Raw genomic sequence first — 144179 nt, forward strand, 5'->3', positions numbered from 1 at the left:
GCACCGAGAGGTATACTTTGGAAGGGTCAACATAATAACTTTTTCCTAGAACAAAGGCCTACATAAAAGAAACTTATTTTGTGACAATATTGACAATACAGTTCAATTGCTGCCCTTTGTGCCCTAAGTATGAGCAAATGAAAATGTCAAAGGAAAAATCCCGACAGTGTTGTTCTGGAAGCAGTGAGATGGTATTTAAGTATTAATTTCACTTTAGAAAAAAGTATATGAAAATCCGCAAATACGATAAATGTACATACACATTCTTTTTGATCAATTATCAATCTATAAGCTGTTTTATTAATAAGATCAGGCCTTTGACACTATAATGATTAAAAAAAATGCAAAATATTTCACGAGTAATAATTAACAACTTACATTAAATTACTATATTATGTTAATAATCTAACAATTACCTTCTAAACCTTTCTAAACGCAATGTTTAACTTCCTAACACTAAAATGACGTTAAACTTGTGAAGTTATTCTACATGCTAACTTACAGCTTAGCTATTGTACGAAGTCACCAAGTAGGTTAGTCTGAGCTTACTGACAAAGACGTTTACTGCCATTTCGAAGGCTCTGATGCAAATTCTATGCAAATACACCAATTTTATATGAATATTCATTGAAATACATTGGGTACGGGCAAACTACATAGTGTTACATTGTTTTCTATAGCGAAAATCTATCAGAATCAGAAATAGAAGCTTAATGTATCACGCATTTTGTGTTAAACGTATCTGAACCATAAAAACTAAATGAAAATCGGAAATGTTTGAGGGAAGATCGTTGCCACTTGCATGATAACGGCGTTTTAAAGTGGTACTGCTTTAGGGCCAACCCATACGTACCACAATCACACCACGTCGCAACGACAAATGTCGTCAAGCAGTGGTTACGTGTGAATGGTGTCGCTGCAGCTTTTTGTAGTTGCGTTGTGGTACCGACAAAACGTCGACGTGGTTGCGTTGTCGCCAGTAGTTGCGATGTGGTTACGTACGAAAGTCAATAAAACGGAGGGGAGGAATAGCTCGAGCGGTGTGCGCGCACTGTCATTGCACAAATGGTCGACAACGACTGCAAAATGTGGTACGTGTGAATAATCCAGTTCATTTACAATACGAAATGTACGCCCGACCACGTGGTGTGGTTGTCGTGTGGTTGTGGTTGTCGTGTTATTGTGGTGCGTGTGGGTTGGCCCTTAGAGTAAAATTTAAGGCCGCGTCATGAAAAAGAGAGTCAAAATAATCGAAATATTTCGTCATGACGCGTTCAAAATTATCCAAGTCGAGCAAAAAATCGGCACGGCTGTACCATATAATTTTTTTATACACTTTACACGCACATCGACGGGTGCAAAGTAAAAAAAGTCATCTGCAATTTTGAGTTTTTCGTTTTTTTGTAGAAACTAGCTTAAAATATCATGTTCTACAACATACCAAAAACAAAAATTCAAATATCACCTTATTTTTGGTACTTTTGTCACGTAAAAGAAGACATCTACTCTTGTTTTGTGAAATTGCACGATGTAGATGCGGATAACTACCGCTGGTCGTCTATACGCGGGACGCGCGGGGGTCATGTTATGCGGCATAAGCGGCTATCTGCCATATAGCTTTTTCTACGTTGCGATTGTGATTTAGATGTCTCAATTTACTTTTGCAAATTAGTATTGTTTATTATGTTTATGAGTACCTATTTATGTTAATTCTTATTGTTAGCTATATTAATTGACTTCTAATTTGTTACTGTTATTTTTTACTGTTTTTTCATGTTCAGAAAGTCCAAAACGACTTTTTAAAGAAGTTGAAAGTTTCCAGAACATAAGTGATAGATTTATCGAGCAAAATACTGTGTTGCCCGATGAAATTATTGAACATCTTATAGAAAACCTTGATGTGTCACCGATGAAGACAAATGAATATAAGTTAACTTTGTAAGATAAGTCCCCATGATCTGAATACTCTAGGCCAGTCACACCAGTTCACTCTCAGTCTGAAATATAAAATGATTTTGAAAATTTGTCGATCTCAGCAAATTAACAAATACGCCAACACCCTCAGAATACAGTTCATCACTTCAAGTCCGCCGCGTCCATTATCAGTATTAGATCAAAATATTATATATTCTTTTTTATTAAACAGATACTTTGATCTCATATAATCTATGACCTGCTTGAGTTTATTAACTCAAGCAGGCCATCGAGTATATTGTCCCTCTCAAACTTTAAATCTTCTATAGACAACACCATTGATGCTTCTTCGGCAGTGGAGGCATCAAGTGAATGTTCTACGCCTTCCTCGTTAAACGGTAGAAAAAGACGTCAGTTAAATATTGATCTAAAGAAAAGGCGATTGAGAAATAAAGACACGTGTATTGATACGAGACGTAAATTACGACAAAATTTAGGTAAACAATTACATCAGTCCAGAAATGGTAAATTGCAACCTGCGTAACATCATATCCCGGCATTTGCAAGTTCTCGCGAAGTTTTTCTATTAACTTATCTTTGACCGGTTTTGGGATCTCTGTGATCACGAGAAGCAATTGAGAAATCGTTGAAATAAAATTTCATTTTGTGTTCTGAAAAATCGTATGCACCCCTCCGATGGTGTAAAACGTCCGGCGATGCTTATGATGTTATAATGAACCCATCATGCTTACAAGTGCCAAGTACAAAGACTTAATAAGCCTCTGCCTAAATTATAATAATTTACAACATAGTTCCTGTACTGATAATGATACTGAATAATTTTTAAATTAGTTTAAAATAATTAAAGTATTGACACAGAATTTCATTTTTGTTGTGAGAAAATACGATTTTTACGAAAGTAAATGAATGATTCCTAAGTATATCCATACTAATATTATAAATGGGAAAATATGTTTATTTATTTATTTGTTTGTTTGTCCTTCCTTCACGCTCTAACGAAGAAACAAATCGTATTGTTTTTTGGCATAAACTTAATTGAAAGGATGAAAAGTAACATAGGCTACTTTTGGTCTTGGAAAAACATCATGTTTCTAAGGGAGCTTACGGGAATATTTGCAATTTACGCGATTTTCAAATTTCACGCGAGCGAAGCCGCGAGCAAAAGCTAGTATTTCATATTTTAACTTCCTTCTAAATCGTGTACCTTGCACCGAATCGACAACGTAGAAAAAGATATCTACGCAATTATGTTCTGAACTTGGTGTGTTTAAGATGTAAAACGTTTAACTACATATTTTAATAATATAACTTACTTTTAATAATAATTTTAATAATATAAAGTGTTACACTTTACGTAGTTACTGATAATCGTACTAGTAGTCGGTAAAAATACTTTAATAAATATAATTTTTGATTCCCACGTAGAAACGACCAAGTGGTAGTTAACTCAGTTGTCATATTTTCAAGCGCAATGTAGATGCAGACAACTACAATATCTCGTAAATTAAACATAATTAGAAGAAATTAAATATACATGTGGATTCATTAATAAATAATGAAACAATGATGAAAATTTCAATAAATTTGATCGGAAATTGACAAAATGGGAGCATTTTTTCCTATTATGCGCTCTCCTGAAAAGTTGCTGTTTTGTAGATGACTCTTTTTACTTTGCACCCGTCGACATGCTTTTAAAACTTTAGTGATATCATGAATGATATCACGAAATGGTTCTTCTCGGCGGGGTAGTTCCCGAACCGGTGGTAGGCAACATAGTTTCTTCGTTCGACTTTCAAAAAGTGTATCATGATACCCATTTTGAATAAAATGATATTTTATTTATTTATAATATAATTTTCCTCTTTAGGTATTAAGCAGTGTGTTGGGTTTTATAAAAAGATTGTCATTTGTGTTTGTGTTAGAGCCTTAGTGGAGCACCCCGTGGAGTCAATCGGCCCCCGCGGTGTGTCTTTTTGTTATTTTATTACAGTGGGTTTCTATCACTGTGTACGATGTATATTGGAGGTAAAATGTGCATGAAGCATATAATAATAATATAATATCTATGGACGCTTCACACCACGTCAGTCTGGCCCCGTGCTACTCGTAAGTACCTGAAGGACTTACTACTACTTATAGACTAGCTGTCTTATAAATAAGTAGTGTGTTCTATAAGTTTGAGGTGTTTGTCTGTCTGTTTTTGTTTTTTTTTTTATAAAATAAGGGGGCAAACGAGCAAACGGGTCACCTGATGGAAAGCAACTTCCGTCGCCCATGGACACTCACAGCATCAGAAGAGCTGCAAGTGCGTTGCCGGCCTTTTAAGAGGGAATAGGGTAATAGGGGAGGGTAGGGAAGGGAAGGGAAGGGAATAGGGGAGGGGAGGGAAGGGAACAGGGTAGGGGATTGGGCCTCCGGTAAACTCACTCACTCGGCGAAACACAGCGCAAGCGCTGTTTCACGCCAGTTTTCTGTGAGAACGTGGTATTTCTCCGGTCGAGCCGGCCCATTCGTGCCGAAGCATGGCTCTCCCACGTATAAAACCCCTCCCACGTGTCTGTGTCCGTGACATCGTAGCGTTCAAGCGAGTGGACCGATTTTGATCTATTTTTTTTTCGATATTATCGAGATTATTGTTAGACATAATTCATTATTAGTAGCTCGCTCACTCAGCAGTGAGCCATATCCAGCATATTTTCGACCCTTTTGTAATTTTTCAACTTTCATTAATCATCTGTTTTATTCCAACTCAAGCTGCACTGTGTTGTAATTTGTCTCCATGCGCCAGAGGTTGCTTGGAAGAAATCTCTTCACAGCGATAAAGCCGCCTTTGTGCTCACGCCGTGTTTTTGTGAATTCCCTTTATTTCATATTTTGTATAATATTTTGAGCACAATAAAGCATATTCATTCATTCATTCATCTAAAATTGCATAGTGAATAAGTAAAAAGTGCAATTTTTTAATTGTAACATTGCCCACAAAACAATCGATGAGGCTAATTTAAATAAAGTCATTAGTCATTCCTCATTCCCCTGTAACTTTCAGAGATTGTTCGTAACAATTACAATTATTTCAGGAATTCGGTTCCGGAAGCACCTCGGGTTTGTGTTTATTGTTAGTTAAGTTTAAGTTCGATCGTAAATAACAGCATGTTTACTTAATAGGCCATTTAGTTCCATAAATAATTAAAGGATTAGATAGTTTATAATAATATTTCGGAGCATTAACCTCCGACTACCGCGGCTAAAGTACACTATACAAGATGGTAGTTGGTATTAATAGAAAATAAAGTTCAAACAAAAACTGCAGCTGACGAAGACTGGCTGGCCATATTATAGGTGATCGCACATTTGTAGGCACCGCTCGCGCTGTACGCACCGCATTAGAATTTGTTGTATGAAATGACGTCACGAAATGCGGCGCGTACGGTGCGGATGAATGTGTCCACAGTGCGGACCCATTCATCAAAATAAACCGTAATATAGGCTTATTAAATACCATAAAATAATTCAAGTCTTAGTATTCGTACACACTGGCTTTTATTTTTGTAAGGTAAAAAAAATTGGGCTAAATTTGCCGCCTCTCTAAATCTGCCGCCTTAGGCTCCAGCCTACTTAGCCTATTGGTAAATCCGCCACTGGCCCGCACCGTTATACGCGCCGCATTTCGTGTAGTTCCCACTTCCCGCATGATAAAGTAATTTAACGCAAGTTACCATTATAGTATTGGATCCGACCGTAAAATCCTGCAGGAATCGTTTTTTTCGATCAAATATATTTTAAAATAATCTTTAGAACGTATGGATTAATGTTGGGTTGCCTTGTCAAAAGTAGCCGCAAGTACCTTTAATTAAGTTTAATGTTCATGAGATAAATGCATAAATTTGCATGTACCTTTTTTTAGTAAATTTTACATCACTTGAAAGAAAATGACGTGACAAAATAAGGTATAAATGGTTGCCAGCTCTAAGTCGGCGGCAACCTAGGGTTGCCAGCCCGTAAACAGACATAGTTCTTCATCAAAATTGAAGCATCGATTTTTTAAATAATTTTGGTACAAAATTAAAGTTTTACGCATTTTGTACATGAATATCCATGGTTGCCAGTTGCACGATAGCCGCAAACTGGGGTTGCCATCACTTTTGTATATGACAAATGTTCAGGCCTACAATTATTATGCCTAGCTGGATTTGAGGACGTCGAGAACCCGCAGGATTGCTATTTTTATTTAACAGGCGTTTTTATTTTTATGCGTAGTGTCCTGTCATTCCTCAATGTCATTCCTTCTTAGTTCTTACTTTTCTATTGAATTTCATTTTGCTCAATTAGAGGTACTTGCGGCTACTTTTAACAAGGCAACCCAACATTGATCCATTCTATGCGTTCTAAAGATTATTTTAAAATATATTTGATCGAAAAAAACGATTCATGCAGGATTTTACGGTCGGATCTTTGGATATTATGTATTTTACAATTTTTTTCTTAGTATGCGATTTAGTTTGCAAATATATCATTTATGATAAACTAAATGAGTCCCCAAAATGAATGCGATTCGTATGTCTTTTGACTGCTGAGTATATTAAAATTCTCTCAAACAATTTGAGTCTATACCGGAACTCATCAGCGCTGATTAAAATTTACAGCGCAATTAAAATCTCTCTCCGTTTAATACGAAAATCCAGCGAATAATTATCCGGCTAGGCAATCAATAAAATGACATGTTCATTGCTAACGCCATCTTTGCTATGGAAAATTAAATAAAAAACAGCGTCAACAAAATAGTTCTTTTTTCAAAGGTTTTTTATAATGTACGTAGATGGTTAACGGCCGTTCCCAATATTTGATCTATCTCTGGTTTTGCCCTACTAGAGATAGGAATAGCTCACATTAGACATTAGAGACATATATTTTATGTCAATTGTGAGCTATTTCTATCTCTAGTAGGGCAAAACCAGAGATAGATCAAATATTGGGAACGGCCGTTAGTTGGGTCTTTCGCTGGTTCACACCAGAGATTTTCGAACCGCGGTTCGAAACAGCGAAGAACAGTTTTTGGAATATTTTGAATTCCCGATTCATACCGCGGTGATTGGAGTGGTGTGAAACCGCTAATTAATTATGTTTTGGTATGGGTGGATTCGGACCACGAATTTAAGCCAATAATTATTGTAACAAACATTTTTAGTCGCATTTATATTTTATTTGTAAAGACGTATAGAAAAGTGATTTCAAGAAGAAATAAAAACACATTTCTTAATAAAGAAATGACATTTATTTCAAAATCATAAAAAAATGGGAAACTTTACTTTATCTCAGTTTGATGTACACGTTCAACTTTTAACTAATCGTAAATCACAACCCACGCACAGGTAAAATCGCTAACTTTAAAATTAACATAACACTATAATAATAATAATATCTATGGACTCTTCACACCACGTCAGTCTGGCCCCGTGGTAAGTACCTGAAAGTATTTTTTTAATGAGCCATTCAAATCTGCTGACCATCAGTCACTAAGGGCACATATTACTAAATAGTTTTAAGGGTCACTTCGTGTTGCTCACTAAGGCAGTGTATTGTATCATTTACAGTACCTATATGTGGGCAAAAAAATTCTTGAGAGATTAAATTTAAAATCAGAAATCAGTGTTGTTGCCACATGTCTAGTTTAGTTAAAGTTAAAAAGATTCTAAGTAATAAAATTAACTGCAACTTAACTCGGTCAAGATCTTAAGTAAAACTATTATAAAGATCTTAAGTAAGCTAAACTGTTGTTTCAGTAAATCCTGTTTGGAATCATGGACGTAAGGATATCGTCACCCTTGACAACTTCTCGTTTCAGAAGATATTCCTACAACCTGCATAGCAAATTAACGTTTTAGTTGGGGAGGGGAAGAGGGGATTTCGGGACTAGCTCGAGCGTGTCAGATTAAGCTTGTATAGGCTTCCGAGTCATCATGGTATAGAAATCAGATTTCTCACGTGGTGGGTTAATTTTTTTTTTAATATTGAAATGTCATCGGATTTGTCAGATTAAGATAGAGGATGTTAGGTATACCCCGAAGAAGCTTCCATATAAAGCACTGACGATTCAAAGGTTAGGTAAGCCTACAGGGATATTTTAAAATATAAAAATAATATAAAGCTTCATATTATTTTCCTAACTAAGCTTCGCAGATATTTTATTTTGAACTAAACTAAATGATTTAGTCCTTGTTGTCTAAAATATAATAAAAATTAATCAAAATAAGCAATTTTCTGAATATATTTTCTTTTTCAAAACTTTAAAATGGCCGCAGTTTCTGAACCCACCGCTAAAATAAAAAACGCTCTTATTTTTTTTATCAGTTTACCTAATGTACAAAACCTACTAGGTCTCCATAACGCTCGAGTGACTACAAAATTAACACCTTCCGCTCCCCTATTATTTGGCGGATCAGATAGTAATAGTATAAACCATACATACGACCAATATGATTATAGGTTGATCATCATCTCACTGTTATTTTTACCTGAAGCCAAAACATGGAAAAAAACGGTAATATATAATCCAAAGAAAAACTTCGAGAGTGAGCAAAAATCCAATATATTAAGAAACCGTTGAAATATTAAGAAATTAAAAGAAAACAGGAAGATATCAGGTTATACCGGATTCAATATCTTAAGCATATTACGGAGAGGAAAATATTTTAAAGTAGATTTTCTTATCTTCAAGCGAAGACTACAAATATTTTGATTCTTGATTATTCTTGTTATTCTATGAAAATTACAGACCCGGGCAAAGACAATCAGCTTTGAAATTTAAGAGATATTGGCCGTATTGGCCGTATATGCTATTGCCTCATAATGCACAAAAGCATTAAAAGACGTGAGTGGAGGAACCCGATAACTAACATTTTTTATATAAAGACAATTACTCATTTTTCCCTTTATTATTTAAACAAACCTTGTAACTTACCTAATTCATTATCTGGATAACATATCTGGCTATACATAAAAACCATATTTTTTCGATTTCGAATTATTTTCCCGGTCCTAAAGCCTTCATTCTTGCAAAAAAACGGTAATTATTTAACTGTTGCTTACCTGTTTCTTCCACTCATATGGCCTTTGATATATTTATTAGGCCAAAGCTCAAGCTAAGCAATTGGTCAGTGGCATAGAATACATATGAGTACAAGAAGACGTGGTAAATATAAACCATAATCTGCCAGTGACAGAATGTACCATCAGAGAAATTAATTCATAGACCGACCTTTGTAATTTAATCGAGTTATGTCAAGTCAATTTTAGTCTTGATGTGTCGACTAGGCTCATTGTCCCAACTCCCAACCAAATGACTTCACGTCATGTACTATCAGAGATGTTCATAGGCAGATGGCGGACGTACTACGGGTCAAATTCAGCTGACATAATATTATTGTGACTAATATTGAATTGGCATAATCCGACCAAATGACGCAGGTTCGTAATCTGGCTATGAATCAATTTCCCCGATATTACATAAAATCCAATATACCATGTTGTGTTTTTGCCAGGTGACCTCCGTCAAATCGACCCTTATGCTAATTATCTTTGCGTACACGTGTAACAATCCATGTTTTTGGATATTTTAAGGCTAAGATTGACGTATGATTGTAATATCAATACTATATAATATTACAATTAATGTGAAAGTGTGTCTATCTGTCTGTGACCTCACGCCCAAACCGCTCAACCGATTTTGTTAAAATTTTGTATGGAGATACTCCGAGTCCCGGAAAAGGACTTAGGATACTTTTTGTCCCGGAAAATGTGCAGCTTCCGCGCATTTCGACGCAACGGAGATGCGAGCGTCTTCTAGTTATAAATATTACTGTTGTGAATTATTATTATAAGACGTTGTCGTTTCAGTTTTCATCTACTTCACACCTAGGTCCCCCATCTGCCTATCAAACATTTTTTCTCATAGTAAGTACTATCAGAAAAGTTGATTCCTAGACAGATGCGGACCTACGTAAATTGGTCGCGTTTTGTCAAACCCAGTTCACGAATAAGGGTTGATTCAGACCGCAACGCGACGCGTAGACGCATTACTAAATTGATAGATTTATATGAATCTGACAGATTCGCAAGACGTCTCACGCAACAGAAATCTGTCAAATCCACACAAATTGATGCCGCGCCGCGCCTCACCTCGCCGCGTTGCGGTCTAAATTGACCTTATTGTGGAATTGACCCTTCCATTGAATGGACATAATTCGACCAAATTATGGTCTGTCAACTGCCTATGAATGCCTACTGAACTGCCTATGAATGAAATTCTTCGATGGTACAATGTAATCCTGAATAGACCTGCGTCAGAATATATTTTCTACTGTCAATCATTGCCTTAACTCGGGGCTATTTCTATCGATGCTATTTAACTTTACTTGTGATCTTGAAATCCGATTGGCACCCGATTAAAGTTTTAATCGAATATAATCATTGGTCCCTTAACCTCAGGGTGAGATCAAATAATATTTACCTAAAATCACTGAGCATAACAGGGAACAATTCGCAAAGGTTAAAGCAGAGGGTGCTACGGCTGCTACCAAAATCCGACATGTTTTACACGTCATATCAGAATACTGACAGAAACGTTAATGTTAAAGTACGTCGAACAAAACTTTTTGTTAACTGTCTATGCTGGTGTTGCCTCTAACCGCTAGAGTGAAACATTGCAGTAATATAGGTATTATTCTCAGATACTTTTGTTAACACTAAGGTTGAGTTGCTCCAGAGGCGTGGTTAAAGTTAAAGTTTAAGTTATGGTTATAGTTAAGGCTAAATTTAACTTTAACTTTAACCTTAACTTTGAGGTTATATATGAACGTGGGCGCTGCTGGTAAAGGAGAACTGTCAAAAATGGCGTTTTTGTATGATGACAGCGTTAGTTTCTTTTTTCGCTACGTGCATTTAAAACCTTGTCGAGCTCTATGGCTATGGTTAAAATGGCGTCTTGATGACGTCCATTTTTAACTTTAACCAAAGATTTGACATTTTACATTGTAGTTAAAGTTAAAGTTATAGTTAAAGTTAGTGCAACCCAACCTTAATCACTAATCAGTTATTTTTGTTAACATCGAAGAAGGGTTTTCAAATACTTCCTAAACGATAGTTCGATTGAATAACACTGGGACTATTTCACCACTTGCTTATAAGTGCTGGATGGGCTATCCGTAACTTATTTGACTGAGAGTTTATCTGTCAGATAAGTTGTGAATAGCCTATCCGGCACTTATCAGTAAGTGGTGAAATAGTCCCAGTATTATTCAATCGAACTATCGTTTTGGAAGTATTTGAGCCTTTAGGCTATTGTCGCGGAAATGTTTCAACGGCATGGTTTGTGGCAAAAAAATGAAAAAAAATCAAATAACGTTAACGCCTTGCGCTTACATCGAAGAAATAATAATAAAAGGAAATGTAAAAAACCCATTTATTCTTCAATTTGAATAGTTACAAAGGCCGTGAGTTTATTATAATGTGGAAATAGACGTTTCCAGTCCTATTTTCCGTTATTTTTATTCATGAGTGGCAAAGCGGGAAAAACATTTCCTAAGATCAAGGAACAACAACATCGTCTGTGGGAGGTACTCAGTATGCGCTGTTTTCATATACTGTTATGATTTTTTTATTTCAAGACAAGACAATCCCGGGATGTATGATTGACATAATGCGCGCGGCGCTCACTCGATTTGGTTGTGTAGACATGCGACGCCCCTGGGACAGTGTCGCGACGCCTCGGGGCGTCGCGGCGCACAGTTTGGGAAGCCCTGTTATAGCCTATAGCCTTGCTCGATAAATGACATATCTAACACTGAAATAATTTTTCAAATCGGACCAGTAGTTCCTGAGATTAGCGCGTTCAAACAAACAAACTCTTCCGCTTTATAATATTATATAGTATAAATATAATATATATAATATAGTATAGATGCGAAAGTGGATCTGTCTGTATTTCTTGTAACCTCTTCTCGCTCAAACAGCTGAACCTAATTTGCTGAAATTTGGAATTTCAGCAAAATAGGTTTTCTGGTGTTCATGTTTATTTTTCCGGAATAAAAAAGACACTATACCCTTTCCTGGGATTCAAAGTATCTTACTTTGAGTCCCGGGAAAGGACATAAGATACTTTTTATTAAAAAAAATGTATGGTCCCGATAAACCATTTATGCGCAACGGAGTTTAGGGCATCTTCCTTTTCTTCTTGCTGGTATCGACTAGTAGGAAAAATAAATAAGTACTATAGTAATTGCACCGTTTTGTCGAGGTACAAAATCCTTTTAAGCAGTAAAAGCGTTTGACCCCTGTTTTGACCCTAAATTGAGTTTGTGGATTTAATTCAACGGCGTAGGAGGCTGGGTGTCCCAGTTTTCAGTTAGATTGATTACCATCATCAACATTTACATTTCATCCCTATTATTCACACCCTAATATGATAATATAATGTTTGTGACTTTGTTTGTTGAAAAACTGAACTACATACTTTCAAACAAACCAACCAAAAGACATTTCGCATTCTATGATTTGGACAGCGAAGTTATAAATCAATTAAATATTTTAGTAAAATGTTTACTTTTTGTAACTCTTAAATAGATGTTTTAATTATAAAAATATGTACTATTGTTCGTAAACAAAGAAGGATTTTTTTAAAATATTCTACGAGTTCAATTGAGAAAAATTATAAGCTTAATCTTAACAAAAGTGACTTGTTTGGGGGTAGGTATTCTAAAACAAAAGAAAAATTCAAATTCACTTTTTACAATCCCGTCTAAATGAAATACAAATAGACGGACGAAAACATAAAAATAGCATTTGGGCGATAAACGATGATGATGTTCTTTAGCAGATTTGCCCCGACAATAACCTACTTATATGCTAATCAAATCTGAAAGTCTAGAAAAGCAATTAACAATTTCCACTCAGTGCTCTTAATACGATTATTATTTGATGAACAATTTGCATAATTCCTTCAAACTTAGAAAGTAACTCAAAACTTAGCTCACGACAATATTTACTTTGTACCATCGAGGAAATTGATTCTTAGGCAGTTGACGGACCTACAAACTTTGGCCGTCTTATGTCAATTCAATGTTCGCTGTGATCGGTCGGCTGGGTTTGACGTAACGCGACCAAATTACTTAGGTCCTCCATCTGTCTAGGAATCAACTTTTCTGATAGTACATATTTCATAAGTTTATCGAATTTTACACTTACCGCCGTACCTACTCAGATACATTTAATTATGATTAAAGTTCAATTTAATGAAGAGTTTGACAGATAATGTATGGGGCTTATGACAAAATTTTGAATTAATTACAATTAGGTAATTAATTTTCCACTCTGAGTGCAGTAGTTGCCATTTAATCTTTAAACTATTTGACTACTAGAATAGTAGACTATAAAACCTTGAAAAGTCTCGCTTTTATCATAATGTGCTATAAGAATTAGATTTTTAATTGTCAAGCTACTTTTATAACTTACTAAACAATGAAAATATTGTATTTCCAATTTATTAAACAATATACTATCTCATGTGTTGTGTTGTACTTACTTAATAATTGTGTTTAATAATCTTACTCCTGATATAATAAAATAGCAAACGCTGGTACAGTTGATATTTCACCTTATGAATTCTAGGACATAATATATGTATGTCATTTTTTTTTATTTATCAATTAAAGTTACAAAAACAATGTAGTATAACTACTTGCGTCAAATATCCTATTTTAAGATATTTTAAGTCATGCAGTAGACACCAATATAAAATTGAATGATCTATTCTGCTGAGACACGATAATAATTTATCTTTTCCATAAAAAAATATATTTTCGAGGAACCAGCGGGCCTAATATGGTCACATTTAGCAATTCCTCTCAATCAATTCAGCAAATGAATTGTCAAAACTGTCAAACTGACAAAGGTTAAATCAGTACAAAAATACAGAAATGAATTGCAAGCAGAGTTGCATTTTGCGATTTTAGAAAAATGAATCATATTATAATTCATATCATGATTGTTCAAAGCGACCATTTTAGCCCCGCTGTGGTTACTTACAGAAAAATATTTTACCAATAAAAAAATAAAATTAACATCTGAAAAAGCTGACTTAAAGACAAACTGCCCCTAAACGAAATCACGTCATTAAAATATGGGATTTATTTGCCACAAATTGAAGATCCAAGAATATTTTTTCAATAATTTCCTAATGAATAATTCAGCTGCCTAAGTTAAATACAAAAATGTTTCAATTAAATTAAATTTTCTTTGAAATAACAAGAAAGTTAAAGGTTAAATAAAACGGGCCAATTTCCTTAATCAGATCTCAGGTAAAAGTACTTTAAATTGCGTAGTCAAAGATTTTAAATGAAGGGCTCATCATATTGTTTTATACCTCCTCCATTTTAATAAAATTTTATATAAATAAATCTAATAACGTAATCAAGGACGTAGGAGTCAAGGCGGCTAAGGGCCTGTTTCACCACTTCCTGATAAGGCTATCCACCAATTAACTTGACAGATCAAGTATGGAGAATCTGTCAAAAAAGTTGTGAATAGCCTAATAGGCACTTTATCAGAAAGTGGTGAAACAGGCCCTAAGGGTCAATTTATACTAGCGCAGAGTCGAAGCGCATCGAAGCGAATTATTAAAACTGAACATAACAAATTCAACCTTAACTCCAAAGCGTTAACACTTTATTACTTCTGAGAATTAATTAAAAAGGCGCGCGCATCCGCGCGAATTAGAGTGAATGTGCCCGAACAACGCTGATTGGCCTCACAGAAGTAATGTATGCGTTACGCTCTAGAGTTAAGGTTAAATTTTCTGTGTTCAATTTTTGGGAATTCGCTTCGCTTCGCTTCGACTCTGCGCTATTATAAATTGACCCTAAGCTAAAGTGGGATTGTGCTGGTCACGTTAGCCGCATCACGCATGCACAACGCAACAAAAGGCACTCCAACAATGCACGACGCGGGGCTGGACACTGGATAGTGCCGGATTTATATATTTTTTATGAGTATAGTTTCCGCCGCGCCATGTATAAAATCCGCCGCCCTCCTAGGCCCCTAGGCTACGGCCTATGCGGTCTACTTATAAATCCTGGGCTGGTGTTGGGCTGTCAATTCATATTTTAAAAATTTTACTTCAACGTGCATCTCATCAAGTTATGTTTATTGTCAGACAAACAGAGTCTATGTCCCGGAAAAGGCCCCCCTTTGATATAAAGTCATTTTCTTGCCATTGATGTACAAAAACTAGCCATCAATATACGACATGAACATTATAAGATTAAAATATTTCATTTCGTGACGGAGTTCATTACAGTTCTTCCATTGAACCGTTTTATTCTGTATCACAATGGAGCTGGCGGCCCATTGAGTGGCTGAGTTATATCGAGACAATCTCGCCTCACAGAATCACTTCTTTGTGGAAATTCATGGGCACCACAAAGGACGATTTATTCTTGAAATATTTGTAAGCTTTGAGCTCAAATGCACGGGTCAGCTGTAGCCTGTATATTTTTAAATATCGTCTTACCACATTAGAGAACGGATTTTGATAGAACTAAAAACCCGTCAGAATTGCAACAATATATTTTTAGAGTAAGCTCCTGCAATCTGCACCATTTAATTATAAAATCATAATCTTGTTGACTGAACTATGAATCCTAACCATTCCTAAATTGTGGTCTTACCACGGAACCTTTCGAAGAATTCTGATTAGTACTCAGATTTCTTCAAATAGGAAAGAGCTACGCTGGCGTAGCCATGCTACAGAGCGCTACACGGTCTCGTAGCACCTCTACGGTCGCTACGAAACGAAAGTTTTTTCCAAAAATATTACCAACTTTCATTAAAGTGACATAATTATAGTACCTAACAGTAGTGCCTAAAGAGTTTTACAAGCTTTGTTTTTGTCTGATACCTGAAGATTTGGCAGACAACGCTTAACATGTAGACAAAACCAATGTTAAAGTCGTAACACAGTTGATGTTTTTATTATTATAGTAATTATTTAACAAGTTTATCTAGTATAATCACAGACATAGATCAAGAAAAATACAGCATGTCCATTTGTATGAAAACGAGCGTGCGAAAAAAGTTTCCTACGAAATATAATATATAGATGATAAGAAACTAGGTCATAAGTCCGTTATCTAGGTCAAGGGCCTCTTTCTATTCGAATTTCAACAGCTCTATACGGCACAATTAGGCATTTTTTCAATCCGATTGACGTCCGATTCTGATAACGGTGGAGCGCAGACTAAAGAACAAGCATTCGGAAGACGAGCATTGCTCGTCATTTGGGAACGCGATATGGCATGCGAAGTATATACACATGCGCTATCTATCTTGATCTATGTCTGTATAATTAATTAATACTTTATTATTTTGCTACCTTTATTATTATCTGCCTTTGACGCGTTAGTTACCTCCAATAGCTTTAATTTCATTTCAGTTGCCCTATAAAACAGTTAACGATGGATCAAGAGGGGTCCATGCGAGGGAGTCGTGTCATAAAACGTTTATTTATTCGTAGGATCACTTCGCTATAAATCAGGCTCGTGCAGACAGACAAACATATTGTTTGCGCCTACTTGTGCATTGATTTATACCCTCAAAGCTCAAAGGTACTATCAGAGAAGTTAATTCCTAGGCAGATGGGGGACCTACGTAATTTAGTCGCGATACGTCAAACCCAGCCGAATTGAATTGTCATGATCCGACCAAATGACGTTGACCTAGGAATCAATTTCCTCGATGGTACAAGTTGGAACCGAGCGACACGCGACAACTGCAGACTTCGCGACCTGTCGCCGCGACACTACTGGTTATAGAAATACAAACAGGTGACCGAATCAAGAATTCCCGTAACAAAAAAACCTTACGCGTTGCCGTGCATCGTCTATTACTTAGACTAGATGTATGCAAAATATAATTGCATATTATGTTGAAAAATAAAGCCATGCAATAGTTTTATCCAAAATATAATTGCATGAGTTGAAAAATAATGCCATGCAATATAGTTGTATCGCTGCAGTCCCCGAGAGCCACACGTATTTTTTTATCTTAATGGAACCTCATTATGTGGCTATAAGTAATGCTACCAATATTTTCAATGTACGTTAGTCTGGTCAAGTTTGTTGTTTTTAAGTTTTGTATTCGTTGTGTGCAACTGTTGTTATTAATATTATTTTGATTAAAAATAATGTCGAATTATATAAATAAGCTACAGAAGTCATACACGTTACATACGTTAGTTTGTAAACACGTTAGTTTAATAAATTTTGATTAATTTAATTAAATAACTTAGCACTGTAAGGTCATAAAAGTTATATGGCGACTCCTAATTTACTTAAGGTAGGATCAAGCTAGGTAAACTCTAGTATTATACGTCCAAATGTAATTAACTTTGAGAAAATCCCTTAAAAAGCTTCTCTTAACGACTCGTGATCAAAGAAGTAAAACATTTTATGACAGCTCATTTAAGTTAGAATTACGAAAATGGCAATGTTTAAGTAGCTGCCAATAACTATTGAAAGTGAGTGTTAAGGCCGTGACATACGGCGACTTTTTGTACCTACGCAATCGCTATACTATCGCGCGTTTGCATCGATACAATCGCTGAGGCGGTCACTAGCTGTGTGCCCTTGTACACGGGGCGCTTTTTTTTTTAAATGAAATAAGGGGGCAAACGAGCAAACGGGTCACCTGATGGAAAGCAACTTCCGTCGCCCATGGACACTCGCAGCATCAGAAGAGCTGCAGGTGCGTTGCCGGCCTTCTAAGGGGTAATAGGGGAGGGTAGGGAAGGGAATAGGGGAGGGTACTAAAGGAAATAGGGGAGGGTAGGGAAAGGAAAAGGGTAGGGGATTGGGCCTCCGGCGCTCATTCACTCGCGATACAATCGCGATTCAGAAACAGCAATCGACACAACCTAACCATTTCTCATTTTCTTCTAGTGTCGCGCGACCCGGTCGCGCGTTTATATCACTACAGACGCGCGTTTGAAATGCGACAACTAGCTTTAGAGGCGATGCAATCGCCCGTTCGCTACAAAAATGGTGCTAGGGGCCTTGGGTGCCAATGAGACATTTTCAGATCTCAAGTACAATTTTTTTTTATTTACAGAATCTCAGTTTTATGTAACTGAATATTTGAGTGTTTTCTCAACCTCTAATTCCCAAACATAATAATATTATGCTGGGAATACAGAAATAGAGCCTCCGTCAATGTAATAAAGCAAACCCAATTCTTGGAATTCGATAAATCAAGTGGTAAATTCGATAGTTTGAGCCGAAAATAGTTTGATTGATTCGAAATACAAATCTAGTTTGTAGTTTTAATCCCTGTTCGAAAACTTGGAAGTGCTATAAATCATTATACTCGCGGTTTATTTCCTAACTCTGGTTTTAAGTTTACTCAATTTTCACAGCCAATATAGTAAGCAATGTAGTAAGGTACAGTCGCCAAATATCGTCCCCTTTTTTAAAAACGTTCTAAAAAAATAAAATACTACAGTTATAAATCAAACATCAAACTTTAGCTTCACTATTCCTTTATTCTTAAAAATAATCAAAAATGCGTTAACGTTTTCAGGAAAAGTTTAAAAGTAAAAACAAAAACACTCATATTTTCAACATTTATTTTTGGGCTCCTAATTCCGTCCCTTTAATATAAATATATTAAAGGGATAAATATAATATATTTATTTTTAGTATTTGTTGTTGTAGCGGCAACAGAATATATATAACACAATTCCTGAAAATTTCAGAAGTCTAGCTATAGGGGTTCTCGATATAGAGCCTGGAGACAGTCAGACAGACGGACAGACAACGAAGTTTCAGTAACAGGGTCCCATTTATTTTTTACCCTTTGGGTACGGAACCCTAAAAAAACATATTTTTCTACAGTTTCAAGCAAAAAGAAGTGATATGAACGTTCGAGATCAATTCACTGTTTGAGATCGTAATACCGTCTTGGGGGACAATATTAGGTTCATGTAAGGGTATTAGGAAATTTTAATTTTTTTTTGGTTCATCTACTTAAACAAAAAACGTATTATAATCTCAAAAGGTTACTTAATCGATTAACATCTGAGGTAATAATAATTAGTTTTACAAACAAATTGTATCAATCTCAATATTTTATGGTATCCAAGAATATTTCAATGAAAAACTGACTTTGAAAACTTTTTTTGATTTTCCAATTCCTGCCATGCCGGTACAAAAGGCGTGATGCCCTCACTTCTTCACAATGACCGACTGATGCAACTAGCTCGTGCCACTAATGATAGATGGCAGTTTTTAAATAAGTAGATATCGAAGGGGACGGAATTAGGTTCGGGGACGAAATTTGGCGACTATATACCCCTAACAAAATTATTAATATAAAAAAATCGTTTATTTAACCCCGGGAACCGATTTAATTTAATTTTATGTTTAAGAAGTTGAAAAAAATCGTACATTATTCCAAGGTAAAAACTAGGTCCTTCTCCGGGACTCAAAGAGTCTGCATACTAAATTTCATCAAAATCGGTTCAGCAGCAGTAAGAGTCAGTCAGACACACTTTCGTGTTTTTATAATGGTATGGATTATTATGGGTGCATGATTGAGATCAAAGCGACATTCTTTCGAGTTCGAGTTATGAAAATCGAGCCCCGGCGGATCGTGTTCAGTCCCATTACCTTGGAGCGAAGTGTTACCCGCAATTTGTTTATCAGTCCCCCACGAGTCCCCTCGTCGGTAATGAGGATGTGCCCGTTACCGACGGGGGACAGAACTCATGAACTATCATAATCATAAAGAAATATTATGGATAAATTGAGAACGCTTTCGGATTGTAATGTATACATATACAAAACTAGACGACGCCCGCAACCCCGTTGCGCCAAATTTCGTTTATCGTGCGGGAACAACACAGCCAAATCGGTTCATCAGTTTGAGCATCAAGAACAGACAGACGAACACACTTTCGCATTTATAACATTACGAGCTATTGCCCGCGGCTTCGCTCGCGTTAAGAAGTATTATTATATACAAACTTTCATCCCCTATTTTAACCCCTTGGAGGTGGAATTGATCAAAATCCTTTCTTAGCGGATGCCTTCGTCATATCATCTACCTGCATGCCAAATTTCAGCCCGATCGGTCCAGTGGTTTGGGCTGTGCGTTGATAGATCATAATGTCAGTCAGTCACCTTTGAGTTTTATTTAAATAGATATACAGACGAACATATAACCTCCTCCTTTTTGGAAGTCGGTTAAACCTAAATGACGCCCACAAGTCCGTTGCGCCAAAATTCGTTTATCGTGCGGGAACTACCAAACAGATAAATCGGTTCAGCAGTTTGGGCATGAAGAACAGACAGACAAACACACTTTTATTTATTTATTTAATCATTTATTGTGCACAAGAAATATTCACAAAATAACAATTTACACACAGTAAGACGACAATAGGATCTGCTTATTTCTAATAGAAATCTCTTCCAGCAGCCCTACAGCGAGAGATTGGATTAGGATAGCAGATAGGACGTGCACAAACATGAATTTAATATTGCATCAAAATAAAACTTGATTATCACTTTGTTTTGTAACATCCTGTTATATATTTATGAAAATATTAGTGTCTAAACCATAAAGTTAATATACCTAGCGGAATAGAGCGACAATCTCGAGCTGTCAAACGAAACCAAAATTGGTTTTCATCTGTGTGAAAAATATGTGTACGTATACACTTACACAAGCATGATTGAACATGATTTCTATGAGATTAAATTGTCAACGTGCGGCACGTGCCGACTGGACGTCAAAAAAAGAGTGCTGCTGTCATGTATCACACGTCTCTTTTTACCAGGCAGTTTTACTGATTGTGACATATCTCTTGCTCAGGCCTTTGTTTCTCTATTCCGCTAGGTATATTAACTTTATGGTCTAAACACACCATGCCGAAGTTCCGCGGCTGAAGTTCGGCATGATTACGTCAGCAATGTCAAACGCATACAATATAATGCGACGTAGGTAATTTCGGCATGGTGTGTTTAGACACTAAATCGGTAAGCTCGAAACTTCTGTCAATCGAATATCTACACAAACTACACACATTGATTAAAAATAAAAAAGATAAAAACATTTTTACGATTTCTCAAAAACATGCGGTGTTTGAAATGCGACATATATATTTATTTCCATTTGCCCCAATATATTTTTATTTTCCTTAAAGACAAAATATGTCTTTCCAACGACAAAAAAATTTTTGTAGTAAACGCTTAACTTTATTAACAAGACGTAGATATTTCGTTTGTTTGAATTGGTTAATTATAGCGCCGAAACTATATTTTTAACAACATAAAGACTACTGTGTCCTTTCAGAACAGTTTACAGTTGACTACTCCTCCTCCAATATCAAGGTGCATCTAGTGTATCTTGTATTACCTGAAAGTCTAAAACAATGTTTTCACAGTAAGGAGCGGCCCCTCATGTTGTATAAAGTCTAGTTTTTTGGTAGTGGAAATTAAGGTTTATTATATTTTTTAAACATCAGCTTAGCTGTATACGTTTATACGTCATTTATATTTTACAATTATTTATAATAACCTATAATCTGGTTTAATTGACGATAAGTTGAACAAAAAATGATACTTCGTATACTCAAATAATATAAGATCTTTTAAAAATTACCTAAGTATAATAAAATATTGTTACGAAATACGGATGTTCAAGAGACGATATTTTTGGTTCAATGACGCATTTTTTATGTAATATATTTTTTAAACTAAATGGCAAAAAATAATAAATAAGCGATAATAAGAACAGTAGGTCAATGATAAGACTCTAACTTATGTAATACTTTAGTTTAATAATACATTAGCGATAATAGTGTTTCCAATTATCATCTTCCGTATGGATAACTCGTCTCAATACGGAAATTGATTCACATTTTTATAGAAGAGGCAAAAAAGGTTTTGTACAGAATAGACTGTGGATAAAAACCAACGATATTTTTTTATCATTAAGTGGTACACTTTACGAAAAAAATATCACGGAACTCTCACAAAGCTCGGCTTTATTATAATATCTCAATAGTTTTCTACTTCATTAGTACCTAGTAATACAAATACAAACAATAACCGCGAAATTCTTATCGTTGCGAGACATTCATCTTAAGTCGAACAAAATTTGAATAGATTAAACCGTGTATCGCATTTGATACCTTGACTCAACCATAGAAGTTACAAAATTGAGATTCGCCAACCATGAATGACGCAGCCGGCTTTGAATGAGTCAGTACCTATCGGTTGACAATGCGCACACGCATGCGCATTGCGCCGTGCGCCGCTGGCTGTGTCAGTTTTGTGGTGACGTTCGTTGCGTACGGACGTGTTGCGCGGGGAACGTATTGGCGGGAATTCGCGTATAATCATATTTTAATCATTAAAACTTGTTCTTTTTTCAAATTGTGATGACAGGCACATTGTCATACGTACTCCGTGCGATTGTTATGACCACCCTGTATTATGTATTGATCAGTGTTTTCAAGGGATTCAAACAATACCTTGTGGGTGACAGTGTACAATAACATTGGATTTGTTTGAGGTAAGCGGTAATTTAATATGACACATCTACCTGTTCTTACAATGCAAAATTATTGAGGCTTTAGTCATCAATAGAAAAAAATATATTGTAATGCGCTTGATAATGAGCGATGTAAATTAAAAATGTGGTTAACAGCGGCCTATATTATTGCCCTATTAGTTAATACTACTGTCAAAATATCTAGCTTTTATTTTGTAAATGGCTTGCAAATAATATAATTTTAACATTATTGTGATTTGTGAATCAAAATAATTATTATAGGTATATACGTAATTTGGAAGTTTCTATAGGCCTACTATAGATACAATAATATAAATTAAAAAACATAACAAATATTACTATTATCAATGTTTAATTTATTCTATGCATAACAAAAAGGCACAGCAATTTAGATCGTTTTTTATCAAAGCTGTTTTTAAATGCATAAATTGAAACGATAAATGTTTTAAAAAATAATACAATGAATTATTCTCTTATATTCCGCTAAAACTGACAAAAAGCATATTTATATTTTATTTTGAGTATTAACTCAGGCTAGTTTAAAAATCTTTCTGAATCATAATATACTTTCGAATTCAATTTTCAAACGTGCGCAAATTTTGCTATTGCCAAAAATATAAAAGTCCTCCCTATGTCAAAGTATCAATAAAATTAAACATTAATTTGTCATTTCACTAATTTATGTCCTGTCCGTGTAAATTTCCATCATGATATAAAATCTGGCAGAACTTCAAATACTGTAACATGTCTCTCGAAATATCACAAATAAAATCGTACACCGCTCGAAAGTTTTAAAGAAAGTGTTTACATACTATGAACATTTAAATAACAGTCAAAGTATAAAAAACTGCCCAATTTTATGTTACTATTGTGGCTAAACTTTTTCTTGTACGAAAGTGCACGTTATAGCTTATCATTACTTTTGAAATCACGCCTATTGATTTTTGCTTTAACTATTGAGTTGAGTCTATCCCTGGAACTGGACATTAGGGCTAAGGCATCATTAGTTAAGCAATCATTAACGATTCACTCACATATTAAATTAAGACAAGCACGTATACGGTTTCTAATACGTGTTTTATTAATATTTTCTTTCAAATTTTCTTTGAATCATTATACGATTCAAGGTTTCGTTATCTCTTTATAATATACTGGTACAGTCAAATTTGATTTAATATTAATATGTAATATGATGTACTGCATTTTTCATACGCTATAGAAAAAAAAGTCCATACTAATAGGATAAATGCGAAAGTATGTCTGTCTGTTACCTCTTCACACCCAAACCACTGAACCTATTTTGCTGGAATTTGGTATGTTGATACATTGAGTCCCGGGAAAATGGTTCCAACGCGAAAATAAAGTTGCTGGCTTCGGGCGGAGAATCAGCCATACAATAATATAAGATGCTTTTAAATCAACTGCGCCAAAATATGAAAATTATTATTTTCATTATCACTAACCTTAAATATATTTTTTAAAGTTTAAAGCAAACCTTAGCATCTAATACAAAAACTTCTTTCAAGGAACAAGCAACATTGCATTTTAATACGAAGATGCATTTTTGTCTAAAATTTATGCAATGCAAGCCTTCCCAACGTCCTTGGAAGGAGTAAGGACCTAGTGATCCTACGTGACGCAGGCTGACCTAGTTCTAGTTTATTGATCTAGACTTTGGCGCCATAAAGTTCTGGATACGAGGGATGCACAGTTTTATGCCAGATGCAATAACCATAAGAGCCAATTTCTGGTCTCTTAAAGTTAAAGTATAAAATTATTACTTTTCGACGTTACCTCGAAAAACTTGTTTGGCTACAAAGTACTTAGTTTTGAAGCGTGAAATTCCTAAAATTTTCCTTGATATATTCTTGTTCCCACGACCTTTGGAAATAAATATTTACGAAGAGGGATTCACAATAGTAGTTAGTCTTATGTTGATACCACTCCCGCACGAGTAGGCCCAACTTCTGTAGCCTAACAAACTTTCATTATTTGATAACTTTGCTTAGTAGGTACATCTTGAAAGTATTTTCTCCATAGTAATTCAGCGATTAAAATGGCTACATTTTGATAAATAACGTATCTTTTTCTTTACCTAATGTTTTGCACTTTAAACAAAAAGTGATCGCCTGTACCATAATATTATTAAAAGAGTATTATTCTTAACATTAATTATTATAAATTATTATGAATGACGAAATATGTAACCTGCAATTAACTTAAAACCCCAGATCTATGCCAATGGACCTTAAATGTAGTCATTAGTCATTCTAGTCTACCTATGTAATATCTATATCTGCATAATATGTAAATGCGCAATGTTGTCTTCTGCATTAGGCAACGTTTACATAGTACTATGTTTTTCTCTGAAGCCAAACCATTAGCAAATTATTATTATTTGTAACAATACATGACATAAGTCATAACTAATATGACACTGCAGATACTAAGAAAATTGTCGTATGGTTGCTGACGTGTCTACCATCAATTACAGTTAATTGTGGGGGTTAAAAGTTAAGTACTTAAACTGCACAATGAACTTAGGTCCACTTGCACAGATGCCGTTTAAGTGAAACCTGGATTAATATATATCTTTTTTTAAACGAGAGAGATAAACAAGCTTACATGGTAAATTTTAATTAAGACCTGCACAAGTGGATCTAGTATAATATGTTTGAAATGTCAAATAATCATTAAAAAAGAAGTATATTCATATAATAAGTCATAATATACCCTGTTTCGAGGTTTTTTACTTGACTAACGCTTTGACCGGTTTACTTAAATTTCAAGTAATAAACGTTGTTGGTTGTTTAATGTATTAGAGTTTATAACATAAACTAACGAACAACTTAGTCAAAAACCTTGAAACCGGCTATAAGATAGCTAGTTTGGATATTTGGCAACCCTGCTTAAACTAAGCAGGGTTGCCAAATCGCCAAACTTCATAAGATACAATAAAATGTAAGTGGAATATTGTTTTCAATAGCGAGAAAAACAATTGTAAAGACTGCTAGGTCCTTAGCCTCACCTTTTGTCATGGACACGGAAGTAAAGCTCTTAAATATAAGTAGAGTTGTCCCATTCAGACATTTGGTTGGTGACAAACGACCGTTGGCCTATTTCATATTGTATTCGAGCCGGTTCCACTGTTGGTAGGGACTGGACCGTGTCGAAAGGAATATACTAATATAAATGCGCCTGTCTCTCATTTCGCGTTCAAAGCGTGGATCGTGATATAGTTAATTTGGAATGAATAAGATAATAATTAGGTATTTTAAAAAGTTAAAACCGACTACAAAGTTGTACGTAATTGAGAATTAAAATTCCCTATCTCGAAAACTACTGAACCGATTTTGATGAAACTTGCAATATTCCCTAAGTTTATCTATACTATAACATAGAATTACTCAAATCGGACTTGTAGTTCTGGAGATATGCGTACACAAACATAAAAACATACGTACATATGCGTATGATAGCGGCTTTACTGAGGGCGACTAACCCCAAAAATCAAACATCATCCTTCTCTCTTCACACTTACGCCCGTCTTTCATATGCCAGGTGAAAAAAAACGACGCGGATTCATCGCCAAATTAGTTTTTTCTCAATAACTCGATAAATATACAACATTTTAAAAATCCGCTAGGTCGATCTCTCAATGATAGAATTTTATACAATGTGTTAAAATATTAACTTAGTTCAATGCACGGTTATGGCAATAAATGAAAAATTCGTGAAAATTAGATGCATCTTTGTGATTTTTTTCTATCGAGAAAATTTTAAGATATCGTGTTTTTGCTCAGATCGAATTCTCGGAAATATAATGTAGTATCTAATTTTAGAAAATGAAACAATTCGGGGCTTATTTTCAAGTATAAAAATGAATTATAAAATTGACATTTTAGGGTTAGTCGTCCCCTTAAATGAAATTTGATACAAGAGACAGGAAAGGGCATAGGATAGCTTGAAAATAAAGGATAGTTTAGGATAGCAAAATATAGCAAAGAAAATCTCCGTTCTATAAATCCGAAGATCATCGAGAACCATTAGGCAAAGTTGAACCACGTCACCATTACAATACGGAATTGAATGAAACAGCATACCTTCTGTTATTAATTACACTACAGCGCCACGAACAGCGGAAACCGCAGTGACGATTAATTTTAGACTTCTCCGTAAATAGACTGAGTCTTCTACGTCCCTTACACTTCTAATAGCACCCTTAAGCCGACTAAATAAAGGTTAGGTATAGAAGCTCCGAGGTAAAATGGGACGGACGGACGGCGGCAAGAATTCCCTGTTTAATGTTCAAAGGTGTTGACTGTTAACACCTCCTGGATGTCGTATTTTAAAACGATAGTTAGATATGATTTACATTCTTACAAAAGACACATTGAGTCCGAGTTTTCTTTTTAATTTCGAAATGCAGAAAAATAGCTAAAAGTTTTATCAGATATTTTCTATCAAGTTTCTAAGACGACAATATTTATTAGCAAATTCGTGTATCAGATGAGAACCGTACATTTTTCGCGATTCCAGCTTTTTTTACCGGGACTCAAATTATCTCCATATCAAATTACAGCCAAATTGGTTGACAAGCTTAAGCGGAAAGAGGTGATATACAGACAACGGGTAAAAAGGCAACAGAAAATATGCAACGTAGTCCGTAACTCCGTATATCTGTTGCCTTTTAATAAGAAAGTGTGTCTGTCCGTATTACCAGAGACCAGGTATTACGGACAGACATACTTTTTAGGGTTCCGTACCCAAAGGGTGAAAACGGGACCCTATTCATGAGACTCGATGTCTGTTTGTCCGTCTGTCTGTCTCCAGGCTGTATCTCAAGAACCGCTATAGCTATAGTTCTGAAATTTTCACAGATTGTGTATATCTGTTGCCGCTATAACAACAAATACTAGAAACAAAATAAAATTAATATTTAAAGGAGGCTCCCATAAAACAAAAGTGATTTTTTTGGCCTTTTTTGCTCGATATCAATAATAGCAACAGGTAGGCACTTGATATTTTCACAAAAGCCTTAAGTATATGACTACTTCAATATTTAAGAATAATATTAAAATAAAATAAAAAATTAAGGGGGGCTCCCATACAAAAACCCAAATTTTCGCCTATTTTTCCTCTATAACGGTACGGTACCCTTCGGGCGCGAGTCCGACTCGCACTTAGCCGATTATTTATTTATAAAATTGATGTTACTATACTTATACAAAGTATCAAAACTAAGTGATAATACTTTAGGGTTTGCAGGTATGTGTACCTACTCCCTTATATTGTAGAGTTCGCTGTGAACTATTTCGGCGCTGCTATTTTTACAGTGAACTCTATACAAGGCTGCAAGGGACTCAAATGAACCCTAGAGTATTATAATATTGTTGGTTACACCAACTATTATCTATTCTTTTTTTTTTATGACATATAATATTGTTGGTTACACCAACTATTATCTATTCTTTTTTTTTATGACATAAGGGGGCAAACGAGCAAACGGGTCACCTGATGGAAAGCAACTTCCGTCGCCCATGGACACTCGCAGCATCAGAAGAGCTGCAGGTGCGTTGCCGGCCTTTTAAGGGGTAACAGGGGAGGGTAGGGAAGGGAATTACAGGGGAGGGTGAGGAAGGAAATAGGGGAGGGTAGGGAAGGGAATAGGGTAGGAGATGGGCCTCCGGTAAACTCACTCACTCGGCGAAACACAGCCCAAGCGCTGTTTCACGCCGGTTTTCTGTGAGGACGTGGTATTTCTCCGGTCGAGCCGGCCCATTCGTGTCGAAGCATGGCTCTCCCACGTCCACGTCACTTTGGTTACACTCTGTATAAAGTAGGTACCTATATTGATTTTTAACATTCGAAATTAGAACAAAAACAAAACAATTAACAGTTGTTTATAATAACAAGTCGACATGTTTGTCGCGTAACTTCCAAAGTCTTTCCTTCATTTTTCCTCACCTTAAACCACTTAACCTAAATACTGGAGACAATTCGCCAACAGAATCACATTTTATAACACAATTTATTTCGTACGTCACAGTTACAAGGACTTTATGAATTTTAACTCTGTTTTGTATTCTTATGTAATTTTTGTTATGGTGGATTTTTTTTTCCCGAAGGTATTTTGATGGAATTTTCATTTAACTTGTGATTTATACATTATTTTAATGGGTTGTTAAAATAATATTTAATGTTTTTTTTTTCTTTAATATCTAATGATTATTTAATAAACATGTTGTCCACGTAAAACGCAAAAAAACGCACTAAAACCGCGCCTAAAATCTAAACGAATTTCTGCACCTAGTTGTAGCCTAGAGTCATCCAACCTTTTTTATGATGCGACCCGCGATGGTATTAATAAATATTTCGCAACCCGCTATTTTGCATCTCTATCTACATTTTTGGTTAAATTATTAATGTATTTTGAATCTTTATCGCCTTTTTTTATTCAAACAGTTCTCCCAACCTCTGGCGACCTGGGTGAATACAGACGCTTCGCGAGTCGCGACCCACAGCCCACAGGTTGCATAACACTGTTGTAGGCAACTCGTAAGGCATAACTTCGGTTTCTATTACATTTAACACAGTCAGAAGTTTACACTTTGAACACAACTTGTACATAAGTTGACAAACTGAGATACCATGTCCAACTTCGGAGTGTTTATCATAGCTAAACTATTGCAGTAACTGCAGTTATGTCATGCACAATCTAGGCAATGGAATTTGGAATGTGATCGGCAGTGTTTTGTCTAGCTATGACTGTTGCACTTTCAAACAATAATCATAAAATAATATGCTGTAATTTGATAGTTTCTCTTTAAGAGAATGAGCTAATCAAGCTGGTTTCAGACTATGCTATTTAATATACATTGCGTATAGCAAGCCAATAATATATACTTAGTACAGTACAGTAGGAACGTGTCCATAACAATGTATGGTGCACGAATCGCGATATTATTGTGCTATGAGCGATACTATATGCTATTATATTATAGCGTAGTCTGGAACCAGCTTTAGGCACATATCTTGGCTCGATTTATATGCGTCCGCGCGAACGAGCGGTTTGGCCGCTACACCGCGAAATCACAACCAATTGTATGTAAAAAGCGACGTGGTCGTGCTATTCACGTTAATGAAATAAATCGTCACATACAGTTGAGAAATTACATAGCAAACCCACATGTAAAATTACTATTTATAGTAGTTTAACTTTAGAGAGCAAAACAAAGCGCAAAAAATACGTTGATTTGACCCTACTTGCATAATAATTTTGGTGCGTAACACCTATGTTGAATTTGATATAATTTTCACTTAATCGTGGGTTGCACGTAACAATTTTAGTTTCAGCAAGTCAATATTAAGCTTAGGATTTTCTCGGACTGAATAACAATTTTTTAATATGTTGTAACCACGTACTGTATTAAGTAAATATTGTGCACGTGTGTAAAAGTTACAATGTAGACGTTTTAGTACCTAACACAAGTCAGCCCGAGCTTTGGAAAAAATCTGTATGGAAATTTTTACTTTGGTATAGAACTCTGTCGTTTAACTTTTACGTCGATTTCGGTGGCGGTGGCTAGTTCTCTTAAGGTGTGTTACACCAACTTACTTTAACTATAACCATAACAAAATTTAATGTCAAATGAACTGTCAATTAATATCTAGTAAAAGCCAATAGCTTTGTCCACACTGTGCCTTTTTTTGTTCATCAAGGGCATGCGTTATAGCGCAGTCAACATCGTACGTGAGGCATGCCCGCGACGCTATGACACTTTTCTTTCCAACGCAGGTGGATTTTGACGCATTCAATCATTGAATATGCCAAACGAAAGTTGAATAAAAAGATGATGACGAAAATTGAAGATGAAATTGCAGTGTGGACATAGCTAATAATGGACGCCATATATTTTGACGACAACCTATAAACTTAACTATAACAACGCCTCTGGTGCAACCCACCCTATAGACGCTAAGGACGCAGCAGTCATTTTATAGTGCTAAGGTATGTGTACACTGTCTACCTGTTTCTTTAGGCTTTAAGTTTAATTCCAGGAGGACGGATTAAAAACTGGCAAGAAACCAGGCTTAGGACTGCCTTTTACATCCTATAACGCACGGGTCATCCTAATCTATAGAATTACTACATTTTATTATTATACGAGCTTTTGACCGCGGCTTCGCTCGCGTTAATAACTATTATTATATACAAACTTTCATCCCCTATTTTAACCCCTTGGAGGTGGAATTGATCAAAATCCTTTCTTAGCGGATGCCTACGTCATAATATCTACCTGCATGCAAAATTTCAGCCCGATCGGTCCAGTGATTTGGGCTGTGCGTTGATAGATCACCATGTCAGTCAGTCACCTTTCAGTTTTATATATACGAGTATATATATAGACTAGACTAGATGACGCTCAAAGTATCTCCATACAAAATTTGAGAAAATAGGTTCAGCGGTTTGGATGTGAAGAGGTAACAGACAGGGTACTGACACACTTTCGCATTTATTTAGTATAGATAGTAGATATCGGTAATTCGTGCCTTGTATTTGAAGGTTTAGAGTACTTGTTGACCTCAAAACCCAACTCCAAGTGTTCCCCAGCTGAATATACTTGATTTACGCTGAAGTACGGTCCTCTCAGGACCTTTCCTGTTTACTAAATGTGTTTTTATTCATGCCTATACATTTAATATCTTGTACACTAAAAAAAGTTAAACATAGGTTAAACATTTGAAATAACTGTCCTTTGCACTACTAAATCCACAACCTTTTACACCGCCGCGGAATGGAATGAAATAGAAGCCTCTAATTCGCCTCATGCGAGGAAGTTGACACCGGAGAATTCTAGAGAAATCCGCGGAAAACGCGCGTCCAATTGTTTGACTCGAGATATTAAGTTTATTGTACTATGTTTTTTTTTTTTAAATGAAATAGGGTCACCTGATGGAAAGCAACTTCCGTCGCCCATGGACACTCGCAGCATCAGAAGAGCTGCAAGTGCGTTGCCGGCCTTTTAAGAGGGAATAGGGTAATAGGGGAGGGCAGGGAAGGGAATAGGGTAGGGGATTGGGCCTCCGGTAAACTCACTCACTCGGCGAAACAGAGCGCAAGCGCTGTTTCACGCCGGTTTTCTGTGAGAACGTGGTATTTCTCCGGTCGAGCCGGCCCATTCGTGCCGAAGCATGGCTCTCCCACTTTTAAACCACGTGTACAATTTCTACTAATAACCTATGGTTTCATCCATCAGAGAGTAAGTTATGTCTTATCCTTCTGGGATCCAGGTCTATAACCTTCACTGCGTCCGACCTTAGACAGCTGTCAACCCAGAACCGTCCGAGGGCGCAGATAAAAAAAAATTGTGTAGTGACTATAGTAAGTGCCCCCCCCCCCCCCCCCAAACGAATTAGAGGGCATAAACTTGTTACTCTAAATCAATTTTTTTTTTATTTCATTAAATAAAGGCTATTGAATCTTATTTTAACCACCTTTTTAGGGCGGGACCAATTTACCTAATTTTTCTAAAAGTCCTTACTTATAAGTGTAATTTAATATTAAATAATAATATTAAAATAAAATTAAAAATTATGGGGGCTCCCATACAAAAAACACAATTTTTGGTCTAATTTTACCGTATAATGGTCACTAGACAACGCCTCCGTGGTCTAGTGGTATAGAGCGCGGCTCTTGACTCGGAGGTCGTGGGTTCGAATTTCTATTCCCGCGTTGGAAACATGTTATTTCCAAGTTTGGTTAGGACGATGCAGGCTGATCACCTGATTGTCTGACAAGTAAGATGATCCATGCGTCGGATGGGCATGTAAAAAGTCGGTCCTGCGCCTGATCTCTCGCCGGTCGTGTCGGTCTTCCGTCCCACTGGGTTATGAGAGTAAAGGAATAGAGAGTGCTCTTGTGTACTGCGCACACACTTGGGCACTATAAAATTACTCCTGCGTAGCTGGCCTGATTTCAATGAAACCGGCCACCGTTACCGAAACCGGTGTGGGAGCTATTATTATTATAAAGCCGAAGAATTTATTTTTTGAGCGCGGAAATCGCAGGAACAATAACTACGAGCTCGCATTAAAAATATTGTTGTGTTAGAATAATGGACGCCGTTAAGCATTCGTGTACTAACCCACATAAAAATTACGTATTGAGTTATGAATGCAGTTATGTTCTTTAGATGATTTAGAACAACCCTGCATTCAAAATTTATCAACAAAAAATTTTGTGGGTTAGGACACTAATGCTTAACAGCGACCAGATATAAGTCCAGTTATCGAGGAAGGCTATATTATAACATCACGCTGCGATCAATAATGACAAGGACATACGCGGGAGAGCCATGCTTCGGCACGAATGGGCCGGCTCGACCGGAGAAATCATCTTACTTGTCAGACAATCAGGTGATCAGCCTGCATTGTCCTAACCAAACTTGGAATTAACATGTTTCCAACGCGGGAATCGAACTCACGACCTCCGAGTCAAGAGTCGGCTTTCTGCTTTATAACATAAGTATTAAGTATAGATCGCATCGAAAAAGTCGCATGTCTGTAGAGTCTTGAATGTAGAGACTAGACTCTATAGATACTTTACGCAATTAGTCATCTATTATCTTATTTATTCGTAATTCTTGTCTCCACATATAACTGTTTGTTATTGCTTATAAATAATATATTAGTATTCAGGTAAACATTTAGCATTAATTGCCGCCCTCAGAGACGAATATTCTGTGAAATAAATGAAACAAAATGGCGAATGTTTGACAGATGATGTTCGGGGTTTTTGTCAAAATCTTCATTTATTTACATTTGAGTAAAATACAATTAATATTAGTTTCCGAGTGCGGCAGTAAGAATTTTGTGAATCGTGACGTCATAATAATTTAAAATTTTAATTGCCTATAATAATTAATGTTTATCTACTACAAAATTACTACTTTATTGCTTCCAATGAATTATGACTAACCGAGAGGTGATCTTATTCGTGTTCAAAAAATGATTTCCGCTTAGTCCTCTTATTTTATTATTGATTTTAAAGTGTTTCCAAATCACTTATTTGCATCTATGATTAATCTTCATACGAGGAAAAGACATTATGTAAATATATTATATGACTGTAGAATTTGAACTTTATTATACACATAACACAATATAATATATTATAATTATCTTTTATCTTTGGCCTTTTTGGGTAGCTTTTTGGCGTGTTTTCAAAATAAGAAGTATTTTGACAAATAATAATTATTGTAAATCACTTTTGTAACAGCGACTTAACGTTAAAAGGTTTCCATAAATAATATTACCTAAGTATTATAAAAATGGCAAGTATGTGTAATTTTGCACTTTTGGACAAGAATCAGAATGCCAAATTGTCCTTATTTGAAATAAATAAATAAAAATTTTAGATTTTGTTAGTCTCACTAAAACTCGAGAACGGCTGAACTGGTCTGGCTTTATTTGATCTTGAAATATTCATGGAAGTCCAAGGAAGGTATAGGCAAAAAAAAAATATCCACAGCCGAATATATAACCTCCTCGTTTTTTGGAAGTCGGTTAATAATATTAGAAGGAAGGTATTGCAAAGTTCAGCGGGTCATCAAGCTGAAACTATTTAAACTCGTCATCACATTTAATTACTCTCAAAATATGCATACGAAAATGTAAACAAACAGTTAATTAATGCGTCATGAATCATGATAAATAACAAGAATAATTATTAATTACAAATAATGTGCGTTCATCAGTGGTTAATTAAATAATTAACTTATTGGTTTTCCTTTGCTACTTTTTACGAATAATAAAAGTTTGAATTTCGATTTCTTACATAAATATTTAAAAGGATTGACAATGGTACGCTATACTAACTTTACGCTTAGACTCGTGTCTAATAACACGATTCTAAGCGTAAAGTTGCCTAGACATGAGTCTATACGGAAGACATCAAGTTTTGTGGTCCATGAGGTCTTTAGAATACAAATATCTTGTATGCAATTTTAATAAGTAGGTAGTTCCCATATTATGACCAACGTTGCTTCATCCTGACTAGTGTGACAAAAATTCCTTATTAAAATAATTAAAAAAAAAAAAAAGTTTTTTTTTTAATAAGGGGGCAGCGTTCAGACGGGTCACCTGATGGAAAGCAACTACCGTCCATGGACCTTGGACACTCGTTACATTACTCTTATTGGAATTTTTCTTGTTTAACGCCATCGTTTAAAAATACAATTTCAATGTGAACTGACCCTACGCGGTACCACAGCTCGTAACAAGCTCCACCAGCTGAATATCTCTTTTAGTTTAATAATCACTTGACCCGTATCGCGTCCAGTTCGTCACAATTATCTCTAATTGTTCGTCACGAGCGGTGGTGGACACGCGGTTACTACATTTTGTACTCGTCATACTTGAGTGACGAGTGTAATGTTGGCTTCTCACGGCGCGTAATATCTCGAGCCACGCCGCGCCGAGCCGATTTGCACTTGCAAGCGAGCACGAGCCAACAGGCGAGTCCGCGCTACCCGTTCTCACGGCGCGTAATATCTCGAGCCGCGCCGCGCCGAGCCGATTTGCACTTGCAAGCGAGCACGAGCCAACAGGCGAGTCCGCGCTACCCGTTCTCACGGCGCGTAATATCACGAGCCGCTCGAGCCGCGCCGAGCCACGCCTTTTAAGTTACCGACTTTAATCAAATCGGACGCGCCTGCTCGAGCCAACCCGCGCCACTTAGGACCACTACCTTCACACGGCGCGTGTCTAGCTGGCGCGGCGCGGCTAGAGATATTACGCGCCGTGAGTAGCCAGCATAAGCATTATTATGCAAGTAACTACCCGGAAATTTGCACCAAAATTCGATTATTTCGAACGGGTTGTCAGGAGTAATGTAGTGGACACCACATTTTGTACTCATCATACGTTAGCCGAAACGGTTTGAGTGTAATTTCGAAAATTATGCAAGTAGATACCCGGAACTACATACCGAAATTAATATGTGGAAATTATAGTGCGATTTAAAATATCTAAGTTCATAGTAAATTGACTAAAATCGTTTGAGCGGCTTAAGGGGAAGAGGTAGCAAACAGACAGACAGAAAGTCAGACAGACAGGCACTTAAATGTTTTAAAAAATATAAGGTTAATAAGAGCTTGTATTGATTAAAATTTATAATAGCAACGGGTTGTCAGGACTCACTAAATTACATAAATTACTTATATTATTATTTATTACTTATAATATATACTAGGAGCGATTTCATTGGTTTGCGAGTTACTCTCAACGAGTCCTTTCATTTGATACCCATATTGCAGAAGCGCATTAACAATAACTATTTCCGTGTCTTGGATGAGCCGCCATATTGGATGTAGAGTGACATTACATTCGCTTTCATGTTACTCTCAATAAGCCCTTTCATTTGATAACCATATTGCAGTAGTGCATTAAAAATAACTATTCCCCTATCTTGGATGAGCCGCCGCCATATTGGATGTAGAATGACATTACATTAGATTTCGAGTTGCTCTCAAAAAGCCCTTTCATTTAATATCCATATTGTAGGACTGCATAGAAAATAACTATTTCGCCATCTTAGATGGTCGGCCATATTGGATTTAGAGTGATGTCACATACCATATCGTGCATTGTCATCCAAACTAAACGTGCATGCAAAATTTCAGCTCAATCGGTTAAATAAATCTACTTCAAAATTGAGTTGCAAAATTTCACCCGAACATACATACAGAGCAAGTTAAATAAAAGCTTTTAAAAAGTCGATAAGAATATTAAGGGCACATAATATTATTGGAAAAATGAAGACACAAGCCTGGTCACCCTACAAAAGATCTTGCGTGCTAAGTGTTACATAGTATTACTGATATTACGTATTATCTAGCGTTATGGCTCGTAATATACGATTATTTATCAAACGATATAGGAGATCTCTCTGTCATAAAGATGTACCATTATGTAGTAGTTAGTACACGCACTACATTATTTTCATTACTATCTACTACGACTATAATATATAATATATAATATACTACCAGAGTAGACAGAATTATATGTCTATTGTGATACTACTAATATCGTTATAGTTATTAATTGACAGACCTCTGTGACTCAGTTGGTGGGCTGTTGGTAGATCAAGCCGGGGGTCGCGGGCTAGAATCCCGCCGACGGAACAAAAAGTTTTCATAGTTCCTGGGACATGGATGTGTATTAAATATGTGTATCATATTATAAAAATCTTATATGTATAGTATAAAATTTTTAAATATATTTCCGTTGTCTGGTACCCGTAACACAAGTCCTTCCGGTACTTACCACGGGGCCAGACTGACGTGCATACGTGGTGTGAAGCGTCCATAGATATTAAAAATATAATTATTATTGAAAATTTAATTTTTCCACGCTAGCCAGCACAGACTGTAAACAATTTTTTTTAATATTTTTTTTTATTATGAATATACTTCCATCATACAAGTATTATAAATAATGCGAAAGTGTTTCTGTCTGTCTGTCTCTCTGATACTTCTTCACGCAAAACCAATTTTGATAATATTTGGTACGGAGATACTTTGAGTGATGAGTCTCGACTCCCGAGGAAGGACATAAGCTTTGTCCACACTGCGCCTGTTTCTGTTCGTCAAGGGCATGCGTTATAGCGCAGTCAAAAGCGAACGTGACGCATGCCCGCGACGCATGCCCTCTTGACCGTATCCAAAACTGATAATATAGGCGTTGCGTTCCTTGACGCATTCAATTATTGAATGCGCCAATATGAAAGTTGGTGACGAAAATTGAATTTGAAAGTGCACAGTGTGGACATAGCTAATGGATACTTTTTATCCTGGAAAAATGTACGGTGTTCGCGCGATAAACGTATTTCAGCACAACGGAATTGCGGGCATCAACTTCATTATAATTTGTACAGACGTAGATAAAACTTGGGTAAATGAATAAGACTACTTTTACCGCTAAAAATGTACGGTTCCTATAGTTTGTACATTGTAGAGATGACAAAGTCTAGTCTCTTTAAACCCCACCTGTCGCAGTTAGCCGTTTTGAAAACGTAATGTCCTGGATAACAACCGTTACTTTTATTTGTACAAAAAATGGCACTTCCAAAGAAATATTAACATTTATCAGCGTAATATTAAAAGAAAATATTTAGTGTTTGTTCAATTTAGGAATCCAGGTAATATCAACACGACCTAAATCGAAATGTAACGCCAATATTACAGAATTATAGATATTAGATAACGCTGACGATAATGTGGTTATGGTGTTAATGATAATATTATGTTATCGGAATATTATATGTTAACGGAATATGAGGATGATCCTCATCATCATATCAGCCTATAGTCGTCCACTGCTGGACATAGGCCTCTCGGCCATTATATTATAGAGTAATATAATATCTTAATATACATAATATCTGGCTGTCGATTTACGCTACTTCGACAAACGTCATGTTCAGTATCTTTGGGTCAATTTATATTAGCGCAGAGTCGACGCGCATCGAAGCGAATTACGAGTATTAAAACTTAACATAACAAATTCAACCTTAACTCCAAAGCGTTAACGCACTTTATTATTTCTGAGAATTTAAAAAAGCACGCGCATCCGCGCGGATTCGCGTCGATGCGCCCGACCAAGGCTGATTGGCCTCGCAGAAGTAATTGTGTCGTTTTTCTGTGTCAATTTCTATGTAAATACTGTCTTGTGTGCAATAAATGTTTAAATAAATAAATAATGTATGCGTTACGCTCTGGAGTTATTGTTGAATTTTCTGTGTTCAGTTTTTGGGAATTCGCTTCGACTCTGCGCTAGTATAAATTGACCCTTAGGCTGGATATATATGCATCCGCGCAAACGCGCATTTAGGCTGTTGCACCGCGAGATCACAATTTACAAGCAACGCGGGTACAGTAGAATTTAAACGAAGAAACTATTGCCATCACGCTTCACCCTGCCCCATCACGTGTATTGTGATAGAGACAGATACAGTAAATCGAAGTAAAGTAGTCTTCTGATTCCTCCTTCAAAATAGAGCCTATCTAATTTTTTTTTTTTTTAATTTTAGGAATTTCATTAAGAGTCTGCCTCTACATTTTTATTTTATCTTAAAGATCTTCGGTGGATTGGCGGGGTACGGGGCAGTAATTTTTTGCGGTTTTTGAAGAGTCGTATTTTTATTTATTTATTAGTAAATTTAGAAAAATAGCATAGCTTTAACAGATCCCAATATTGTATAAAAAAAATAATTTGTCTAGACGCATAATTGTCCAGGAAGTAAATTGGGGAATACGTTTGTATGGAAAAACAGTGTTAGCGTTCCCTCTTATACAGTGTGTAACAAAAATAAGTGATAATACTTTAGGGTGTGTACGTGTTACTTGTAGAGAGTTCACTGTGAAAGTAGCAGCGCTAAAAGACAAAAAAATTTTTTCACTTTTGTATGTGCAAGGGCCCGAGCGTCACGAGTTTCCCCATACAAAAGTGAAAAAAATTTTTGGTCTTTCAGCGCTGCTACTTTCACAGTGAACGCTCTACAAGGAACACATACACACCCTAAAGTATTATCACTTATTTTTGTTACACCCTGTATACAATTGCTAGTGATCTCACGGTATAGCCGCCAAACCGCGCGTTTGGGCGGACGCATATAAATCGAGCCTCACTGCGGCGCAGCGGCCCAAATTGAGTCTTGGCCTCTGACACAAGCACACGCCATTTCTCCCGATTCCGAAAAAGCCACAAATACGTCATAATATTATGAGAGACTTTTTCCACATAATATTATGCACCATTATTATTACTTTCTGCTTATTTTCTAATTTTAACAATATTTTCTAATCCTAAAGTCCTAAAGTCTAAACTAATAGTAAATAAGGTTATTTTTACGCCAGCGATAAATATCATTGTTAAATGACGCGTGGAAATCAGACGCACGCGAAAAGCGCTGCGCGAGAGTCGTGTTGGGAGAAGCACTCACACAAACGAATTAAACGCGCGCGTGTGGTTACTTAATGTCTTAATTGTATTTAATATTGAGTATTATTTAAATTTACTAAATAGAAAATATTGTATTAATGCCCTTATTTAAAAGTTTTTTGTGTGTAATAATGGAATTATTGATGTTTAAGTAGTGAAAAGTACAGTTTCAATGATTTGTTTAGTTTTTGGATAACACTAGACCAGGTATGAAAATATAACATTTCATTATTAGGAAAAATGGTTACAAAAAAACATATAAAATTTAAGTTTATCTTAGTAATTTTTTAAACAATTATATAAGTACACATCGTTTTATACAATATGATAAGTCAATTTTGTCGACTGTTAACTTTTTGTGTACGCTAAAATATAAACGAAAAATTGTAACTCAACCTTATTAATGTGGCATTTGTGCACCTACTATTTCTTAATTATTGTTCAGCAGTTGAAATTTTAAATGATAGCATTATATTATTATAGCCTTTGTTGACATACAAAATAATATTTATATATATGAAACAAGTTAGTGGTCTATTGGTTTCTTATTTACAAAAGGGTCTGTTTAACTTTAACTTTACCTCTGTTATTTCCGGTTTCTGAGGTTTAACCCATAAATCCCCAAGCGGCACCCGGCTGTCTCATAACAATTGAAAATCTATTGTGTCTGCGTTTCCCACGATCGAGGTACAGGAGTATTCTATTCTATTTTTGATTGGTCAATGTTTTCAACCCCATTAAATAGATTTTCTGCCAATAAACCTCCGAATCCGGGCACGAGAAAAAACAAAAAGCATTTTCATACTAAATAGTCTAATTTTAAAGCACCTTGTCAGGTATCCATTACTTTCAATGCTCAATCAGCAGTAATACATTTTATTTGTGAAAAGATTTTTGCCATTAAAATTGAACTTATAAAACGTACGGTTATCTACCTCAGTTTTACGAGTTTTTCTTAAAAAATCTCTTATGAATTCAAAAAGATAAAATTTTACGTCCAAAGTTTAGGACATTAAGAAGACTGTTTTCGTAAAAATGTTCTTTAGAAATTGCTTGTAAGTAAAACTCATCTATGGTGCTTAATTTTTGTAATTTTAAAAGCTTTTATTTAACTTGCTCTGTATGTATGTAAGTATGTATGTTACGGTGGAATTTTGGAACTAAATTTTGAAGTAGATATATTTAACCGATGGAGCTGAATTTTTTTTCTATAATTACTTTATTAAAAAAACTCTAAAATATAAACATCTCACAAGTTGCAACTCACAATCTACAGGAGCCATACATTTTGCAGATCCGTGAAACTGATACAATATACGATTTATTCTCTGAAGTCAAATTGTCGCCTAGTTTCCAATTTTCCATTTGACCTTTCTTTACTCTGCAAGACAAAAAGTAAGAAGTATCCATTCATTCTCACAACATAATTATTTTATTCTAAGTGAAACCCTAACTGCAAACAAATAATTCACTAAGTGTTGTATTAGTATGTTATTACTTATTACTTATTAGTTATTATTGAAGAAAACCTAAGTTTAATACAATTTTTTTTCGCAGATACGATTTATTCTCTGAAGTCAAATTGTCGCCTAGTTTCCAATTTTCCATTTGACCTTTCTTTACTCTGCAAGACAAAAAGTAAGAAGTATCCAGTCATTCTCACAACATAATTATTTTATTCTAAGTGAAACCCTAACTGCAAACAAATAATTCACTAAGTGTTGTATTAGTATGTTATTACTTATTAGTTATTATTGAAGAAAACCTAAGTTTAATACAAATTTTTTTGCAGATACCGCGAAGAACCGAAGTCACTGATGTAAGTACACTGACAATGATTTGAGTCATCCGGCATCCCTGACTCAACACTCTCAATGACTCACCGCAACAGCCTTCAAAGTAAACACGAAATCACCAAACTACTGTTACTCCGTTCATTGAGGTGTTCGCCATACGTTGACTGCTACGCGCCATATTCGGTAAACTTTGTTTTTCCATAAACAACGTAAAAATCCATACTAATGATATTATTATTAGGGCCTGTTTCACCACTTCCTGATAAGACTATCCACCAATTAACTTGACAGATCAAGTATGGAGAATCTGTCAAAAAAGTTGTGAATAGCTTATAGCTAATAGGTATGTTTGCCTCTGCGCGTACCGACGGTTTTAAAGCGGTAATACGCAAAAAAACAGCCTCACTTTTCCAGCGTCTACGAAAATTCAACAACAGCATTCTGAGAGTCATTGCGGATAGATTTGACTGCCCTATCCAAGAACATTGGATAAGGATAGTCAAAGGAGTAATTTAAGTTTTATGGGATTTTTTTTACTAACATCACTAACATATTTATTATAATTTATTATTGTCATTATTATTTTGTAACTAACACACTAACAAAACTATGGGCATATTGTCTGAAATAAATGTTTTCATTCATTCATTCATTCATAGCCTATTTGGCACTTTATCAGAAAGTGGTGAATCAATCCCTTATACTTGCGAAAGTGTGTCTTTCTATCTGCCTTTCGGTCTGTCCATCTATCTGCCTGTCTGTTTCCTCTTCACGCCCAAATCGCTAAAAATATTTGGATTAGTATGAAAAAGGACATAATATTTGGATGTACGGTTCCCGCGCGATAAACGAATTTTGACGTAACGGAGACGGAGTTGTGGGCGTCAACTAACTAGAATCACTAGAGATCGCCCAATGGTCGAAATTCGACCTTACTTCAAAAACTTTAGGACTTTATCATATAAATATTTTTCAACTCTTGTCTCTGGGACTCAGCTGATCCCAGACTGGTAGTTATGTCTATTGTGGACTGGCCGTGTAAGCATTGTCTAATAGTATCTAATATTCAATAAAAAAAACTATAATCTATTTTCAATTTGTCACCTTGTTGTCAACAGACTTCAACCATAAATAAAAGAGTATAATTTGTATGTATACTGTATAGGCTTGTCACTCAAAAATCTGTCATTTTCCTAGTGTGTGTGTTGTAGTGTGTGTAATGTTTTATTTGTTAAAAAAATGTATATTAAAAGCATAATTTCAAAATAATATTAGCTCGATGCACTCCTTCACCATATAAACTTTAACTGTGCAAAATTTCATTCACCTACGTTTCCCCATTTTTCGTCAAAAGGGATACAAAGTTTTTGGCTCACGTATTAATATATAGATGTTGCTGAATTTTGTCAATTGTGACATTTTACTTTTCGCTAACGAATGGACGTCATAGTGAGCAACATTTTTTGTTGATTGGTCATGGTCCGAATGTCCTTTTCTAGAAAAATACATTTCGTCATCATCTCGGAAAACTACCTGTTACTAGTTACTACAGAGTGTTCCAATGTATAGCTGGTATAAAAACTTTACTAAAAGATAACAATATGACGTATATTTTCTGTCTATCTGTGACCCTGTACAATAGATAGAATTAACCAGCCCAGTATCGATGATTCCAACAAATGCAAGGAATTATAGAAGAACAAAACAACAGAAACTTGTATCGTGCAGAAATTCATTAATGGTGGGTTGCACCAACTTACTTTAACTATAACTTTAACCCTAACCATAACAAAATGTCAAATGAACTATCAAATCCCTAGTAAAAGTACATTACGGACGCCATATTTGACGATAACCTTAACTTTAACTATAACTACGCCTCTGGTGCAACCCACCCTCAGCGTACGAATCCTTCTCGTGATAAGCTATCTTATTTTTTTATTAGATATAGTGACCTTTTCCTGGGCTCAAATAATCTTTATGCCTATTAGTGTCTAAACACACTAGGCCGAAGTTACGCGGCGTAATTTCCGCATGATTACGTCCGCAATGTCAAACGCATACAATATACGGACGGAACGCGACGAAATAGTGTGTCATCGGTAATTTAAAATACCTACATTGCAGGCGGAATCATGCGGAAATTACGCCGCGTAACTTCGGCATAGCGTGTCTAGACACTTACATTAAAATCACTTAACTTGTTTATGTTTAAAAGTTTCACAAATAGACTTACATTTGCATATTTTATAAATAAGGATATAATAACGATACCTATAATGATAGTGAAGTATAATGCACTCAATTATGAGTTTAGTGGTTCTGGGTAGTAAGCTGACCCGGGCCGAAACAATGACGAGTTAACGAGTTTAATTGGTTGATTCACTGAAATGCACTGACAATTACAAACGTCTTAAATAGGAAACACCCACTGTGCTTCCCGACTCTTTGTTCAGACACAATTATTTGTCATAATTTCTTCTATTGGATTATACGTAACGTAGGATCTATCAGGAGACTGTAGAACAAAAAAATGAATATCCTCTAACATTCAAAATGTTAGAGGTATAGCAGTAATATTTTGACTTATCGGCTTTAAAAAAAAACACATGCTGTATATGGAATTTTAGTCACAGAAAAAGGTTTAGGCACAATAGACATAACGACCAGTAGTTCGACTGCAAAGAGACGGACAGGTTTCAATATCTGTCAAATTCGTCGGGTTTCACTAGGATTATGAACGGAATGTGCCTCGCGCTGGCTGATATAATAAATTTTTAAGTATTAAAAATAAAGTTTTCAAAATTGGATTCTGACAATTTTAATCGCATGTGCCAAAACACAAACAACAATACGACCAAAGAGGAACACGTCCACACGAGTCACACGAATATGTCATTGTTTTAAATTCGTAGGTAACAAGTTAACAACCCTAGCGACGATTTTCGTCATAATACGTCAAATTTAAAAATTTCAACATCAGTTCTAAGTCGGCATACTCTATCATTCTGTCTACTCTGGTTTAGGTCTTAAAAATAATACTAACTGTCACTCAGAGACGAATATTAAATTTACAAGTAATAAAATGAAGATTTCACACAAGTCTGCCAAACTCTTGATTTTATTGAAGTTTAATCATCATTCATCATTAAAATATTATGTCTCTGACTGCCGCACTCAGAGTGGAACATTATTTACTTAATTGTAATTAATTCAAAATGTTGACATAAGCCCCATACATTATCTGTCAAACTCTTCATTAAATTGAAGGTTAATCGTAATTAAATGTCTCTGAGTACGGCGGTGAGTGCGGCAGTAAAGACTAATCGTGAGCAGCCACAAAATATTTAGGCAAAATAATTAAGCCCGTAAAAATCAGGTCTATTGCAATTTACAATGGCTACTGCCTGCTGAGCCTTTGTGGACTCGTTTTGCACTGCTAGCGAACCGACAAAAAACGTCATAAGAATTAAAGAGATGGATTGTTATAGTCTAGATATCAGGTTATATTATAGCGTTTAAGTTTTAACCATAAAGTTAATATACCTAGCGGAATAGAGAAACAAAGGCCTGAGCAAGAGAGATGTCACTATCGGTAACACTGCGTGGTAAAAAGAGACGTGTGATACGTGACAGCAGCACTCTTTTTTTGACGTCCAGTTGGCACGTGCCGCACGTTGACAATTTAATCTCATAGAATTCATGTTCAATCATGCTTGTGTAAGTGTATAATTACACATATTTTTCACACAGATGAAAACCAATTTTGGTTTCGTTTGACAGCTTGAGATTGTTGCTCTATTCCGCTAGGTATATTAACTTTATGGTTTTAACAAAACAACTTGATAATACTTAGGGTGTGTGTGAAATAAAAAGTGTGTGGTATAGTTTAAACAGTGGAAGTAACAGCTTTGAAAAAGTAACTTTAAACTTTTGTATGAGGAAATTCATGACGCTGGGACGCTTACCCATAGAAATCACAAAAAAATACTCTATCAGCGCTCCGACTTTTAAAGTGAACTCATTATAGGGGACACATAATAATAATAATAAAGCCTTTTATTCCGAACTTCAAAGTTTTTCTTAATGGGTTCACAATAGTTTAAACACAGATTATAAAATGTCTCTACGTTCGGTGTGCCTTACGGCATAGGCCTCCGCCAGCCCTTTCCACTGTTTTCTATCAATTGTTCTTGGCCACAGGGGGCCCAGAGTCCATTTCAATTCGTCCTCCCATCTTCTCACTTTGCGACTACGGCTCCTTGATCCATCTCTTGGATACCAGACTGTTGCTTGCTTACTCCATTTATCGTGTTTGCAACGGAGCTTACAACCCGTGTGTCCAACTCCATTTTAGTCTGTCGATATGTAGTAGTGCAAGTATGTCTGTTCGTTTAGTTTTCTGTCTGATATTTCTGACTTTATCATTCAATTTTAATCCGAGCATGCTCCTTTCTATGGCTCGCTGACATTTTGCAAGTTTTTCCCTTTGGTTTTTTGTCAATAGCCGCGTACTGACCAAGCGAGCAGCCTCGCGCGGCAGCCTTACGAGGCAGTTGCTCGGTCGGTCAGGACGTGCCTCGCCCGAGGGAAACGCATGCGTTGTCTCGCCCGAGCGTGCCGCGGCCCGAGCCGAGCTTTGTCGACTTTTGCCTCGCGAGGCAGCCTCGCGAGGCAGTTGCTCGGTCGGTCAGTACGCGGCTAATGCCCAGGTTTCGCAGCCATATTATGTGGTGCAAGGAAGAATGCATGTATCAAAAGTGAGGGTAAGGGACACATACACATTACACACCTTAAAGTATTATCTTGTTTTGTTACAGGGTATAAAGTAAAACATTATTTTCCCTTGCATATACCGTACGTTACACAATGAATCAGCCTGTCTCATGAACCTCAAGATAAGCTGTAAACTTGTAACGGGGCTTAGGGCGGGTGCGAGGGTAATTATTGCGAACAAAAGGAACAAAATTAATACGCCTATTGTCCGCGAGACCGTGATGAGCTCGTGTAATACTACATACTCTCCAATGGTGGAGTATAACAGCTCGAGTTCTGACGTTTATTGTAGAGAATAATCATTGTCATTAATGTGAAAGAACACAAATAAGTGAAATATTTTTTTTGGTAAAACCTAAAAAGTGTCCCCGTGCGAGTTTCCCGCCGGGTTAGTTCCCGAACCGGTGGTAGGCAACACATAGGAGTTTCTGAAAAGATTTGATTCACTCAGAAATAAAACTTTTTTTTATTATAAATGCGCGGTTTCTTCAGGCCCAACTAGTTACCAACTAACCCAACATTACCCAAAACCAGGAATATGACCTAATGAATTGAAATTTCCAATAATGTGCATGAAAGACGTTATTAATAATTATTGACAAGATTCGTTACAGTATCATCAGTGTTTTTTACTTTTTCATCAATTTAATTCGAAACCGATCGTGTAATTTGTTAAAATTTATAATAATTTCTTAATATTTATAGTGGAAAAAGTGCACGAAAAATTGAGTTTTATTAGTGTTCAACATGAATTTCCACCAAGAACCAACAGTACAATCAATTATACATTCACCCCCCAAAACCTAGAACATCACAAGTAGAGCTAGCTTCTTGTTCTGCAGCCTACGCATCCGCTATACAAGATCCAACATCTCTCTTCTTTAATCTTACCTAAACGCCAATGTTTATAAGCAAAATTAATTATTTACAATTTATTAATTTAGGGAATAGTAATTGTGACAAGCCGGCGCGGCGCCAAGTGGTGGGTATTACGTCATCTAAACTGTCATTTAAATTCAGTTGCGGCGACCAATATACAAAATATTACGATACAAAACAAGGTATTGTCGCCAGACTGCACTAGGGGTGGTCAAAAACGATTAATTTTGTCGATAGTTTCAATCGTTTCATCGACTTTATTTTTGCACTTACTAGATGTTGCCCGCGTTGTTTATCGAAATGTAACCATGTTCACCAGGATAAAAACGACTAAATGTATAGCACCATTCTCCATATTAAAATTCATAAAAATCAGTTATGTGGCTTAAATCGTTAAGAGGAAACTAATAGACACAGCACAGTCTAGACCGGTTCAAAAAAATCGACTATTTTTTTTTTTCAAAACCCGCAGTGAAATATCTTCCTAGTAATGAAAAAACAAGCCTGTGAAAACGGGAGCTCTTAATATCAATTTTGAAAGGTCGCTCATCGTGAATTTCTATTTTACGTTTAAATAACATGGGATTTTTTTTTTTTAAATTTGGAATTTTACAACTCATTTTTGAATTAACATGTCGGGATGAGCGATACATATTTTTGAAGGAAATTGAACGCTCTAAATAAATTGTCTCTTATGTTTTTTCTGTAAGTTCACTCCTTCAAAAGTTATTCGAGTTTAAAATCCAACATGTAATCAATTCAACGTTTTTTTCCTTAATTGTGATATAATAATAATACTTATCTTCAAAAAAAATTATTGTACACTTATTAATTGTATAGTTGATAGCTTTACGTTTAACACGATTATTTTCAGTTGATAAAATTTACGATTTTGATTCTAACTATCAGAACTATGAACAATGAAATGCTACTAACAACAATTGAATACCAATAATTCAACAATGACATTTTAATAAAAAGACGACACTTTAGGAATAATCTTTTTTTATTTATTGAAATGAAAGCATCAAATTTTAGAGTATCATGTTCTAAATACCTACATACATACCACATAACCTCTCCATTTGTGGGCAGTTTACGTCCAATAAAATTTTCATTCATTTCACCAATCAAGTATACATTTTGTTCCATTATTTATAATAAAATGATACAATTATTAAAAAGTAAAATATTTTTAAATTATTATACATCAAAATCGTAATTATAACAAACAGCTAGGAACCAGAACAACAATTGAGCAACAGTACCGAAAAAGTAAGTTGATATTACAGCACATCTCTATTTCACCGGTAAAGAAGAAGTACATTTCCTATAAACCACAGTTGGTCATTATTCTAAAATTTATGTACATACAATCCAAATTTTTTGTAAACTTTAAATAAAGAATTAATTTCGGATTTTTTAAATTAAAAAGTCAACTATTTTTAATAGCAGAATCATAAAGATCTACTTTATCAACGACGTTAAACTTGATGATTCAATATTTTAAGCCAAATTTTTTTTTTCAATAATAATTATGAAATATTTAAGAAAAATTAAAAAAAAAACGTTGAATTGATTACATGTTGGATTTTAAACTCGAATAACTTTTGAAGGAGTGAACTTACAGAAAAAACATAAGAGACAATATATTTAGAGCGTTCAATTTCCTTCAAAAAAATTTATCGCTCATCCCGACATGTTAATTCAAAAATGAGTTGTAAAATTCCAAATAAAAAAAAAAAAATTCCCATGTTATTTAAACGTAAAATAGAAATTCATGATGAGCGACCTTTCAAAATTGATATTAAGAGCTCCCGTTTTCACAGGCTTGTTTTTTCATTACTAGGTAGATATTTCACTGCGGGTTTTGAAAAAAAAAAATAGTCGATTTTTTTGAACCGGTCTAAGACACACATTTATAATATTATTACATATTTTATTTATTAGTATGTGAAATAACATTATTATTGTCTAAGCAGAGTTTTTCGTAATTAATTGTTTTTTTTTTTACAATGGCATTGTATAATAAATAAATATTAATGAAGTTAATAATATTAAAGGTAAAAAGAAACTAAACCAAATCATTACGTTTCACTCAATTTGCTATTTCCGAATATTTCATAAACTAGGCACTTTTATTACAAAAGGCTATCTGTTTATCAATATAAGAACCCTATTTGTCCGGTACCTAAGCGCTCATCAGATCGTTTACAGTTAATAATATCGATAAAAATCTCATAAAATTTTACAACACTATTCCGATAAAAATATAGGAGAAAAATTCATGAATTTACGTTACACAAAGTTTTAACATAAAGTATCTAAATTATCATAACAATATCTTCGTTTAAAATGAAATTTGAGCTAACCCAAAAGTTTAGGTAGCAGATAATTATTGTAAATTAGGATGGGATGTCTAAATATGTGGTGCTTTATTGTGAGAAAAGGATATTAACCAGGCGTGGTTGAAATTATTGTATAAATACAATATTACACATTTTCAGAATCCTACCTAGTTGACGTAATTTTGCTTTTTGAAAGAGATGGTAATTAATCCATACGTTAATATTTTTAATCACCTATACTATAATAATCTAAAAGCAAAGTGTGATTATTTGTTATCCAGTCCGCATGAAAATTTCCCGCATCCTATCATTTCACAGATGTTTTTTCCTGTCAGGCGGGCGACACGCGCCCGGCCACGACATGATGCTTCACCAGCATGCGGACCAGATCCGCACGCATGACAGGTAAAGCTGTCATACACGCTACGGTCTATCGAAGCGGTCCACATGTGCATTGTGCAGGTATGCCTGCGCAGGTAGACCGGAATGTGTGATGGATTAGACATGGGCAGTTTTTTGGACCTGCGTAGGCGATTGGCGCAAAATCGAAAATCAATTCTTTCGACTGACACCTGCGCAGGCATACCTGCACAGGTGACCTCTCTGGTAGACCGTAGCGTGTATGGCAGCCAGACTTTGTGGTAGGCCAAGACTGACAAAGATCTCCATTGCCGATTCTTACTGCTTTTGATTATGTTTCTGGATCAAAGATACGAAAGTGTGTATTCGCAGACGTCGTCTATCGTATCCACAAATAGTGCAGCCGATATAATGAGTGTCGCGGCCGGTCGCTTGCCAAAAATATTTGGCAATCCAGCTGATTTCCAGTCTTTCCATGAATACGAGCATTTTTGTTTCACTCACCTCAGGTCAGAACGAACGGTACCTTTAAATAAGTATCTTCGCAAAATAAAAACCAATATAATTTGCAACTAAGTAATAAATAATAATTAATATTACAGGTTTGAATTTTACTAAAATGTTTACAATAATATAATATAACTAGCTGTTGCCCGCGACTTCGTCCGCCTTAACATAATAATATAATATAATAACAAAGTTCGATAATTTTCCCCTTTTTGTGGTTCCTTATACAAAGGTTAAAACGGGACCCTATTTAAGCAAACGTCAAACGCAAACGTCAATAAACTTTCATGTTTCTAACTCAACAAATGACGGACTTTCATTGAAATTTTCTACGCCAATTTCACCCCCTCGGGGTAGAATTTCCAGAAACGCCTAAACACGTATCCAATAATTTTTAATCAATAGCCCAAACATAAAATTTCATGTTTCTAACTCAAGAAATGACGGACTTTCTTTCAAACTTACAACCCCTACTTTACCCCCTTCGGGGTAAAATTTTCAAAATTCCTTCCTTAGTGGGTGTCTACTTAATAAAAATACCCTACTCACCAAATTTCGTGGCTGTAACTTTAACAGTTTTTGCTCAGCGATGATGAATCAGTCAGTCAGTCAGTCAGTCAGGACATGTAATTTTATAAGTATAAATAGAGATATGAGTTTTGCTATTCAAAGCGAGAGCTACAAAGCAGATTTTTTCCAAATTTGTATTTAGAAGTTTACTGTTTAGGCTGTGGATAGAAGTACCTATAGGCTGATATTTATCCGGAAAAGTTTATCGTTCCAGTGAAATACTGTACATGTAAATAATCAGATAGACTATGAACTTTAACTTGTATTCGTTTGTTTTAATCCCTGCAACCAGGGCCTAGGTATTTAAATAAAAGTTATGTTAAAATTATTATTATCATTAACAACATTAATATTTGGTTTAATAATAATAATATAAACGAAATATTGTTTTAAGCCATCATAATAAACAATACAATACATACACAATAGGTTACGAAACGAAGAAAGTTATGAAGGTGGAATGTATAATCGTTCTCTCTCAGTGACCTATTGAACACAGAATGAGAAACATTTCAACCAATTTGCATACTGTATAACTCACAGTGCAACGATGCGTAAAATATAGATAAAGCAATTTTAAAACTATGAAATAGTCAATATAATGGTAAATACTGACATGCGGTTTTGCTCCATAGTTTTACTCCAAATCGAGTAATAATTACTGTGTGGACCGCAAAACTGACAGCTCGAAGGCTCGCATCGAGCCGGCTTGATGGAATGAAATATATCGATAAATAAGAATAAAACTATCGAGCAATGCTGAATGTGTGGACGAAAGCCCGAGCCGCGGGTTCTGCTCGACGTTATTGCTCGATCGAGCAAAACCGTTTGTGAGTACTTAGCTTAACTGCCGCACTCAGAGACCAACATAATAGTAATTTACTGTGTAATGAAAATATGAAGATTTTGATATAAGCCACGGACGTAAAAAAAATATAATGTATGGGACATTATCTGTCAAACACTTCATTAACCCGTCGATCGTGGATAAACGAGACACAATAGAATTTCTATTGTGTTTCGGTCACCGGTGACTTGATGAATTTAATTGAAGTTTGCATTTTCTTGGTAAATTTTGATCATCTATTACAATGAGTTTCTAAAATACTAGAGTAGCAATGTCTTACAAAAGATTCTCAGAAATGCGTAACCACTTTGTTGTTCAAAAGACAATGTCAAGTCATATATTCGTTATGTCATTATGTATGTGAGATATGCCTGCAGGCATCTTCGAAGTGGCAACGCGTTGCTACCGTAAACTTCCAATCTAGTTACGTTAGTAACATAGAATATCATTGATTTATTACATCAACAGCCCAGTGAAATAAAAATGCTTAGAATCTATATATTAATACGCAAGCGAAAAACTTTGTATCCCCTTTGACGAAAAATGGGGAAACGTAGCCTGTGCATGAAATTTTGCACAGTTGTAGTTTATATGGTGAAGGAGTGCATCGAGCTAATAATATTATTTTGAAATTATGCTTTTATCGTATATTTATTTAACAAATAAAACATTACACATACTACAACACATACACAGTCATAGGAAAGATGACAGATTTTTGAGTGACAAGCCTATACATACAAATTATACTCTTTTATTTATGGTTGAAGTCTGCTGACAGCAAGTTAACAAATCGAAAATGGATTTAATTTTTTTTTATTGAATCTAAGATACTATTAGACAATGCTTACACGGCCAGTCTGAGATCAGCTGAGTCCCAGAGACAGGAGTTGAAAAAAATATGATTAGGATAAAGTAAATATTTTTTACAAAATATAGGTAGTAGTCCTAACATCGCTGAAACTAAGGTCGAATTTCGACCATTGGGCGATCTCTAGTTTAGATAACAATGTGAACCCGCAAATACCGTTTTATAATATTGGTAGAGTACTCTCAACTCTCCTTACTATGTAATTAGTACACAGCTAGAGAAGCCAGACATCAAACCATGACACTTTATATTTGGGTAAGTTTAAACACATTCCAACGTGGTACAGGTTCAGAGAGCTCAGGTCAGTAGTTGAAAATGTTATGTATCAAGAAAACATGAAAGAATTATAGACCTCTGAAATCATTTTTTTTTTTTTGCAAACATTAAGTTACTTCACATAAACTAAAAGCAGCATCTAGAAAATTATTGATCAATGAATTTCCAACTGTAATTACCGGCCTTTTCATAGGGAACTTCATAAGCTTCTTACATGCAAAATATATACCTCTAGTCTCTACTGAATTAGATAATAGGATTAAGATTGCTAATTGTGCATTTGTTACGAACCATGCATATTGATATGATGAATTTTTTTATAATACCTGTAACCTGTATTTAAGAGCTCAAAGTATCTCCATAGTAAATATTATCATCTATATAGATTCAGCTGCTCAAATATTGAGACTTGAGAGGTAGATACACTTAACATTGGTACCGATTAGTGAATTTGGTTTCGCATCAGTAAAAAAAAAATCTGCCTAAGTATATTTTTCTAGTGTACACTTATAAACCTTTCTCTTAAATCACTCAGATATGCAATAAAAAAAGAAACTTACCGTTGCGAAGTTTTAGTAAGTAGATGCATAACATTTTTTTTTGTTTCATTCAATGTAGTGATTTTAGGTACTTACCTATGTAGTGTTTGTAGTAAGGTTTTTTAATTGATTTATATTCTAACCTATCAGCGGTTATAATATAAAGCGTGACGGTAGCTCGCATCACTGGGTCCATTGTATAATCAGTACAATAAGGAGCAATTCATGCTAATCGACTTTTATTATATAAGTCGTTGACACGACGTGGGAGTGGTGCGTGTAGGAGTGCCATGCGAATTGTATCCTGTGACCTTACACAAGTTATTGTAAAAAAATCGGCCTAGTGCAAGTTGGACTCGCGCACGAAAGGTTCCGTACCATTATAGAGCAAAAATAGGTAAAAAATGTGTTTTTTGTATAGGAGCCCCCTTAATTATTTATTTTATTTAAATTTTATTTCCTACTAGCTGTCCCGGTGAACTTCGTGTCACTTTAAAACCTTCCCTGGACTTCTACGAATATTTTAAGACTAATCCGTTCAGCCGTTTTCGAGTTTTAGCGCGACTAACACATTTGAAAATCCATTTTTATATATAAGAAGATATAGATTAATTATTAAAGTATAAATACAACTGAGTATTTTGTGAACATTTCAAGTTCCTAGCTGTTACCATTATTGATTACGCGCAAAAAAGGCCAAAAAATCACGTTTCCCCCCTTAAATATTATTGTTATGTTGTTATTTTGTTTTCAGCATTTGTTGTTATGTGAAAATTTCAATCTAGCTATAGCGGTCCTTGAGATATAGCGTGGAGACAGACAGACAGACGGACAGACAGACATCGAAGTTTTAGTAATAGGGTCCCGTTTTTACCCTTTGAGTACGGAACCCTAAAAACGTGGTTTTTAGGGTTCCGTACTCAAAAAATAAACCTCATTTTTAAGGTTGAAAATTAACCTCAATTTTTTAAAGAAATTAATTCACAAAAAATTTAGAAGAAGAGCGGACTCACGTAATTTATACTCGTATGGTCCAACTATACCAACCAAATAAACCAAATAAAGTTGATCCGCAAACTGCGTAAATGCGAAAACGGTATAAAAATTAGTACCTAAGAAATAATTATTTATAGTAGGTCTAGAAAAACTCAGTTGCCATTTGCCAGTGCCAAATTACTAGTATAGGTACTTAATATTCTAAAACAGAGACAAACATTATTGAGATAATTATAAAATTCGTAAGTAATAAACATAGTAAGTAAATAATTTACCGTAAGCTCAATGATACTAATATGTGAGATACTAACAAAAACAATAGATTATGATTTTGAAATTCAACGGTCAGATTTCTTAGTAAAACTAGAAAGTAGGGGATCACCATATACAGATTAGGAGTACCACAAGAACTCAAATAGCGTGATCGAATCCACAATCAGTTTTACCTTGAAGTTCCTAGGATAATGCTCTCTATCTCGTGGAAATAGAGGTCCTGTCGGAGGTAATATATCGTTGAATGGCCCGTAATACGTTGTGCATTCCCTCTTGTAACAAATTAACGCAACTATTCATGTTAATCCATTGTGTAAATACATCACCAATGGTACACCATGCGTTAAGATTTAACACAAACGATTTGCAACTTAAACAACGGAATGTAGAGTTCAAAATCCCGTAGCAGGATCGTAGAAAGTACATATAGGGAAACTATAACGGATGCTCTTATAATTTTCCGAGATCATTAGTTTTTATGTAAAACAGATCAAGTACAAAAAGATCGTTTATGTTTAATGCGTAGAGCGGATAAACGGAAAATAACATCTTAGTTTCTACATTTCGCTTGTTAAATCCGTATAGCTACGCTGTTCACTTGGGTGAACATTTTCACCCGAGTGTATGATTCTTTCAGGTATGAAAAAAAAAACACGGAAACGTTCACTCGATGATAATAATTTTCATTAGTAATTGCTCGAGTGAAATCGTGTATTCTTTATACCGGACTCCACAGAATATACGAGAATATCTCGTTGCAATCGTTCATTTTTCGTTCAATCGAAGTGGGAGTTAAAAAATTTGAAGATCGGGTTCACTCAGAAATTGATTCGGCACAAATTTTTATTTTGTGTTCGCTTTTTTTTTCACTTGTGACTTGGGGCGAAAGATGTAAAGTGAAAACGGCCAAAAATATTCATTTGATATCCCCATAAGAGATTTACTTAGGTTTCTTCGAAAATAATTCTGAACGGTCTACATATTATAAGCCTGAAAGAAGATATTCTATCTACTCCCACAGGATGTGCCTACACGTATTAATGTAGTTATTAATATATTCTTATTTCTTACACGTGTCTGAATGAATGTGATGATGATATTATTAAAATCTAAGAAGGATTTCTGAAGAAAAATTAAGAAAGAGTTTAGGTGGATGATATGCACCTAGGTAAGCTGCCCCACAATTTGGATCATATGAAGAAGAGTTATCTGAGGATTTTACATTCCTTAAAACATTTATATTGCGTATTTTCTCTTGAAATCAATTAATTTATTTTAAACTTGACGACAGGACCCCCAACTCCGTTGCGCCAAAATTCGTTTATCGAGCGGGATCCGTAAAATTTTCCGGGATAAAAAGTATCATAATATACAGGGTGTAACAAAAATAAGTGATAATACTTTAGGGTGTGTACGTCTTCCTTGTAGAGAGTTCACTGTGAGAGTAGCAGCGCTGAAAGACCAAAATTTTTTTTCACTTTTGTATGGGGAAACTCGTGACGCTCGGGCCCTTGTCCATACAAAAGTGAAAAAAAAATTCGTCTTTCAGCGCTGCTACTTTCACAGTGAACTCTCTACAAGGAACACGTACACACCCTAAAGTATTATCACTTATTTTTGTTACACACTCTATATGTCCTTTCCCGGGACTCAAATTATCTCCATACCAATTCGGTTTAGCGGTTAAGGCGTTACAGACACACTTTCGTATTTATAATATTATATAGTATGTATGGATACTTTTAGTAGAATTCCGTATGCAAAATCCATTTTATCATCCCAAAAACACTAATACAGCCTGCTACGCCAACATAATATTATTGTAAAGTTGCGCATGCATGATCATTGATCATCTTATAACACGACAGGAATACTTATGTTCAATTGACATACCAGGACGGATTACATCACAAGGTCACTGGGACATCTGAACTCTACAATTGCTCCTGATGAGGAGGATATCTCGTTTTAGACTATTTTAAGACTGCATTTTATCTGCACTGAGTATAAAGCTCTGAATACAATATCACATCTGAAAAGCTGCTATTATAACTTTTAACAATGTTGCTAGGACTGCACATTTTTTTTAAACTATCTTATGTCTCTCGGGACTCAAAGTATCTCCATTCCAAATTTCAGCAAAATTGGTTCAGCGGTTTGAGCGTGAAGGGGTAACAGACAGACAGACACACTTTCGCATTTATAATATTAGTATGGATTTCATTTGAAGATTTTGATGTAGGTACTATGCAAAACCGACTTGGTTATGGTTTTAACATTTAACCATGTACAAAAAATGATAACTGTCCAAAACCAACACGCTTGCACTATTGCCTATAGTTTATTGGCGTGGGCTTCAGGCCTATAAGTGGGCGTGGGATGCTCAAATAGAAGAATGCTACGAGAAAATAACAGTCCATTTCCTTAGGCTTAGAAGGATTTTAAATTGTCAATATTCCATTATTCAGTAAGCTTTAACACACTTCTAAGAAACAAAACAATTGTTTTGAAAAATATCCGAACTAAGCCGTATATTTTGTGAAAAAACATTTTTTAAAACGAGAACCAGCTGTTAACTAGGTATTATTTAAATCTGCTGTTCAAACCCGTTGGTTGGACCGATTTGGGTGAAACTCCTGGGGCTGTAGCCAAAGTCCCTTTCGTTAAAAACGATGACGAAATACGTTATCAAAATGTATGGGATTTGACATTAGTCATCGCAAGCGAAATGTTATTTAGCGATGACTTATGTCAAACCACATACATTGTGATAACGAATTTCGTCATCGTTTTTAACGAAAAAACACTGACTAACTGAGAATAGTTAGGATTCACTATTCGATCAACTAAATAACGTTTTTTTCAATTAATTGTATGTTCCAGATTGTAACAGCTTATTTCAAAAGTATTTGTTTATTTTGTTACAGATTACAAGATGGCGGATTTGGACCTCGTGAACATAACAGAGGACATAGACGCACTAGTGCAACAGAGTGAGCTGTCCAAGTAAGTTTCAAGTATTGTACCTACTAACCACAAAATACTAGTTACAGCAAAATGCATTGAAATCCCGACCTTTTGAAACTTCCTTTACTAATAAAAGTTAAAAAAAAAAACAAAAAAAAAAAAAGTAAACTTTTTTTTAAAAGTCCTTTATTATTTTCACTTAGCATTTTATTCTCCACTAATGGTCTATAATTTAATTATCAACAAAGACAAAGCAACAAAAACCTTCCGAGCGATGTAAATAAAAAGCCATCATAACATTATATTAGGGTAAAAAGGATTTAATAAAAAATAAAAGCCTGGAATCGAATTAACAATATTAAAACTGAGAAACGTACATGCGTATAATGGGTTTCCTGCTATTTTTAATCATGAACTGGACCTTGAATTTCAAAAGCCTAAAACACTAATTGTTTCTAGACTTTCTTTTCAAACCTTTGTTTTGTCTTTGGCCTTCATACTGTTCTCCAATTTCTGTAATTTAACGCTCATTCACACTTATTCGGCATGAAGAATTGAATTGTCCTTGACAGGAATTTATTCAGAACACGGTTCTGAATGTCACTAATTGTTAAAACTTTTTTGAATAGGTAGTGAAATTAAAAAAAAAAACACACACACACACACACTAACACACACACACACACTAACACACACACACACATTTAAAACGGGCGATATGTGTAAGCTTTTGATATTGGCTTAAAATAACAGAATCATGAATCAGGGTATTGTTGGAGTATTTTGTTTTTCGACAGATTTTTAACTAGACAAGTTAAAGTTGAACGATTTGAAATCTCATGTTTTTTTTTTCAATTCTATTCTCTATTCTCTTTTCAAAATATCTATTCTTTAAAATGTAAGCATTTGAGTACTGTTATCAATCTCATATATACAGGGTGTAATAAAAATAAGTGATAATACTTTAGGGTGTGTACATGTTCCTTGTAGAGAGTTCACTGTGAAAGTAGCAGCGCTGAAATACCAAAAAATTTTTTCACTTTTGTATGGGGAAACTCGTGACGCTCGAGCCATTGCCCATACAAAAGTGAAAAAAAAATTTCGTCTTTCAGAGCTGCTACTTTAACAGTGAACTCTCTACAAGGAACACGTACACACCCTAAAGTATTATCACTTATTTTTGTTACACCCTGTATATATATTAATAGGATAGGATATATATAGCCTATAACGTTATGATGTAGGGCATTTTTTATCGACAAATTGGCTATCAATTTCTTTTTCTGTAACTTTTGAAAAAAAAAATCTGCACATAGCTCTCATAGTATTATCCGACCAATACTTCATAAGAAAATCGTTATAACTTCTAAACTATCTGACTTAGAGCATAATATAAGTAAAGGAATTTACATCTAAACCTCTATCTTTTTACAATAAAAAATAACCAGTTTAATGCGCTATATTTTTCACAAAAAGCCATTTATTAAAAAGTACACTATTTTTTTCCTAAAAATTTGTTTTTTTTTTTGTATTTAGTTCCACGAAATTCATAACATATTGCATGTGTAAGCGTAGTCCATAAGTTTTTTTAATAATAATAATAATAATAATAATAATAAGTTTAGCTATCAAATGAGACCTTTTTTATTTCCGTAGGATATTTACATAAGAAGTATTGTTCAGATTAGTGTGAAAGCCCGAGAAAAACTAAAATGGCTGCCATTTTACAACCGTGAGAGAAAGATAAAATTTTAGAGCCAATTTGTCGATAAAATATGCCAAACATCATGACATTAAAGGATCAGACACCGGCGCGGTGTCGGGACTCGGGACACATTGTATAACATTGTAAAAAAATCATATTATTATCCCCGCGTTCCATTTAGCGTTAAAAACGATCAAAACGCTCAAGACTACATATATTAATTTCCTATGGCCATTACCATGTGCATTGTGCAAGGTTACATCCACATAATATTATGTCTCTGGCGGGTTACCGGACGTACTCAATTACGGACAGTACTCATGACGCATCGCTAGCGCCAATATTACGGAAAAACTATACACAGGGATAACCAACCTGTGGCACGCAGGAAAAATGAGCTGCTACTGTATTTTTTTGTAGACTGTACTTGAAAGCTGTACTCTTTATTTATCTAGTTCGTTACAAAACAGTTTTGAAGATTGGTAAAACATTAGTACCATTTACCTATGAGTTACCTAATTATAACTTTAAAATCGAGCGCTTTTTTCACGATGCGTGAAAAATTTTGTACTGTGAATACGAGGGAGGGGCGCGTCATTGCCCTACCTAATAAATTCTAAATAATTGTAACTGCTCACTGTGAGAACTTGCATTATTATTTTGTGTGGGATCGAAACAGCGTCGAGCATCGAAACATTAATCAGCCATCAAGTAATGGCCGGAAAAAATATTTAAAATAAAAAAATTGTGTATTTTATGTGTAGCCAGATATGTTAGCCAGGTGATGAAGTAGATAAAATACAAGGTATGTTATAAATTATATAGGAAAAATGAGTAAATGTCCGTATGTTACGAAATGTTAGTTAACGTCCACCATTTTTGAATCCACTCACGTTTTAAATTTTGGAAAAAAAAAACAACTAAATTCTATCTACTAACTGTATCCACAATTTACACTGTGATAATACCCTCAGTCCTCACTTATCATCAGTATTGGCTTACCAATTTCCCCAATACGGTAGTTCACTTGAAAAGGTTGGCCACACCGAGTCACCGTTAAGCTGGTAGGTCACCTGACCGTGATGATCGCGAGTTGAATATGTATGTTCGTACTTATATACTATACTTGATTGCGTAGAACTAACACCTTCGGTAATTGCATAGGAATGTGTGTGTGATACTAAAACTACCTGTTACTTGTTGGCAATATGCATTTACATATTATTACTAGCTGTCCCGGCAAACGTTGTTTTGCTATACAGTGTGTAACAAAAATAAGTGATAATACTTTAGGGTGTGTACGTGTTCCTTGTAGAGAGTATACTGTGAAAGTAGCAGCGCTGAAAGACCAAAATTTTTTTTCATTTTTGTATGGAGAAACTCATGACGCTCGGGCCCTTGCCCATACAAAAGTGAAAAAAAATTATGTCTTTCAGCGCTGCTACTTTCACAGTGAACTCTCTACAAGGAACACGTACACACCCTAAAGTATTATCACTTATTTTTGTTACACACTGTATAAAGTAATTTGAATATTATTTTATTGAAGTGACTAAATAAGTACGGCACCATGGCAAGTGGCAACGTCTATCGCTACCCCGTCGAACAAACAATGGTCGCCGTCGCAGTCTCGAGTTGTAATAATTTACAATTATTTATTGAACAAAATATGCACTTATCAATACAAAAAGTAGCCAGTAGCCGATTCTCAGATCTACTGAATATGCATATAAAATTTGGAAAAATCAGTAAAGCCGTTTCGGAGGAGTACGGTGACTAACATTGTGACACGAGAATTTTATATATAAGAAGATTATGCAAATGTATAGTTTTATGGTATTATTGATGTAGTGGTTATTGCATATTTTATTTTTCATTGTTTGCGCATATAACTCGTTAATACATTGTCACATATTGAAACACATTTCTGCAAAATCCGCGATATAAAACGGGCATTTGCCCACCTACATCTCCTGTGTCGCCAGGATTAGCGATGGTAACCAAACACGCAAACCCTTTGATATTATGAGTTCAGAGGCACAAGAAGAACATGCTAAATCCGCAATGAAATCAATCAGAAGTAATGTAGGAGTAGGAGTTGGACTTAGGACATGATACCTCGATCGTGGCAAAACCAGACACAATCTTTTATCTTTAAACGATCAATTCTTGTATATAAATATTTGGAATCTCGGAATCGGCTCCAACGATTTTTGTGAAATTTAGTATATAGGGGGTTTCGGGGGCGATAAATCGATCTAGCTAGGAATCATTTTTAGAAAATGTCATTTTCATCGAATACCCAGCAAAGCTCGGTCAAATAGCTAGTAATAATTATAGCTTATCTATTGTTATCGCGGTCGTCGGTGACCGCTTGGGGCTTGAGGCATTAATCACCTTCTTCTTATGATTTATTTCGTTTCCGGTAACAACGGGACGCATAGCAGTATAAGTGATACCAAGTTTTATCATATAGTGGATCGTTTAAATTGTTTAGAAAAAAAAAAGTAAAACCAGATGTTTCTTGACAAATTTACTAGCAACCGCCAATAACCCCGACTGAAAATATTGCTTTGCTACTGGTGGGCGCAACCCCAAAAGGCAGTAGTTTTTGGGCTATTGCATCAGTTGGATTAGAGTGACGCGGGCGCATAACTATTTTCTGTCAGTTTCAAAACTATTTTCTGTCCTTGTCACCAACATATTCCAACATATTATTTTATTTACACCTTCTCTTCTTCCCAGGTTCTCTCCCGGTCTGCTGACGTTCGCGGCGGTGACGACAGGCGTGATAATGTCTGTCGGGCTTTTCGGCAACCTGCTGACCGTGGTAGCTCTCCTCAAGTGCCCCAAAGTGAGAAATGTTGCTGCTGCGTTTATTATAAGGTACTTTTTACTGTTGCTTTAGTTTGAAGACTTTGAACTTTATACGTGGGAGAGCCATGATTCGGCACGAATGGGCCGGCTCGACCGGAGAAATACCACGTTCTCACAGAAAACCGGCGTGAAACAGCGCTTGCGCTGTGTTTCGCCGAGTGAGTGAGTTTACCGGAGGCCCAATCCCCTATCCCTATTCTCTTCCCTACCCTCCCCTATTCCCTTCCCTTCCCATCCCTACCCTCCCCTATTACCCTATTCCCTCTTAAAAGGACGGCAACGCACCTGCAGCTCTTCTGATGCTGCGAGTGTCCATGGGCGACGGAAGTTGCTTTCCATCAGGTGACCCGTTTGCTCGTTTTCCCCCTTATTTCATAAAAAAATAACTTTGAAAGGAGGGTAAAGAACAAAGATACATTACTAATCCTACTGCCTATCTAATATTATTAATGTATCTGTCTTTCTGTTCCCTCTTTACACCTCAACCTCTGAACCGATTTTGCTAGAATTTTGGTATCGAGATGGGAGACTTTGAGTTCAAAGTTTGAGATAAACGAATTTTGGCGCAACGGAGTTGCGGACATCATCTATATAGTTATTATCTACATTGCTAATCTTATATCTTTAAACGAGCAATTCTTGTATATATGTATATATATAATTGGAATCTCCGAATCGGCTCCAACGATTTTCATGAAATTTAGTATATAGGGGGTTTCGAGGGCGACAAATCGATCTAGCTAGGAATCATTTTTAGAAAATGTCATTTTATTCGTGTTTTATCGAATACCGAGCAAAGCTCGGTCAAATAGCTAGTTATATATAATTGGAGATCGGAAACTTGGCTAAAGCTGCAATTGGGCCTTCTGTCAATTGGCATCACATCATTGTCTTAGATACAAGTGACGATAGATTTATTACAATAGATTGAGAAGCATTCGAGGAAGCCATTTTTATGTGGAGTTATATAGAAAAATACCCGATTCTTATAAAAAAGAATACACGAACTGCCGCACTCAAAGACGAACATAAATTATTTAACTGTAATTAATTAATTAAATAACTAATCTGACAAAATCTACATATAATTAAAGTTAAGTAAATTTGATATAGGCCAGATAGTTTCTTTTGAAAATAGGACAAGGCAAGGAAGTCGATCGCAGAATCGAGAACGCCTGGAAGAGCTACTGGTCCATGAAGACGCTGATAAAGGGGGATTTACCAATCTCCCTGAAGCGAAGACTCGTCGACATGTGCATTCTGCCCGTCCTAACCTGGTTCGCAAACATGGTCATAGACCGATTCGCAAAGGTCCCAACTCGGGGTATGCCAAAGAGCAATGGAGCGCAGTATGTTAGAAGTAAAGCTTCTCGATAAAATAATAAACACCATACTGCGCTCCCAAACGGGCATCAAGGACGTAGGTGTCAAGGCGGCCAAGCTGAAGTGGGAGTGGGCGGGTCACGTTATTCGCATGCATCCCGACCGCTGGGCAAGGGTCTCAACAGTGTGGGCACCCGAAGATGGACGCCGCCGCCGTAACCGGCCTAGAAAAAGGTGGCGTGACGAGCTGGAGGCATACAAGCCAGGCTGGCTGTCGGTGGCGCAGGAGAGGGAACAGTGGAAGATCCTGGGGGAGGCCCTTGCCCAGCAGTACGACAGTAAAGGCTAAAAAAGTACTTAAATAATATTCGTATCTGGGTGCGGCCGTAAGACGATATCTTTTCCAACGGCTTATGACTCAGTACCTCTATATTAATATATGCCACCGTTACCTTTCAGTTTATGCGTAGCTGACTTCCTGTTCTGCGCCATGGTGCTCCCGTTCGCCATATCCGGCTTCTGGACCCGAACCTGGCCCCATGGGGACGTGCTATGCAAGCTGGTCCCATTCCTGAGATATGGCAACGTTGGAGTGTCGTTGTTGAGCATAGCGCTTATCACTTTGAACAGGTTAGTTCTTCTGGAATTTTTTCATTCAGATAGCATTTACTTTAGGAAATTCTGTGCAAACTTGTACTCTTTTTGAGATATGGCAACTTAATTTTGAACAGATTAGTACTTAGTACTTAGTATTATTTCTTTGGCGGATAAGCTTCGAAATGAAACAATTCGTCAAAGAACTAAAGTCACCGACATAGTGCAGAGAATCAGTACGCTGAAGTGGAACTGGGCTGGTCACGTAGCTCGAAGAACAGACGATCGCTGGAGTAAACTTACTCTGGAATGGAGACCAAGGCTGGGAAATCGGGGTGTAGGTCGACCTCCAACTAGGTGGGACGACGATCTCCGCTTAGTTGCAGGCCCATGTTGGATGCGAGTAGCAGGAGATCGGTCATCTTGGCGTTCATTGAGAGAGGCCTATGTCCAGCAGTGGACGACTATAGGCTGATATGATAGTACTTAGGATACTTCTGGCTTCTGAAACTTACTACGGTAAAATTGTATGTAAATTGACTTCCTGAGATACGGCTACGTTTGTGTACCTGTAGAGCAAATAGCGCTCATCACTTTGAACAGGTCAGTTCTTAGGGTTTTTCTTGCTTCTGAACCATGAGGACTTGCTGTGCAAGCTGGTCCCCTTCCTATGGCAATGTCGGAGTCTCCCTGTTGAGCATAGCGCTTGCCACTTTTTCTTAAGGCGCGGATCCACCGCAGCGCACGGAGAGACTACACACGTGCTTCAAGCTTCGCTTTGCAAGAAAATTTGTGTAATTGTCTCCACTGCAACCCACGGACACGCTACGTATGAATTGACTCACGTGACTTGCTCGTATGTGGTACACACGTAGCTCAACGCTGGCTACACTACGCATGCTGTACACGGGATACACGGAAGCTAAGCGGATTTAAACTACGTCAACAATTGTGTACATAGTCGTGAGTAACGTCTTTATAGCGTGTGCTGCAGTGGAAACGTCGTCCACGTAGTCAAAGATAAATCCGTGCGCCGCGGTGGATTCGCGCCTTTATGGTACATCGTGTTTCGTAATTCTTATGGTTGCTTGCACCTGTTGCTTCTGAGCGCGTAGCGCGCTTTGCAAACTATAGTCACAGTATAGCAATATGACATACTAATATTGCTATACTGTACTATAGTCTCTTTCTTGAGTCTCGCATATGATTATAAGCGCTCATTTCTTCGAACAAGTCAGTTCTTTTGGTAATTCTAGCTAAAGGACCCGTCTTCTATAATCTATGGGGATGTACTGCTCAAACTGGTCCCTTCACTTCGGCATCTCATTGACGAGCAAAGCACTTATTAAGTCATCAGCTTTAACAGGTCAGTTTCCCAAGATATAATATTAAAACGGGGTAAAAAAACATGGCTCTTTTTTCAACGCGGTCATTGGAGCTATACAAATCTACGAATGTTATTACTTAATACGTTCCGAGATAAACTGTAATAAATAATTATGTTTATGTTTATAATTATGGAAGGTACATAACCTTTTGATTAGTATCAGTTGTAGAAATCTTCAAAGCTAACCAGAAAATCTACAAATATTGATAACTACAAACGATTCGTACTAAATCTCTCTGAACTCGACATTATCAGTCTACGAAACAGTTCTCTCCGATTTTCTTTCATCGGGGTCCTAAAATTTTACGAGCTAATAACCCATTCCGACGAATTCGTGGAACAGTGATTGACACAGGAAATCATGTTTTTAAAAGAATTTTCTAATATTTTTCTTGAAAAGATCGATGTTTGTAATTTTTAATGTAGATGTTACATGACGTTTCTGCACAATAGACAGAACTAGCAAGTAGGCCGACTTCAAACAAACTGACGAATCGGCGCGGGCGCGGGACGCTACCGCTGCTGTCCGCTGTGGCATAGTAAAAGGAGGGGAAGTAGGATAACTCCGGCCCAATCCGCGATATAATTACCTACTGTCTTAGGGTTGTCAATTTTAGACGGCGCGGAGGCGCGGCCGGCGGGTTGGTGTGGGAGCGGCCGTCCGCCCTTCGTTCGCGCAACCGCATGAACAGCGGCAACGCCGCGGTCTCCCGACTTTTATTAAAAAATAAATCTTAATTGCGCATATTTTGTGCATATTTGGGCCATTTTTCGTGCATATTTGCATGCATATTTCGGCACTTTGATCGTGCATAATATAATCCGATGTCTAAATAAAATTATAAAAATACCCTGTAAAACAACATTAAAAACTAACGTCTGTCTCTTATACTATAAACAAATCTGTTGTTATGATTCGAACTTTGCTTTATGTGTATTGTGATTTACAATTAGTCATACTTACTTATTTTTAATTACGATTTAAAATAAGTAATTGACTGTAAGTACTTAGTTAATATACGGTCTACAACACAGAGAAATCGGCAAATTGCTATTACCACAGAATAGATATTAGTACAAGTACTATTACGTAAACAAAGCAATAGCGGCAAATTAGTTGACGGATCAAAAGTACATAAAACATTATCTTATTTATACTATGTTCTAGTGGGAAAGTAGATCTACCTACCTACCTACTTCCTTTGTGTGGTAGAAAACTAATACAATAAAAAAGAAGTAAGTAGGTATCTGATCATCAAGTAAAAATTATTATATTATGCTAGAATAAGTGAGCAGTACTGACCTTTCCTGTTCAACAGATAATTTAAACAAAGACAATTCTGGAATTGTTGCATTACGAGTACTAATAAAACACCCAAAACACACAGCAATATCTATTACTCCTGCGATTATGATCGGACATTTTTGATTCGTTTAGCCGTGGCGCGGCGCGGCGCGGCGCGAGCGTGCAGCGTAAAGTGTTAGCCCCGACTGGTTATGGCGAAATATTGTCCGAAATTTTGTTGTGTGCCATGTGGCGACGCATTGATACTATGGCGCACACATACAAGCCGCGCGCGGTGCCTTTGTATGAAGATAATTTACTTCCCCTCCTTTTACTATGGCTGTGGCTTGTGAGCATGCTACGAACAACGATATCAAAATTATTATTAACTAATTCTATGGCTACGAATTACTGCTGAGCAACGCATTGATAGGGCGCGCGCAGGTCGATATAACTTACTACGTCAAACGTATCGAGAACTCTTCAAAGTCGACCTGAGTAAAAGCAGCGCCATCTACTGGCTAACGTGGATACTGCTTTGATCCCATATAAATTCACGTTTACGTGCTCGATCCGTCGGATCGAATAAAACTCGCACTAACCCTCATGTAAATTAACATAAAACATGACTCGTGTAAATTAACGAACGAAATAAAAAGTTATACAGAGCGAAAATGTCAATCGTAAATAATTTGTTTATCTCTTAATCGATAGTAACGTACTGGGAACAGCTGTGTCGAGTCCGAATTAGATACAGAACGTCTAGAAGTGAAAACAGCCAAGTCTATTTATGAAAAAAGTTGTATAAGAATAATTAATTATTGATTGTCAACGTAATCAAATAATGTTTTGAACAAGTTTGAACACATTGACTAATCTTCATATTTATTTGCGTTGTTACTGATTTTAGGTAAAAGAGTATGAACTGGACATATACAAATACATAGAATAAAGTTTTTTTTCTAATGTCTCATCTTACAATACTAGTTGCAACTAATTCTAGTAAATAGAATTATACCTATATTGGTAGCCCTTTCCACCTTAACATGTAAGCTAAAAAGCGACTGTATGATGTTATGTATTTACATATTAAAATACTTTCATAATATCCGGCAAATAGGATTTATTTTTCAAATTATTTGATGCACTTACTCCCGCACTTATTTAATTGATACTTTGACAGATAATGTCAAAATATTTAATCACAGTAAGTAATTAATTAATATTTGTCTCTGAGTGCGGCAATCAGTCTTATTTCTTATTGAAATGAAAGATGAACGTATATTTTTGGAAAATTAATCGTTTCTTTTCATTCGCATTCAATAATTTACATGTCACATATCCTTGGCTAGTCGCTACCGTGCGGCCTATTCGACGTGCCAGACATCGCATCAATATCGTCGTGCGTCGCGACTGATCTCAAAATATTACGGAATTCCGAACACAAATCACCATACAATGCAATGACTACTTTCAGTAGTTGAAGTGAAAACTTATATTATAGCAGCTTTGTACACTTGGGATGGGTAAAAATGGTGGACTCAGAACACGTGACCTGTCGAAATTTCGTAAGACGGAGGGTGTACAGACCGTAGTGCAGCGTAGGACATCCTTCGTTATACCGTGAAAATGTATACTGCTCCTACTGTTTTGTTTACATTCTAATGGCATTCCGGAGGGCAACCCGTTTTATATTTTTCTACGTCTGTCCAATCTTATGCTGTAAGTGAAACAATAGTTTTGACTTACGTGTAGGTAATATCGGTTTTTGGGCAACGGCGGCAAATTTTCGAGAAATTAAGTAGGTATGTCGGGGATTCTTGGGGAAATCTTCGAACTTTATCCCTCTCCAATGCTCTGATTTTAGAAGCATCCCCAAAATAATTCGTTGTATTGTAGATGCTTTTACATAATCAAGAGGGCTCTGATTTTTTAAGAATCAAAGAATCAATTTTTTTGTAGATGCTTTTACATAGAAAATATCTCAGGATTACTTAACCTCTATCGTCTATAATCTTGATAATGAGCAATTTGGTATAAGGCTTAGCTTACAGGTAATTCAGAGCAATTTCCACAAGGGACGTATTATATTAATTTATGTTGTAAAAATGTAAATGGCCTACGTGCTGATCATACTAATGCCATAATATAAACGACATACAGTACATCAACTTCATACTAGACCGCCAGATACGTGAATACAGATAACTTAAAGTCGCAAAATGCAGTAATACGACGTCCAAACTAAGTTTGATTTATTTTTTTGTTTGTTTACATCAAATCTCTGTTCTGATACTGCTGGAACGATTTTGGCAAAATTTTGCATATAATATAGCAGACCGCAGGAAAAGACATAGGATCATATTTTTTATAGCGGGAATTAAATTAACGAGTACCGCGGGATACTGCGGGATAAGAGTGGCACGCAACTTATTGTGAAACATTATATTAATACAGCTTTAAGCTTAGAACAAACCTACGCGTCAGTGACGGAGTGTCAAGTTGCGTCAAGTTGTCAAGTGTGTGTTTTGTATACAAAACACACACTTGACAACTTGACGCTCCGCTTCGCAGTCGCCTGGTCTCGTAGGTTTGGCCTAAGCTTTATTCCTTTTCATTTCAGTTCGTTTCATATTAGCATATGTGATGCAGCAAAACAGTTTTCTCATACATACAAAGGAAATATTTTATGGTGTAGAAAACAAGCTTGATTGACCGAATTCGCATTAGATTAGTAGAATCGCGATGGTGTCTATATGGATCTCGTTCGATCAAGGACACAGCTGAGTTACCCTACTGCATACTACTTATAATGTGGTAATACTGTGGTGAGCCAAGCTATCTGGGTCAAGGAGGAGTAATGAATCTTCTATTCATGCCGGAGACAATAAAAGGTAATGCCTCATGTAACCTACATTTATCAATCGTCATAATTGCAATTTGAAAGCCTGAAACGTGAAGCCTTAATCAAGAGATAACACGGCTTTGTGGAAAATGGGTGTGAAAAAACGCTTGGATTAAAATCATTGATGAATAAAACACTTGAATTAGAATCATTGCTGATAAAAACTTATAGTCGATCCCGCTAAATACAGTATATTAAAAACTCCAATATTCTCATTAAATGTAAATTTTTACAATAATTGGTCTGATTCTGATTGGTCTAAACTCTAAAGTCTAAACTCTAAACTCAAAAAAAAATCGTTTGAAATTTGTTTGACGTTGAGAATACTATTTTGTTGTTCGATAGAATCCTGACTAAGCCCGGCCGCACATTGTCCGAATTCTGATCAGAAACATATATTTTATACGTGGGAGAACCATGCTTCGGCACGAATGGGCCGGCTCGACCGGAGAAATACCACGTTCTCACAGAAAACCGGCGTGAAACAGCGCTTGCGCTGTGTTTCGTCGAGTGAGTGAGTTTACCGGAGGCCCAATCCCCTACCCTATTCCCCTCTCTACCAATGATATTCTATGTTACTAAGTATTTTAGAAACTCATTGCTCTCTACCCTCCCCTATTCCCTTCCCGTCCCTACCTCCCCTATTCCCTTCCCTTCCTTACTATATTAACCTATTCCCTCTTAAAAGGCCGGCAACGCACTTGCAGCTCTTCTGATGCTGCGAGTGTCCATGGGCGACGGAAGTTGCTTTCCATCAGGTGACCCGTTTGCTCCCTTATTTCATAAAAAAAAAAACAGTTGAATTTCGCCGGACCGCCACCCGCACACTATCCGAAATATCCTTCCGGCGAGTTCGAGCTCACTCGGTTCAGTACAAAATGTAAGAGACAGCGCGGACGTTCAACTGTTTCTGATCAGAAATTTCGGACAATGTGCGGCCGGGCTAAATCGAAGCTGTTAGCTGTAGCTGTGGACTTTGGTAGAGTCTGGACTCCTCAAATCACTATACCGTAGAGTGAAGACCATAATATGCCTAGCGGAATAGAGAAACAAAGGCCTGAGCAAGAGAGATGTCACTATCAGTAACACTGCATGGTAAAAAGAGACGTGTGATAACATGACAGCAGCACTATTTTTTGACGTCCAGTCGGCACGTGCCGCACGTTGACAATTTAATCTCATAGAAATCATGTTCAATCATGCTTGTGGAATTGTATACGTACACACACAGATGAAACCAATTTCGGTTTCGTTTGACAGCTCGAGATTGTTGCTCTATTCCGCTAGGTATATTAACTTTATGGTGTAGACCAACCTGATTTTATAAAACAAAAGTATCGACAGGCAGAAAAACAGACAGACAGCAAATTAATCCCATATTCCGTTTTTCATTTTCAAGACACGCAATCTAAAATAGAATGTCTACTAAGTTTTAGAATATACAACATAATATTTTAAAATCAAAAACAAAACATCATTGACATCTTACCTAAGTGATTTACAAGCGATGTTTTTAATTTTCAGCGATAAGAGCTCAAATAGTTCGGTTTAAAAGTATTTTTCTGTTGCTTCTTCCACAGTTGAATGCGCTTGAATAAGGAATTTACAATATTGCAATATTGCACTCCTCGTGGACAGCTTTTGAGATTTCAAACATGAGATATTTACTATAGCAGAATATGAAGAGATATTGCAGTGTTTTAATTAAAAAAATATATTAGGTTAATATTATCCCCCATACTAATAGATAAAAATCTAAATGATCCACACTGTACAATGTACATTCAGATGTTATAATACTTATTATGTTATTATTATGTACAACGTTTTGTTCCTATCTACTACCTATGTTAGCAGAATCGTTTGACAGATAAAACAATCTGTCATAATATCTGTCTGGATGACGCCCGTAACATAGTAAAAAGAGGGGAAGTAAGTTATCTTCATAAAAAGGCACCGCGCGCGGCTTGTATGTGTGCGCCATAGTATCAATGCGTCGCCACGTACGGCACACAACAAAATCTCGGCCAGTTTTACTAGGCTGGTACCGCCGAGATATGGCGCACACATACAAGCCGCGCGCGGTGCCTTTGTATGAAGATAACTTACTTCCCCTCCTTTTACTATGCCCGTAACTCCGTCGCGCCATAATTCATTCATCGTGCGGGAACCGTACATTTTTCTATGTCCTTTCCCGGGACTCAAGGTATGTCCAAACCAAGCAAAATCGAATGAGGCGACGCCTTGATAATTTGGCTGTAGCGATATCGATTTTTCTCAGCAATGACTAAAGCTAAGAAATTAAAGTTCATTGTCAGTTTTCATCATGTCTTTGTCTTTGAATTACCCATAGCATAACACGATTGGTCAACTATTATAACATAGAATAATCAATCAAAAAACCTCTGTAAAAAAAGGGATTCCTATTTTGCCAACAGAGGAGAGTGATTTAAGCTTCCAAAATTTGTACATAAATTGGTTCAAGCATACACTTTAATTTGCCCATAGCTTAGATGAAATGTATTTATGGTTTTTAAATTACACGACAAAAACCATTTAGTCGCTTACGCCCTTCCATGTTTTGCTGTTCCATTGCTTGTTTTCTATGAGAGGCCGGCCCGGCAAAACAAGCATTCCAAAACATATCCAACACGGTTTTTTACTTTAACGCAGCGTCACCAAGAGGTAACAGACAGACAGACACATCGCATTTATTATATTATTATGGATTTCTAATCTGTAAAAAAACCGTACTACGGGCATATACAAGTTATATGCCCGTAGTACGGTTTTTTTTAATATTATTAAGGGCGTAAGAAAATTAATAAGCTACAAATACTTATACTGACATCAAAGTTTATTAACCCACAAACAAAATTAACTTGCACCATTTTAGTTGATTACTTAGTTCCAAATTTTGTGAGTACAAAAGTATGAAAATGTGTCAGTAACTCCATAGCTAGTCTTTCCCTAATAATAATTAAAGCCTACGTACATAAATCAACCTCTTCAAAAGTGCCAATTGAAGACATGTGTGGAAGTAGTCGGTAACTAACATTTTACAACGAGCATTTACTCATTTTTCCCTTATAATTTTAACAACTTGAAAAATCTAGCATTTTATATAATATATGCATCATCTAGCTAATATATCCAGCTATACATAGAATCCACATTTTTTTGTATTCATACCATCTTCCCGGTCCTAAATCCTCTATTTATGCAAAAAACGACAGTTTTCAAATTAATAGTTACCCACTTTATCCACTTAGGTCTTCAATTATGGCCCTGAAGCAAATTATACTGAGAAGTTTTAATCAGTTCAGACTGTAATTAATCATTGGCCTGGTTAGATTTGACCCCTAGGGAGGGTTTAAGTTGGCTAGCTCAGCAACGGTTGTGGCTAGCAAGGGTTAAGATGGGAGAACTTGTAACAAATATTAGGCAATTGAATGACCAGAAAATTAATTACTGTGGTCATTCAATTGCCTCAATAGAGAGAATCAACATTTTAATATAGATATTGTGATCATTATCTTTCATAGAAACATAATATAAGTAGTCGTTGTAAAAATTAAAAACATTGTTAGGACGTCGTGGTTTTATTCATTGTCTTCGAAATCAGCATCAGTACGCTCATGGCAGCGTATCGTGGTCGTCGACAAGTTATTACAATACATTTTATCCTGTTTGTTTGTCACAATACTCAACGTGGTCACCATCAACATGCAGTTACATCATGATCGCGCACCACAACAATTTACATAATATTGTTTAACTAGTGGTAGGCCTTATGGAAAATTCAATGTACAAAAAGCGTAATCCAACTAATACCAACATTGAAAAATTTATTTTGTTTATGTTCAACGTGGTCACCATCAACTTGCAGCTACACCATGATCGAGGGTCACAACCTCAGTCACAACAAAGTTATACCTATCTATAGTATATCCCACAACCTGAGCACTTTCGTGATACACTTTAACATAGTACCACAGAATAGATAATAGTTGATAGTACCGTACATAATTTTTATTTATATGCAGATGTGTTATCATCGGTCAGTCAAGGTTTGGTTACTATTAAAATATAAAAAAACTGCCTAATAATAAGTAATAATCTTATTACTACACAAAAAACGACGCGAGCCCTCACAAAGCTCGGCTTTTAGCTAGTATTTTTTTTTTTTTTTTATTTATTCCTTTATTTTCATAAATCATACAAGACGTTTGAGATATACTCTCCATAAACCACGAAGGTTTGTCCGGAGTGTATTACAATAATAATAAGAATTAAGTACATTGTCATTACAATTATTTTATACTCATTAAATAAATTAATATTTTTTATCAAACTTAACAAAACAACATAATAAACTTATTAATTATACTTACTTAAATATTCAACAAAAAATTGGTAGAATTGCAATTACTTACTTATTAACAAGAAAATAAATCTTGATGTCAGTCCTATTCATTTAGGAATTTGTTTAAATATAATGTTTTTAGCTTGTATTTAATATTTTTTTCTGTGATTTTGCTTACAATTATTGGGTCCAGATTGTTAATTAGGCGCGGTACTATATATTCGGTTGTTCTCTCTCCATAAACATTATTTGCCCTTGATATGTTCAGTTGGTTTTTAGTTTTTTGTCTTGTCTGGAAATTGTGTGTAATGTTATGTTTCTGGAGGTCGTCATCAAAGAAGTGTTCTTTTAAGATAGAATATTTGACTTTGGTTGTGATCGGAAGAACTTTACAAAATTTATACAATTCTTTTTCATTTTTATTATATTTTTCTTTGATATCAGTTGGCACAATATTTTTCAGAATTCGAGTTTGGAGATTTTGAATTTTATTAAGGTAAGTTTTGTAGGTTCTACCGTAGCTGGATAAACCGTAACTAATAATGGAGTCAGCGAGAGCATTGTACAACATCAGTCTGATTTTAAATGGTATTTTGTTTTTAATTATGTAAATATTAGATAGAAACGCTTTAAGCCGGTCGCATATTCGTATTGTTTGAGGCAGCCAAGAGAATTTATTATCTATGATGAGGCCTAGGTAAGTATGTTTATTAACTATTTCTATTTCAGGGCAGTTACAGGTGCTGTTGTTTTTATGGAGGCATTGATGATCATGGCTGACTAGCTTTTTTCCGGCAGGATATTTTTTAGTGTTGTAGGGTGAACAAATTTGTACCAATTTTGTTTTGTCGGAGTTTATAACAAGTCCGTTATCATGACACCATTTGCTAATGTTGTTGAGATCTTCTTGTAATTTGGCTTTTGCGGAGGTAGGGTCTGAGTCCGAAATCATAAGACAGGTGTCGTCTGCAAATTGGAAAGCTAGACAGTATTTTAGAACATTAAGCATGTCATTGACATAGGCAATAAAATGAAGTGGTCCCATAACTGAGCCTTGAGCTGTGCCTTCTTCAGCTGTCACTTCGTCACTGATAACGTCGTTAATGTTTACATGATAAGTTCTTCCTTGCAAGTAGTCCTTACACCAATCTAGTAGTGGGCCTCGTATGCCCGTATTTTTTAATTTTTTGACTAGTTTACTGTGGATAAGGGTGTCGAATGCCCGGGAGAAGTCTATAAAAAGTGCAAAAACGTGTTTTTTAGAATTTAAAGCTAAATTAATATGATCAGTGAATTGGGATAGAAGGGAAGTTGTATTTTTATTAGGTTGGAAGCCGAATTGTTGTTTTGTTATAATGCCATGTTTTTTGTAGTATGAATGAATTTGATCGCAGAGAAACTTCTCAACAATTTTATTTATGGAAGAAAGAAGGGTTATTGGTCGATAATTTGAGAATTCATCGTGTTTTCCTTTTTTATATACAGGACGTACGGAGCCCTTTTTGAGCTCATTGGGGTATTTACCGGTTTTAAGGCAAGTGTTAATAAGGTTAGCAATTGGGGCTGATATATTATTACCTATTCTTTTTATATCCAACACCTTGATTTTATCATGACCGGGAGCTTTATGTATTTTGAGATTTTTAATGATTTGTTTAACTACATCAGAGGTTGCCTTTTTAATGTATATACTTTTATCAGCTTTATTAAAATATTTATTTTCGTTTAGAAGTGGAGTGTTACAGCGATTTATTATTTTATTTACACAATTTTGGAATTCATTTGCGAACTTATTTGCTATGTTTTTTGAAGACAGGTTGTGATTAGTAAAAGCTTTGTTTATGGTTTGATCGATGGATTGTGTAGTTCTACCACATATTGTATTTACAAGTTGCCATAATTTTCTAGGATTATTGTAGTTATTATAATATTTATTTTTATGGTATTCTAGTATTTTATGTACTTTATTTCGTATTTTATTATATTGTAATCTTAAGTATAGATTTGTTGAATCATTTTTCCATTGCCTGAATAATTTATCTCTTTCTTTACAAAATTTTATAATATTGTTATTTATCCACGGAAGTTTAACTTTAATATTTTTATTTTTATACTTTGTTTCACATGATACGTCCATCGCATTACGAAAATTTGTTTTTATAAAATCATAAATATCATTTGGGCAGGTCATGCTATTGGTGAGAGACCAATCTGTATTATTTAGTTCTTTTAGTAGGATTTCAGTGTCATGACAATATGTCTTTGTTTTCTTAGAGAATAGTTTATCATTGTCTGGACTACAGCATGCTATAAGTGTAACACGATGATCTGCTAGAACTGTATCTATTGTGCCAGTATACACGGTTGGTGTGTGAAAACGAGAAAAAATGTGATCAATACAAGATTTAGTTACTTGATTATTCTTCATTTCGATTCTGGTGAAGTCAGTTATACCCGACTCAAAACCGTTTTCAGACATCATCTGTGTATATAATTCTGAATGAGTAGAGTAGAATTGTAATTACTATAATATACTCAACGTGGTCACCGCCAATTTCCAGGTACATCATGATCGCGCACCACAGCTGGTACGGCCGCGTGTACAGGAAGCACAACATCGCGCTCATGATCGTCTTCTCGTGGATGTTCTCCTACGGCATGCAGATACCAACGCTCATCGGGATATGGGGTAAATATGCTAAGTGATCCATACTAATACTATAAACGTAAAAGTGTGTCTATCTGTTGTGTTCAGAAAAGCTGGTTCAGCGGTTTGGGCGTAAAGAGGTAACAGATAAACAGACAGGCACACTTTCGCATTTTTAATTTTATATGCATATTCAGTGGGTCTGAGAATCGGCTAGGTACTGGGTACTTTTAATATTGATAAGTGCATTTGTTGAATAAATAATAGTAAATTATTACAACTCGAGACTGACGGCGACCATTGTTTGTGCGACGGGATAACGATGGACGTCGCCATGATGACATACTTATTTAGTCACTTCAATAAAATAATACGGGTGAAATACTTTATATGGCAAAGAAACGTTTTGCCGGGACGGATAGTATTAGTACTATGAATGTTTTGTTTGTACACTTTAACACATTATACTTTCTACTTTTTTAAATTTAAAATAGCTACTCCTCAAACAAAGCTGGCAGGGTTTTTCGACATCCATCGATCGCTCATCGTAATTTCAGAATATATGCTGGATAAATTGATAGAATTCGTGATGACGCCAATCCGTAGTCATCGAGTGAAAATAACGGTTTCCGTATAAAACTCCTATCGAACTAACTTTACAACCCGAACTATTTTCCGAAGTTTCCGCAGCGGGAATTTTCCCGTTCCTCGGGGTTCTCAAATAAACAAACATAAACCTCCCTTGAACAGTGGGTTTTTGCTTAAACAATCAATTTTTTCAGTTATAAATAGAATCACAAACATTTATGTTTGAATTTAATCATACAGCTTTAAAGCTTAGGTCAAACCTACGCGACCAGGCGACTGCAAAGCGGAGCGTCAAGTTGTCAAATGTGTTTTTTGTATACAAAAATACACCCTCGAGGTGTGGGATCGTTGGGCCGTGCAGCGCCACGATCTCGTGGCGATTCTTAGGTGGGACCTCTCGCTCTCGAGCATGGTTCGCTGCATGCTCGAGAGCGATGAGGCCTGGCAGGCGGCGGTCTCTTTCTGCGAAACCGTCTTTTCACAGAAGGAGGCCGCGGAGCGGAACAGAGAGGATGATCCATCCTCCATTCCGCTCCGCCGGGGGAGGACTGGAGTGCGGAGGCGTCGTTACGAGAACCTCCAAACTTCCGTCTATCCCGGGACTTCGGGCAAGGATGGGACCTGCCCGGCTTAGTTAGTCCCGACGCCGACGGGAACGCTTCAGTTTGCCGAAGCGTTCCCTTATTTTGGAGGTAGTCCGGTCCCTTTGAGGTAGACCGGCCGGTCGTGGAGGGAGTTATGTGTTAGATAGATCCAGGACATCCCTCCGTATACGGCTGAAGGCAAACCGCAGGTGGTTTTAGTGGGTAAGCCCGGCGCCTCTCGCCGGGAGTCCCACATACCCCCGGGGTGCTTCAGCTTAACTGAGGCACACCCCCCAAACCCAGGGCACCTATAAAAGGTTTCCCCTGCGCATCAAAAAAAAAAGGTTTACCGGCACCTTTGCCAAACGTACCTTAATCAATAAGCGATTGGTGTTAGTGGTTGATCATACTTAATTCTAATCAAAGTTCAAATTAAAATTCTAACCCGTATGCGTTTATTTAGAAACAACATAAGTCTCTCGACCCCCAGCATGTCAGAATTGGCCCCACTATATCCTAATCAGCTTATTTATAGCTATTGGGTATTGACTATTGACACAGGTGATCTAAACTTGCCAGACGCCCGCATAACATTATCAAATGTCGGAATTGCTTGTACTCCACAGGGATGTGTATGGTCAGCAAAAACAATGATTAAATATCTTCTAACATGGTTTTAGTTAAATAATAGCCAGTGAGCGACCTGATGATGAGTTTTTGGTCGATCACGTTAGCTAGCTAGCTTTACAAAGATGCAAACCCGCCTAACTGAAAAAAATCCTTTTGCTTTCGAGTTCCCACTTTTTTCTCCAGTATAAGTATATCGATTAAAGTGAATGGAAATGGATCCGTGACATAAGCGTTCGATAATACAATATGAAGTTGATTCTTTAAATTCTCTAAATCTAGCTCTGATTTGCTTAACCTTCAAGCGGTCGCGCGCTATTTTGTAACGGCCGCGGCACTCGTCGCACGTAACATAAAAGATGTCGTAGGTGAATTTGGAAAACAAAACACTTTTCATGCAACATTATTTATTATTTCATAAATTTAATTTTTACTCTTTTTAAAAGTAATCAGTTCACCCAAATGATTAAACGTATTTTTCGTAAAAACTTAGTTATAAAATCCGGTGATCCAGAATAACTTATCTTGTGTGAACAGAGGCACAAAAAGCGATCGGAATTTTCTTATCCTAGTTCCAATTTTTTCTTCATTTAGCAATAACACTCGATGTTATCGATTAACGACGACTTAGTTTTATAAATTAACATAGACTTTGCCTCAATTATCATAATATTAATACGCGAACGAAAAACTTTTGAAACGTAGATTCATGACATTTTGCACAGTTATAGTTTATATGGTGAAGGAGTGCATCGAGCTAATATTATTTTGAAATTATGCTTTTATCATACTGTTTTTTAACAAATAAAACATAACACACACAACAACACACACACATGATACTTAAATGACAGATTTTTGAGTGAAAAGCCTATACATACGAATTATACTCTTATTTATGGTCGAAGTCTGTTGACAACAAGTTGACTGAAGTTGAGAAATTGAAAATGGATCATAGTTTTTTTTTATTGAATCTAAGATACTATTAGTCAATGCTTACACGGCCAGTCTGAGATCAGCTGAGTCCCAGAGACAAGAGTTGAAAAAAAAAATGATAAAGTCAACAACACTTTAAATTTTCTTATAAGTATATAAAAATCTCGTGTCACAATGTTAGGCCGCGTACTCCTCCGAAACGGCTTTACTGATTTTAACCAAATTTTATATGCATATTCAGTGGGTCTGAGAATCGGCTACTGGGTACTTTTTATATCGATAAGTGCATTTGTTGAATAAATAATAGTAAATTACTACAACTCGAGACTGAGGGCGACCAATGACCATGATTGTTTGTGCGACGGGATAGCGATGGACATTGCCCTGGTGACATACTTATTTAGTCACTTCAAATTTCAATAAAATAATATGGGTGAAATACTTTATATGGCAAAGAAACGTTTGCCGGGACAGCTAAATATAAATAAATGAATAAAGTAGATCTTCAATAAGTCGTCATATTATTATGTTACTGCTGGCCGTACACTTCATAATAATATTATATTGGTATTTCACGTAGAATAATAATTCTAATAAATTGCTTCTCCGAATTATATTTATTCTTACATTAAGAAATATTTTTCCTGATAATATTATTTGCTGGCATTTATTAAAATAACGTAAACATTTCAAATTAATTCTTCGAAATGCAAAAGAAAATCTCGAAAGCACTTTACGTGAAGATCAAGCCTTCGGCATTAATTATTACAATTACTACTTAAACGTAAGCTGTTATCGTTACTTTAATCCCTAAGTGGGCGCCAAAGTAATTACATAATAATATTGCGATGAAAGCTTCGCCTACCTAACTTATCTACGAGACTAGCGAGCAAATTGACGTGGGAGAGCCATGCTTCGGCACGAATGGGCCGGCTCGACCGGAAAAATACCACGGTCTCACAGAAAACCGGCGTGAAACAGCGCTTGCGCTGTGTTTCGCCGAGTGAGTGAGTTTATCGGAGGCCCAATCCCCTACCCTTTTCCCTCTCCTATTTCCTTCCCTACCTTCCCCTATTACCCTACTCCCTCTTAAAAGGCGGACAACGCACCTGCAGCTCTTCTGATGCTGCGAGTGTCCATGGGCTACGGAAGTTGCTTTCCATCAGGTGACCCGTTTGCTCGTTTGCCCCCTTATTTCATAAATAAAGATGACGCCCGCAATTCTGTTGCGCCAAAACGTACTTTTTCCCGGGACAAAAACTAAATTATGTCCTTTCCCGGGACTCAAAGTATCTCCATACCAAATTTCAGCAAAATCGGTTTAGCGGTTTTCGCTTTATATTACTAGCGACCCGCTAATTTATAATATTACTAGCGACCCGCCCCGGCGTCGCGCGGGTATATATAATAGCCACTAAAAAAATGATTGAAATCCATAGCCTATGATCCTTCACGCGGTCTACTTCTTATTAGTGCCAAATATGAAATAACATAAAAATTGCTCCAGTAGTTCGCGAAATAAGCCCTTTCAAATAATTTCCCCGTTTTTTCTACATTGTCCTATTAGTCGCGTGATAAAATATAGCCTATAGCAGGAGTCACCAATTAGTTTCGCTCGGGGTCCGTTTTAATAAATAAAATGACCTTCGGGGTCCACACATTTAAAAAAAAATTAAACAAATTTAATTACGGAAATTACAAAGATACCTTTGTAATTTCCGTAATTAAATTTGTTAAATTTTTTTTTACATGTACTTTGTATCAATGAGAAAAGTGTCAATTTTTGTTACTACATGTTCATCAGTAATATCGAGACATCGTCGAGACCGAAATTAATTTTTAACGAAGGTCATCTTCGAACATGCTCGGTCCGCACACAATGGGTCGGCTGTCCGGATGCGGACCGCGAATCCCCAATTGGTGACCCCTGGCCTATAGCCTTCCTCGATAAATGAGCTATCTAACACTGAAATAAGTTTTTAAATCGGACCTGTAGTTCCTGAGATTAACGCGTTCAAGCAAACATACTCTTCAGGTTTATAATATTAGGTAGGTATAGATTTTTTTTTAATTATCGCCAAGTAAAATATATTTCCCCCGTTTTTCCCACATTTTCCTGAGTTTCTTCGGTCGTATTAGTCTTAGCATGATAATATAATATAGCCTATAGTCTTACTCGATAAATGATCTATCTAACTACTTATGGAACTAGGTACTTATGGATCCTTCATCAGATCACCACTTTTGTGAATATAATACCAAATTGGGATGATATACCAAAAGAAAAATTTTGAAAATCGGTTAATAAACGGCGGAGTAATCGTTGTACTTATATAAGAAAACGAACATAACACCACCACCCATTTTGAAAGTCGGTTAAAATTGTAGCCTATGTGTTATTCTGATGTATAAGCTATATTATTGTAAAGTTACATTAAAATCCGTTCAGTAGTTTTTGCGTGAAAGAGTAACAAACATCCACACATACATCCACACATCCACACATCCATACATCCAAACAAACTTTCGCCTTTATAATATTAGTAGGAAGTAGAATAATATTATGTATAGATAGTAACTAGTAAGTAGGGATGCTCGCTCGCTTGTAGCAAGAGTTGTTCAAGCATTTATTGTTACTTACAGGTAAATTCGACTACGACGCAGAGTTAGGAACCTGCTCCATAATCCCAGATGAGAACGGCAGATCGGCAAAAACAGCACTCTTCGTCATCGCTTTCATAGTACCCGCTCTGCTCATATTCATATGCTACGCCAGGATATTCTGGGTGGTACACAGGTAATAAATATGTTTTATTATGTTATATCACTTTAATCTTTGTTATGTGATGCGACCTTAGAGTATACATTAGCAAGCTATAGAGCGCGCGCATCGCTCGTTCCCCGTTGTGCCGATCGTAAGCAGAAGTTCTATAGATACTTGTCAAACGTATAACGCAAGTCTAGTGATGTTCCATTCGCCATCGTTTGACGCTTATAGGAAAATATGTTCACACTCGTGCTTACAGTTCATACCTTGTTAGAAGCACTCTATAGCTTGCTATAATGTATACTCTATGGATGCGACCCTCTACGTTGGCCATAAAACAAACGACTGCCAACTTTATATCTATTGTGCTGTCAAGACAGCTTATGAGTAGCAACCACCCAACTAACAATAATTTAGCTATTATATTATAAGCTCTATAACAGCCGGTTAATAGTACAATTAAACACCAATATCGATAATACGGCCTAAAAATTAACGATATAGCGTGCTATAACACGCGTTAGCACGTAAAAGCTAAACAGCATACCATATTAACTGCATCAGCGATAAATAAGTGGTATAACATGGTATTTTCTTACAAATGGCGACAGTAAATAGTATAAAATAACCAAAATTTCTAAATCTTATATCTTTAAACGAGCAATTCTTGTATGTAGATATGTTACCGGCCAAACCCGATTTCAGGACAAACCAGTTTTGCCTAGGCTCAACTAGTTCTTCCTATACGCGATAGGATTAACTAGTATAGCCTAGTCCAAACTAATTTGTCCTAAGCCCGATAGGATAGACCAGTTTAGACTAGGCCAAACTAGTTGATCCTAATATCAATACGCACACTCTAGGATAAACTGGTATGGCCTAGTCATGGCATTATAGTATATCTAGAAAGTCAAAATAAATAGATACCTAAACTGAATAAAATACTCCGTAATTGGATTTTTTTTATTAAAGTAGTAGCTTTCATTTTCTTAGCCTGTTTCACAAGATTTTGTGCTGCAGTTGTTCTAGCTTTATGAATGTCTATTTCAGATGAAGAAACTTTTTCTTGGTTCAGCAACGTTAATATCATCACTGTCTTCTGTCAGGGTAACATTGCGATCATCTTCTATTACCTTCCTTAAATCATCCTGAATATTATATTATGAACTCTGTGTTATATTCCAAATAATGCCTTGTTTGGCGATTGTTTTATCCCTGAAGGGTAAGCGCGGTTTTTCATGAATTGAACATATTATTATCTCAAGCCTTATTTCGTTGAAATGTTGTCCTTCATCCAAGAGCCTATCATATCCTCAATATCTTGATTGGCACGTTCAACAAAGGCTTTGACTGTGCCTGGGTTTTCCGTACACAATTTTGAGTGGGTCACAGACTGGCAAGACCAACGACCTCGCTATTTTTTTTTACTATTTAGACTAGGCCATACCAGTATATTATCCTAGAGTGTGCGTATTGATATTAGGATCAACTAGTTTGGCCTAGTCTAAACTGGTTTATCCAATCGAGCTTAGGACAAATTAGTTTGAACTAGGATATACTAGTTAATCCTATCGCGTATAGGAAGAACTAATTGAGTCTAGGCAGAACTGGTTTGTCCTGAAATCGGGTTTGGACGGTAACATATATAATTGGAATCTCGGAATCGGCTCCAACGATTTTCATGAAATTTAGTATATAGGGGGTTTCGGGGGCAATAAATCAATCTAGCTTAGAATCATTTTTAGAAAATGTTATTTTATTCGTGTTTTATTGAATACCGAGCAAAGCTCGGTCAAATAGCTAGTGTTCTATTAAAGCTATAAGATGACGATGAAATGACGAACAGCCCCTAGGGTTTGGAAATATCCATATGGAACATGTTACGCAGATAGTTCATTCCGACCATGAAATGAGTTCTGTTGACGCGGCAGGTGCCATAATATTTTGATGGTCCTTCGACGTACGAAATCGAATCCCTCATCCGACAACAAGACAATTCGGCAGCTCGTAACACGGCCTGCTAATTTTCTGATAAATTTCCTGCGTACGGACATTTTGCTCGAAATACGATGTAAATAAGCGAGCTTTATGATTTTTATACTTGAGGACATAAAATGTTATGGTCTTACTTCGAGTCCACGTCGTTATGAGATTTCATTTAGAGGACGAAGTTTTTTAAATAAAAGAAGCCATAAACATGTTTATTCTAATGTAAGTTTATGGTTTTTGGCGTTATGTGAAAAGATACGAGAATTCGAGTTAAATAATATATTCGTCGAAAAATTGTACCTACCAAAGAAGTGTTGGATGATGAACGTTTTCAATAAGTACATTAAACATTTAATAGCACGTCGTCGGAGTCTGAAAATAAGTACAATAATCCCAAAAAAGAATGGTACCCGCTCCTTGGTAGTTTCCTACTTAACTTCTGCGTGTAATGCATTTAAAGGCTTATATTATCTTCTTCACTTTGCAGTTCAGAAGTCCGCATGCGAGAGCACCAACGGACCCAGCACGCAAGCTCTGGCACTCTCAACAATGGCGTCGAGAAGAGGTCAACTATCAAGGACACTCGGGAGACGAAGGCGCGACGGAACGAGTGGAGAATCACCAAGATGGTGCTGGCCATCTTCCTATCATTCCTCGTGTGCTACCTACCTATCACTATTGCGAAGGTCGCAGACAGCCACGTGCACTTTCCCGGTAAGATTTGACGTTGACAGCTGTCAAATACAACGACTAGACCGTTTTGATACTTGATTGTATTTACACTTCTTTGATTCGTTTGGGAAAATATATAGTAAATTTTTAACAATGCGCGCACATCGATAACTTTCCGTACCTCAAGATTAATCTTGTCCCCAACTTCTTACAATATACAATATGCATAAAATACATTTTTTTCTCATCGCTTAAAACGCATAACAGCGAACTGTATAATTGTTCTTGTACTACCAGAGAAGTTGATTCCTTGGCAGATGGAGGACCTATGTAATTTGGTCGCGTTACGTCAAACCTATCCGATAGATCACAGCTAACATTAAATTGACATAAGCCGACCATTTAATGACGTGAGTCTGTCAACTGCCTAGGAATCAATTTCCTCAATGGTACAAATTTAAATATGGCCAAGTAGGTATTTAATGCCTCAAATAATTATTTTTTCCAGTGTTCCACGTGGCCGGCTACCTGCTGCTGTACGCGAGCGCGTGCGTGAACCCCATCATCTACGTCATCATGAACGCGCAGTACCGCGCCGCGTACGCCGCCGCGCTGTGCTGCCCGCGCATCCCCGGCCTCACCAGCGGTGCGTATCCCACGTCGCCCGCATGCCGTCCCACACGCTCGCTCGCGTCATACATACGGACATGAAGGTATCACAGCCATGTATCACGTGATAGGATCTTTGGGTTTTTTCTGAGTTAAACCACAAATGGCTAATAACAATTATAATGCTACTATGGCTGCTTTTCGCAAATTTCCCAACTCCTCGTGGACCTAAAATATGTCATACATAATAAGCTATAATACGATTATTCATAATTTACCATTCAAGAAATTGATTTATAGGCAGTTGACAGGCCTACGCCATTTGGTCGGATTACGTAAATTCAATATAAGCTGCTATCAGCTGTCGGATGGGTTTGACACCTGCCTATGTCTCAACTTCTCTGATAGTACCATCTAAAAAATTGGTTGGTCTCGTTATGTCAAGCCCAGCCGACCTTGACGTTGATTTGACACAACTTGCTCAAAACACGTAGGTCCGCCATCGCCCATCTGCCTGTAAATTAATTTCTTCGATAGTGCAACGCTTTGTATTTAACATCGCTTAATAATTCTTCTGAATGGCTTCTATAAAAATGTACCATCATTAATTATTCATGACAAAAACATTTCTCACTTCCTTCCCATTTACCTAATTTCAATTAACTAGTTCTCAATTCTTTTAGAGAAATGGAACGAGCGTCACGGGTACAGCTTCAGCAACACACGAACGGTGCTCAGTCAGGTGTCCCTGGGCGAGTCCAGGGCAGACCCTCGGGGCTCGACGTCAGGGCCAGGAAGATAGGGATAGGATCCCAAGGACCCAGCTCACACATCGAGCTGCGCACGGAGACGGTCACCACCGGCATAGAGAAGAACCTCTCCAAGTTCACCAGGTTCGAAATGGACCAAGACTCCCACAGATGCTGACATGCCGCTAACGCATGACGACACCAAAGATTTTTTTTATTTAAACTTTTTAAGAGATTTTTTTATTATTTTGCATTTGCAATAGATACTCTTAATTTGTATCCGTCCTGCTCTAGCGGCATGTTAGTATTTTGTACGTTTGTAAATAATTTTAAGTGCCTTATTAGTGTAAGTTATTTTAATAATTAGACAATTGAAATGAATTTTGAATGGCTCGAATATTTATTATCTGACAAATTTATTTATTTTTAATTTGTACTATACTACTTACGAATCTAATGCAAAATTGTAAAGAATAGGTAAGCATGATAGAAAATAATTAATACCGTATAAGATACACATACGCTCAAGAATAGTAGAGTGCAGTATACAATCAGTATTCGTTAAAAGTGTTGCCACTTTTAAGATGCTTCTAATAATATAAATAAAGGTTGGTGTGTTCAATAAAATAATTTTATGTTATTGCGACTTTTAAAGTTACCTCATAAATAATTTCATTGTAAATTCTGTATTCTGGGTGTACATAATGCAAGTAACTTTTACACAATATTGATTGTCACCATAATGATTATGAAAAAAATATGTTCTACCTAATGAGTACAGTTCGACAAGGCTTTAATTTAATGTGTCAATGTCAGTCAATGTGCGCTGTCAGGAGAACTGTCAAAGTGCATGCCATTAAAAAAAAAGGAGAACTGTCAAAAATGACGTTTTTGTATGATAGAAGCGTTAGTTCCTTTTCTCGCCACGTTCATAAACAGCCTTGTCGAACTCTATGAGGGTTGTTGAAATTCTATTTGCCACCAGGTGCCGCGATGTAGCCGTCACGTCTATCGTGTCAAACGATATAGCTGTCATGTGTCACTACAGCTCGACAAGGCTTTAAATGAATGTTGGTGACATTGATGGGAGCGCTGCTGGTAAAGGAGAACTGTCAAACATATTATGTCAAAAAAGGATGTTTTTGTATGATAGAAGCGTTTAGTTCCTTTTCTCGCCAAGTTCATTTAAAGCCTTGTCGAACTGTATAATATATTTATTTGACACAATAGACCTACATCGCGGCACCTGGTGGCAAATTGAATTTTAACAACCCTTGTGGTTTTGCAATCAATAAAGTTTTTACTCGACCGGCCATAAAGATTTGCTCTAGAGTATTCAATAAATAACAAAGATGTTATTTATTGAATTTTATTTGTTGAATTAGGTATAGAAATGTGTGTTTATGTAATACTGTGTTCTACTACAACTTCGTCTATAATATGTCATGAGATTTTCTTACTAATAATTGTCTGCATAATGAGATTTTCGACATTCCAAACTTATTATAAGTGCGCCTATAAAAAGTAGTAATATTATTGTATAATTAGCTGATACATTCCAAATACGAATAATGTTTCAATGTATAAGTACATTAATAATTAATTAACGCATCCGCTGGCCGTATTGCCACAGTAAAAATTTGCTCCTAGACCCTAATCAAAAACTCAATATTTATTATGTGGTCACACTTGACCTTAATGTTAATTTATTTTTTATTTGGATAAAAGTTATTGATAATTATTTTAGGCTACGTGTAACTTACAAATTTGTGATATTTACCCGCAGCGCCGATACAATGCTAAAACGTTATAACTGCATTACCTACTACAAGCATACATGACGTGCAGTGTGCACTCGTCTTAACACGTACGTTTTGTGCAACGTGTACAAGTACATTGTATGCTTGTAGCAGTGTAATAAAATTGGGAGCCTACTAATTAATACTAGTCTGTTCTACCGCGGCGGGCGTAAAACAATTATTAATTATTATAAAATATTATGTAAAATGTGGATAAGATTCATGGGCGTATATAAGGGGGGTGTCCTGGGGGTCGGGACCCCCCCCCCCATCACTATCCATCTTACTTGTCCAATTTCGACAATAATATATGTACCTCGCCGATTAAATCCGATCTGTGCGGTACATGTATAAAAAAAATATTTTTGATTTCCTAAACACGTTGCCTATTTGCTGCTGCGATCATGGGCGATTCCAACTCGCACTTGGCCGCTTTTTTACGTTAGGGACCCCCCCTTATCAAAGCTATATATACGCCCGTGATAAGATTAATTAATATCCAGTGAATTGAGTGGACAGTTATCCATATTTTACCTTATAATTATTATTAAACCTGATAAAAATAATTTAAATAATAAAATATACTTTAATAACATTTCATATTCAAAACTTTCGTTTGCTTGTGACTTTAATAACTATGGTAGTCTAGTAACGTAAGTAAATGGCACCATGATGGCACCATAATGATGATAATGATCATCACCGAGAAATTCGTCATAAAAAATTAATAACACAAGGCTTACCTACCGACTTGCCAAAGATTTAAAAAATGAGTAAGTAGTTAAGTATAACAATAAAATTTTAAGTTCCAAAAGACGAAGGTATTTAAAAATATATAAGTTTGTTGATTTTTCTGTACTGTATAATAATAATAATTTTTTGTAAGTAGATAAGTAAATATTTATTATTTATTAATAACTTTATAATGTAAGGTTTTAAAAATCATTTATCAAATGAGATTGTTACTAGAATTGCACGAATTTTGAATAAATGCCAAATCTTTTACGTTTTACTAGTTTTATTGATACACGACGTTTGTAAACACATACTTCCCTTAATTCGACCCTAAATAGCGGGCTATACGTTTACTTTATAAAATTCTAGTTCGAAAATTTTTCAATATTTTACAATAATAAATGAGGTTTCTGTGTTATACTATTAAAAAACTATTCTAGATTTAACAAAAAAATACTGTCTTATATGCTTGAAGGAAAAATAATATAAAAAATCGAAAAATGTAAACCAAAGTCGATCGTTTGCAGGATACGTTTTTACCTGAATAATGTCATTTAAGATATTTATAATGGTCTAAGTTACACTTCAGCAATAGTTATTTATTGTCAACTATCTGAATCATGCAATGACATATTATATTTCTTATGTCATTGGAATCATGCGACTGAATAATAATTTGGACAAATCTGCTTTCATATTGTACCTATAATTATGCCTAAAGTATACGTTTAGCCGATTATACATTGCCGCATTCTCTGAAATCACACTACGAAATTCTATGTATAGCGGGTTTCACTTCGTCGAATTAAAGGTGAAGTAGGTAATACCATCCTGGAGCATTTGTTAACTGCTGCAGCTGAAGCTGTTGGATTAAATGGACTTATACTTCGTCCATGGTCTTCATTAGACCTAATATTTGATATTTGGTCTCAGATTTGATAATATCTATATGAAAATTGTTCGGCCCCTTTAGTCTTAGCTTACTTTTGCACTGTTTTATGACAAATATTTTGGTTATTATAGGAATTTTATATTTCTACCCTCTCTAATAAATTACAAAAGCTTTCTTTACCTTATTGAGTAAGATTTAGCTTACTGAAAAAAAGTTTTTCTGAAATTAGTAATTTTGTAAAAATTGGTTAATTGCTAGTTTGAGGCTTTTCTTTTTAGATATCAATGGTTTTTGAAAAAAAATAATACGTAAAAGACCTTTTAAAGGCCCAAAAGTATAACTGGACACGATGATTGACGTATTTTTACAAGAGAAATTTAACTAATTGACCTTTACTGTCTAGATGAAAATCCTCACCAACCACCTTGACTAAAGCACTTTTAGTAGGCACTTAGATGACTATTAAATTGCGTTTTTGATATTATATTATCTTTTCCAATGTTTATACTAAGGCTGTCTAGGTAATGACTCTATTATAGGTCATCAAACATTGTGTTACAGCTTTTATAGTTTCTGTCATTACTGCGCTTTTACCAACCAGCCATAAGTAAGGTATATATCTGTATTTTATTGAAATTTCAATTTTTTACAGATCAGAACCTTAAAAGCACCTTCTAAAAGCTTTTTGTAATCAGCCAGTTGATAAATACTTTTACTCGAAGCTTCAGAAGCTTTCATCTGCGAATGCTCTTATTAGTCAAATTTTGATTCATTTTCAAATCCTTAAATAAAACCTCCAATTTGTAGAATATTACGTTTGAAATTAAGTCTATAATGTAGCTACTACTCTCTGTGGACATTTAACATCCTAAAAAGGACACTTATAATTATCTTTTGCAGAAACTTATAACTACCCCTATGTTTCATTCCCAATAAATGTCACTGTTTAAGCAAAACGATATAACAGGCTAAAGAAACAGCTATTATTTGTCCTAACTTAGCCCAGAAACCAATTATTTCTTCTTAATTTATTTTATTTCTAAGAAAAATAATTAAATGTAATGTGCTCTGAATCAGAGTGGCATAGCGGGATATACGTATATATTGGAAGTATGTTTTGTAGGAACCCGGCAATGTATAATACTATACTATCATTTTCTCGAAAATTGTCAATTTTTTATATTTTTCTGTACATCTTAAATAGACACTAAAGGAAAGGTTACATATTAACAAAAAAAGGTAAAAATCGCGAAACAAAAAATCCGTCGAATTAAGGGTTAATAATTATATTATCTTTATAGAATCGATCCTTATAAACTGTACCAGATTGTAAGCCTTTCTTTTTTCTTTCCTTATTGATTTCTGGCAGTTATAAGCAACTGTTAAACTATTAAGTGTCGAACGGTGGAAGATGAGATTCCTACGGTCGCTAAATACTGCCGCACGCAGAGTGGAACATTTATTTAATTCAAAATTTTGACATAAGCCCCATACATTATCTGGGATAGAGTTTTATAAATTACTAGACGTTCCGTGCGGCTTCGCCCGAAAAATAGCCTATATCCTTCACGTGGTCTATAATCTATTTCTTATTTGTGCCAAATAACAGAAAAATTGCTCCAGTAGTTCGTGATAACTTCCCCCGTTTTTTCCACATTTTCCTCTATTTCTTCGCTTCTATTAGTATTAGCGTAATAAAATATAGCCTATAGCCTTCCTCGATAAATGGGCTATCTAACACTGAAAGAATTTTTCAAATCGGACCAGTAGTTTCTGAAATTAGCGCGTTCAAACAAACAAACAAACAAACTAACAAACTCTTCCGCTTTATAATATTAGTATAGATAAAGTAATGACTTATTAAATAACGTAAAAAAGAAATAAATAACGTAAAAAAGAAATAATCGAAAAAAATCAAATGTATAATGATACCACCTCTTATAGAAAGATGTTGGGCAAGCGTTAGCGCGATGTAAGAGACGCACGGCGCTATCTAGTATGAATTTTTGGAACTAACTTAATTTGAACAAATTTTCGTATCTTCACCCCCTTACAACCCTTTTTTCCAGTAAAAAAGTAGCCTATGTCCTTTCTCAGGCTTTAGACTATCTGTATACAAAATTTCATTACAATCGGTTCGGTAGTTTTGGCGTGAAAGCGAGACAGACAGACAGAGCGTTCAAATACGTGGGAGAGCCATGCTTCGGCACGAATGGGCCGGCTCGACCGGAGAAATACCACGTTCTCACAAAAAACCGGCGTGAAACAGCGCTTGCGCTGTGTTTCGCCGAGTGAGTGAGTTTACCGGAGGCCCAATCCCCTATTCCCTACCCTACCCTATTCCCTTCCCTTCCCTTCCCATCCCTACCCTTCCCTATTCCCTCTTAAAAGGCCGGCAACGCACCTGCAGCTCTTCTGATGCTGCAAGTGTCCATGGGCGACGGAAGTTGCTTTCCATCAGGTGACCCGTTTGCTCGTTTGCCCCCTTATCTCATAAAAAAAAAATAAGCCCTTTCAAAAATTATTTGAAAGGGCTTATTTGAACGCTCTATTCTCAGGAACTACTGATCCGATTTAAAAAATTATTTCAGTGTTAGATAGCCTATTTATTGAGAAAGGCTATAGGCTATATTTTATTGCGCTAAGGCTAATAGGAGAGAAGAAATAGAGGAAAGTGTGGAAAAAACGGGAGAAATTACTTGAAATGGCTCATTTGAACGCGCTAATCTCAGGAACTATTGGTCTGATTTGAAAAATTCTTTCAGTGTTAGATAGCCCATTTATCGAGAAAGGCTATAGGCTATATTTTATCACGCTAAGACTAATGAGAGCGAAAAAGTAGAGAAAAATGTGGAAAAAATTTGGGAAATTATTTGAAAGGGCTTATTTGAACGTGCTAATCTCAAGAACTACTGGTCCGATTTGAAAAATCCTTTCAGTTTTAGATAGCCCATTTATCGAGAAAGGCTAAAGACTATATTTTATCACGCTAAGACTAATAGGAGCGAAGAAAATAGAGTAAAATGTGGAAAAAAACGGGGCAAATTATTTGAAAGGGCTTATCTCACGAACTACTGGAGTAATTTTTCTGTTATTTGGCACAGGTAAGAAGTAGACCACGTGAAGGATCATAGGCTATTTTTTGTGGACTAATTTGTCTGTGAAATATCTAATTTACGCGGGCGAAGCTGCGCGGAACGTTATATTTCGCGTGGTCACGACATCACGCGTAAACGGCTGGACCCATTTTTCTGAAATTTGGTATAATGATACTTCGAGTCCCGAAAAAGAACATAGGATACATTTTGTCCCGGAAAAATTACTGTTTACTGCACAATATACCTACTTTTATGATTTGCCTGTAAACTTTTCAATCTATTTTGATGGGATTTGGTCTGGAGATACTTTGAGTCTCGAGAAAGTACAAGGAATACTAATTTTGTCCCGGAAAATGTACGGTTCCCGCACAATAAACTTTTATGATTGTCGCCTGAAGTCTAAACTATTCAATCTATTTTGATGAAATTTGGTTAATTAAATAAATAATACTTGGGACGTGATCTACTATACCAACGCGGACGAAGTCGCGGGCAACAGCTAGTAACAATATATTTGACACAAAAGTTAATAAGAAATCACAATAACTCACCTTTTTGTCGGGCACTTCCCACTAAGAAAATTTTGGCGCGCACGCCGCATCTTGGCTCCACTAGTGACAACGTCGGATTGAAATCAGATTACCATTTCTTGTAGCCACTTAGCGTCATTGTGACGTTCTGAACTGACCAATAAGAAGGCCAAGCTTTTTTTAAAAGTAACTTGATTGGTTAATTTGCAATAGAACGCTATTTCTATAGGTTTTTAGTTGGAAAAGGCTGACTACTGGTGTGGGGCTGACTACAGCTGGGGGCCGTACCCTACCTACCCCCAATATTTCGTTTCAATTCTTGTGAATTATTGACAAATTAATTTCTTCACTTTCTTGGCAGACCTACATAACAGCAATGCTTAAATAATATAATCTTAGCTACTAGTCATTAAAAGACTAAATTAAAACAATAAAGTACTTATTAGTTCTATTTTATTTAAATATCAAAACGAAAAAATCGGCCAATTGCGAGTCGGACTCGCGCTCGAAGGGTTCCGTGCCGTTTTAGAGCAAAAATAGCCCAATAAATGTGATTTTTGTATGGGAGTCCCCCTTCAATAATATTAATTGTATTTTGTTTTTAGTATAATATAATATTTTGTTGTTAATTCTGCCGTGCAGACACTAAAGTGCAGTAAGGCGCATTTTTGTGATTTTCCGTTTTTGATATATTATAAATCTACATTTTTTTTCTTTATTCCTGGCTTACTCACATTATCCTACGTTAAATGGAAGTATTTTATTTTTAACCATAAACTTTTTTGGAAATGCAGTAACTATCCCATTTTATCGCTAAAAAGACATTATTGCTATATAAATCGCAGTAAAATCACTTGCTGCAAGGATTTTTTTTGTGATTTCAGAATAAAACGCAGTAAATACAAATAAAATACTGTTTTTTAAATAGTTCCGTATACACACACAGTCACGTGAAAACCTAATTAAAACGCAGTATATGTTAACTCCAAACAAACAGTTTTTACTGCATTTAATCAGTACTAGTGATTGCTAATTAAAATGCAGTAAATTCAGGTATAATACTGCATTTTAAAAAGTTTATTGCTATATTAATATAATCTATACTACTTAAATTTACTACTTTAATAAAATGCAGTATGTGTATAGTATTCTTTGAAAGAGTTGTGTGTATGCAATTCGTACAACTATCTTTTACAAAAAGATATAAGTACTTGCAGGCTATTGTAAATCGTATTTTGATATTCAATTCTAGTGATTATTATTGTATGGTAAGGTCAATATTAGATATTACTATATCAACAATGCTTAAAATGACGCCATAGAAAATATTTAGTTATATTGAGCAGGACTTCTTGGATAGATTTTAAAGTAAAAAGAGACGCTTAGATATTATAGCATAAGATTATGCTTAACATATTAGACTGATTAATTCGTAAACGTCTTGTTACTTATTAATATACCACTTATTTCTCAGTTCCACCATTTTATAAATTTTTGTGTTCCTTTACTGGACTGATTAATAATTGTATAATGTAAGTGCTTAGTATTCCTAATTCACAAAAAATTGTATTTTTTTAAATATAATACTAGTATTTACAGTTTTAAGCATTATTTTAAAATAACGATGTTAAAGTACTAAGAGAAGATAATAATTGTTAGTTTTTGATGCAAAAATGCAGATTTTTTAATAAATTTTTAGCTTAGGAACGAAGTTTAAATGAAAATTTTACCATTTTAAACTTTAAATGCGTTTTTCTCCGAATCATGATTTTGCACTTACTGCGCTTTAGTGTCTGCACGGCAGAATTGTTATAAAGCGGCAACAGATCTTTGCAACATAATTATATGAAAAAAAAATTATACACATTCTGTGAAAATTTCAGAGCCGTTCTTTAGATACCTACAGCCTGGAGAACCCATAAAGTTAATATTATAGGCATATTAACTTTAGATATGGGAGAACCCTAAAAACGATCTTTGTCGGTCTTCTTTCATTGTTTTTTTGCTGCTATGTTAAAAAAAATAGTTGTCAATGTCAAATAAGTTCAGCTGTCAGTTTTTAGCTGTCACTTTTCTACATTTTTGAGAATTGTGATTTGTGATGTACCGTCGCGTAACTAAAAATGAATTATTTTGTATAAAGATTGATTGTGGGAATTAAACCAGGATTCATAGAAAATGTCCACAACGTAACGTGCTTGTTGTTGTTTATGTGGTAAAATATTGACTAGGTGAAGAATAGTTTCGTTGTAAACAGTACACAAATCATCATCAAAAATGGATGTTGTCGGCAGCGAGATCGGGCAGAAGATGCGAGTAAGTAAATGTATTTCAATTGATTAACATTAAATACCTATATATTCTGTTCTTAAATCAATAATATACATCATACTGTATACATGCCTTCGTTATGTAAGTACTAAGATTGCGGTTTTGGGTATGAAGTACTTCTGTTGTTATTTTGTGTCCTTTTGTATGCCTGCCGAATAAACTTCATTTGTTCCATCCTATATTAATTCTATAACCCGTATCGACTGTTACAAATCAATATTCTATTGTATAATCTAATACTGTATCATGACCACAATATGTGCATGATTTTCAGAAGTACATTTTTAATCATATTTTGTCACTTATAAAACAATTATAATTTACTGAGGAAAGTCATCAAATAAATATTATTTGTATTTTAAAAATATTTAAACTATCTTTTGTTACAGTCTGCTATCAAAGCCAAACTGACGGAGTTGGGTTGCTATGTTGGTAAGTTAAAATAATTAAAATTACATAAAGATAATGAAGCTTTAAGCTTAGTATTACAATATAGTACCAACATTAAACTGTAATACTAAGTACTCACATTACGGTTTACTTGATCGAGCAAAACCCGCGGCTTGGTCTTTTGTCCATACATTCAGCATTACTCTATCGAGTAATCTCACCGTTCAGTATTCACCGAACCATTTGAGCCAAAAGATGTCTGTTCAACTAAGGAGAAGGTCAGCTCGCACCACTCGTAATCACGTCCACACGCTTGAGTAAAGCTCGACGACTTGCGTCGAGTAAGTTAGAAGGAAACATCGAGCTGGCTCGATGCGAACCTTCGAGCTGTGAGTTTTGTGGTCAACACGGTTTTTGCTCGATTTGGAGTAAAACTATCGAGCAAAACCGTATATGTGAGTACTTAGCATAAGAAAAACTCAACTGCGATGACCACAATTTATTGGTTTAAATTCATTAGTCATTACACTGTGTAAACTATAAAAATAAAGAGGGAAAGACTAATATAATAATTATAGTTTATACTTTATGTATAATTTCAGATGATGAGCTCCCTGACTATGTGATGGTAATGGTCGCTAATAAAAGGACACGGTCGCAGATGGAGGATGACTTGCAGCTGTTCCTCGGTGACAATACGGAGCTGTTTGTTAACTGGCTACATCAGGTGCTGAAGAAACTCCAAGAGGTCACTGTAGCACCTGTCAGTAAGTAGATTATTGTGATTTTTTGGATTGAAAATTGTTCCAAGGTGAGTGTGGCAAAGCGAATGGCTGCAGGAAGTGTGCCATGTTATAACTTAAATTCCAATCAGCAGTATTGAAAATATGGTGCACTTGCAGGGGTCGCGCGCTTTGCCACTTTGTTTAGTTGAGACTATCCAAAAATGTATAGTAGGTAAATATGTTAGTAATATAAATATTTTCCATACATATTTTTGTTTTTTCCCATTTAATAATATTTAAAAAATGTTCTAGAACCAGAGGAAAAGTCCAAGAAAGAAAGTAAAGTAAAGGACAAAAAGGAAAAATCCAAAAAGGGTGATGCAAAAAAAGCAAAAAAGAAAGAGAAAGAAAAGGCTCGAAAGAAATTGGAAAAGAAAACTCATAAAAGTAAAAAGAAGTCAAAGCATCAGGAAATTCTTAGACCAAATATACCACCATTGCTAATGAATATGGAGAAACCTGAACCATCCATCACAGATGTCTTCGCTGGACAGATTCTGAAGAACCATGGTGTTACGCTTGAACCATTTGAAGACACATCCAAACTAGATGTTAAGATAAGGACTGAAGATGTTAAAAGACCAATAGTTCCTATAATTGACCCAGCAACAATTCCTTCACAGTCAGAAGTAGCAGTTGACAGTCAGAATACAGCCATACCTCCAAATAGAGAGGAACAGCTTAAAGAAATAGACGCAATAGAAGCTAAGATGCAGGGACTAAAGCAAAAACTAGTTGAACAATTAGACTCAATGTCGGATGATGAAGACTTTTTAAATATAAGAACAGAGGCAGAGGAGCTAATGAATGACTTTGCAGAAGATGTTTTTCAGGTATTGTTTATCTTTAAATAAAAAATATTAACCTTACAAATCCTAGTGCAGCCTTTCCACATTGGTCCATTATGATGGGCTAATACAAGAAATAACTCTATTATATATTACTAGACGTTCCGCGCGGCTTCGCTCGCGTAAATTAGATATTTTACAGACAAATTAGCCTATGACGTGGTCTACTTCTTATCTGTGCCAAATAACAGAAAAATTGCTCCAGTAGTTCGTGAGATAAGCCCTTTCAAATAATTCTTCGCTCCTATTAGTCTTAGCGTGATAAAATATAGCCTATATCCTTCCTGGATAAATAGGATATCTAACACTGAAAGATTTTTTCAAATCAGACCAGTAGCTCCTGAGATTAGCGCGGTCAAACAAACAAACTCTTCTGCTCTATAATATTAGTATAGATATCTTCTAATCTTTACTCAAAGAGGCATCTATGATTCTCTATAGTCTATGTTGATGGATGGAAGCCATAGACAGCTTAGATTATCATGATTATTATGACTTGTCATGTATTGAAATTGTAAAAATAGTTGTTTTCATTTGTTTTAGGAAATCTCTCAACCCCCTCCTGCCACACCTCCTATCCTCCCCAAACCCACACCAGCTCCAGTAAAAACTCTCGTGGTCCAACCACAAAAACCCCAAGAAACCATTACCCCGGAGATGCTACCACAAATTGAACTGAATCTGCCAAAAAGACCCATACGAGAAAGGCTAGGTGCCCGAGAACCAACAAAAGCGCCAGAAAAAGAAAAACCCACCAAAGTTGTTGAGAGTCCAGAAAGGTTGTTAATTAAAACATGTGTATAAAGTTAGTAAGGATAAATGTTTTTTTTTACATTATTATGACCTTTGGGGTAAATTAATTTGTTTATATTTATTGCATGCCTTAATAACATAAGTGTTGATGTTCGGATGAAATCTATATGTAGGTAAAACACTGACCTCCATTATACAAATACGCTGGACTAATGATACATTTTTACAAAACCAACAAGACAACAATGCCTCCAATTCAAATATGTTTTTTTTTTTTCAATTTCATTTTGGCATAAATATTCATCATGCAAGAAAACAATATGAAAATATACTTATTGACTATTGTAAATGAATATTACAGGTATTTTAAAGCATTCTATTGTCTGATTATTCTTTTTACCTCACTGACCTCCATTATACAAGTACGCTGGACTAATGGTACCCAGATATATTTTGTGCCTATTTGAAGCGGAATCAGCTCCCCCAATATTCGGGAAGAGAACTAAATTTGACGTAAAAATTATGTTTGAAAGTCGCCATATTGGCGCTGATAGCAGTAGTGGGAGTACTTGGAACTAATACTAGTTTCTACCATGGAGGTATACTATTATCTGTGGTTTCTACAACCAATAGCGATTGAGCGGACATTTGCAAGTTGCGTCAGATTTAGTTTTCTTCCTGAATATTGGGGGAGCTGATTCCGCTTCAAATAGGCACAAAATATATCTGGGTACCATTAGTCCAGCGTACTTGTATAATGGAGGTCAGTGAGGTAAAAAGAATAATCAGACATAATATAATGCTTTAAAATACCTGTAATATTCATTTACAATAGTCAATAAGTATATTTTCATATTGTTTTCTTGCATGATGAATATTTATGCCAAAATGAAATTGAAAAAAAAAACATATTTGAATTGGAGGCATTGTTGTCTTGTTGGTTTTGTAAAAATGTATATATTGTACTTAATTGATAAGGTGTTTAATGTTTGTCATTGCATGTTTATCATGCTGTATGGATTTCAAAATGGTACCAAAAACCTACCATTATTAGTGGCATATTGATACTTCTAATTTGAGCTAGAACATAAAACTGTTTTATTACTTAGTTAAATTTGGGTCGCTAAGACAGCGTAGTAACAGTAACTATTTAGTTACTATAATAAAGCATATTAAGTAATCCAAAGTTTAAATAATAACCCCAAAACTTTGCAGATTGACTCCTGAAAAGGAACCAGAGTTTCGACCGAGTAAGTCGGCTAGGAGCCGGCTCGGCAGTCATGTTGAACCGCCACGGAAAACTTCAGTTTCAGATGAGAGTGATAAGAGTGAACCCAAAAAACTCACCTCAAAGTAAGTAGATTGTTCCTCGACTAAGGTTATTTGACTTCTTGTTACTTCTAGCACACTTAGCATGTAGGGATTGCAATCCGGAAAATCCGATCCGGAAATTTGCCGGATCCGGCGTCATTTTACGGGTACGGGATCCGGTCCCAATATACCGGATCCGGTGTAGCGATTTGTGGCAATAGTTAATAGAATCAGGCGTTACTTTGCGGAAATCCATAGCTTAACATTTTGTATATTAATATTTTTAGCAAAATTCCGCGAAATAAACATCAACCTGTAAGTAAATGAGTGAGTGTATGCCATGCTGCGCATGCCTATGCGTACACTCACTCATGTACTTACAAGTTGAGGTTTATTTCGTGGAATACTGCTAAAAATAATAATATACTTTAATTTGTAGTAAGCTGATATGGTTGTTGCATGAATAACTTACGTTAAATGCGTTACCCCTGGATAAGCTTTTTCTCACTTTTTTAGGGTTCTGTAGTGAACAATGAACCGTTATGGTTTCGGTCTGTCTGTCCGTCTGTCTGTCCGCGGTTTTGCTCAGAGACTATATATGGGACCTACAAAGCTGTAAATTGGCATGAATTGGCAAAATGGTATATAAAATCTTAAAAATATATATTTATTATGGTACCTCTCATACAGATGAAGCGAGGATGATTTTTTTCCGCGTCCACCCCATCGTGTGGGGTGTTCGTTGGATAGGTTTTAAAAATATTACGAGTATTCTTAGATAATTTTCCGATTTAGGGATCCATTTGTGCAATATGAAGTTTTAAAGTGGAAAAAATCGTCCAGTCCAATCCAGTGTCCCCCCCCCCCCCCCCTTCTACCAGATAAACGGTTGCTTCTAGAAATGTGAAAAAATCATGGGAGTAGGAAATGTGCTGAATTTTAAAGGAAAATTATCACGGCTAAGAAGACTTCAAAGTTATTGAGTAATAGTCGACCATCTAAAAAAATGTCTTCGATGAAGTACAAAGGAACTTTCCGTTCAAATTCCTTTGAACGTGACTGAGATGATGTTGTTAGTAGTGTAAAATACGTCATAAATGTATATTCATTGACTATACAAAAATTATCAAAAACTAGCGGTACTACGGAACCGCAGCAGCTCTATTAGAAGTTATTTGCTAAGTGACGCTTTTAAACGATGAGCAACAAATGGATATATATCGTTAAATATCAACTCGCCATTGACTACAGCTACGTATGGTGGTGGGGAGGGTGCAATTGACCTACTCATTCTTCTAGGCTAGGCCGACTAGGTTACGATAATGCCGTAATGTGCTTGAGCAACCATACGGACATTTAAAATATTATTCCATGCTCTACAGTTTTTAAAGAGTGCTTATCTCGCTTTGAAAATATTGCATTAATCAGTTACAAGTGATGCATATATGCCTTTTTTTTTAATTAGAAAGCAAAAATAGGATGATTTTCGGTATTTAGTTCAATTTCATCAATCCGGCCGGATCCGACCGGATCCGGCCGGATTGACGGTAATCCGGTCAAATCCGGACCGGATTGAAAATGACGCCGGATTGCAATCCCTATTAGCATGGTCACTCTAGGAATAAGATTTCTTTATTAGGAAAAATAGATGAAATGACAGATTGATTCTAAGAAATCCATAAAAGAAAGTGAAGCCTAAGGGTTCAGTTATGGGTCACTTCACTTCGCAACGTGACGAGGCGATATGATTTTGAAATTTGCCATTCAGAATTGGATAAAGCAGCCCGACATCACGGGCAGCAAGTTTGTAAATTAAATGTGTAAAATAAAACATATGTCCTGATTTATCGCATAAGAGATTGTCCACTGATTACGTGTGGCCTGAAAGGGGGAGGGGGGAATCACGGAAATATCAATCACGTGTTCTTAAGGCCCAGTAGTCCCTAAAATAAGCTGGTCGATGTCTGTCAGTACGAATATCGACGAAAGGACATTAAAATAACAATCGTATCAGCGCGCCTTGTACAGTGGCTGTTACGCGCTCGCCGCGTGCCTTCATAATAGGAAATAGGAGAAAAAACCTTTTGTTTTTAGTACTACACAAATCAAATATATCAAATCGTTTAGGTTGGGTTACGACAAATGTACTACATTTTTTGTTTTTACTAAAAAGTGTGTAATTTAGCCATAAAATGATTTAATTATGAAAAACAGCGTTATAACAGTCATCTTTAATATTTTTTTTCTATCGAGCATAATTTTTCAAATTGTGTACTGATATACCTTTGCTTATAGGAAATTTTCTCAATTTTAAAACGGTACTTTTTTATACTTTAATAATGACATTTTCTTTACAAAAAACATTATTTAAAAAACTCATTTTACGTAGTTGCAACAACCACAGCGCCTTAAACCTCGTGTACTCACCACGGCGGATGGCCCCTAACCTAATTTACTTGCTTTTTACAGAGTATCGGTGTCGTTGCCGCGCGGCCGCAGCTGTGCGTCCGTAGTGCGTGTGCGGCCGCGACCGCGCGTCGCGCCCGCCAACAGCCTGCTGCTGCGAGCCGTCGCCGACGCACACAAGAGCCTGCTGAATGTGAGTGTGTTGTTATGACAATCTAGACTCTAGAGCATAAAGTTAATATACCTAGCGGAATAGAGCAACAATCTCGAGCTGTCAAACGAAACCGAAATTGGTTTACATCTGTGTGTAAAAATATTATGTGTAACGTTTACACTTACACAAGCACGATTGAACATGATTTCTATGAGATTAAATTGTCAACGTGCGGCACGTGCCGACTGGACGTCAAAAAAAGAGTGCTGCTGTCATCTATACTAATATTATAAATGCGAAAGTATCTCTGTCTGTCTGTCTGTCTGTCTGTCTGTCTGTCTGTCTGTCTCGCTTTCACGCCAAAACTACTGAACCGATTGCAATGAAATTTTGTACACAGTTATTCTAGAGTCTGAGAAAGGACATAGGCTACATTTTGATGTGGGAAAATATCTTATTTCCATGAAAATATCGATGAAAATTACTTCGCATTGCGCGTGGCCAGCGCTCATCCCGGGGGTCCTGGGTTCGAGTCCCGCAGGCGGAACAAAAAGTTTTCAATGTTCCTGGGTCTTGGATGTGTATTAAAATAATATTTCAAAAATCTTAAATATATTTTATGTATAATATTATAAAAAATCCAGAAATATATCGACGCGATGCAATGAACATTTTAGTTCTAATACGATTCAACAGATGGCGCTTTTTTTTACTTCGTTGTTACATAGAACTAATCATAGGTACTTATTAGTTATTATGTTTTTGTTTATAGTTTTTAATACGTTAGAATATTATGTTTAATAATATTATCACTTGCTATAATAATAATCAATCTATCTTATCTTATAGAACTCCTACTGCATTTCTAAGGAGTTCGAGTGTGTTGTGTTGGCCTATATTCCATCCAGAAAATATATCAATGCAATCAGCAATCAACATTTTAATTCTAATATATGAAAACAGATGGCGCTTTATTTTTTTACTTCATTATTATAACAGAACTAATCATACCTACTTTATTATATATTATTGTTTTTATTCATAACTAGCTGTTGCCCGCGACTTATAAATACTGCGAAATATACTGCGAAAGTATCTCTGTCTGTCTGTCTGTCTGTCTGCCTGTCTGTCTCGCTTTCACGCCAAAACTACTGAATAGATTGCAATGAAATTTTGTACACAGTTATTCTAGAGTCTGAGAAAGGACATAGGCTACATTTTGATGTGGGAAAATATCTTATTTCCATGAAAATATCGATGAAAATTACTTCGCATTGCGCGTGACCAGCGCTCATCCCGGGGGTCCTGGGTTCGAGTCCCGCAGGCGGAACAAAAAGTTTTTAATGTTCCTGGGTCTTGGATGTGTATTAAAATAATATTTCAAAAATCTTAAATATATTTTATGTGTAATATTATAAAAAATCCAGAAATATATCGACGCGATGCAATGAACATTTTAGTTCTAATACGATTCAACAGATGGCGCTTTATTTTTTTACTTCGTTGTAACATAGAACTAATCATACTTATTAGTTGTTATGTTTTTGTTTATAGTTTTTAATACGTTAGAATATTATGTTTAATAATGTTATCACTTGCTATAATAATAATCAATCTATCTTATCTTATAGAACTCCTACTGCATTTCTAAGGAGTTCGAGTGTGTTGTGTTGGCCTATATTCCATCCAGAAAATATATCAATGCAATCAGCAATCAACATTTTAATTCTAATATATGAAAACAGATGGCGCTTTATTTTTTTACTTCATTATTATAACAGAACTAATCATACCTACTTTATTATATATTATTGTTTTTATTCATAACTAGCTGTTGCCCGCGACTTCGTCCGCGTGGACTTTAGTTTATAGCGCGCGGTGTCAACAAAATTTGTGTCAAATTTAAAAACTTTTTAAAACCCTGGTAAGTGGTACCCCTCTTAGGGCCGCGCAGCGCGCTACACCGGAATGGCAGCGCTGAAAGTGCTTGCCTCGCCGCTGCCATTCCGGTGTAGCGCGGCCCTTAAGAGGATACAACAGCGGCTTGAGAAATGAAAAAAAAGTACGTGTAATATCTATAGCTGTCTCCCTTACCTCAAGCCTATACCGCAGAACGCGATAGAGACAACTGCAGAAAATCCAGAAAATCAACGATTCGTTGTCCCCTGATTCCTTCTCCAAAACTTAACCGATTTAACTACTTTTTTCATTAAAGATTAAAAAAAGGCTTGAGCTGTGTTCCTATGTTTTGCTTTTTTTGTATAATCTAGCCAAATCTGTTTTCTGGACGTTTGAACACAGTGGAAAATCTGGCCATTTTTTTGGGTTTTTGAACGTTCATATCTTATTTAATAATTAAATTATGAAAAAAAAAAACATAGGGACATTGTATTAGTGGCCGTAGATATTCAGGAAAAAAAATATAACTCTACTAGCATTATCCAGGGAGGAAACAGGGGACAACGTTTGTATGGAAAAAAGGGCGGTGTGGAATCCTCTTAATTAATCAAAATACCCAAAAACAGCTGTGCAGTGTGCACATAATCTGTACTAATATTATGAATGCGAAAGTATCTCTGTCTGTCAGTCTCGCTTTCACGCCAAACGCCAAAACTACCGAACCGATTGTAATGAAATTTTGTATACTGATAGTCTAAAGCCTGAGAAAGGACATAGGCTACTTTTTTACTGGAAAAAAGGGTTGTAAGGGTCGTAAATTTGTTCAAAAAATTCATAATAGATGGCGCCGTGCGTCTTCTACATCGCGCTGACGCTTGCTCAAAAGTCTTTCTATAAGAGGTGGTATCATCTTACATTTAAGTCTCGATTTTTTTCGATTGTTATATCTATTCTACGGTATTAAATAACTCAGTACTTTATCTGTGCAGGCAGTGACGTAACCTTAATACCAAATTTCACCAACGACTGTTAAAGTTAATGCTCGAATTAGTATCACGTTAGCTGTTTCGTTTTTCATATGAATGAAAGAGAAGACAGGATATTTTAACAAGCTGTTAACACTAACAGACGTTGGTGAAATTGGGGCTAAACCTATCAATGATAAATAGTTTATGGGTAAAGTTGTGTAATTGGGGGGCTAAATAAGCTTTAAAATTTGGCATAATATATAAAGTTTAACATACAAAAATGAAGTACTTATTGTTTGCACACTGCACAGCTGTATTGATTTAATGGGTACCAGGGTTTTTTTATAAAAGCTTTTGACACCAATTTTGTTGACATCGCGCGCTATAAACTGAAGTCCACGCGGACGAAGTCGCGGGCAACAGCTAGTGTATAATAATAATAATAATATCTATGGACGCTTCACACCACGTCTCTTTTTACCACGCAGTGTTACTGATAGTAACATCTCTCTTGCTCAGGCCTTTGTTTCTCTATTCCGCTAGGTATATTAACGTTATGATCTAGAGACATTAGACAGCAAAACTGCAGATATAACATAAGACAAAAAAAGTTAAAATCGCTTTTGAATTATTTTTAACCGAGAAACACTTCCGTACTTATATATAAAGCATTGCTATGATGATAATTATTATTCTTAATTATCAGTAAAATTACATGGATTGCCATTCGTCCTAATCTAATTATTTTTCTTTCAGATACCACCAAAAGTTGAGCCTGAGCCGCAAACGGTGAAACGTGCTTTGGTGCTGCCTATGCGGCGGTGCGTGGACCCCCAGAAGATAGTCATACAGGTTCCCAGCGATGCCGACGGTCGCGGCGACAGTCGCAGCGACAGTCGCGGCGACAGTCGCGGCGATAGCCACGGCGATACCATCAGTCTCGGCGACCCGGATAGCGACTCCGAGATTAGTTCCAAGTAAGAAATTTTTGTTTATAGTGTTACGAACACACAAAGAAACTAGAGCCATTTAGCGTCAACCAGTATCCCACTTCTGACACCAGTTGTTACGTGCTAGGGTTGGAAGGTTTTGGAGAGAAAGACCTGCTGACTCTTTTGAAGTAATAGTAATTATAAGTAAGACTTTTCATTTAATAATAAATCGACTTTATATAAAACAGATGATTGTAAAACTAAATTGAAATATCTGTAATGCTATCTCTAGCCAATCAAATTACAGCTTTTGGAGTTGCTGGAATAAAGAAAAGCTGTTTCTTCTTGATTTGTTCATAATTTAGTAGGTAGTTTATGAGAAACATCATTTTTATCTTTAAAGCAGATTATTATATTAATATATTTGGTGGGGACAAAAGTATATAGGCACTAACACAGTATGTTTGTTTCAGACTAGCGAGTGACATCACAGAGCGAGACAAGCCACTACGGTCCATCACCAAAGTTATAACAAACACGGAGTACGTGCCCAGCAAGATACAGCATGATGATGATGTTATTGAGACTATGTGAGTAAGCAAAGCTTTGACTGAACTACACACACTGGCAAAATTAGCGGAACATGGGTAAAAAGAGCCAAAACTTGAACTCAAGTGGGTGGGGCTGTCTGAAAGCCTTTATTATAGCTTCTAAGCTCATTCAAGAAATAAAATATTGAACAAAACTGGCAAGTTGACAGGTTTTTATAGCAATTATGCCCTAATAAGTGTTTTTCGATTATTGACGTTGTAAGTGTTCCTGATAAGAATGGCGTTTTAGCGGGGTGCAAGGTATGCTCAGCTCATTTGATTGTTTGGTTTTTGGAAGAACACATTGCTTAGATACAAAATTAGTGATTTCCCAGCATCTGCGACAGCTAGAGCTGTAACCACGATAGAGAAAGGTCACACCTACCGTTCGGTCAGTCAGGCCTTACGTGTGTCGGCTTCCGTGGTTCATCGTAACTTTCAACGCTTCAGAGAGACTGGATCTTACGTTCGGAGACGAGAACAAGGCAGATGTCGGGTGACAATGGTTCAGGATGACCATTTTGTAAGGAAACAAAACTTAAGAAATCGACCTCAAACTGCTATGCAGACACGAAACCTGTCGGAACAGGTCCAAGTTGAACGTGTAAGTGATTGTACAGTAAGAAGAAGACTCAAAGAAGTTAAATTAAACTCAAAAGTGCCAGCAAGGGCACCAAAACTTGAGACAGGACACCGAAGAGCCAGGCTAAGATTTGCGCGTGAACATCAAAATTAGACAAGTGAGTGAAATCTTGTGCTTTACAGTGATGGGAGCAAATTCTGTGTACATTGTATTGACAGGCGATAAAGAATGTGGATAAATCATAAGGAAAGCTACAGGCCATCAAACTTACCGGAAACAGTGGCCTATGATGCAGGCTTCGTAATGGTTTGGAGTTGCATATGATTTGGAGCCAGCATGGAGCCAATGATTATAGATGATGGTACTTTGACAGTACAGGGCTATAGCACCGACATCCTGGAACTGCATGGTGTGCCTTTTACACAGTTTTAGGTAGTAATTTCAATTTTATGTGCGTCCATAGAGTAAGAAAATCGGGCATTATTACCTAAACGATGCTGGCGTAGCCCAGGTGGAGAGGCCAGCGTGGTCTACGGATGTGGATCCGATTGAAGACGTGTGGCACATCAATGGGTGAACGGTACGAGTTAAAACTCCAGCTCCAAAATGTGTCCAGGAGCTCGAGTTGGCGCTACTGGAGAAGTAGGAGAAAATCCCACAGGAAATGACTGACAATTAAAATTCAAGCATGGAATGGCGTATCCAGGCCCTCTTGAGATCCATAGAAGGCATTACACGCTTTTAACATGGCATTTCTTTAATAAAAATGGAGAATTTATCTTAAAAACTTACTACTGAAATTTCAAAGATTTTCTTAATTTTTTGATTTTTTTTCTATTTTTCCCTTTTTTATGCCCTAAATTTATATAAAATTTATTTTTTAATAATCAATTAGTAAATAAATAAATAAATATATAAAAATCAGTGAACAATTTAAAAAAAATGAAAATTTTGTTATGTTCCTCTAATTTTGCCGGTGTGTTTAGTTCTTGAACCAAAATCGCTTTTGAAAATTTTTACAGCAAAACAATATCATAGGTCTTTGGGTGTATAAGTTTGGTATAAGTATTATGATGTGTAAAAACACAAATATTTTAAAATGTTGTATATTTTTTTCAGAAATATTCATAATACGACAGTAGACAAAAGCAAAGACACACAATTCATAGTAACGATGGACGGATACCATCCAAACACATTCCTAGCCAAAAAACTCATGACGGAAGGACTCCTAGATGAAGATGATGATGAACCTAAACAAAAGAAAGAGAGCAAAGAAAAAGACGGTAAGAAAGATAAGGAGAGTAAAAGAGATAAGGAAAGTAGAAAAGAAAATGAGAATAAAGTAGAAAATGAGGTGGGAAAAGATGAAGAATTAGCCAAAGAGAAAGATGATGCTAAAGAAAATAAAAATGAACCAATAGGTACTCAGAAACGATTAAGCGACACAAGCGAAGATAGTGCAACTCAGGTTATAATTAATCAAGACAAACAGAATTTTGCGGAGAAAAGGAAAAGCGTGGAAGTAAACAAGGATGAATTAAAAGTGGAAGATGCAACTCCGCCGCAGAAGAAAAGAAAAGCGTCGCCGATTGTATTTGATGTTGATAAGAAGGAGAAGAGAGATAAAGAAGAGAAAGGGAAAGAGAAGAAAGATGAGACAGCTAGTGTTAGAGAAAGGACGATAAGTGCCAGCAGTGACAGTCATGTTGTGCTCACGACTCCGCCCAACCCACACAAATATGATGCCATACCGCCGCGTAAGTATCATTAATTTTTTTTTAATGAAATAAGAGGGCAAACGAGCAAACGGGTCACCTGATGGAAAGCAACTTCCGTCGCCCATGGACACTCGCAGCATCAGAAGAGCTGCAGGTGCGTTGCCGGCCTTTTAAGGGGTAATAGGAGAGGGTAGGGAAGGGAACAGGGGAGGGTACGGAAGGGAATAGGGGAGGGAACGGAAGGAAATAGGGGAGGGAAGGGATTGGGCCTCCGGTAAACTCACTCACTCGGCGAAACACAGCGGAAGCGCTGTTTCACGCCGGTTTTCTGTGAGGACGTGGTATTTCTCCGGTCGAGCTGGCCCATTCGTGCCGAAGCATGGCTCTCCCACGTCAGGTATAAATAAGGTCTTACAAAAACCTTATTTATAGCCTGTCAAGAAAGTGAAGAAATTAAAAAGTGGCAACATAGTAGTGTCATCCCTTACAAATCAATCTAAGAAAAAAGGGATGACACTACGATGTTGCCACTTTTTAATTTCTTCACTTTCTTGACAGACTATACTTCTGTTTCAACATTGTAGAAACTGGTGTTAAAAAATAAATAATAATAAAATCCTTTCCTGAAAAACATTAAGCGAACCATTGAGTAATCTAAAATCTTTTCAATTAATGTGATATTTTATCGTAGCCTCTAATTAGGCGTCTCTTTCTTCGATCCATATCTTTGTAGGAACAATATTTTAGGTAATAATTCAAGCTAGAGATCGCCCAATGGTCGAAATTCGACCTTAGTTTCAACGACATTAGGACCTGTATTTTGTAAAAAAAATATTGACTTTATCTTAATATTTTTTTCAACTCTTGTCTCTGGGACTCAGCTGATCTGAGACTGGCCGTGTAAACATTGTCTAATAGTATCTAAGACCCATTAAAAAAAAACTATAATCCATTTTCAATTTGTCACCTTGTTGTCAACAGACTTCAACCATAAATAAAAGAGTATAATTCATATTTATAGGCTTGTCACTCAAAAATCTGTCATTTTTCCTAGTGTGTGTGTTGTAGTGTGTGTAATATTTTATTTGATAAAATAAAATTATGATAAAAGCATAATTTCAAAATAATATTAGCTCGATGCACTCCTTCACCATATAAACTATAACTGTACAAAATTTCATTCACCTACGTACATATAAATATATAGATATTTATTTTCAAATAACATACATGCTGATGCTTATAAATAAGGACAGCTTAAGTTAAGTTAATCAAATTCAGTAGTTAGCGTTGGCAGCTGTACTAATTAAAACTGTGACACAGCTACAAATTATATCTCTATGTCCAGTGTCAGCAGCCACAGTGGCCCCCGAAAAGCCATGGTGCCGAGCGTTCCCGTTGTGTCGGTTCGGTGCAGCGTGCGCGTTCGCCCACCCGCGCTGCAAGTTCGCTGCGGCCTGCACGCGCCGCGCCTGCCCGTACTCGCACGCGCCGCACGCCCCGCCCCTCGCGCAACCCCCGCCCCCGCAGATAGGTGAGGGTCAAAGCTGGTATCATTATCGCTCTACAGATTTGGTGCGGGTTGAACTTCGTATGTACGATTCTACAGATTAGTTAGTGCATTTGGTACGGAGGGAACTTCGTACGTACGAGGTTGAAGTAACGTGTGAGGTTCACTCCATATCAAGTTCGTCGTGTCTATATTTTCATTTTTTGAGACACACTTCTACTTTATATCCTTGGTGTATCCAGCCCTGGTCTCAATATGAATAAGCTTTACTAAACAATATCAATTGTTTCAGCGTCCCACGTGGTCCCCGCAGCTAACTACAAGTCCATATCTACAGTGCCCAACCTGTGCAAGTTCTACCCGGGGTGCGCGAACCCCGCCTGCCACTACTACCACCCCAAGCCGTGCCGCTACGGCAAAGCGTGCGTCAACAAACTCGAGTGTAACTTCTACCATCACGACGTCACGTGGAAGTAATAAAGTGTATTCTAGTGTGTGTGTGTTTTTGTTATATCTTGATACCTATGTAGTTCTTTAGTCCAGGCGCTCCCAATCTTTTTCAGCCTGCGGCGTAGTTACACGTCACGATATTTTATCACGGCGCCCTATACTCTACCTAGCTATTAGAAAAAGATACATAAATAAACATATAATTATATAATGATTATAGTTAATGCTGTAAGCAGGTAAATGATTATAATTAACAAATATTCAATCACCTCCCTGCTTTACATAATCAATCATGGGCGTACCCAGGTTCTGGGCCAGGGGGGGGCAAAATACCCAGGTTCTGGGCCAGGGGGGGGCTGGCAAATCAGATTTTTATAAGCTACGTGTTTATAAAGAATAAAAAAATATAATTTTTAGTTGTAAATATATTGTATTGCAAACAAATGGCTAAAATTCGTTTTCTTAATTTTTGATTTTTATAGATAAAATTACTAGATAATAACACTTAGTAGGGACGTCAATATGATCCAGGGGGGGGGCAGCTGCACCCCCTGCCCCCCCCCCCCCCCCCCTCGGTACGCCCATGTAATCAATATTAAAATTAAATTATAATATTATTTGTTGTTTTCGATAATGATGGAGGATCTACTCACGGCGCGGCGCCCCTCTTGCCTTTCCAGGGCGCCGCGGTGCACAGTTTGGGAACCCCTGCTTTAGTATATCTATAGGGCAAAATGAATGTAAGAAAGTTGTAAAAATTATATTTTACTTGCAAAACGAAATTAAGTATGGACTTTATATTTTGTTTTGCCTATAATTTGACGTCACGGTTACACATCAGATCTCTCTTTCTAGCTTCACTTCTTAAAAGGCTTATAACTATGGACAGACCAAAAGAAAAATGAAAGTTGTTGAACCTACTTTTTTTTTTCTTTTTTTTTCCCCACCTCACTACACCAACCTCCCACGGCCTGCCAGCACGCAGATTATCAGAAAGGGTTGTTCGGGAAAGTAGCTAACGGAGTTTCAATACAGTTGAAGCTACATGACTGATTTGATCGTCAGCTCTTAGTCGAGTACATGTTACTCGTGCGCAATCACGTCGAGCAAAACCCGCGGCTTGGGCGTTCGTCCGCACATTCGGCATTACTCTATCGAGTAAGCGCTCCGAGGCCCGAGTGTGAGTTTTTGTTTCACATTCGATCGTGAACGCGTTTGGCGTTTACTAAGATTTTGTATAGGATTTGTACAGCGCCACCTAGCGATGCTCACGGAAGTTAGCCCAACTCCCATACAAAATCTTAGTAAACGGCAAACGCGTTCACGATGAATGTGAAACAAAAACTCACACTTGGGCCTCCGTTCTGTATTCACCGAACCGTTCGAGCCAAAAAATGTCTGTTCAACTAAGGAGAAGGTCGACTCGCGCCACTCGAAGTCACTTCCACACGCTTCAGTAAAGCTCGACGGCTCGCGTCGAGTAAGTTCGAAGGAGACATCGAGCCGGCTCGATGCGAGGTTTTGAGTTTTGCGGTCCACACGGTGGTTTTTGCTCGATTTGGAGTAACTTAGTACTTAGCATAAGACTATTATATACAAGGTGTAACAAAACTAAGAGATAATACTTTAGGGTGTGTACGTGTTCCTTGTAGAAAGTTCACTGTGAAAGTAGCAGCACTGAAAACCCAAAAAAAATTGGGAAACTCGTGACGCTGGGGCGCTAGCCAGCGTTGCCAGACGTCCCGATTTTGGCGGGACGTCCCGAATTTTTCCTCAATATTAGATAAATGTCCCGCGCGGGACAGGCTCAGTCCCGCTTTTCGGGCAAAGCCCGAACGTACGTGCAACTTGCTGAGAAAGAAAGGTGCGTATTGAAGATAAGAGTGTGGGAGGTAGAGGGGTGAATTTTCTTTGGCTATTGTGTCTTTAGCTATCTATTGTCACGTAAACGTTATTTTAACGCAAATAAAAAAAAAACTAAAAACTTTTGATTTTATACCTTTTTTTTAACTTGTCCCGCTTTTGACTGCAAAATCCCGCTTTTTTACTCAAAAAGTTCCAAAGTCCCGACTTGGCGCAAAAAAAATCTGGCAACGCTGGTGCTAGCCCATAACAAAGTGAAAAAAATTTGGTGTTTCAGCGCTGCTACTTTCACAGTGAACTACAACACTACAAGGAACACGTACACATTCTAAAGTATAATCACTTAGTTTTGTTACACTTTATATACAGGGTGTAACAAAAATAAGTGATAATACTTTAGGGTGTGTACGTGTTCCTTGTAGAGAGTTCACTGTGAAAGTAGCAGCACTGAATGACGAAAATTTTTTTTCACTTTTGTATGGGCAAGGGCCCGAGCATCACGAGTTTCCCCATACAAAAGTGAAAAAAAATTTTGGTCTTTCAGCCCTGCTACTTTCACAGTGAACTCTCTACAAGGAACACGTACACACCCTAAAGTGTTATCACTTATTTTTGTTACACCCTGTATACATAAAACAATTTTCGTGCTACCAAATGCTTCCCAATTATTGTTACCCTTGATAAATAGGTGCCACCCACAGCGCGTGATCTAATTGATTGATAAATAACAGGTGATAGAATAACAGGACATTTGGAGGAGCAAGGTCGGCGTGATTGGCATCAATTGGTGTGATTTTTGGGCTGTGATTACAGGGAGTGGGTACCGCCAGCAAGGAAAGTTCAGGAAAATTCTTCTTTACCAGGTTCCTTACTATTATCAATTACGTATCATACTTACATTGCTAACATTAGGTACTGCAGTTATTGACAAGTAGATGATGATACAACTCACGGGCGTATATATAGCTATGATAAGGGGGGGGGGGGGGGGGGGGTCCCTAACCCTAAAAAAGTGCGCAACAGGATTCCGCAGCAGCAAATAGGCAACGTGTTTAGGAAATCAAAAATATTTTTTTTATACATGTTACTTACCTACCACACCGATTTTAATTTTTAATCGGCGAGGTACATATATTATTATTGTCGAAATTGGACAAGTAAGATGAATAGTAATGGGGGGGGGTCCGGACCCCCAGGACACCCCCCTTATATACGCCCATGATACAACTTCTTTGCGCTGAATTTCGTTCATTTCCATGATACTCTAACCATGATTAATCCATGTTAATCTAACTGTACATGCTGTTGCATAAAAACTATCCTTATTTCCTTCGTCCCGGGACTCAAAGTGTAAGTAAATATAGTAGACATACTTTTAAACCGAGTATACCTATTATAATTTATACCTAGATACTTCGATCACTAATATACAAGATACACAGTCCGCGGCAAAAAACGATCTCACTAAAAGAGCACCAAATGCAACATTCTGGTGGACTTTCGATTTAGTAGTGCTCGAACGCTCCGCTGGGAAACATGTCCCAATGCTCGTTCAACGATTGTAAAAATCATACGTTTAAAACGCAAAAAAGGATGGAATTTCATATTTCCGGTAAGTATTAATTTTATCCTAATATATTTCATACAATTGCATTATAAATATTGGTATTTCATTAAGAAATCAACAAAAAACAGTTTTAAAATTAAGTTGTAAATAAATCAACACGAGGTAGAAACCATCTCAATTGCGAATACTCATACTAAAGGTACGTATCGTAGTTTATCATGCCCACTTGAAATGTTCGGGTTATACACTGTGTTTCTGTTCCATTTGGTGGAGTCGCTATTAATTATTATTTATTTTATTGAGGAATATATTTTTTTTTAGGTTTCCTCGAGATCCAGTTAGATGTGGAGATTGGATATCAGTTATAGCACGGCAAAGATGCGAACAATTTTTCAAGCCGACTTTAGCGAGCGTTGTATGTTCTAAGCATTTATATTCAATGTATACACGTACATTTTAGTTAACTATAAGATTAAACATATTAGAACAACATAATATTACAAGTAAAAATAATTACTCCACACTTTATACATTAAACTTTGGAAAAATTAAAAATGGACTATTAAAATTATTACAATCAACAAAAAAATGTTGAACAGTTCGACTCCGCTCATACTTCACTTCACCTTGTTCCAGCGGCGAAGTGCGGCCGTAAAATTATTGAACTACTTCTTTGGAATTGTAATAATTTAAACTTTAAGACATATACGCGGATGGTTGAATTTAGTTTGAAGCGTGCGTCGTTCGTAAAAATTTATTGCTTTGTAAACACACATTGTACATTGTTTTATAAAAAGATCTTTATTATCTATTATTAAGGTTGATTTTAGATAAATGTATACTTTTTTAAACACTTTTACTCGGCGACAGATTTTCGAGAGGTTTTGTATGGGACTGTGTATCTTGTATATTAGTGATCGAAGCCTAGATAATATGTTGTAAAGCTCGAATTTTATTCAAAGTATTTACCTACTTTATGTAGGTATGTTTCAATCACATAATATTATGTACAAAGAAATAAAATTCCCTTTTAAATAAACTCAATTTAAAGCTACATAAAAGCCGTTTAAATAATAATTTTCAGATGCGCGCATAGAAGCTCGCTATCATGTTAATGTATTAAAAACTCTGAGCTTGCAGTAACTGGGGCGGAGTGAGTGCTTTATTTTTACTGCGGGGTGGCACTCCAGTTTATAGCCTAATTGGATGCATTGCAGTGGTTACTGAATGCTATAAAACAAGCAAAAGTAAGTATATTTTAGATGAGTTATAGTATTACTGAATATATCACTTTATATTCAGTACTTATCTATAAGTATAAAAACGAAAATGTGTACTTATCTTATATATTTAAACGAGCAATTCTGAGAAAATGTCATTTTATTTGTGCTTTAAGTATATATATTAAGTCTATGGTTTTATCTAATATCGAGCTAAGCTCGATATTCGATATAATATCGAGCTAAGCTCGGTCAAATAGCTATAGTATGACATGGTGGTAAAATGGTTTTTGATCATCATAAATCATAATACTTAAGTACTTATTATTTAGGGTGTCCAATGTCCTTAGGATCTAACACAGACTGCTCTGGCTTTTTACTATAACGAAAAATTACGATACTCCCGTGGTATCCATATTAATACTAATAAGTAATATCATAAATGCGAAAGTGTCTGTCTGTCTCTCTGTCTGTAACCTCTTCACGCCCAAACCGCTGAACCGATTTTGCTGAAATTTAGTAATAAGATACTTTGATCCCGGGAAAGGACGCATAGGTAGGATAATCCTGGAAAATAAACGGTTCTCGAATGAATTTTGGCGCAACGGAGTTACGGGCGTCATCTAGCACTGTAATAAAAGAATTTAGCTGCAGCGGAACTACGGTCCCTATCCTATAGAACAGGGGTCACCAAATGGCGGACCGCGGGCCGCATCCGGACCGCCGATCCATTGCGTGCGGACCAAGCATTTTCGAAGATGCGAACTTCGTTAAAAACGGTCTCGACTTACTGATGAACATAGTAGCTTGCACCAATTTCACTCCAAACATCAGAGAGATAATTAGCTACAAAAAATGACACTTTTCTGATTGTATGTACTTACCTAATTTATAAAACGTACTTAATTAAGTAAGGTCAATGTGTCGAAGTCCGTCTGGGAGGTAAGTCCGTCTATCGGCAATAACTTCCATATTTGAACGACTAGTTTCATATGGCTCAGTAGGTAAAACAATATTGCAGAGCTAGTTTGACCTAAGAAACAGGCATCTCGCTACTAACTACCTGTTACGAAAAAAACGGTCCGCCATTTTTTTCCCATTTTGTACTCGCAGTGTGTGCGCGTGTGTGTGTGTGTGCAAAAAATTAAAAAAAAAGTGGGAATACGAAGGAGTTTCTTGGATTACTTACGTAATTTGGTGATCCTTTTACTTATTACTGGTGTTCAATTTGTTAATATCGCTTTAATTTCGTTATTATCACCTGCAACACATGTCTAACCTAAAATTGCAATAATTGCGAAGTCCGTCTTGTTTGCATAAGGAAAGGCCGTCATATGCCGGTCTTGCCTCGAATCAGATATTGTCAACCTTTTCAAACCAACCACACTTATAATTTTAATTGAACGAAAAAAATAATGGTAAAAACGCGTAACTTTCGCGTGCATGGCCCCAATCTGCCACGTGAACTAAACATTGGGTACTAAGTAGACATAATATTATCAATAAACAATAATCAAATCAAAATTAAGTAGGGGAGTATGTTGAAAAATGCCTTATCCCATGAATGATAATGAAGTAAAGTTGTTGATTTTGCCGGCACTAATAATTTTGAATTTGTAATAAACATTATTTTATGTTTATACTTAGTGTTTAATTTTTCAAACAATGTTTGCAACCACTTAGACTTACGATATGCCGGACTTGCCTTAATATGTTATAAAATGATTTTTCTCTGGAATGCGAACCTTATTACCGACACCTTAAACACATATTTGAATGGCCGTTTTGCGGCTCTGCTAGAAACCGTTGCCATGCATATTACTTCACAGGTTAGGACTATATTGGTACTAGACGGACTTACCTCAAACTGTAAGGGAAGTCCGTGTACACGCCGAGTTTTTAAAAAATAGCACGTTAATAAAAAAGTACTGCAATTACGACTATTTTTAGATCATTATAGGTCTAATTAATATATAGCCTATAATTTCCAATTGTACACAAGTTACTTTAAAAAGCGAATCTCAAGTGAATAAAGTATGTTGAACTTTAATTCGAGAAAAGTATGACTTCGACACATTGACCATACCTTTTTTTATAAAATGTGTGGACCGCGAAGTTCATTTCATTTCTTAAAATGGATCCCGAGCAAAACTAATTAGTGACCCCTGCTATAGAATCTAGTCACAATTTTTCACCGCTCCTTAAAATCTTATGAGTCATTCCCTTAATGTGTCATAAAATACCAAACTTATTTACTTATTATAACTACCTATATTCCGTAACAATCTAACAATTTATGAAGGAAAACTCTCCCTTATTTATGTTTGCCGACCCTACATTAAGTAGCGAAATATATAATAGAGAGGAGCATCCGTAGTTCCCTACATGTAGTTACACGACAATCGCGTCGCGGGAAGGGCACGATCACAGCTTCCCACTAGATCATAGGTGTCGAGATGTCACACACAGGGGATAACAAGGTAAGTAGTATTAAGTATCCACTCAAAGCTCAAGACAATGAGGAGAGCCGTTGAAGTTGATCCTGGCGACACAGGAGTTGCAGTGGTGGGAATTTGTGGTGGGCCATTTACCTGTTAAAACAATTTAAAAAAAGCGCTGTTGAATTCTGGAGTAGTTCAGCTGAGTTTTGCACTCGTTGCGGTCAGTTCCCTTATTCTTTTGGACGTCCTACTTCCTAGTGCTAAGATTTAAAACTGGTAGAACACTTTTTTTTACAACAGCCATGAATGAGGTTGTAGAAAGGCTTTCGATCGAGCACGATTGAGAATAACGCGAAATAGAATACTCAGGGACTTAATTAGGCACCTACTATTTTTGCAAGCTAGCTTTTGTCAGTAGTTAAAAAGCCCTTCGCCCCTCAGCCCCTTTTATTTTTACCAGAGTTAGAGTTTCCCGCTGCACTGGGTTGCGTAGCGCTTCATCCCCCTTGCAAAGCAGTGCCGGTTTTAGTACTGGCAGCGCCCTCGGCGAAATTTCTTAGGCGCCTAGGGTGCTGGTCTCGTGCTGGTAGTAACAAAAGTTGCGGCGCCCGGCCCCTTTTTGTCCAGCGCCGTGAGCGGTCGCCTGGCGTCGACAACCCTCCCCTCTAACGCCGCTACTGGGAGTAAGCTACTTAATTTAAGGATTGATTTCAATAGTTATACGTAGGTACATTTCAGCAATTTGGACATTTACTTTCATTGTTATATGGTCCGAAACACGGGTCAGATAAGGTTCATTCGTCTCATCATTTTGACAGAACATTTATATTTATTTTTCCTTTGAATTTGTAATAGATACCTCGGAAAAGATACACGTGTGTCGATCCTAATATTGATTATAGCCAAAGGCGCCATAAAGTTTAGCCGACATTGTAATATGTAGGTACAGGAGAGGGAGAGGGGTCAACCTTTCATAATTCATGATATTTTGTTATATTGAATTTTATCAATATTTTCAGGGACATGCCATTTAAGTATGATACGATTTTGAGTACCTTCAATAATGGTTCCATAAATCTAAAGATCTTATTTATAAAGTTCCATTAATTCTTAATGTTTGCTTATAATATTATTATTAATAGCTGATATGTAATCTGCTGTTTTGCTAATTTGTTATATCAGGGCTCAGAGGCTATTTTTAAACGAAAGCTTTATATAATACCACAATAATACTTAGCTTTTAGCTTTTATTTGAGAAACAAAAAGTCAGTACCTAGGTAGTTACCTACTTAAAAAGTCGGCCAAGCACGAAGGGTTCCGTACCACAATAGCGCAAAAATACGCTGAAAATTGTGTTTTTTGTATGGGAGCCTCCTTGATTATTTCATTTACTTAAATATTATTATAAATTATTAAAGTACAAATAAAACTGAGTATTTTGTGAAAATTTCACGTGCCTATGTATTGCCGTAACTGATATCGAGCAAAAATAGCGCAGAAAATAGAGGAAGCGCAAGGCTCCTTCCAAGGCTCGGCCGCGTAAGCGGCCTGGAGCCAATAAGACTGGGGCGAATGAAACCGCCCCCGCCATGCCATGGAGGTTGAAGCCTAGGCCTATGGGTGGTTTATCGGGGGATCACCGCCCGCAGCATAGTCCCCGAGGAGAAAGGCTCCCCCGATGCCCGGGGAGCCTCTCGGTGCAGACAGGCGGCGGCAAAGGCTGCAGCAGCCGTAGAGGTGCCGGAAGCGGCAAGCGCTGTGGAGGACGCGGTTGAATGCACTGCGATCACGTGTAGCGTTGACGAGGGCATGGGGGGGTTTTAGTCGGTAAACCTCTGCGGAGGGAGTCCGACATACCCCTGCCCCTTCCTCCGAGGGGGCGGGGGATGCGTAATGCATTTCCCCTCCCCAAAAAAAAGGTACTTTGAAATTGGCTATTAAGTAAAAAATATCGTTTAACGAAAGGAAATCACGAAGGCAAGTAAACAAACTCAAACCAGAAATGGACAGGTTTTTGATAATTGAATTCACGAGTTTAAAAGTACGAGTATACCTCCAGTTTATAACCTTGACATTTGCTACTCTACCTGGTTCCAATTCCATCCTAAGGTCTTGAATAATCTAGACTTTATCCCCCTTGAGACCTGATACCTACTTATATCTGTGGTCAACTTTAGGTTATTCTGTCATTTCAAAAACGAGGCTAGGTATTCGTTATCTAGGGCAGTTTCCGCAAACATTTTGTGTTCAAGGAACAGCTAGAAAAATGATTTTTGGAGGTACACCACAAATTAATCAGCGTGCACGGGGGTGATCCTGTTCCTAATTCCCATTCCTTTCGTCGATCGTCCTGAGATGTTACCTTTTTTTGGTTCTTATAAATTAGGAATATGTAGGTAAATTGTATTTTTTTGTGGCACACCTACTACATGGCCACGGTACACTAATGTGCCGCGGCATACCTTTTGCGGAACACTGATCTAGGGAGTCTAGGGACTCACTTGGGAGTTGTTATCATTTGGTGCTTCTTAAAATTACTATAGTAATATATAAAATTACTATAGTAGTAAATAATTCAGATTAAAGTATAATATTATACTTAATCTATGTTAATCACATATCAGTTAAATAATATAGCATATTATAAAAGAAAAACAGGCCGGAAAATGAAGAAAAACTCTACAGCCAACAAAAAATTGTTTCTAAGAATAACGGAACTATTAAACGAAAAATTTAAAATATCATTTTACAGTTACAATAGAAGATAATATAACAGTTACATTAAAGTTAATTATGAATTTTAAATTAAGTACTTACAACAAATTAAAACAAGGTTTCTTACATCTCGTTACTAAGGGATTTTTGTAACTTACAGCTAAGTATAAATTTAAATTGGCTGCTTTAAACTTGTAAGAAATAATATTTTATATTATATTCCTGAGTAATATTTTATATTTTTTTATTAGTTTATAAAGGCCAGGGGCGTAGCTACCAACGAATGAATGAAATGAATTTAAATAGCGCAATCTTCCATTTTCCCGAATTAAAAATAAGTCCCCGTTGCCGAAACTACAGAACCATCAAAATAAGTTCAGTTTTTTTTTACTTATTCAAAGTATTTTTTTTTAATAAGGGGGCAAACGAGCAAACGGGTTGCCTGATGTAAAGCAACTAGCGTCGCCCATGGACACTTGCAACATCAGAAGAGCTGCAGGTGCGTTGCCGGCCTTTTAAGAGGGAATACGCTCTTTTTTTGAAGGTTTGCAGGTCGTATAGGTCCGGAAATACTGCCGGTGACAGTTTGTTCCAGAGTTTTACAGTGCGCGGCAGAAAAGTTCTATGTAAACACACTGTATAAACTCTTCCTCTTTTCTATAATAATATTTCTACGGATGCTATGCAATATCAAATATGAGATATTATAATATTATCTTATAAATGTGTTTTCATACAGATCAGAGATAGGTATGCTAAATATGATGATATTAAGGTACCTATAACCTATGTTACATAATACTGCATGAACTTGACCATGTACCAACGAAGGTTTAGGGCGATTACTACAGGGTGCAATTAAACCTACCTGCCAAATTTTTTTTGGGGCTTAGGTATCATTAGGTGAGTCCATTCAACCAAAAAAAAATAGGGTGTTAATTTTTTTACAATAACAAATTATTTTATCCCAAAAAAAATCGATGCACAATGGTCACTTCATAAGTTAATAATAATTACGATATTGCGACCGAGCTAGTACATCGCGCCGCACGTACATCGATATCCAGTCGAGACTGGTTATGCGTAGGGGTAAAGCGGGGGTGACGCGCGGGGTGGGAGGCGGGAGGCCCGCCGCCCTCCGGTCGCCGGCGACCGTTTAGTACCACGCGCGTAGTTGTATAGCTAACACGTAATTATTTTGTTTGTCACGGCCCCCCCGCCCCCGCGCTTTAATTAGTGTCTGTTACAATGTACCCTAACCACGATCGAGTGTTATGAAATGTGGAGGCATAGGTGGAGGTGCTACATTTTGAGTGGCGAAAGTTTACACGGAACCCAGAGACTGTACGAGCAAGAAAGCGTTCCACGTCTACGTAACAGCTGATTAATGATTCTCGAATGCAGCAGCTGTACCCTGAATCTGAATCACGAGACAATCAAAGACTCGGATTATGGACAGTTCGCACTTCGCAACACCTGCACACATCTAGCCAGCCTCGAAGACATGCCTCTGACGAGGTTAAAAGTGACAAAGTTGTGCTTAACAAACTTTTAAAGTCTTAGAGACAATGTGCAAAACGCGCTAGACTCTGCTTAGAGCAAAACGGATTGCAGTTTGAACTTGTTTGAACTATGCTAAGTGTAGACAAGATGGAAGTAAATAAGATTTAGAGGTGGGTTATTTTGATTTTTATTTTTTAATTAGTTGTACTGTGTACATAAGTTAATTGAATATTTAAATACGCCTTAATGCAAAGGATGTGGTTTAGATTTATTATAAATTTCTAAAGTGCTTATTTTTCGTAATTAAAAAGTTGTAATTTTCGATTCTTTTGATGTGTATTAATTAATTTTATTCTAAACATACCTGTCTACGTCCTTTACATTTGACGGTCCTAAGTTCGTCAAAGTATGAAGGGAAAATTCGCAACTCATGATAATAACAAGAATGCAGTGACGGCTAAGCCCTTAATCAAATTAAGCAATTGCCTAGGGCATCACGTCTGAGGGCACCAGAAGAGTAAAGGTTCAAAGACCGATTCTAGTTGAGATACGGATAGGGGGGTCCACAGGCATGGATTGCTTAGGGCATCAAGTAGTCTTAATCCGTCACTGCAAGAATGTCAATGGAAGGTCGGGGCGGGGCCGGGCCGCGCATGTGTCCATATTTTGTGGTGTTTGGTAGGATAACTTTCGGAGGCTATTTCTCAAAATTTTAGTACTGAGTGATTATAAAAGAAGAAATACGTGTATTTTTATTTTTAACAAGGACCAATATTTCCAAATTTGGCAGGAAGGTTAAATTGCACCCTGTATATTATAATTATTGTAATTTGTATGTTATAATATAAACAAAGTTCTCACATTAATAGCTGTTATCTTCATTGATATTATGATCTATATAAATACGCGTAACTGTATCAGGTAATTAGCAATTAAGTGATCATTAACAGTTACTATACTGTACAAAAAATTATTGTACTATGTACTACTATAACTATGTTGCTACATCAAATCAAAATTAGATAAGGAAAAACTACGTCAGGAATTTAGGAAACATTATAATGAATTTATGACCATTGATCCAGCATTGTTTGGGAGCGTCCATAAATTATTGTGTAAAATGTATTTTGGGGATTAAGCACTTCAGGATCGACCGTAAGATATTATCAAGCAATGCGCCACGAGCTAGTTACAATTTTACAAATTTTCTTGTGACTCAAGGTAACTTTATACCAAAGATGTGGTAGCAGAAAGTAAAATGACACATAAATTTTGAAAAAAAAATGTAGTAAGTATGTCATTTTTTTTTCTAGAGTAATTTTTGTAGGTATGTGCTCTTCGTGAGATTTTGTTGGACCCCTTCATAAACTGTCCTAGACACCTCCTATGAAAACTTTAAAAATAAAAGGAAAAAGCTCTACGAGACAACGAAACCTTTAAAAGTAGGATGTAGTAAAAAGATTGGCAATTGGCATAATGCCGATCTTTATTTATTACATCCAACTTTTCCATCCCGGTGCTTATAAATAAACAATAAACATACTTTTAGGTTCCGCGACTACTTATAGGTACTGCGTCAGTAGGTCCTTTACGTATTGGGTATTCCCAAGTAGTTAGTCCTAAGAACATGTCCTTAACTACTGACCCTAGACGGCTGATTCACGACTATCACTTCCTGTCGCGAAATAGTTGACAGATCACGACTTGCGATTGTTTTAATTTCTGAACAAATAACAAATACTAAACAAATAATTTTTAAATTGAAGCCTGTAAATTTTGAACTCAATGTCCATAAAATGGTAAGGAAAAGGGGTTAAAAGAAATGGGTTAAATAAAAAGTAAACCAATCAACAAATACATATTATTCAACCACAGAATATATATTAGTACCTAGTACCAACAGAAGTCCAACTCGTGAAACCCGTTTAAAAAAATAACAACTCTTGCTGCGATACTTAAAGTTCAAATTCCGACCGCGCAGTGCTAGGTGCCTACAATTATATTTGCCTACATGTGCGCTCTCTTTCTATCGCGTAAGAGGTACCCTTGTCCCTTTCTGACGAAATCAAGATTGTCACCTTTTAGAAAATAAAATAAAACTTAAACATAGTAACTTGTGTTTATTTATGTGTAGTATGCGGTTTGTTTGTAACAAATTGGTTTATTTGCTATGTTTGTGTATTTTTTTTATCTTTTTATGTATTTTAAAGTCTTAAATTACTTTATTGAAATATTTCTTTGACTTTTTTCAATTGTTCATATTTATCAGATTAATAATGATTCTGTCACAGCGGTTAAATCAGTACGTAGATATATGCGACGAAAAAATCTTGCGCGCGCGTCACCGCTCGCTTGTGAGTCCCTTGTGATCTGCCCCTTTAAAGGGGTACTTATAGTTCGATAACTAAAGGCGCGAGTGGGACAGGCCTGATTCAACTACAGTGGTTAAAAATTTAACAAAGAACCTGTAGAGTGCAAACCAATGCAAACCAAAAATGCAAATGCAATTTTGTTTTCACGACCCCTTTACAGATTGAAATATACTGGCGACCCCCTCGTGTCATAGAAGCCAAAGAAACAATTTTATTAAAAGGCTACCTACGTTAGGTAATGATTTTTTTATAGTTTGGTATATTTATCTATTGTATTTCAACTTTTTCTTTCTGTCGGCGATTAAGGCTTCGCGAACCCCCTAGGGGTCGCGACCCACAGATTGAAAAACACTGCTATAGCTAATCCGCGCTACAAAATCAAGTAAATCATTCTACTATATCAAACTGTTATATAACCGGACATGGTCTGCGATTAGATCTACAATGTAGCCACGACTATCGGAAATATTCAATGAATCTAATTTATTGATACTTACATTCCGATAGGATCGTGACATGACGAGTCGTGTGTTGCTAGTTGCTCGTTAACAGTTCATTAACATAACAATAAACAATTCAGTTTTAACTTTTATTGAATCCCAATGTAAACAAAAAATTTAAACTCGAGTAAATTAATGTGCCTTCCATACAAGTTTAAGATTTCGACTGAAAAACCTTTTCCAGGTTCTACAATAATTATAATCCAATATGAATGCATCTTCGTTCCTTTTTCGATCCTGAACCGTTCTTAACAAACTGCAAAATGGGATTCAATATTATGTGAAACATTGGTCTTACATTTAATTTAAACATGGAAGCTTAGTCTTTCCACTTTTATCTTTTAAGTTGTGTAGGGCTTATACTTCAAACATAATTATCATATTTTAGTGTCTTTTTGTGCTCCACATTGCAAGCCAGACCTTCACAGCATCAGATTGGAGTCTGGAGATCGCTGGCCTTCCACTTGACCTTATACTCTTAATCTTATACTTATTTTGATTTCATGTCTTTGCAGCCAATATTTATTCCTGTGACCTTCAGTATATTATGATGCAGTTTTGACTTTGGAGTGTGATTTTAAAGCTATCTATTAAATTGTTTCAATAATCAGCGCAGTACTTCAATGCAATACAGCCAGAGCTTTTGGGCTTTATATGGAATTTGGCGACTTAGGTGATAATACTAGCTGATGCTAAAATACAAGAGGCCAAAAAATAAATAAGTATGCATTTTGGTTCCTAGTATCTACTTAATAAATTATGTCGTATCACGCAGAAGTAAACCTTTTCGGTCTAAAATTTTATTTGTTTTTTATTTATTGGGAGCTGGAAACAAGTCCTTTGCTCCCTAAAATATTAAATTAGTCTAGGGTTGCCAACCGTCCTGTTTTCTCAGGACATGTCCTAGTTTTCTTAGTGTCTTTAGACGTCCTGGATAGTTTAGGTAGCGTCCTGGGGCTCACTAGAAATTATCGAAGTTTCAAATTTTGTTGTAAACAAAATTGTTTGTTTTATATTATGATAAATAGTTTTAACTTAGATATTGTTTTATTAATTAAAAGACATTATTATTTTAATTTCCTAAACCTTAGTGTCTTTTTTCACTAGATAATCTATTACGAGTCTTGTGTCCTGTTTTTGGGCGAAATTGTCCTGGTTTTTGTTGTTACTTCAACCCTGTTTTTTTTTTCCATTTTAGGTTGGCAATCCTAAATTAGTCATATCTTAGTAGATTGCCTTACTTTAATTGGAATTCAAAAGTAACTAGGTACAACTTAATGATAAATTATGATTTTCTAGCTTAGATATTAGATACATATTATTGGCTTTGATAAATAATCACCATCTATTACTTTAGAATTCAATGGTGTTTTAATCTTGTAGCCCAGTATAATCTGTAGTCATAATATACTGTAACAAACAGCTCGCACGAGCGGTGTTCTGTAGAATATATTAAACTAGATTTATGTAAAGTAATGCAAACAATTACAATTAAATAATTGTATTGTCGCTACGTAGATAAAGGCGAGTAATTATTGTATTAGTAACGATAGTACCTACAACGTATCCGTAATTATAGTTGACAATACCGCCGATCTATGTTTGTTTCTGATATTTATGCCGCCGATACTTGAATAAAAAAGTGTTGAAACATCTTACGGAGGATTAGGGACCACCCTTGATTATGTGGGAGTCTGCAGAGCCCAAAGTTGCATCCAAACAGATGCTGGCAAATGCCAAATGCCGAAATGCTAGCAATGTCTATCAAAAACTCAGAACTCCACTCCATTCCACAGGCAGGGCGCGGGATCGCGTAAGAAAAGTGATTTTTGTTCGGAGTTAATAATGATTGTTTATCGGAGCAGACCCTCAATAGTCTAGGCACTTGTCAAAAAGGTTGGGGACCACTGCTCTAGAGTCTAGACTATAGACTCTAGAGGCTAACTAATGTAACTAATTCAATACAATGCATGTCCACACATGTCCACAGGCACACACGCGCTTATCACTCTAAACTCTCAAGTCTCAACCCCAAAATGACCTATGTTAATTTATTTTACCATTTATTTCAGGCATCTAGACCCATAATACAAATACCTTACAGACTTACATACATATTCATACTATAATATATACCGTACCTTAAGGACTAACATACATATTATAACCTCCTCCTTTTTGGAAGTCGGTTAATTATTATACACTTAAAAACTACACTTTGTCAGGTGTTGACGGCTACGTGACGCGCTTCATTCCGGAGTCTCCCCCGGAACCTCCGGTAGACCACATCCATGCCAGAACTCCGGCGCCTCAAAGGTCGAAAGAAGATTCGTCGGTACTCTCACCAAAAAGGAACTAAAGTCAATTTTGTGGCGAGACTGCAGACGCTCGACCCGCAAGCGCAATGTCTAATTAATGCTAAACCTTAAAAGATCTAGTTATGAGATGCGGATTGTCGACATATCCGGAACTCAATTAAACGCACTTGAAGGTCACAAAGGCTCAGCCTTGCGGATTTTCGAGCAGCCCATACTGGCAGATTTTGGTTTACATTCTTATTTTGACTTTTGAATGGGGCCTTAATTTAAAAAAAAGTATTTTTTTACTATCTGATGTAAACTGCATTCGAAATTTCGATGCTACGCGGCACATATCACATTCATGAATAAAGCTGTTCTTAATATACATATAAATCATAATATTTAACCTTTGCGTCCATAGCTAAGGATTTTTATAGGATTTACGAGTTTTTATAGTCAATATTTTATAAAATAAAAATTTAAGTGCTATATCAAAATTTTTTTCTTCAAAAAAATTTGTCTTTTTGCGTCGTCCCGTTCGCGTTCCCGGCATAATATTATTATAACTTGCCCACATCAAATTTAGGTCTTGCTTCGCCAAAAGAATGCAAACCCGTTATGGCCGATTTACACGGGTGACTAAAGCCGCACGATTTACGCCGCACGGCGAAAATCGACCGTCTAAATGGCAACTCGACTACGCCGCATGCGGCTAAAGTCGCAAGCCCCAAAGTCGTGCGGCTAATGGCCGCATGCGGCTGGTGACTAAAATCGACCATTATGGTCGATTTACACGGGTGACTAACCCGTTAGTCGCCCGTGTAAATCGACCATGATTGTGGTCGATTTACAAGGGTGACTAACGGGTCGATTTTAGTAACCCGGCAAGTCACCAATCGAATCGCCTGTCCAAGTCGAATCGCCACCCCATTTACACGGGTGACTAACGGGTCGATTTTGGTCACCAGTCACCAGTCGACAGTAGTATTCGCAGCAAGCGATCGCTAGCGACTGAGCGTTTGCACGGTCGATTTTAGTCACCAGCCGCATGCGGCCATTGGCCGCACGACTTTGGGGATTGCGACTTTAGCCGCATGCGGCGTAGTCGAGTTGCCATTTAGACGGTCGATTTTCGCCGTGCGGCGTAAATCGTGCGGCTTTAGTTACCCGTGTAAATCGGCCATTACTTAAAAACAAGTGCGTGTCGAGCCACGCGCGATATAAGTAGGATTCCGTAGTACCGCTAGTTTTTGATAATTTTTGTATGGTCAATGAATGTACATTTATAACTTCTTTTACATACATGTTATTAACAACATCATCTCTATCAGTTACGTTGAAAGGAATTTGAACGAAAAGTTCCTTTATACTTCGCCAAATATTTTTTTTAGTTGATCGACTATTACTCAATAACTTATGAAGTCTTCTTTGCCGTGATAATTTTCCTATTAAATTCAGCATTTTACTTACTCCCGTAAATTTTTTCATATTTCCAGAAGCTACCGTTTAGCTGGTAGAAGGGCGGGACACAGACGACACTGGACTCTAACGATTCTTTCCGCTTTGTAACTTCATATTTCACAAATGGTTCCCTAAATCGGAAAATAATCTATGAATATTCGTAATATTTAAAAAAAACCTATCCAAGACACCCCACACGGTGGGGTGGACGCGAAAAAAAATTATCATCCCCGCTTGATGTGTAGCTGGGGTACTTACCATAAAAATATATTTTTTAACATTTTATATACCAATTTGTCGGCATCATTAATATCTGCATTCTGAGTCTCTGAGTAAAACCGCGGACAGACAGACGGACAGACAGACAGACGGACGGATAGACCGAAACTATATTCCTTGTTGACTGCGGAACCCTAAAAATGGATGTCGGACAATTATGTTGGCAATTTTCCGTAATTAATAAATAGTCTCAAGTACGTTTATTTTTAGAAACCACTTTTTTGTTTAAAATAAGTGTACAAAAATAGAAACAAAAAATGAACTTATCTTAGCAAATTATAAAGTTCTATAATACTTGCTCGGTTTAATATATTAAATTGTTATTTCAAAAATAAAAAAGTGTGCAAAAATAAATAATATCGCAAAATTCCGACATTTCAGTGTCAAACATATTATTATTATGATTATTTTTGTTATAAAAGTGTATATCGTTTGTTTAAGGATACTATAATAATTTGCAAGTTAAACAATCGTTAAACTGCTCATTATTTTTTGATTAGGCGATTTTTATCAGTTTATCATTATTAAACTATTTTTAATTATTCTATTTAACGATAAGAAACTTCCTCGTACGATTGTTTATTCAATTTTTATTCAATATGATGGTGAGAACTGAGAACGAATGACATTGGCTAGAATGAGCTAATTTTATTAAAAAAAAAAAATTAATTAATTTGCTAAAAAAAAAGATTTAAAATTAACATAATATAAGTAGGGTATTGAAAAATAAAATGTAAGTAAGTAATTACTAATATCATGTGCTTGGATAGAGGATACTCAAAAGAAAATCTACTTAAGTTTAAAAATAATCGGCCAAATGCGAGTCGGACTCGCGCGCAGGGTTCCGTACCATTAGGGTTGATTCAGACCGCAACGCAACGCGTAGATGCATTTCTAAATTAGTATGGATTTGACAGATTCGCAAGACGTCTGACGCAATTGAAATCTGTCAAATCCATACAAATTTAGAATTAACCCTTATAGTCATCAGTTATCACTTATCATTTAAAATCAGGCCAAAAATTGTGTTTTTTGTATAGGAGCCCCCCTTATTATTTTTTTTATTGTAAAATTATTATTTATCAAATATTAAAGCACACATATCATAAGTAAGGACTTTGAGAAAAAAACAAGTACCCACCTGTTGCCATTGTTGATATCTAAGAGCAAAAAAAGCCAAAAAAATCACGTTTGTTCTATGGGAGCCCCCCTTAAATATTTTATTTCAGTATTTTGTTTTAAGTAATTGTTGTTATAGTGGCAACACATATACATAATCTGAATTGAATGAATGAAATGAAAATTTCAACTCTCAAGCTATTACCGTTCTTGAGTTACAGCCTGGAGACAGACAGAGTACAGACAGACGGACAAACAACGAAGTCTTAGTAATTATAGGGTTCCGTTTTTACCCTTTGGATACGGAACCCTAAGAAACCAATTTCAAACTCTTTGTTATTGCGCGTTTTTAAAATTAGACAATAATCAAAACATCAGAAACTGCACAAGACGACAACATGACATTAATCTACTTCTTGTAAACACTTCCGAATACCTGAGTTAATATTTTTGTCATTTTAACTGCAGTACAAGTTCTATACAAGGTTTTACGATTACTTAGTTTTGTTTTAATGACTTTCGGAGTTTTGACCAAAAGGATATACAGTGTGTTTGTTTGTGTAAACACCGTTATCCTTGAAACCATCAAATTAGATCATTAATTTTGACGGTCTCATTTGATGGTTTCAAGTATAACGGTGTTTGCACAAACATACTGTATTATTAAGTTGCAATGTTTTCACGCTAGGGGCAGCACCAGCATGACAGACGAACAGTAAAAAGTTTTGTTCGGCGTTCGACAACGTTTCTGTCAATTTTATTCAGATTATTTACTGTTTCCGCTAGCAGCGCCCTCTGCTCCGACTTTCACCTATTAAAACACATTTGAATTTGATTTATTGTATTTTCACGAGAACACTATTTTAAACGGGCTCGAACGAACAAAGGACGAATCTGCATAAATATTGAATTTAAAAAAATACTAGAATTCAGGTAAGGTCAACTTGGGGAAGACCGGCATATTTTATTTGAAGTTGGCTTTGAGCTGCCCCTATTTCTTTTGTAATGACTCTAGAAAGACCATAAAGTTATAGTATACAGACCTAGCGGAATAGAGAAACAAAGGCCTGAGCAAGAGAGATGTCACTATCAGTAACACTGCGTGGTAAAAAGAGACGTGTGATACATGACAGCAGCGCTCATTTTTTGACGTCCAGTCGGCACGTGCCGCACGTAGACAATTTAATCTCATAGAAATCATGTTCAATCGTGCTTGTGTAAGTGTATACGTACACATATTTTTACACACAGATGAAACCAATTTCGGTTTCGTTTGACAGCTCGAGATTGTTGCTCTATTCCGCTAGGTATATTAACTTTATGAGAAAGACGGTGTTCGCAGTAAATTATTATGCTCTTTCAGCGATGTTACTTTCACAATATATAATTATTATGCGTCAACTCCCAAGCGGCCACAATCCACATGCGACCGCGATAACAATAGATAAGCTATTGTGTCTGGTTTTTCCACGATCGAGGGAATAACGTATTTACAGAATAAACAAAAACAGATTAAGTAAAACGATACTGAAGTATATGAGCAAATGTTTACGTAACTGTACACTTGGGGGTATGAGGATGATAAAGTGGATGGGGGTGAAAAAGGGGGTGAAAAGGGGTGGGAAGGGATAAAAGGGGTGGTTTTTGTACACGAGGCGCCTTACTCCGCTCTAGTTAACAACAGTGTTTTCAGACTGCATACTGAAAACATTCCTCTTAAATCGATAACTTTGATTAACTATTCGTTCGGATGATGAAAATTTAATTGAATCTGATGGTTTTCTTTAAAACATGTATTTATGTTTTCTAGATGTTTGATGTTTTGTCTCTTCATCTCTATTGACCCTAGCATGACAAACATTGTTTCTCGCGTAGATCTATCATCGAAATAACACATTTTTATAGAGTTTTGTCGAGATAATGTCGAGATTATGAGACGATAGTAGTTTTTAATTATCTCGAGAGTGAGATATCTCGTTGGCGTATGCTAGGCAGGCAGGTGCCATTTGGGCTCGATTTATATGCGTCCACGCGAACGAGCGACTTGACCGCTACGTTGCAAGATCACAATTCACAATAATTAAAAACGTGTGTGGATGAACCAGATAACTAACATTTTATAACATAAGGACATTAACTCAATATTTCCCTTATCATTTGAACAAAACTTGTAACTTAACTACTTCATCATCTAGCTATATCTGTCTACACATAAAATCCACAGTTTTTTATTTCAAATCATTTTCCCAGCCCTAAAGCGTCCATTTCAGGAAAAAACGCCAATTTTTTTATTGTAAGAGACGCACGGCACGTTGCGTCAGCGTTGCGTCGACGCAGCGCTGCCGTTTGACGCAGCGCTGCCATTGCGTGCGCCAAATGGGCGCCAAAAAATATAAACCACCTTATATTGTTTCTCTCCTTGTTACTTACATTTCTTACAACGTAAACAATAAAACAGAGATGCAAATAAAAAGCCGCTAACACTAATGTGTGGGCCGATATTTCAAGTGTAAACATAAATCATTTTTTGTGATGATTTTAAATGCTCTCATTAAATGAAGTAAATAGAAATGGATTTTTTTTAAATGGCGTGACAGTTAACGTTAACACCCCCTCCCCTCCCGCTTCCTCCCGCAGCCTCGGAGGCTGCTGTCCGTCATATTGTGTGCGTTGCGACGACGCAGCGCGCCGTGTGCACACCTTGGTGTGCCTTGGTTATTTGTATCATGTAAAACTACGCAACGGCAGCACTGCGTCGACGCAACGCTGACGCAACGCGCCCTGTGGACTGGCTCTAACTTACCTGCTTCATTAGCGTCTTCGAGTAATAAGCATGACAATGAGTCATTGCCGGTAGTCAGTAGCCGGTAGCATCCTCATGAAATCGCCACCCGCTGTCACTAGGTCAAAAACTAGACGGCCGTCGAATACAACCAGAATTTGCATAATATAGTCGTTGGCACTTACCGGAACACTCGTAATTACTAAATACTAAATTGTTCACGCCTTCGCAATTGAATATTCAGTAAAAAAACTAATTATTTTTAACTAGACGCTAGGAAAAAACGCTACCAGGTAAACTCGGGAAAATGTTACGTGCTTCATTATCAACGATTCATTATTATTTATTAGGCTGATTAAAATATTTTTTCGTTTATTATGATGGCATGTAAGGTAATTTTGCAGAGGCTTTAATAATTATAAGAAACTCCGGTGTCATCTTTCAGAAGATGGAAGAAAAAAGTTTTCATTGCCCCGTGTATTATTTTCCTCTATGGTTTTCATCGTCCTTACTTCCTTACTCATATTATAAATGCGAAAGTATGTATGTCTGTCCGTCTGTCTGTCTGTTACCTCTTTATGTCAAAGCCGCTGAACCGATTTTGCTGGGTATGGAGATACTTTGAGTCCCGGAAAGGACATAGAATGATACCTACTTTTTATCCCAATTCCCAGAAAAATGTACGGTACCCGCAGGATAAACGATAGTTAAATAACCAATAGGTTACTGGGTACACACGCGCCGCCCTCAAATTTTGGCAAGCGATTTTCAAGTTATGTGCGGCTTTAATGTAATTAGTATACTTACTTACAGCTCAGTTACAGCTCGACAAGGCTTTAAATGAACGTGGGTGACATTGACGGGAGCGCTGCTGGTAAAGGAGAACTGTCAAACACATGTCAAAAATGACGTTTTTGTATAATAGAAGCGTTTAGTTCCTTTTCTCGCCACGTTCATATAAAACCTTCATACTACGAAATTTACGTGACGTTACGAATACTACGCTGTGGAGTTCAAGTTTACGTCATTGACAGTAACATACTTACGAACATGCAATTTAAACTCAGTGCAAGACGCGTCTGCGCACAATTTATAGCATTTTGTACAAGTTATAAACCAATAGATAATAATTCGACGTAATCTCAAATTCCACGCAGAAGCTGCCTTGGAATCTAAAGTACCATACAGGAGAAATTTCAACGCAAAGAGAATTTTCGACCAAGCTTATATTTTACAGTTTCTAATTTCAGACTACAAATAATTCTAGCTGCAGTGGCGGCCTTACCCACTGCGAGGCCCAGGGCGGAAGGTATTTGCGAGGCCCTGGGCGGCAGGTCTTTGCGAGGCCCTTTGTTTTCCAAAAAAACACTTTGCGAGGCCCCGGGCGATTGCCCTGTACGCCACCCCCTAGGGCCGCCTACCTAGAAACTGAATGACGTCAATGAACCTGTCTGCCTGTTGGTAAAACCTTAATAAGTAACTTACTCAGTACTTGCATCCCTAGAAACACGAAAATATTCCACTGCAGTTGATGAACAAGATTCCAGTGGTTACAATTACCAATAACGCATGGGAAACCCATAGTTAAGGTTCATTAATAATGTGTTAATGCTTAATGGAGATAGGAAAGATTTTTTATCGATTATGCTTTTATAATAATTATTATTCTTAACATTTGTTTGGAGATATTGAGTCTAAAATAAAAAAATAACAAAAAAGTCTGATGTTTTCAGGTGTGCCCTGTCAGGTAGGTACTTAATGCCTAAAATCAATGCTAAGTATTTTCAAAATAAAATTAAGCAAAGATTTTTACGAACTACAATTACAAACATAAACAAGGAATCTCTATGTCATATTTTTATGAGCCTTTAAACATAATATTATGTAATTAAGTTACACAAACAAATGAATGACATGATTGTAAATGATAATAAAAATTGACAAAAAGTAGTAATATGACAATCGGAACTCGGAAGTTTGCAATTATTTATTCCGATGTTTGATATTTTAGTGTGCAATTTTATAAGTTATTTAATGATATATGATGAATATTATATACTTGAAATATTAAGGATAGTAGTCCAGTTTTGATAGTAGCTATCCTTAGTGAGACCTTCGTACGACATCAACATAATTGTAATTAATATTGTTATATAATATCTAACTAGCTGTTTGACCGAGCTTCGCTCGGTATTCAATAAAACACGAATAAAATGACATTTTCTAAAAATGATTCCTAGCTAGATCGATTTATCGCCCCCGAAACCCCCTGTATACTAAATTTCATGAAAAATCGTTGGAGCCGATTCCGAGATCCCAATTATATACAGGGTGTAACAAAAATAAGTGATAATACTTTAGGGTGTGTACGTGTTCCTTGTAGAGAGTTCACCGTGAAAGAAGCAGCGCTGAAAGACCAAATTTTTTTTCACTAGTTTTTGTTACACACTGTATATATATATATATATATATATATATATATATATATATATATATATATATATGTCGTAGGATGATTTGATAAATCCGTGTTTTCGCGAAATCCCTAGAATTTTCGCGAAAATTCGATTTATCAAATCATCCTACGACATCGTAGGATGATTTGATAAATCGAATTTTCGCGAAAATTCTAGGGATTTCGCGAAAACACGGATTTATCAAATCATCCTACGACATATATATATATATATAATGACCCAGGAATTTTTAAAACTTAACGAGATGTACCATTTTAAAATCAAACAGATGTTAAATTGTTTAAATAAAACAGAAAATTTGTACAGGAACGTATAATTGCTATGCTGCGAAATTAAAGTTTCCGGCTTTTTATACGAATGTCCAGCCAAGCCGCCTGTTTTGTCCGGCTTTTAGGCTTAGCGACCTGGCAACCCTAACGACAATAATCAAATATTAATATTGTAAATGTGAAAGTCTCTGTCTCTGTCTATCTATCTGTTTGTTACCTCTTAAAACCTCCGATGCTTTGAGGCTCGGGAAAGGAATGCTTTTTATCTTGGAAAAATTTACGATTCCCACGCGATAAATGAATTTTAGCGCAACGGAGTTCTCTAGTTAGTAGACAATATTAAATTAATATTTGGTATTTGGTGGTATATACCTACTTAACACCTTGCAAAATTCAATTCAATTTAGGCGAGACCATAGACTAAGAGTTTTTTTTCTTCACCTCAAATTAGGCTAAAGACTAGACCTGACTAAGGCTAGAACAATAACTTAAGGTCAAATGGTTCATTATATTATCGGGTCACGCGTTTTATCAGCCATCGATTAGCACTCCAAACACGATCTAGACTAGTGCACTAGTATCTCAGCACCTTGAGATTAGCCGATCTTCGTGACATAAAAGATTGTCGATGACTAATATTTCGAATTATTTAGAATAGGAAATATTACGCAAAGGTTGGAGCAGAGGGCGCTACTAGCCCATACAGTAAATCCTTCCAAAATTCGACATGTTGCACTGTAGGTTCGTCATAATATATCAGAATATTGACAGAAACGTAGTCATTTGTCGAATAAAACTTTGTGTTTACTTACTGTCTATGCTGGTGCTGCACTCTAGCGTGAAAACATTTAAGGTTTAAACCCTATAACCTAATAGCTTTGTCCACACTGTGCCTTTTTCAGTTCGTCAAAGGCATGCGTTATAGCGCAGACAACAGCGAACATGAGGCATGCCCGCGACCCATGCTATTTGACCGTATCCAAAAAAAAATCAAAAATGACAATGTTGGCGCTGCGTTCGTTGATTTGACGCATTCAATTATTGAATGCGCCAATATGATGATGATGAAAGTTGAATAAAAGACGATGACGAAAATTGAAGACGAAAGCGCATAGTGTGGACATGGCTATTGGACAGTATTATTGTTAATTCTTATCTAATAAATTTATTTTTACGTACTTCCATTTAAATGTAGTTTCTAACTGTTATAATAATTACTAGATATTATATAAAAATAACATTAAATTGGTCTATGAAATAACTAAAAACTCAACCGAATATAGGTACTGAATCTATGCACATAATTACCACACTGGGAATAAACCTAGTACAGTTCTTCGAGTAAAATTCAAGCTATTTCTTCGTGCGCTCAACCCCCAGGGTTGGTACAGATAAGGAAATTATTGGTGTCGGAAATCGAATGGCACCCACGACCTACGAGTCGTGACCTAAGCTATAGACGCAAGAAGGTGTCAAGTAGGCGGTAGATCAACCTTTTAATTTACTTTGTTTACGCTTGTATCCAAATATTACGTTATTAATTTGTTCAAAGGTAACTGTATAACTGAAAAACTCATGTCAGATGTATTGTGAGATGCACATGCGTTGTAACCTATATGTGGGTGCAGTTGGCACACGGATATGAAAGGAACGCGCGAGGGGCGGCTCGGCGTTGTTACAGCTTTTATATAAACGAAGCGCGATCTCGTAATCATTCCAATTTCAAGTCTCGTCGCGATCCCGTCGGGAGAACGCGCGAAAAGTGACAGTTCGATTTTCGAAGTTGTTTTTTTTACAATAACCGTATTTCGTTGCAATGGCGTTCACTAGTGCAAGAAATATTTTGGATATCAAAGAAAAAACACACTTCAAGCATGAAAACACGAGAATCAATAAATACACTGTAAGTTCATAATATTTTCTTTACGAGATAGGAGATGCTAAATTCAAATTCAAATTCATTTATTTTTGCTAGGAAATTTTAAGTGAAATACAATAAACATTATTATAGAACCATCTACAGAAAAATAAAATATTAATAGGGGTTGATTTTCTATTTTTCACGAGTGAAATGGAATTGCCGATGGCCTCCAAAATTTATTTAAATATTCTCTTTGATGCAGTTTTTCTTTGTTCCATTTTTAAAGGCTTTATGAAATTTTCATGAATAGCAGCTGCAGCAACTTACTACGAAACTTACATACTTTCTGATTTGAATGAAAATGAAGCACGTATGTTTTTGAATATAATCTGTTAACCTAGCAGGTTATTAAAATTTTTGACTTATAAACCAGTTATAATTTTAATAACATTTGCAATATTTTTGTTCAAACTTACTTCAGCCCTGTAATTGTTTTTCAAAACAAACAGCTTTCAAACAAGTATTACCGAATCTTCCTAAGTATTAATATAAGGACCAGTATTTTTTATCCGTACCAAAAACTAATCTATGCCAACTAATCATAAATGCGAAAACACTTTCGTCTGTCAGTCAAAGACTTCTTATTTAAATAGAATTCTTTGCTGTCAGTCTGTTACATCTTCAAACCCGAACCGGTAAACAGATTTTTCTAGACATGGAGATACTAGGAGTTCCGGGAAAAGACATCTAGGATACTTTTCTTCCCGAAAAAATGTACGGTAATTCTTCTGCGACAAACGAATTTTGGCGAAACAGAGTTGTAGGCATCAACCGGTTATATATTTAAAACAAAGCTAAATATCATATCGAATATTATAGGTATCGAATATTATAATTATTATGGCTACCAATGAATCGCCAAATTTTTTTTGGCTCTTCCATAAATAGCGCGAGATACTTTTTTTAACCCCCCGTCCCCTACTACTACTACTTAATTGTGTACCATGCCCCCTTATTCGTATTATACTTCAGTCGATTAAGGGGTGAGTGTGTTTCGATAGATAAAGTTATTGTACCGTTATAGAAAATTACTTATTCTCACCTTCGGGCGGAAAACGTCAACTTTCTTCCCGCTGCGCTTACCGATGTTGTCGTTTTCCGCCTCCCATGAGAAATTCCATCCGTCGATGAAACTTTATTTACACTTAATAAATAAAGGTACATATTGAATTGACAGATATTGCCAGTCGCGCCACAGCCGATTCCAATTTTGAATGGTTCATTTATCTACAGCAAAACTTACATTCAACAGTTAAAGTCTGGAATGAACTGTCGCCAGTATTTCCGGACCAATACCTGCAAGCCTTCAAGAAGAGAGCCCGGCAACGCACCTCTCTTTTGATGTTGCGAGTATCCATGGGTGACCGTAGTTGCTTTCATCAGGCGACAGGTTTACTCATTTGACAACTAATTTTTGTAATATATAACAAATCTCAGACCTAAAAAGGTCACAAAGTACAATTCCTCTCAAATCATTTCAGGAAGTGAATTGTCAAAAGTGTCAGACTAAATTAATAATTATGAATTGAATAAATGAATTGCACGCAAAGTCACCACTTTGCGATTTAAAAAAATGAATCATAATATTATGATTCTCCAAAGTGGCCATATTTTGAGATCCGCTGTATCGCAAACTGACGAGATTCAAGACGTATTTTGACGTCACGTTGTTAAATAATAATTTGACGTGAAATAATAATGATTTCCGCGCTTCACATGAACAATACAAGGCCGAGTGATAACGGTGTTATGTGTACACTTTCCCATTGAAATCGTTATCAAAGATGCTTTTGCATATTATCTAAGTAGATTAAGGCTTCGCGTCCTTTTATCGAATTTATCTACTTAGACATAAAGTTAAATAGATGACGCCCAAAATTCGTTTATTGCGCGGGAACCGACCATTATCTTGGGATAAACAATATCCTATGTCCTTTCCCGGGACTCAAAGTATCTCCATGCCAATTTTTTGCAAAATCGGTCCAGGCCAGACACACTTTTGCAGTTATAATATAAGTTTGGAAACATGGAAGAGAGGTAGAAATAGACAAAAAAGCACATGAACGACTGACATAACGCTCAGAGACATTAAAATGTACGGTCTATAATCATAGACATAATATAATCCCTGTAGCAATTCCTGCACAATAAAGTTGCGAAGAACGGTATGTCTTTTAGTTAAGTCATAAGGCCTATAAACCGTTTAACCGATTTCGATGAACTTTTGCATTAGTATACATTGATTATTGGTTAAGAACACAGCATCTTTTTGCGACAAAACGTACGGTTCCCGCACGGTAGTTTCGTGAACAAAATTTGCAAGCAAAATCTAGTAAGGACCTCGCATGTAGGACAATATAGGAAGTGATGTAACCTCGACCCTAACAATTTAAATCACGTTTACGGAAACTAAACTTGCTAAAATGTGCATTGTTTAAACGTTTCTAAAATCATTACAGTCATATCATAATTGATCCTTAATTAATTCACTATTATTTTTAATATTATACCAATTCAGTAATCCAATGCAGCGCTATTTATTTAGTAGCGCGATAATTAGTGGAATAATTAATAATGTAAACGGGCACTGGAATGCATGCAGTGCTTTCCAGTGCATTCCAGTGCCTGTTTAAGTTATCCAGTAGCATTAATCCAGCGCTAGATTGGAATATTGTAAACCAGCCAAGGCGGCCATTATTATACTACTAAAACGAGATTAATGTAAATTTTAACTTGATACAAACTATATGGGCGAAAAGCCCATAGATGACTCAACCTTATATTTTAAAAATCGGTGTCATAGAAGTCTTACTATTTGTATCTCCTATAAAAAATATTTCAAAGTTTCTAATCTGTAAAATGTACGAATACTGTGTGATGAACAGATTTTCTAATTATTATGAAAGTAAATCATGTCATTGCTCGATAACATAATATTGAAAGGCCTTTGCACATAACTTGTATGGCTTTTACATAGACCTACAAACGCGTAGAATAGGACATATTAGTGCAATGTCTTCACGCTAGAAGCAGCATCAGCATATATAAGTACAGTAAATAAAAAGTTTTATTCGACGTTTGACAACGTTTCTGTCAATATTCTGATATGACGTATGAAACATGTCTGATTTGGTCGGATAATAATTACTGTATTTGCTAGTAGCGCCCTCTGCTCCGATCCATTGCGTAATATTCTCTATTGTCATTACCCGTACCTTTGAGAAAATTTCCACAGAAGAGTTGCATTCGTAGCCTAAAAGTTTTTAGGGTAAAGGTTTTACGTTATATTTCTGGGGGTATTTTTTGATCCAAAGATAAACCGTCGTGTCTAAAAACACTAGGCTGAATTACGCCGGCGTAATTTCCGCCGCAAATGTCAAACGCATACAAAACGCGACGTAATAGTGTGTCACCCCTCGTATTCGGCCCGTATTTTGTATGCAATTTAAACGCGGCGTAAACGCGGCGGAATTTACGCCGGCGTAATTCAGCCTAATGTGTTTAGACCCTATGGTCACTTTGCAGTAAGTGACCATAGACGTTTAGATTAATAGAAAGAAAGGGTATGTGCAAAGTTTGTACATACCCTTTCTATTTCTATTTTACGGACTTCTTTTTCGTTAAAAACGATGACGAAATTTGTTTTCAAAATGGGATTTGACATTAGTCTGCGCAAGCGAAATGTCATTTAGCGATGACTTATGTCAAACCGCATACATTTTGATGACGAATTTTGTCATCGTTTTTAACGAAAGATACTTTGTCTAAGGAGGATCGCCATAATGATTATTATATCGTTTAACATTTCTAATATTTTATTAGACTTTGTACAAGCCAATTTAATCGATAAGGTCAATGACATAAACATAACAATGTTGTAAAATAGTTAGTAGTACAAGAAACTATTAGATGTTAGTAGTTACTAGTTAGATTAGTATTAAGTTGTTAGAAGTAGTCAATGAGTTTCTAAAATACTAGAGAAGCAATGTCTTACAAAAGATTCTCAGAAATGCGTAACCACTTTTTTGTTCAAAAGACAATGTCAAGTCATATATTCGTTATGTCATTATGTATGTGAGATATGCCTGCAGGCATCTTCGAAGTGGCAACGCGTTGCTACCGTAAACTTCCAATCTAGTTACGTTAGTAACATAGAATATCATTGGAAGTAGTGGCAACCTCGCATATCGCGCTAACAGCATAATTTTATAGGAAAAAAACTGTCCTTTCCCGGGACTCATTCTATATTCTACTAAAATCGGTTCAGAAGTTTCGTGAAAAAACAAAGAATAGACGTACTTTCGCATACACAAAATTATAATACAGTTTGACCGTAACGTCCCTGCGCGGCGTCAATACTCGTTTATGGTTTTTTTTTTTTCAGGAAAAAATTCGCTAAAATTTCACGACGTGAAATTCCAGCGAATTTTGTGGTTTAAATAGTAATCACTAACACTATATTATGTGTTTATTGATTAAGTATCCTTTGACAAAATAAAAGACTGACTGACACAGTCAGAGGCGAATATAATTACTTAACTGTAATTAAATGAAGATTTTGACATTATCTGTCAAAATAAATTGAAATTTATTTTGACAGAAATTATACGTGGGAGAGCCATGCTTCGGCATGAATGGGTCGGCTCAACCGGAGAAATACCACGTTCTCACAGAAAACCGGCGTGAAACAGCGCTTGCGCTGTGTTTCGCCGAGTGAGTTTACCGGAGGCCCAATTCCCTACCCTCCCCTATTCTCTTCCGTTCCCTACCCTCCCCTATTACCCTATTCCCTCTTAAAAGGCCGGCAACGCACCTGCAGTTCTTCTGATGCTGCGAGTGTCCATGGGCGACGGAAGCTGCTTTCCATCAGGTGACCCGTTTGCTCGTTTGCCCCCTTACTTCATTTAAAAAAATGTATTCATCATTAATTAATGTCTCTGATTGCGGCAGTTATAGTAACTAAGTACGTAGACTTTGGCGGGTCATGTGCCATGTCACGACTTAGTAAACACATCTTTTGTATCGATATTTGTATCGATTCTATACCTAATAAAGTATTTGTAATTGGTCGATAAATCATCACTGATCGTGCTAACTACAGTGGCCCTTTAACAGGAGCCTTTGTGTTTCTAGGTTATACTAATTGATGATCCACGATGACGCCTCACAATTGATGGCCAGGGGGTGACCCAAGATATTTTCTTTATCGCTTCTTTATAGAATCGCTGATCAAAATTCGACGACCTCGGTGGTGAGCGCGTTGGTAGCTCAAGCCGAGCGGGTTCGAATCCCGCCGACGGAACAAAAAGTTTTCAAAGTTCCTGGGTCATGAATGTGAAAAATCTGACTAACGTGGTGTGAAGCGTCCATAGATATTATATTATTATTATTATTATAAAATGTATATAGAATAACATAAGATTAGTCGAACGTCAACGTCATATTAACGAACGCTTAGGGAGCATACCCATACTACGTGACCTACTTTTTAAGATTTTTTACTTTGTAATATCTTCGAAAATATATTTATTAAAATCATATGCTGTAAAGGGCCATATAGATCTACTAGCTATTGCCCGCGACTCCGTCCGCGTGGACTTCAGCTTGTAGCGTGCGGTAGTTCCCGTTTCCATGTAGGCTACAGAAATGCTTCCGCGGTACGATTACTTCAAACTTCAAAAATCTTCTTATAACTTCAAAGTTTTAAAGATTAAAGGGAACAAAGGGACATGGGGGAAAAAACTTTGTTTTAGTGATAGTCTAAAATTACAATAGAATAATCTGAGAAATTAACTTCTAGGCAGATGGCGGATCTAAGTAATTTGGTCGCTTTTAAAGTTAAACCCAACCGACAGATTACAATTAACATTGAAGTGACATGATCCGACTACATGTTACATGACGTTGGTCTGTCATCTACTTAGGAATCAATTTCTTTGATAGTACCTACTATTTTAGTCACGACTGTAGTTTAAATTGTAATTGAACACTAAATATAGTAAATATGATCACCAAGCTTCACCAAACTTCAAAATGCCTGATAAGTGACAACAGTGCCCGTTTTTTTAATGGCTGTTGGCTATAAATAACCATAATAAATGCCAGTGTTAAGTATTAAATGACGAGAAAAAAAAATCGTATGACGTTTCTCTCGGCGAAATTGACTACGTGACAAAACTCTAGACCCCCTCCCATCCTCTCGTGACCGAGCGTAGTATTTTGAAGACCCCCCTCCCCCCCCTAAATGGGTCACGTAGTATGGGTATGCTCCCTTATGTCAATTCCATACATTTTGATCGGCGATTCTATAACGCAGCGATAACAAAAAAGTCTTGGCTAAATGACCTGAACACTGAACACCTGACTAAAACGCGCTAAGTTCAATATTATAGCAAGTTTATTGTATATTTTATTGTTAAAACGTGGTTTACAAGCAATAATAATTGTAAGTAGGTAGGTATTAATTGTTTGATTGTGGGTTGCAACTAACAACGTCTATAAGCACCCTTAGCAGCAACTCGATGAC

The 144179-nt window shown here is 36.3% G+C and overlaps 3 protein-coding genes across 6 annotated transcripts in view; all 3 read left to right on the forward strand.

Annotated features, from left to right (window-relative positions):
- Positions 1-22296: 22296 nt before the first annotated feature.
- Positions 22297-86968, forward strand: LOC121734736 (G-protein coupled receptor moody). Of its 4 annotated transcripts, none has more exons than XM_042125339.1 (10): positions 22297-22557; positions 41357-41383; positions 57530-57608; positions 62020-62160; positions 63934-64104; positions 76573-76700; positions 82037-82190; positions 84637-84863; positions 85330-85467; positions 86116-86968. In XM_042125339.1, exons 3-10 carry the CDS (start codon positions 57538-57540, stop codon positions 86355-86357), a joined length of 1272 nt encoding a protein of 423 aa, XP_041981273.1. In that variant the 5' UTR covers positions 22297-22557; positions 41357-41383; positions 57530-57537; the 3' UTR covers positions 86358-86968. The 4 variants fall into 4 exon arrangements, with proteins under 4 accessions (XP_041981273.1, XP_041981276.1, XP_041981275.1 ...); XM_042125342.1 differs by having other exon boundaries at positions 85330-85534; positions 86114-86242; XM_042125340.1 differs by lacking the exon at positions 22297-22557 and adding an exon at positions 39531-39771.
- An 8367-nt stretch (positions 86969-95335) lies between these two features.
- On the forward strand, positions 95336-110908 carry LOC121734777 (zinc finger CCCH domain-containing protein 14). Its single transcript, XM_042125393.1, has 12 exons — positions 95336-95549; positions 95954-95996; positions 96557-96721; positions 96992-97572; positions 98131-98366; positions 99556-99693; positions 102121-102250; positions 105835-106055; positions 106484-106600; positions 108303-108943; positions 110253-110438; positions 110707-110908. The coding sequence occupies exons 1-12, from the start codon at positions 95511-95513 to the stop codon at positions 110889-110891; spliced, it is 2682 nt and encodes an 893-aa protein (XP_041981327.1). The 5' UTR covers positions 95336-95510; the 3' UTR covers positions 110892-110908.
- A 26471-nt stretch (positions 110909-137379) lies between these two features.
- Positions 137380-144179, forward strand: part of LOC121734642 (arylalkylamine N-acetyltransferase 1) — a 37939-nt gene continuing 31139 nt past the window's right edge. The window contains exon 1 of the mRNA XM_042125231.1: positions 137380-137635. Within this exon, the coding sequence (XP_041981165.1) occupies positions 137549-137635 (87 nt within the window). The 5' untranslated portion in view covers positions 137380-137548. The remainder of the gene's footprint in view (positions 137636-144179) is intronic.

This window comes from Aricia agestis, chromosome 16 (assembly GCF_905147365.1).
Source record: "Aricia agestis chromosome 16, ilAriAges1.1, whole genome shotgun sequence".
NCBI lineage: Eukaryota > Metazoa > Arthropoda > Insecta > Lepidoptera > Lycaenidae > Aricia > Aricia agestis.

Bases quoted from the DNA above. Each gene is read 5' to 3' on its own strand.
- LOC121734777 (XM_042125393.1), top strand. From the start codon at position 95,511: ATGGATGTTGTCGGCAGCGAGATCGGGCAGAAGATGCGA. The intron at 106,056-106,483 runs GTAAGAAATTTT...TGTTTGTTTCAG, and splicing joins GACTCCGAGATTAGTTCCAA to ACTAGCGAGTGACATCACAG. The intron at 106,601-108,302 runs GTGAGTAAGCAA...TATTTTTTTCAG, and splicing joins GATGATGTTATTGAGACTAT to AAATATTCATAATACGACAG.
- LOC121734736 (XM_042125339.1), top strand. From the start codon at position 57,538: ATGGCGGATTTGGACCTCGTGAACATAACAGAGGACATAGACGCACTA. The intron at 76,701-82,036 runs GTAAATATGCTA...TGTTACTTACAG, and splicing joins AACGCTCATCGGGATATGGG to GTAAATTCGACTACGACGCA. The intron at 85,468-86,115 runs GTGCGTATCCCA...ATTCTTTTAGAG, and splicing joins CATCCCCGGCCTCACCAGCG to AAATGGAACGAGCGTCACGG.